Source organism: Ambystoma mexicanum, chromosome 2p (assembly GCF_040938575.1).
Source record: "Ambystoma mexicanum isolate Mex_15411 chromosome 2p, UKY_AmexF1_1, whole genome shotgun sequence".
Taxonomy (NCBI): Eukaryota; Metazoa; Chordata; class Amphibia; order Caudata; family Ambystomatidae; genus Ambystoma; species Ambystoma mexicanum.
In genome coordinates this window covers 954,987,394-955,131,572 of record NC_090923.1, presented here as the reverse complement: position 1 = coordinate 955,131,572, position 144,179 = coordinate 954,987,394, and the positions used below count along the sequence as shown (strand labels likewise).

The 144,179-nt window shown below is 45.6% G+C and overlaps 1 protein-coding gene across 2 annotated transcripts; it reads left to right on the top strand.

Annotated features, from left to right (window-relative positions):
• Positions 1–55,888: 55,888 nt before the first annotated feature.
• RECK (reversion inducing cysteine rich protein with kazal motifs) lies at positions 55,889–111,827 on the top strand. 2 transcript variants are annotated; one of them, XM_069644740.1, is made up of 2 exons: positions 55,889–55,965; positions 107,817–111,827. In XM_069644740.1, exon 2 carries the CDS (start codon positions 108,320–108,322, stop codon positions 111,203–111,205), a length of 2,886 nt encoding a protein of 961 aa, XP_069500841.1. In that variant the 5' UTR covers positions 55,889–55,965; positions 107,817–108,319; the 3' UTR covers positions 111,206–111,827. The 2 variants fall into 2 exon arrangements, with proteins under 2 accessions (XP_069500841.1, XP_069500842.1); XM_069644741.1 differs by lacking the exon at positions 55,889–55,965 and adding an exon at positions 58,065–58,217.
• Positions 111,828–144,179: the final 32,352 nt, after the last annotated feature.

Genomic DNA, 144,179 nt, shown 5'->3' with positions numbered 1-144,179 from the left:
TTTTCAAGTTTTGTAAAACGGTTGTTTAGATGAGGGTTGAGATGGATTGTCCCCACATTTCTACGGCATTCAGATTTACTGACCCTTGTGTTGTATGTCTTCTGCCTGTGTTTTTAAAAGGCAAAAAGTGACCATGCATAGGGGAGAAGTATTGTCTTAGCTTTACTGGGCCATGGCCCTTACTGTAGATGGGAAAGCACACGTGCACATCTTGCCATTATGAGCAGGGTGGAAAGGGAAATTAAATTGTGGGAAATGCGCAAGTAGGAGTTTAGGGCGTGGTTCAAAGGAAGGGGCGGTACCATTTCCTCCCAATACTGTGTCGTGAGGGTAGTCGAGATGGAGAGACGCACAGTGCTTACCGTTGGTGATCCCTTTGTGCGTCATCTGCACAGGTGTTGGGTGAAAAGAGGCGTTGCTGGTAATTTCGGGTTGGAAGGAGTGGACGCTCTCTTGGCCTGTCAGTGTGACTGCAGTTTTTGGCGGGATGGGTCACCTTTGCAGATATGTGGCATCCGTCGCGAACGTTGACTTTGTCGTGCTGCACCATGGAAGCGTACATTTGGGTTACATGTCATGTGGACGATTAATCCGTCACCTGAAGAGTTTGATGACCGCAGTGATGTGTATTTTCCCTACTGCGAAGGTCATTGCCACATCCAGGGTGGCTATGTGGAAGTACACGGATGGAGAAATCTTGCATACTTTCATTGAACTTTGTAGTGGACGTGCTTTGGAATGGCACGACATTTGTACTGTAAATGTGTAACGGTACATTTTAAGTGTTGTACAAGAGTGACAGTGTTGGATGATGGCGGCATCAATGCGACTGGTGCATTCATGTGTGCCTATTTATGCGTAACACAATGAAGTGGAGCTGCAGAGAACATATTGCAAAGGGAAGGACTGCTCCAATTTACAGGGGTACGGCCCTCGCGCTACTTTGGGAGGCGCACGTGCCAAAATTTCCCCCTTTACACCACCTTGCCTAATTGCCATGGCAGTGTGGGGATTAGCCAATCAGTTAGTGTGGGTGTGGTTAATAGGAAGGGGTGGTGTAATAGTTGTACATTATATTCTGCGTACTGAGGGTAGCTGACATGGCGAAACGTATTGTGTTGACTGTAGGGTATCCCTTTGTCATACATCTGCACAACTATGCCCTGCAAAGACACTTTGGGCCTGATCACGACCTCGGCGGTAACCCTTAAATCCGGCGGTAGCGCTATTACTGCCGGATTTAAGGGTCCGCCGAATCAGGGCTTCGGCGGATTTCGCCCCAGCTCTTGGCTGGGGGGAAATCTGCCGAAAATTCGTGCTATTACCGCCGGCGGGAAATCTGCCGGCGGTAAGAGCGCGAATTTTCCCCATTGAGCCCAATGGGGAATGGGGCATTCCCGAATGGGCTCAATGGGGAATGGGGACTTCCAAGTCCGCCCAACTCGTGATCCCGCGCTATTAGCGCCGGGGCTATGGCGGTTGCGCTAATAGCCCCCACGCTAATAGCGTTAGCGTTACCGCCGAGGTCGTGATCAGGCCCTTTGACAGCAATTTTCCTTTGGAAGGAGTGGACGCATGGTGGAAATCTGTGTATGAGTGCAATTTTGCTGATGTGCATGCACTTTGCAAAGACCTCGCCACTTTTCCAGTAGTAGATGTACTCGTCATCCATTACGGCAGCATGCATATGGGTTACCTGCCTTGCTTACATTTGTTCCGTAGACTGAGGAGATTGCTGAATGTCGTGAGGATGCTTTTCCCACCGCCAAGGTGCTTTTCTCATCCATAATACCACGAAGAGTATGGCCTACTGCTCATGGTTGTTGTTCCGAGCCAGACGGAGGAAGGGGTCTCATCAAAAGAAGCATGTGTACTTTGTCTGCTCGTGGAATGTTCTTTTGCATTAATGACTGCATTAGTTGTGGAAATGCAGAGTGTTGCCAAGAAAATAGCATTGAGTTGTCACCCATTGGCAAAGCAGTTTTGTTTGCTTGTCTACAGGGTGCGGTGAAGAGTTTACTGTACTAATGTGAGCAGAAGAACTCACAAAAGCTAATGAAAACGGGAAAAAGGAGTTTCTGTAGAAGCATCAAAACAAAAAAAACAACTGGCTCTTTGAAGAGTCGCCCCTTACCACCAACGACCCCTATCCTGGTTGCAAGTTATTCCCCCATGCCTGCACACAGCGTGAAAGCTACATCTGAGGATTTTGCCAGTGGCGGCCACAAAACTGGAACTGTGTGGATTGTCAAACCACATGATTAGGGTGTGCACCAATAGGAAGAGGGACTCCTGCTTCACTCGGGCCCGGCCCTCGACGTACTTGGGGACCCGCACGTGCCACATTCGGCGCTTCTCACCATGCTGACCTATGGAAATGGGACTGCAGCGATTTTCCTATCAGGTGGTGCTCAGGGTGTGCGTCACAGGAAAGCGCACCAATACGAAGAAGGACTCCTCCTGCTGTACTGGGGTGCTACTTGGAAAAAGGCAAGTGCCACATCCTGCGCTTCTTAGCATGCCGGCCAATGGAAATGGGACTATCGCCTTTGGCCAATGAGGTGCTCAGGGTGTACATCCAGGAAGGAGCTCCAATAGGGAGAAGGAATCCTCCTGCCTCACCGGGGCGCAGCCCTCAGGCTCATTGGGGAAAGGCACGTGGCACATTTTGCGCTTCTTACCATGGGGATGGGACTATGGCCTTTGGCCATTCAGGTACTCTGGGCGTGCGTCACAGGAAAGGGCTGCATTCAGTTTCCCCATTACTTTGCCAGCCGCAGTACACAAACATGGCAAGATTCACAGTTTTTGTCGCGGGTGATGGCTTTGTGGAAGATCTGCGCGTGTATGCCCTCCAAGAAGACTTGTCTGGCAACTTCGGTTTGAAGAGAGTGGGTGCTTTGTGGTGTAGTGTGGAATTGTGCTGTTTCAGCGGACTGCTTCTAGAATGTCGACGCGTGGCCTCTTCGGCAACTGTACATTTTGTGATCGTGCACTTTGGAGCCTTCTTTTTGGGTTGCATGCATTGTTCCCGTGTGTTTAGTCAACTGAGGATTATGATGAAAGCAGTGCAGTGCATTTTTCCTACTGCCAAGGTGCTTTTCTCATGTATACCCCCAAGAATAGCGTGGAAGGATTCCTATCGCCAGCCATAGGTCAGAAGGGGTCTCATCAACAGAAGCATGTGTGACTTTGTGAGTGCTGCTGGGAAGTTCTCTTGCCAGAATGACAACATTGGTTCGCACTATATACACCTTTTCAAGGCAAATGGCATGTTTCTGTCAGACAGTGGCAATGAAATGTTGTTTCACAATCTACACACCGCAGGGAAGACCCTATTATAAGAATGTGAGCTGACGTAGAAAACACACATATACGTATGAAGACTGCAAAAAAAAAAGTGTTTCCATGGAAGTACATTTACAAAAACAAAACAAAAAATTTTCTTTTAAGAGCCACCACACCCAACAACATCCGCTCTCCTGGTTGAAAGTTATTCCCCCACTCCCGCGCTCACCCACCAGAAAAGGTCAGAAAATATTGCAATAGTTGCAGGGTGACATGTGTTACATACACCTCTTTTGCAGATGATGGTCATAGAAATGGGCCTGCATAGGCTACAGGATTGAGCAATAAAGTTTGTGGGTGTGGTGTTTACGGACAGACTATGGTACACAGCGTATTTGTTGACAGAAATGCAGATGGTGCGGTTACGGCTGTGTGTTTCATGAGGCACAGCATGTGGGTTTTAGGGGATTCCGACATACATTGAGTGAAAGTGAACGGAAAACACTGTGCAGTGGCTACTCATTTTGCAATCTATCATGTGTAGTGCTATGGAGTAGCTACAAGGAAGTGACAGATTTTGGTTTCTGTGTGACACTTTGGTGACACACAATCATGCCAATATTATTGCTGTTCGTTGTGCAGGGAAAATGGCACAGCATGTTACACAACCTAAGTGCCGTTTGCGATGAAGGAGGCACTTGCCCAGTTCATGCGTTTGTTTCAGATCTCTTCCATACGTTTCTATTGCATTATGCAGCCACCGATGTGGCAGCGTCATTTCCTATTTGGTCCGTGATTTCAGACAGCGCGGTACATTGCAAAGAAGAGTATTTGTGGCTTTGTTCGACATGTGCCAATGGCATCCTTCGCCCATGGGACTATGATGTGTCGCAGCACCAATACTTTTCCCCAGCTATAATATTTTTCTTACTGTGCCAGCCATCCAGTTTTTGCACACCACATCTAAATTGGCTTAGTGCCCTCCCTGAAAGTAGTGAATTGTTTTTGTACTTAGTATTGCGCTGTGGCACTCTTGAAAACGCTCTGGAACACCTAAAAAAAAACTCTTTGTACAGTGACCCCCTTTGTAACCGATTGAACTACAGTGGTTATCACACTGCCACGCCTCCCGCTCTGCATGCGTGCATTGGCAGTTCTGTTGTTGATCTGTGAAAGGTGCTTTCTTTATTGACCTTTTTTCCCTTTCACAATTCATTTTTTATTTATTATGATGTTCTCACACAAGCCACAGAAGGAACAGCAGGAAAGGTCCGGTACAGAAGGGGCTGCACCTGTCTGGATACTATAGGGGACGTGCCGGGAGATGGAATTATTGGGTGGTCCTCACCTACATAGCCGCCAGTCATTGTAATGCTCCAGTAAAGACTGTTCCCTCGCCCTTCCAAGTACCTTCCCAATGTGCAGTAGCGCATTGCAATACATGCAGAAGTATTTTTCTTTGATATGAAGAACAGTAAAGCCCCCGCAGGAGAGGTGGACTCTGTAATCAGACCATTCTGGAGATTGGTATGTAAATACTCCTCCTTTTCTCTGGCTGAGTATGTACATACAGCCAAAGGGCAACAGTTGATCGGGCAACAAAGGGATGGAGCAATCGTTCCTACAATGAGGAGCTAGCGCCGTATACTGAGTGGTCGATAATACCTCCTGGTATTGTTGGTAAGGTTCAAGGGTTCCCTGTATATGATTGGACATGGTGGGATTAAGCGAGACCACTGCGGTAGAGGGTGATGGAGAAGAGAACCCAGTGGAACCATGTGAAAGAAAATGTGAAAGGCAATGTTCAGAACCCAGGAAAAAGGTTCCTACTGACCAAATTGATAAAAAGGTTGTGTAATCTGAGCCATGGAAGACCTAAAATGATCGGGTAGTGGGCAGTGCGGATTATATTGAAGGTGATTTCTTCAAAATGGGAAGCAATCCCCATCTGGATGGGAAGTGTTTGTTCTCTGATAGGACCTTAGGTAAGAGGACTGCCGTCGCGCTTTCAACTCGGATGGAAACCTTCTTGGATGCACGAAGAATGCCCTGACCTTGAGCCCACTGATCGAGACATTTTACGGCAGCCCTGCTGTCTACTAAAGCAGGTACTCTCTCAATCTCTACTGACCCCCAACAAAACTTCACTAACAAAACGACCATGGGGGTGTCAGGCATCTACCTTAAAGGGCATCAGGTGATATTATCCCCACCAATAATATCGCCATATATATGGTTGTGGGGTAAGACCATAGGCAATATTATTGGTGGGGACAATTTATGGGGTAAATGGGACTGGGGTTGCGGGGGTGTCCCCCGCTCACTTTAAAAAGATATGGAGGTTGAGGGGGTGTCACCTGCCGGTTCCATGGCTTAATATCGCCGCATAAATATGGCAATATTTTTGTGGTGATATTAACATATGGAACCCCTTAAAGACGGGGTATTGCTCTTGCTAGGGGAACCAGTGCAGTTGTCCCGGATTGTGGTTCCCCCTACAATCGGGCTCTGGCATTTCCCGATTTGCGAGGGGGAGCGACCGGACATGCAGTAACCAAATGGTCATTGGAGCCACAATAGATGCACAGACCCTGTGCGTCTCTGCACATTGATTCCTCAGGGTTCAAATTACCCTGAGCGACTCCTATTTGCATGGGTTCATCACCGGGAGCTGTTCTGGCAGAAATAGGCAGAGCGTCTGAAGGAGAACAATGACTTCTTCCTCTTCTTTCATGATGCCTTTCTTGCAGCCGGTAATCTATCGTCAACAGGGCAATCATTTCAGCAAAATTTGCCGACCTTGGGACTCAGGAAACCGTGTCTTTAAACTCTTCAGACAGCCCTCGCTGGAGTATCGTGATCAGAGCATCATCAGGCCATGCCGTGTCTGCCGCAATCTATTTAAAGAGTGTGAGACAAGTGAGAAGGTCCAGGGACCTTGTTTAAAATCTAAGAGCTGTTCCTAGGAAGCCACTGTGATTTCCTGTCTTCCAAACATAGTTTTGAGACTATGCATGAAGGCAGGATAGGAATCCAGAATGGGGTTGCTTATGGTCACTAGCGGTGTGGCCCAAGCCAAGGCAGAACCGTAAAGGTGGTAGATTATGTGTTCCACCTTGTCACAGTCCGTTGGAAAAAACGAACTCTTAAAGGCTAACTCTAGGGTGCAGGACTTTAAGAACTCTAAGTTTATGGGGATTACCATTGAATTTTCCCCCTGGCAAAGGTCACAGTGGCAATTCCGAGCTCCGAGGTACTCGAACCATCTGCTGTCAGAGCACGGCATTGTCCTGTTTAAGGTTTTGGACTTCAAGAGCCAAGGAATGTACAGCAGCAACAAGCTGCTTCTTCTGCTCCATGATGTGCTGGCAGTTTTTTGCAGCGTCACTAACTGTTATTCAAATATGGTTACAAGTGTCAAGTAATCAAACTTGCACTAACCTGGGTCAGAGGCGGCGAGTTTGCTGCTGTGAGATATCTCCCTGCTGTCCTTGCATCCTCCCTGCTAAGTGATAGCGAAGGAAAATCCAAGCACCCCACGGAAACCCTCTGGGGAAGAAAACCCTGTGCGGTAAATGACTGTAGCGCTAAAAAGTGTAAAGTTGTCCAGTCGTCCGAGAGCCTTCAGATTCTATTCTGCATTCGTCACAGCCTCAGGAAGGCGGATTCATTGTGCCATTTCTAGATAGGATAGGAAAAGATAAGATTAGGAAAGGATATATCTGTAATAGAGGATTGGTTGACATGCAGAGAGAAGAATTACCTAATGTTTCAGGAGAGTAGAGGCTTGTAGGTAGAAGGTGGCAGGCAGAGGTGGGTTCACTATTCTGTATGAGGGAGCAGACAGAGGTAAATATAGTGACTGCAGCAGAGAGCGCCATGGAGTAAAAAAAGAATAAGATTTCTACCTTCTGAACACCGGATGGATGTTTCACTAATATGCTTGGAGGGAGATTCCTAAACATGTGAGGAATGGTGTTGCTTGTGAAGGAACCTGTGTTGGGGAGACTGGCGAGTACAGATCTATAAGGCAAGACTAGCTAGTTCGTAATGCACGCTTCCTACCGTACCGTTGCTATACAACATGGTAGCGTTGCAGGAAGTAAAGCCAGGTCGCTTGCCGTTGAAAGTTTCCGTAACTTCAGACAGAGTTTCCGAAAGTATTTGGATAGTCGTGAATCCAAGAATGACCTATAGCGGGGAGATCTGTATGCGTCTACAAGGTAATATCTAACCTTGATTAAAAGTAAATCTTGTACGCACGGTTGCTAAGCAACGTGGCAGAGTTTCAGGAAGTAAGATCAGAAGGTTTGCCACGAACTGTAGAGGGGCTCACCGATCAGACGAGCACTAGGAAAAGAGAAGCAGAGATTTAGATCAGGGAATGGGCACAGGACAGATTACAAAGGGAAAGGCACACACAAACTAACGGGGTGTCTGTTGGATAGAGTAGCGACGCGAAGACTGGAAGCCTGACCACTGCTAGTCCACCCTCCTCCCATTACCCCACTGACCTCTGCTCCCAACCCCAGGCATCCCCCTCAAGTCCTGCCACCTCCCACCACTGACCTCTGCCCCAACCCCAGCCAGCACCCTCAAGTCCTGCCACCTCCCAGTACCCCCACTGGCCTCCGCCCTGAACCCCAGGCAGCCCCCTCAAGTACTGCCTCCTCCCACCACCCCACTGACCTCCATCCCAACCACTCAGCCCACTTTTAATACATTCTCCTCCCACTAGCCCCACAGACCTCTGCCCCGACCCCAGGCAGCACCCTCAAGTCCTTCAATAGCCCCTGCTACTCTGCCATCCTCCTAGTACCTCCAAGACCTTCGCCTCAACCCCCATGCAGCCCAGTCAATTCTTGCCACCTCCACTGACCGCCAACCCCAGGCAGCTCCCTCGTGACCCGTCTACTCCCACCACCTCTGCTGACCTCTACCCCTGAACCCAGGCAGTCCCATCAAGTCCTAACACCTACCACCACCCCAATGACATCCGCTCCCAAACCCCCAAGTACCCCTCAAGTCCTGCCACATCCCACCAACTTATGCCCTTAACCAAAGCCAGTTCCCTCGAGTCCTGCACACATCTCACCACCCTCCACCCCAAGCGCAAGCAGCCCCCTCAAGTCCTGTCATCTCCCACCAACCCCACTGACCTCTGTCCCAACCCCCTGCTAGTCCACTATCCTCCCACTACCCCCACCGATGTCTGCCCCCCAACCCCCAGGCAGCCCCCTCAAGTTCTGGCACCCCCCACCACCACCAGTGACCCCTGCCCCAACCCCAGCCAGACCCTGCTAGTCTGCCCTCATCCCACTACCCCCACTGAACTCTGCCCCAACCCCAAGGCAGCCCCTTCAAGTCCTGCCACCTCCCTCTCTGACCAAACACTAGCCACCCTACTATTAGTCCGGCCTTCTCCCATTACTCCCACTGACCTCTACCCCATCCCTGTCTGCCCTCCTCCCACTACACCATAGACCTCTGTCCCAACCCTAGGCAGCCCCCTGCTAGTCCACCCTCCTTCAACTACCCCAACAGACTGCCCCAGTTGCAGGCAGCACCCTCATGTCCTGCCACCTCCCACCGCCTCTAGTGACCTCCGCCCCAAGCTCGGACAGCCCCCTCAAGTCCTGTCACCTTCCACCACCCCCTCCAACCTCCACCCAAACTACAACCTGACCCCTCACATTCTGCTACCTTTTACTATACCCACTGACCTCGGACCAGTTAGGAAAGATTGCATTTATGTGCAATTTTCCCTCCATTTATGGACCACACAAACATTTTACTTTTGTTTGGCTTTCCTATCCTGACTTTTTCAAGTCGAGCCAGCACCTCCCACCACCACCAGTGACCTCTGCCCCAACCAGCCCCCTTCTAGTGTGCCCTCATCCCCACTACCCCCACCCCAAACCCCAGGCAGACCCTACAAGTAATGCCACCTCCCAGCACCCCCTCCAACCTCCACCCAAACCCCAGCCTCACCCCTCACATTCTGCTACCTTTCATTATACCCACTGACCTCTGACATGTTTGGAAAGATTTCATCTATGTGCCATTTTCCCCTCTATTTATGGACCCCCACCCCCAAACGTTTCGCTTTTGTTTGGTTTTCCTATCCTGACTTTTTCCAGGGGAACCGGCACCTCCAACCACCACCAGTGAACTCTGCCCCAACCCCAGCCAGCCCCCCTGCTAGTCTTCCACCACCCCACGGACCTCTGTCCCAATCCCAGGCAGCCCCCTGCTAGTCCACCCTATTCCCCAACCGCAGCCAGCCCCCTGCTAGTCTCCCCTCCTCCAGTACCTGACTGACCTCTGCCCCCAACCAGCCCACTCAAGTTCTGCAATCTCCCAACACCCCCACTGACATCCGACCCAACACCAGCTAGCCCCTTGCTACTCTGTCCTCTTCCCACTGACCTCTGCCCGAACCTCAGCCACCCCCTGCTAGTCTGCCCTCCTCCCACTGCCCCCACTTACCTCTGCTCTCAGCCCCAGACAACTCCTCAAGTCCTGCCACCAGCCCTCTGCTAGTCCCTCTCCTCTATTACCCCCACTGACCTCTGCTCTCAACTCCGGGCAGCCCCCTCAAGTTCACACTTTAGAAGGGTGGATAGAGCAAGGGTATGTCTAAAGCCATTCTCGCAGTTATATCACGCGAATACTAAAGGGAAACCAGAGGGACTTCTGATATGCCTCAAAGTTTCTTTGGGAGCAAACATTCTCAACACTCTACTAGACCCAAACGGGAGATACATTTTTATCCAACTACTTCCAGGAGGCAAAGCACTGACATCAGGTACCATTTACGCCCCAAATACGCGACAGGATATGTTCCTTTATTTAGCCATAAGGAAGCTGGAAAGCTTCATGGTGCGGGAGGTGCTTCTGCCCGGCGATTTCAACATGGCCTGGGATCTGGAGAGAGAGAGAGAAGCAACAAGTCACTCTGAGGCCAGGGACCCTCGATTGCACTCAAAGAAAAGATCACAGACATGGCCTTGAAAGATTTATGGCGGGCTAAGAAAGGTAGGTTTTTCGTGCTTCTCCCACATACATCGATCATTTTCCAGAATTAATAATACATGTGGGACACCTAGGATTTTGGGCTCATTGATGGAGGTGAATACCATCTCTTTCAGACCACGGCCAAATTCGGGTTACCTTGAGGGGATGGAAGCGGAGCAGCCCATTTTGGACATGGGTACTCCAAGGGATATTCTGGTCGACCCAGTTTTACAAGTTGGGCTCTCTTTTTCTTTTGAAATTGAATGTTGATTTATTCCTTTTTGGAACATACTGATTGAGTATTCGTGCTATTTCATTTAACCTTCCCCCGTTTTATGTCTGAATTAATTGTGATTCATTTTATGTGTCTTATGAATAGTGTTGTAGTTCAGTCTTTTATATGTGTGTTAATCATGATAACACTTATTTACTTGATGATACATGAATACATTGTTCTTGTACTTTAGTTATGCTTGGGCTCGATCGACCACATCTTTCGTCTACAATATGTTTTGTCTTGAAATCATTTTTGTCTAATTTGTGAACATTCTCACTCTAATTGCGAGGTAATGTAAAGAGTGGTAATCAGACTTATTGTTATATGTATCTACACAAATACTCTCCATTTTGAACAGCCGCCAGTCATACAACATATCTGGGGGTGAAGCTAGTCACAAAAAAGTCTCCCTTCTATATAATGCAAACTTCTCCGATTTACTAACGAAGGCTCAGGAGCACTTCTCCAGATTGTCTTCGCTTCAGATTTCTTGGATGGGACGAAATGCTACAGTCAAAACGGTGACTCTGACTAGATTTCTTTATTTATTCCAGGCCCTCCCAATAGCGGTCCATCAAGTATTCTTTAAAAAAAACGAATAGGCTGACCTCAAAAGTGTGTATGGCAAACCAAACGCCCTAGAACCTTGATATAACTTTTGCTGACACCTAGGGGACTGGGATTACCTAACATGTACACACCTATGAGGTAGCCCAACTAAGGGTGATATGAGAGTGGTTTGCAGGTACCCAGGTGATCTGGGCAAGAATCGATAGAGCACTGGCAGTGGAGGACCTAGCAGGGTTGTTATGGCTCCCAGGGAAAGATAAACCTCAAAATGCCAGACGCAGCTCGGTCCTCCGGACGACATGCAATATTTGGGACCGATGGCTCAGAAAAGGCTTTTTGTCATCATCCCCCCCCCTCCCCCCTCCTTTAAGGAAATCCTCACTTCACCCCTAGTATGGAGAAAGGCAAATTTGCTCAATGGCCGAAACATGGGTGCGTGAAAATAGGTGACATGGTGTGGGAGGGCGAGAGCTTCGTTGGAAAACTACACGAAACACATGGGCTTAAAGGAATCAGATCAATTTTAATATGATCAACTAAGACATTGGCTGCAGCAACCAGGAGGATAGCTCAGCGGCAACGTGTTCACCTTGGAAGCAAGACAGCACGAAGCAACAATGATCCCCGGGTCCGCGCTTAGAAACCTCTGGGTATTTAAGCCTGTTCTAAATACACAACTAAGACAAAAAAACAATTACGCAACAAACAATTCCTATAACAATGCCTCGATGCCCGCGGGCTGTGTGAGCGCTTTAAAAATGCTAAATAAATAAACCTGAAATAAGACAAGCAGCCTTAAGACCATAAACACATTTTGAAAAATACATTACCACACACACCGTGGATAAACATTTAGTGTCCCAATTATACTCAATACTACAAGAATGTACCTCCTGTAGGACCTGGCCGTACCAAACGGCCTGGGAAGGCACATAAGGAGAAAACATACCACAAAAGCAATGGGAAGAGCTGTCGAAAAACATTCCGAAACTGACCAGGTCAATACAATTAAGGGAGGCATGGTACAAAATGAGACACAGTCACATTATACACCTACAAAGCTACATGAAATGTTCAAAACAGTACCAGCGAAGTGTTGGCGGGATTGTAAAGGGGACAGAGACTGGAAACACATCTGGTGGGAATGCGCAAAGATCAAGGGGTTCTGGGAGAATATCACGAGACAAATAAGGAGCATGATACCTAAAATACACACTCATTTGGGGGAGATTTTGTGTGGGTTTCTGGACGCCGAATCTTGTTTGTATTCTAAACCAATGAAAAAAGCCCTGATGACGATGCTGATTACAGCATGGCTGGGGATAGCCAAAAGCTGAAAAAAGTAGAGCCCAAGGCTGTGACTAATTGGCTGCAAAAACTATGGGAAGTCCTGGCTATGGAATGGCTCACTTATAAGATTCAAGGGCAGGCAGGTAAATTTAGGCAAGACTGGGGGGGAAATGTTAAACTATTTGTGATTACATGCTCCAATGGTGCCCTCTAAATATTTGTATCCTAGACTTGATCTCAGCTCCTGTTAATCTATGCTCCAACACCTGGAGACGGTTGGATAAACCCACGACAACCATCACATTGGTTTGTCGGAAGCGTCCAGCTGAGAGATTAGAGTTTGTAGGGTTTCTCACTGGTGCGGTTTGACCTCTAGGTCCTTTCCTCTTGCTTGTTCCGCATTTAGAGCTCTGCGTGTGCTCTCAGTGTGCAGCATGTTTGTGGAACGCGGATGGAGTGCTGTTTGACGGAGGATAACGGGCTGCCGCAGAGTGGGACAAGCAGCTGAGCGTTTCCTGCGACGTCCCCAGCGCTATAAGAAGCTACCGCAGTCCCGACCCGGTTGAACGCAGTAGGTTGCAATTTATTTTATTAAGTCACTGCTGACTAACACGCTCGGTGTCTGTGCCACAGCCTGGCTCAATAGTGATACTGATGTGAGCGGGTGTAGCTTCGAGAGTTCTCTATGCAGTGGAGCTCACAGGTGCCTGTTAAAGATAGAGTGGTGTGGCTACCAGGGCACACTACTTACTTGCTTGTTGAGTAAGTGTGTTAAGGCAGCCTCCAGGATAAGCAATACACGGCAGGAAGCCCTTTGGGTTGGGCACTGACCCTTAAGTGTCTTGATTGACAAACTGTAAAACAGCCCTATTGTAGAGCGGTAGGACGATTTCAGGAGACTGTGGGGATATATTTGATTAGTCCTTTGATCCTGAATATCGTCCTTGGGGCACTTTTCCACCTGGCAGATTGGCTCCAGAAGGTGGTGTAGCATTAAGTAAAATCACAGGTCTTGTCCACACTAAGAAGTGGAAAGGTGGGTAAAAGAACAAAAATGTCTCAGAAAAGAAGAGGTGCACAGAATAATTATAATCTGCGGAAGAGTCGCGTTAAAACACCTACAGACAGACCTGCAAAAGCAGGAGTTAAAAACAAAGCTAAACAGCATATACCCACTAGTAAAGGGAATATACTCACCTTTTTTTCCACCAAATTCACCAGTGGAACTGATCCCTAATATTCCGAAGAGGCAGAGAACAATTTGAGCGCACATTATGGCGAGGCAGTTCAGTGGAACTGATGATTGATAACTCCCTGTTAGAACTACGCCTATCAGTTCAAAGGTCTATGACCCCTGCTCCAGTCAATTCTACTACAGAGAAAGAAAAAGGAGCAACTGCGAAAGAAGCTTCACAGCCAACTACATCTTCGGAGAGATTATCAATGTTGCCTAATTTAATAATACACTCTGATATTTCAGAACCAGAGCCTAACATGAGTTCTTTCTCCGGTATGAATACCTTGGCTGAAATGCAGTCTTCAATGGCTTCTTTGCAGTTTGCAGTAAAAACATATTAAAAATGTGTGGCCGTATATTAGAAAATACAATTAACTTGGCCACCTTGAACACTGGCATTAAAGGGGCTACGGAGGACACTGAGCATAACTTATCTGTGGCTATACGGTTGATAAAAGAGGCTGCTATGCCTCCAGAGGTAGACTTGAATGTGTCTAATAACTCTGAGGTATATTTCTCCCGAAAAAAACAGAGATTAGCTAGGAGAGCAATAACGAAGAAGAGATCATCCAACGCAGCTCTGTCACTTTCAGTGTCTACCCCACAGATAAAAAAAACACAAAAAAAAAAATAAAAACACGAGGAAAAAGGCCGCTAGGGCTAGGAAGAGAAACTCAGAAAGTGAAGGTTGTCTTAACAGCTGGCTAATTCCTGAAAAAGACAAAGTCCTGCCAGAGGTGGAGGAAATGCCTCTACCACTGAGAAATTTTGTAACTGAGCAGCCTGTAGCAAATATCTCATCTACGCCTAACACCGCAAGACAAATCTCTTATCTTGAGACAGTACAGATGTCAGTATGCAAGAACGAAGTGCAACAGCCAGCAAGAAGTACTAATCGTATGTGTCTGATCAAAAATCTCTACCAAATTAACGATCAGAATTCTTGACTAGATTGCACTCAATCCCACAGTTAAGAGTTCTTACATTGATGAATTTGAGTATATTGAGCCATTAAAAGTCCAAAACACAAATGTTTCGGCTGTCCATTTAAGTTCCTAGCTACTGCAAATTTGCTGCGCACATATAAACTCAACCTTTTTGAGGCTGATGTGGAAATTGATGCGGATCTGGGAAAAGTAGATCTGGAATGCCCTAAGCAAGTGTTGGAGGATGCAAAGAATGAGATCAATATTACACAACTCCCAGCTAGCAACGTGGTACAAATGTCAGATGTACAGAATATCTTAAAATGGCTGGCGGAATCTCTTCCAATGTTTTTTAAAAAAACACTGAGGGAGCCCGATCCTGTCCTGGAACAGCAGGGGATTCAGCCATTTAAATAATCAGAAAGGACCACTGTCATACATAACCAAGTTTACGTGTACATGCTTGCAGGAGGTCTGGCTGAATACCCCTGTTTTTGATGGATATACAGTGTACCAATCCCTTGCCAAAAAGGTGAACAGGGAAGACCCTTTGGGGGCCTGATAGAAGGCATACAACACAATGTCAAGTCATCCCATATCGCAACTGAATCAGACGAACTTGTGATTGCAATAGATTTGGTGTTGTACATTGAGAATAAGCCGCAGAATATCCTATTGATCAATCTTTGTAAACCACCTGGAGAAATCCAAACTGAAACTATTCAATAAACCCTGCATGTTATTATCATCAAGTGGACTTAAACAGATCTGTAATTATAATGGGGGATTTCAATTGCCACATGTCTGGGGGGAGGGCAACACAAATAACCCATATTTAAGACCTATGAGTACAATGTCTCACAAGAAAGTGGATTCAGAAGGTTAGTATTGGTTGAGTTTTTTGCAACACTGGGAGATGGAAATTATTAATGGCAGAACCACTAGCGACTGCCCAGGTTGCTTTACTTGGGAAGGTGGTGGCACCAAGAGTACGTTGGACTATATTTTTGTACCAGAGTATATTGCCAGCCGGGTGAAGGACATGAAGGTGGAGAAAAATATATGGAGTGATCATGCCTCGCTTGAGCTCACTATAAATGCGGATGTAGTAAATCATATAATAAAATCTATGGGGGGGGGGCCTACGGGCCAATCATGCTGGTACATGTATTTCGTGGTCTGAGAAGTATATAACTAAAGTGGTAGCTTCTTTGTCAGAAGATTGTTATGGGGATACCAACTTATTCCAATGCATGTCGATAGAGGGGATCGAACATTGGACATCTACGTTTGTGACATTGCATGCTTCAGTTGGAACTGGAGGGGCAGTAATTGATCCCACTAAGAGCAGGAAGTGAGAGATGCTGAAAGGTGTCTAAGTGCGGACATTAGGAGGGCAAAGAAAACTTCTGTTGATTAAAGGTTTTGTTTCTACATGTAAAATACTTAAGGAAAAGTATCGGTCTTGGTTAAGACAAAAAAAATATTGAAAGAAACTAAACCAATGGCAAGAGACTTTAAGGCTTCTGTGTACTAAGAACACTCGCAACATCTGGGCTTTACTAGGAAGTGAGAGGAAATGAGACGGAACCCTATTGGGACCCATAGATGGGAAAGCTTCCTTAGTGAGCATTTCATGCTGATCAATGGTACTGACAAGGAGTTTGTTAACATTTTTCCCCCTGGGCCTCCGTTTAGAGGAACCGTCATTGCACTTGTAGAGAAGATAAATAAGTTAAAATTTTCTAGGGCACCTGGCCCTAATGGGCTGGCCAATATTACACTGAAATGTAATCCTAGTTTCTGGGCTGAAGTATTAAAGATTCTCTTCGACAAAATTATGTCTGAAGGAAAAATACCCCCCTCTTGGCAAACTGCCATTCTCATCCCAGTATATAAGAAAGGTGATAAGAGCAATCCTAGCAATTATAGATTGCTTTCGATGCTCGACTGCACCGCTAAACTCTTTGTGGGTTTAATCCTAGATAAATTGCAAGAATGGGCAGAGAAGGAACAGATACTCAACTGTTTTCAAAAGGGGCTTTCAAAGGGGCTATTCAACAGTACATAACCTGATTATTCTTGACACCCCGGTGCAGCTGCTAGGAAAAAGGGGAGTCCACCTTTGTATGCGTTATACGTAGACTTTAAAGCGCCCTTCGATTTGGTTCACAGAGATATTCTGTGGACTAAATTAGAAGTACTTGGCTGCCCGAAAGCCTGCTATACTATCTAAGGCTCCTCCATCAGAAAAACACAGGCAACATCACCACCAAAATTGCACAAAATAGAGGAGTCAAGCAGGGTTGTGTGACGGCCCGACTCTCTATAATTTGTTTACTTATGATTTACCTGCGGCTACTGGTAAGGTAGATAATCTTCCCCCAAAAATTGGTGATAAACACTGCTCTGTCTTGGCCTACGCGGACCATTTAGTGATATTAGATCATACACTTAGTGGCCTGCGGAGATCTGCAGAAGCCTTATGGCACTACGCCAATAGTAACGGATTAACAATAAATCTACAGAAAACCCAACTGCTGTTATTTACTAACAAAAAGCATGCACGTACCAGTTTAAAAGTACAGAATTTTGAGATTTCATAAACCCTGAACTATAGATAGCTGGGAATTGATATTGAAACTAAGGAGGGCTATCTCCAGTGTAAGCAGAATAGAAAGATTAGGGCTGCCCAAATCACTTCTCTAGTATAACGCTTGTTATATCAACAGGTTTTAGTCCCAATGATGATCTATGGTCTTGAAGCCCTACAAAATATGGACCTGAACTGGTTGCAGGTTGTGGAAGGTAAATATTGAAGAAAGATCCTTGGCCTCCCAACCTGCATACCAATGGGCATTATTAGGCTTGAATTAGGACTGACCTCATTAAAATCCCAGGTTCTTAAGAAAAGGGCTGAATTATATCTGTTGATGTTAAGTAAATCAGGCAAGCCATTAGTTGAAACCCTGAGGATTGAATCTGCTAAACAGTCTGGGAATCTTCTCCTAAAAATCAAGGTTGATTTATATTTAAAAGAAATTGGCTGGGATACTCGAGCTGAGGGGTTTACCGAAAGGGTTAGAACCGCTCTCTTTAAAAAAGCAGACCTTTGAGACTGGATTGAAAATTATGCACATTTAGAAAGCCTCAAGAACTATCACTTTGTCAAGTATACTTTATACCCATGTAAAAAAAAACGCAGTTTTACCTTAATCTGCGCCCTGCAGTTGGAGTAAGGCGTTTTATCTTGTTACTTAGGCTGAACTACCTGCTGGTGTTGGCCTGCACAGGAGTAATAAATCAGATACCCTATGCCAGTAGTCTTCAAACTTTTTTGGCCTGGGCCCCCCCGGGCATAGTTTGGGCAGGCCGGGCCCCCCAAAAGTGCCAGATGGACAGTATGTAGAAATCACTATGAACTTGTGTGCCGTCACTGCACCCTACTCCCAGTACAGACCCTGGGCTCTCCCCACCCTACTCCCACCACTATCCCAGTGCTGCCGCCCATCCTGCTCCCACCACAGTCCCATAACACAAGCATACACACATCCATACACATTCAAATAAATCGCCATGAACATACCTCACGTGGTTGCTAAAATGCCCTGCTCCAGGTTGCTCTGCCCGTATATGCGAGGAGGCGCAGGAGCACCCCCTTGCACATACATACATACATACATACATGCAGTGCCCCAGCCAGTATTTCCAATGAGCTATGCAAGGCTGGCGAAGCAAAACACCCCCAGCGTTGCATGGCTCAGTGATCATGTGCGGCTGGGGAAATTAACTGTCAAAGGCAAACAGTTTCCCTTTGACAGTTCAGCCAGCCCAGGAGCTGAGAAAAAGCTGGAAAAAGCAGCTGAGGGACTGCTCAGTGTTTCACTGGGCTGGCTCCTCGGCTCCTCCATAATGGGTGAGGTGGCCAGTGGGTGGACGCCCCCTCACCTATTATGGATGGGCCGGCAGGCTTGAACTGGCCTATATGGCAATAGGGTGATGACCGTACCAAAAATGCAAAATGCTAGTGTAGGCCAGTAAAAATGGGCCACTTTTTTTGGCCAATGTGGGCCAGTTTGAGGCGTTACTTCACTATGTGGCTAGTAGTTTTGACCATTGTTGCTGAATAAATATTCTTTAAATATCACCATTTGTTTACATTTGAACAAAAAACAACCCCGTGGGTACTATTCAAACAGTCTGATTGAACACTGAATATCCATTTGCAACTGCTGGCCATTTTTTCATTGGTGCCTAAGACCGTGTTATGGCCCAGTCTGACCATGTGAGCTGCCCCTTCCCATTTCCTCCAAACTAAAAAATGTTTATTGTTTTATTTATTATTATTATTTTTTTTTTTACACTTTTCATGCTGGTCTCTGGTGCCCCCCCCAAGGATGCGGCCACGCCCCCCTGGGGGGGGGGCGCTCCCCACCGTTTGAAGACCTCTGCCCTATGCAGAACGTTACTGCCGACTTTGTAAGAACAAGTCAATTGTAGAAACAGGGAAACATGTGCTGACAAACTGCCCTAAATTAGCCATGACATATCGGACCCAATATGGCAGATACATCCACAGTTTTGATTTTATAGCAGAATCTTCCTTCTGTTAGAGTAGCATGAATACAACGAACATTAGGTTTTTGATCGCAATGTACGTTTGGCTAGTGATAGAGAGCCTATTGGGAATTTCCATCTGAAACAACTGATATTTTTTTTTTTTTTGAGATGTTAATTCTCCTCGTCTTCCTTATGTGTCTATTTTCTTTTCCTTCTTTAAACCACTGGTTTATTGATAGGTAGAACGATCATGCGTTTCATATAATCTGAGATACACTCCCCCTGAACCATGGACACTCAATATGTATTAATGGTATTGATTATATGAAAAATGTATCCTATTAGGCTAGTTTATGTTATTTTGTCTAAGGATGGTAAATATTAGGTTTTATTTTTTGTATTTCCTGTATTGAGAAACTGAGTTATAAGTATGTTTTATCTTATCTTTATTTTATCTTATGTTTTATTTTGTAAAGTTGTATTTAAGTATATAAATGCATATTTTATGTGTAACGTTTATTTATAAACTATATCACATTAAAAATAAATCACAAAGACTCAAAGGCAATGTAACCTATGGGGGGTTTGAGGGATACGTTTGATGAGTTATGTTTAAAAGAAAATGCCAATAAAATATATATTTTTTTAAAACCTAACTAATTTAGAGATAGTGAAGATGGACCATGATAAAGAGATTTTGCAATGGGAATAGAAACTAGAGACCTTTAAGATAGCACTATATGACAAATTGGGAAAACCTATGTCTCTGAAACAATGAAGTTGTGTGAACAAACCTTTGATATAAGACAAAGTTATTAACGTGCTCTCTTGGAATTCACATTGATATTGGTCTTTTTTCCATGGTAAGGGCCTATATTGTATATTAGAATCAGATATTTACTGTTTATAGGAGAAATGGCTCACAGACCCTGGTTACACGAATAGTTATATGATTTTACAGAATATGGCATTAAGAAACAAAGCAACAGGGCAGGCCAGTGGAGGGCATATAACTGGTATCAACATATCTGAATCTGGTAGAATATCTGCCCTCTTTGAAAAATAAATGTGCAATAGCATCCCAGCTAAACTATTGGAATAAGGACTGTAGATTTAAATTACTGTTTATCAATGTTTATGATCCTCCAGGTTGAGTTATGATGAAGGAAATCCAGTTGCATATTAACACATTATTAAGCCACTGGGTAACCCAGGACGATGGTAAACTAGTTATGATTATGCAGGACTTCAATGAAACCTGTTGTAGGTTTTGTTTGCCTACAGAAAGAGGTGAGAAATCTAAAGCTGGGAACGCTATATCGTGGGCCTGTTTTCTTGATACTTGGCATATGCAATTTATTGACTTTGAAGATATGAAAAGTGTTAAAAGGAATTGTCCACATGAATCAGGGGTGATTCCAAATCCAGAATTGCCCAAATATTTGTTTCTCACCCTTTTGGCAGAGTCAACGGAAACCTATACAACAGTTTTCACTAATGATAGTGACCATGCAATGTTGAAGGTACATTTAAGGATGCATTAGCATGTTACTTATAATTCTGGACTTGGCTATGTTTCAACCAATGTACAAGTTAACAGGTTAAAGTGGACGCCTGGAAATACTATGAGGTGTAATCTGTGTGTATGAATATTGGGAGAAAATGGGCCTGAATTTGTGTAGATTGTCACTTTAATCTGGAGGAGGGTATCAGAGCTATTGTTGACTGCTTAGAAAAGGCAAAGCACTGTATAAGTGGTGATGGGGGCAGGTGTAATCCTGTCACTAAAGTATTCAAGGATAATTTTGATGTCAACATTGCTGAAAAGAGAAAGTTACATCAGGCTGACATTAGGAAGCTAAAAAAGAAAATGTTAGTAGCCTGTTGATGGGTAAGGGATTGATTGCCTAAGTGACTACAAGATATACAAATTGGATTCAATCCTATAAATTATCCCAATTCAATGCAGATTGGAATGTAATATCTGAGGCATTATTATCTAATGATACCAACATTTCTTGCTATCTGGTAAATGGCACAAATATGAAGAAAGCTAGTGAAATTAACCCGATTTCGGAGGATGAATGATTGCTGCAGTGGAAGGATTGCATCTTAAAAAGGAATGTTGAGCGCAATGAAATGTACAAGGGTGGAATACTACATGAACCTTTGTATTTGGATTATAAAAACAGTTGGTTCACGTTCGATGTGGAGGACATAGTATATATCACAAAGAACCTGAAAATGTCCAGAGCTCCAGGGCCTGATGTTATACCAAATATGGCGATGAAAAAACAAAGAACTGTGGGCCCCAATATCGTTTTGTCTTTTCAAATATGTTGCTAAGTGTGGAATTATCCCTGACCCATGGAAAAAAGCTATCTCGGTCCCATTTTCAAAAAAGGAACTTGTGCTGATCCAAATAATTATAGGATGCTGGCACTTTCGGATAATATTGCAAAAAATGCTAGCCAATTGTATACTAAAAAAATTTAATGCATGGGTAAACAAATCTACAATATTGTCCCCCCAACAAACTGGATTCAGAAGTGGCATGGGTACAATATCTCATATTTTGTACTACTATATATAAGAAATTGCCTTGAGAAAACTTGAAGTTGTATATGTGCTTTATTGATTACACAAAGGCATTTAACACTGTATCCAGGAAATGATTGTGGGGGAAACATGTTGAAAGCCAGATGTAAAAGGTCTATCTTACATATGGTCAGGCAATTCTACTGAGTAACAAATTTATGTATATGATTAGATCATAAAGGTTTGGTTACTCGGGACATAATGACAAACTGTGGACTAAAACAGTGGTGTGCGTTGGCCCCCTTTTTATACAACCTATTTGTGTCAGATATGTCCCAATGTTTTGTGAATTGCAAAAATGCCCCCCCAAATATTAATAACAGCCTACTGGGCTGGTTAGCCTATGCAGACAATAGTCATCTTTGATACTATGGCGGTGGGACTGCAGAGGAACCTAGATGCACTTGCTGTACATTTCAAGACTAATGTTGCAAGGACAAAGATCATTACGGTGGTCTCAAACAGGGAGGGGCGGGGGTATGAAGAAGTTTGTATGGTGAATGGAAGGGGATGTTACGGAAGTGGTAGAGAAATATGTATACCTAGGAGTCCCAATTCATGCTAAACTGCAAGTGGATATACTGCACGATCATGTCGTTTCTAAACGCTTTCTAAAAGTGTGTGTGCTCAGATCCTTTGTAGCCCCATAAAGGTAGCTTCTCCATCCCTTGAGAATCCTATATGGTCTGGAACCTTATTTAGAAACAGAGGTAAAATGGCTATCCAAAGTTGAGGGTAAAGTCTGGTGTTTTTTGTTGGGACTACTTCAATGTGTTCCGTTAGAAGCCATAAGGTGTGAATTGGGAATTCTTTCACTGATCACCAGATGGAAAATTAACAAAGGTAACTTTTATTTCAAAACTGTTGAATATGTCGAATGATGATAACAATATTACATTGTTTTTCTCTTATGGTAAAAAAAAAAGAAATGAAGGTAAAAAAAAACACAATATTCATTGAATTTGAAGATGAAGTGCTAGAACTTCTTAAGGCAATTGATTTAAAGACATCTCCCAATTATACCAGGTGTTGCGATCAAAGTTCTTGGTCACAGGCATTTGAATGGGACAAATGTAGATCCATTGACTATCTTACCTCTAAAATCAAATTTAAAGAATGTTAGGCAAGGTTTTAACTTTACTACTTAAAAAATAAATTTGGTGTTTACTAAAAGAAAAGATGTTGAGGATTTTATGCTTAGGCTGCAAAACCAACTTCCAACCTTGGAAGTGACTGGCGCTTGGAGTGGTCTTGCATATAAGGACAGAATGTGTAGACTATGTGGTGTACAAATGGAGTCTAGTCGCCACATTTTAACTAGTCCCTTGTACATGATGCTACTGCCCAACACGCACCCCAAGATCTAGCACAGCCCTCCTTCTAATGATCCCAGCCTCCAATTCAGAAAGACATGGAGGGTCAGCCTACTCGACCTTGGCACCAACTCTATGGCATTCACAACCTCCCCGTATTCGACACATCCAGGACTACATGGCCTTCCGTAAAGCGGTAAAAACATGGCTCTTGACCAAAGTCCTATGAGACTCAGCACTAACCTGAAACTGTCATGATCCCTGCCCCCAACCCTCATAGGCAAGTCACTGGAGCCAGGCTACGATTCTCCATTATGGCCTTAAAGGCCTTGCCATCTCATCAAAGACTCTTCTGGCGCCAGGCTCATACTCAACGTGAGGATGACATGGGATCTGGACTTGTTAAATGAGCTTTTGCGAAACATGGAGGCGCCCACATAGCTTAGTTCTAAGAATTGTGCTATGCGGTCTAGTGTTTTGGGTGTGGTCAGGCCTTGGAATACATGGGGGCTATTTAAGCCATGCCCAGGCAGAGGAACACGCTTCACGTTACTCTGCAGTTAGCAACATGACGCTCACCATGTTCAGCTCGGTCTCCTGAGTTCCTTACCTGCCTTCCTGGAGCCGCGTACCTGAAAGAACAACAAGAACATCTTTAGTGCGATACTTACCTGTGTATCCTGTTCGCAATCCATCGTTCACCCGGTCCAGTGAACACAGAATCTCTGCACCGCATCCATCTCCGGAATGTCGCAACCTGGAAAGAAGGGAGCGAAAACAGCATAAGTACCCGTTTCAATTCAGAAAGCAGCAAAAACCATCAGACGCTTACCTGAATTCAAGCCGCTCTTGGTCAGCACCCGTTCCAGAACCTCACAACGACCTACAAAAGAGAGGAAACACAGGTTAGCACATGAAAAGTCAATAAGGCGGCGCATCGCGCATTCACTCTCTGCTTAGTGGTCTCTCGTCAGCATCCATTCTGGGACGTTACAGCGGCCTACAAGAAAGAGGGGAGACACAGGTCAGCACAAGAAAAGACAAATTGCGCCGCGCATCGCGCATTCACTCATCGCCTCGTGCTCAACCACAATCAGCACGACAATAACCTCTTCCTGCACCTAGGGGAAGAAACAGAGACATTATCAAGGGACAAGAGAAAGAGAGAAGGACAGACTATCAAGACTGTAAAGAAAAACAGCACACTTACCTTAACGAACTGGAGTCACAGCAGGTCTGGACTCGAACAGTGCCTGCACCAGTGAAGCAACTAGGTTGCGACGCGTCCACACCAGCTATGCGCCCCTGCACCGAGGAGCAGGACGGAGAGCGAATCATACAAAAAAGCAAGGCCCAATCCTCGACTGAACAAATTCCAAGGGAGGGGTTCGAGAGTGCGAGTGGTCCAACCAGGGCTGAGTGACGTCCCCGTGGATATCAGCTGAGTGTTACAGAAACTCAACACGAGAGCCACCGAAGACTGCTGACCATTTAAGTAATTACCTCTCTCCGTAAAGGCCTGGAACAGTCTGGGCAAGGAAGTCGGCCTATGGACCAAGGACTTCCAGCCCATGCAGCTGTAAGCCCCAGCTCAACCGCCAAAACATAGCCGGTACTATATGATCAATAGATGCAACCCCTGCCTACCTAGGAAAGGGAAAAAAGCAAATAAAAAAAATAAACCCACAAGTGTTTTGTTGTGCACATAACATTTTCAATGAACTACAAGGGGGCCTTTAGGGAGTTTCCTTTCTCTGAAGAGATGTGAACTTTGTGCTGAAAAGCTTACCAACTGTCTGAGTGCCTTATTGAGCCTCCAAACTAGCACCCTTTTGTACAACTGTACTTGTAACTTTAAGATGAGTAAGACGTGTGGGATTTCTTTTTTGAAAGCATTGCAATCAGTTACTTTATTCTAATTGTCTCGGTTGAAGTGATCCAAGATTACAAGTCGTGTGTCATTATTCATGAATACCCAGATATGTAGATTTGTGGACCAGCTCAAATGGAGTCACCGCAGCTTACAGTGAAATTGTAACAATATTCAGTAACACTGCTGTCATCACAGAATCAAACATAGTTGTGAAAAGACACTCCTTTGGATAAACCTAGTTTTCTTTATAAAATGCAACCTTTGTTCTCACATGATGCTAAATTTACATCCCAAGTCAAAAAGGAAGATCTTCCTGGAATAATTCTGGAATCATCCGGTGACTCCATCCTAGAGTCATCCGTGGCTAGTTCAGGGAGATCATCTGACACATCCTGAAGTATGTGTATAGGCTGAAATATTTAAATGAGATGACTCTAGAGTTATCACAGAAACTACTCCAGGAGGAGTTCGGATTACTTCCAGTGATGATCTTGTATTACTCCAGGATGATGCCAGGACTTCAGGATGGGTGGAGATTCCTCCCGGATGACCCCATGACAACTTCAGGGTGGGTTGGGGGGGGGGGATTACTCCCGGATGGCCCCATGACAACTTTAGGATGGGTTTGTGAATTGATTATTGCAGACAACTACAGGATGGGTTATTTCATGATGCTTCCAAAATATTTAGGAAAAGCGTTTGATTACCCCAGGATGTATCCCTTGTGCATGGATAGTACTGGAAAACCTGAAGGGAATATACAAACACCACTTGCCATCTTTGCATTCTATGCTAGAGCACTAAAATGCTGTTAACTAAGATTGCCGATTTAGTATACAAAACTACAAATACACCCCATATGTCACAAACCAACCTTTAAACTCCCTCATTTCATTTCTCACCTCTTGCTAACATGGCCTCACACCCAATACACTCCCACAATTACAAATCACTGCACTAAAATACACACTTTCTGTGACCTAAACCGAATCCGTTAAAGGTCTACCTGCATGACATACTGCCGACAGTCACTTCACCCAACATCACTATGCGCAGCTAACAATTAGTTAGACCATTCATTACACCCAAGAAAACACTTGCTGACCCCACCAGAAATAGACAATAGCACAAAAACATGTACCATTTACAAGTTGGCACCAACCTACAAATTCAACAGATCAACTATATAGTTCTACACACTAGAGCATTTGCATCTTTAGTTTCACACTGCAGCATGTGCGCTACAATTACGTTGTCTATTAGTAGCACGGGTTGACGTAGCAACCAAACTCTTTTGTGGGGATGTTCCAATTCCATTGTTTTTAAAAACCATAATCTGAATGATTGAGCACGTGTGTTGGAACGTGTAGGTGTCACTTCAGAGGCATAACCATCATACTGTAACAAGGACACACTGTTGAGAAGACATGGTGATACAGTTGAACTTGTCGAATTAGATCTGTCCAATAATTTTGTAGCAGGCAATTGACTGTTACTTGATAGTCCAATATTTTGTAGTTGTTGCACAGCTACATCTTTAACAGAGGCGGGTTCGGAGGCAGGAATGTAGGTAGCCATCCCTGCCAAAAGACTTAGCTTTTCCAGCCTTTGTGACCATAACTGTGAACACACATTACTAAGTTTGGGAATAGTCAGTTTCCACCCATCAGCTTTTTACAATATAATTCTTTGTTTTCTTCACTGCATCGTCTTATTTTCCAGCGCTTCCCAGATTCCACCAGTAGCTGCTTTTCCTCCTCTGCCTTTCTTTTTAAAGGCAGACTTAGTCCCTCTGCAGCACAATAGGCTTTAATTATTTCATCAAATGTTTTCTGTGTCTCAATACACTTTCTTGGCTGCGGGTATGAAAAAGGCAAGTTAAAAACTTCAAAATGGGATTATCAACATACCAGACTTTTTGCTTGAGCTGTAAACTGGGGTGATTTCCCCTTAAGCGCGATCCTATTTGTCCCCTTGGTTTCAATTTTGGTTATTCTTGTGCTCCTTGGTGCTTTCTCTCCCTCCCCATGCAGCTACCCACAGCTTAGTCTAGCTGCACATACTCTGACCTGGACTACGGTCCCTGAGGGCATTCAACCCATAGCACTTTGAGATCATGCCAACGGTAAAAGGTGCTCTACAAATGCCCAATAACATAAGAGAAATCAAGTGGTCTATCTACACTGAGTTACTCTAGAGGAAAGAGATGCTGTAAAAGAGTGGTGGGCATTGTGAAGCACACATCTGTATGTGTGAAAAAAGAATGCCTCCGTGTAGGGACATCAGTGTACCCTCCCCCCCCAAAACATCAAAAAATAAAATACATTGCTTACTTGCCGACTGGAAAAGCATTGAAATTCTTTTCTTCCCGTATTTCTCTTCTACTTTCATTCAAGACTCTCTATCAGCCATTTACAATTAACTTCACCAGGAATTGCCAAAGGCTCAAATTCCCCATTCTTTCAAATACACAGAGAATTGCCAGAATTAAAGAAAAGCACATTAACAAGTGCCATGATTTGAATTATTGTCTAAAAGAAGAAAGTAAAAAGTTAATTTAGTATGCTCCAAGTATTTGTGAAACTTGTCTGTACCCAACATCATTAATTTATAGTGGGCTTGCTACGGATGTTCCTGCCTGATGTGTCCCTATTTGTGAGTGAAGTGCTGCTTGGTAACTTCCTCCAAGACTTTCAGCCATTGTGGCTTCAACTAGTTCCATCTGCTTGCTAATAAAATTAGGAGGTGCATGTTCTGGAGAGGCAAAACTTTCTTAACTATAGAGCTCTTGTACCTAAAATGCTGCAGTCATTTTGTGTGTACTTTAAAAGGCTAGCACCTATTTCAGTTTCTTAGAGAGTTCCAGCTTGCAGACAGCAACATGTACAGGAAATTATAAGGACCGGAAATAGGAGGGTATTCAGGCACAGAACCCATGACCAAAGTAATCTTTACTGGGTGAACACAAAGTAAATATTAAACCTTAGCATGAATGCCTTTGCTAATATGAGCCAGACACCATCCTCCAGAAGGGTCAGAAGCCCTCCTCCAACCCCACCATAAGCATTGCTACTGTGCCATACATTATGCACTACATGCAACCAAAGAAAACCATAAGCCATGGGTCAATTTTGCAGAGGCATGGTTTCTCACACCTGCCCCACGGCCTGATACATGTAGATAACCCAAATTAGAGGGTCTGATGCACCTATCATACAAAGGCATGGAACTATTCATGTGGAACACTGTGGGGACATTGGACCAGCCTCAGCATTAACGCCAGAGAGGGGCAGCCAGTAGGAACATTTATCCCCTACTTGGCGACGGTTTGAAAGCGATGTAGAACAGTCATTGTGTAGAACTGGGAAGGGAAGGAATTGCCCCAACCACGAAAAGGGGGGCCTCTGTATGCATGATGAACAGCTAGGGTACCCTAAGGCAGTGGTGTTCACCTTGGGTGCTGCCCCCCAACCCCCAAGGTGGGCCCGAAGGATGCAGCATAATGGTTACTGTTCTTAATAGAAAATAGAAGCATTCTTGGCAGGGGGGGCTATATTTTTACTCAGGGGAGGCTCAGCATAAAAAGGTTAGCAGACCACTGCCTTACGGGAATAAATGACCTCCCACTTTCAAATAGCAAAGCAATTAATAGCACTGCTTTCAAGTACACGTCAGAAAATTCCTGCTACAGCACCAGTCCTCTGTTACAGAAAGCTGCTGAACAATCCAAAAAAGCAAGGAAAAAGCTCCAAGCTCCACAACATCGAATGCAATGGTCCTATCAGAAACAAAAAAAAAAAAAATTATAAAAAGCATTCACTCGAGATCATCATAAACAATGATCAACTAAGATATTTTCAAATTATTGACATAGTGATCACAACTAGACCTGGCAAGCATTCAATAATTAAGTTATAAAGTTTACAAGCAAAATATCTTCAAATAACTGCTGAGGTGCAATGGTTGGAAAAGGCAAACTGCATTGAAGGGGCAATTTAAAAAAAAACTGAACCTCAGAATGGGACATAAGTATAACTAGAACATGCAGTAGTCTGTCAAAGTCCCTGAAACTTACATTTGTATTTACTAAATCATGTAGCGATTTCCCCAAAGTGTTGAACATAAACTAAACGCAGATGGAGGAGAGCATGAGTCATGCGCCCAAAGGCTGGCAAAACTTCATCCTACTGTGAACTGGGGTACATTCTTTAAAATAAATGGTGTAAAAGCAATACAACAGCTCTGCCTCACGGGTATGGCATCCGTAACTTCCAGCAGTGAACAAATTATATTCAAAAGCATTACAATACAAAATTACAGTCTTTGACTGCCAGACAGTTCACTTTTTATGGGGGGGTAGGCAGCTTTACACAACTTCTTTTGGGGTGCTTTGACATTGAACTTATCTTGAGAACAGAGTACCTGTCCTGTACACAAATCTCAAACTGAGGCATATACTGTAAACAATCTTCCCCAGCTTCAATGAGATGGAGGGGGGTCTTAAATGCAAATCTCTTTCAGTTGCTGGACAATTAATGGACACCACTTAGAGAGTGACATTCTGTGTTGAAACTTTTTTTTTCAGTTTGTTGGTGTTCAATGACTTAAGTCAAAGCAATTATAAGGCTGCAAGCAATGTTAAGAGAAATAAATAGATGGAGAGCGGGGGGCATCTGTCCACTGTTGGTTAGAAAAGCCTTTTTTTCCTCTCTTCTTAATCAGGGCTTGGATGGCCAATATCTGCAACCATTCTCTGTGCCCAAAAACACAAGCAAATCTAATTTTAGGCTTTTGTAAAGTAAAGCCCAAAGCACCCTCTGCCACCAGAAGCAGGAATCAAAGAGCACATTTAGTTATTTATTTTTTATTAAAATGTTTTAGTTTGCATACAAACTTTTGCATCGCATTTCTCATCATCAGAAGATGCATTCGTTTTGTTGGTGTTTGCGGTATCATTTCCTCATTTACAATTTTCATTTGACATGTTTGTCCAGAATTGAATTATCATGATAATCAGTTTTTTGTACAATATTATCTGAGTCCAACTTTAGTCTTCCTCGTATCTTACTCTTTGGTGGGGCAGCGTTTCTCCAAACAAAATCCTTTGCTCAGAAAGAGTGGGGCATTTCATTAAAATATGGTAGATCGTCTGTTTGCTCCATTTGTTTACAGAATCTGCAGGTTTTACCTTTGTCTGGAATCTGTTTGGGGTTTGCTAAATAGTCTCTTGTTGGTAGAATGTTAAGACGAAGTCTTAAATACAAATCTCTGATTTTCCTGGAGGGAAATCGTATTAGATGGACGTTCATTAAGTGCTCTAATTTCCAGTTATGGAATAATATTCATTCTGTATCGAGCTTTTTCCTCGTACGGTTTTTTATCCAGTCATTCTCTTTGATTCTTTTTTTTTTACTTCCAAGGGTCCATTTATCAAAGTCTCGGTGGACATGTCGTTTTCATTGAGTAGATGAATGCAGGCTTCTTTCCATTTATTTAGGATGGTGATGTTCGATGCTTTGTTTGCGTATGTTGATTGCTGGGACATATTGTTGATTATCTTTTTACACATATCTAGCTGCTTTCAGTTTATGATAGAGTTGAGCGATTGAACTGCAAGCTTGTGTCGTATTCTGGGCATCGGAAACGATAGAGCTAAGGAGAGGACCTTGCGCCAAAACATACCTTCCACCGAGTGCCATATGTTGAGTAAGGCTTCGCTTCCGTACACTAGAATTGCAACCGCTTTCTGTCTATAAAATGCAATGACCGGTCTCATTGAATATTGTCCATACTTGATCAGACCTTCCCTAGCCAATGTACGGGCTTTGTTTTTCAAGTGAATAGACCAGTTCAACTCAATGTTGGATTGGTTGAGCCAGATACCAAGATATTTGATTTCTCTAACCACCTCAAGTTTTTTCCTTCTAGATATATAGATAAGGAAGTCTTCTTCATTCTTTTGCAATAGCCCAAGGACATGACCCGAGTCTTGCTTGAATTGATTTTCATGTTTTTCTTGATATACTTTTCTAGAGTCGTCAGTCTTTTCTGGAGGCTGACTTGCGTCTTGTCAATTATTACGATGTCATCTGCGTACAGTATGGGTATTGCATTCAATTCAGGAGTATTGGTTGTGATGGTATTTTTATTTTCTGCAAGGTGTAAGAGATGGAAGTTGAAAAGTATGGCAGCTAAAGAGCATCCTTATTTAAGGCCATTTGTTTTTATCACAGAAGAGAGAACTCAGTCATGCTTCAGCCGCACTCAGATAGTGGTGTCAGTGCTCAGGGCTTTAATGGGTTCTAACAATTCTGTTGTACAGTTCTGTTTGAGTTTTTTCCAAAGATTGTTCCTATTGACACTGTCGAACGCCATTTGGAGGTCGACAAAAATGGCACGTTTGTGTGAGTTCTTAGGGATTCATGTTTTAGTAGATTGAGGATAAAAAGGTTAATGTTTGTTCCTACTTTGCTCTCAAACCCAGTCTGGCGTGGATCCTTCTCATTTTTCTTTGCACCATTCATTGAATCTCTCGACAAGGATTGAGGCAAAAATCTTTCCCATCGGGTCTAGCATTGCCAGCAGGCGGTAGTTTTTAGGTTGGTTCCTTTCGCCTTTTTTAAAGACAGGAATTATAATTGCAGTTTTCCATGTTTTGGGTATGTATTTATTTTCGGAAATTAATTCAAACATTCGGATACATAATTTTGCCCAGGCTTCTGGCTGTTGCTGGATGGTATTGTTGCTTAGACCATCAGGTCCCGGGGCTCTCGAGGTATTCATTCGCCTGATATGTAGTAGTATTTCTTTGTAGTCCCAGTTTTTGTACCAATTAAGATTACTGTTACTTGTATTATCTGCCGAAATTTCATCATCTGCGTAGGTACTGTAAAGTGATCGATCCATTTGCTTTCTGGTAAATCTATAATCAATCAATGTTGTAGGGCAGTATTTTGATTAAGGAGGGACCAAAGATCCCTGGTGTTTTGCTTGTTGAGAGCTTTCATCATGTATGCGGCGTCATTCTAGGCGAGCATACATCTTGTATTTTTTAGCCAATTTCTGTATTTTTGTTTTAAGCTTTTGGTTGTTCGTAGTCTATATGCCATGTCCATATTTTGAAGCCCTTTAAGATTTTCATTTGCTGTTTCTTCTTTCGGGGCGATTTCATTGTAGTAATATGTGGACGCATGTTCTCTTTTAGAGTGAGAAGGCATCAGAAGCCACTCATAATTGATTTTTTTCTTTATCATCTTTGTTAGAGGCCTAACACTTCTTCTAAACTTTTTATTTGATAGTCCGTTTAGACCAGAGTTGATTGCTATTTTCTGGATCTTGATTTTATCCATGCACTGGTAGGGGGCAGCCCAAGTCAATAAAAGTTGAGCCTGGTCATGGTCACTTAGCATTTCTGGATTAACCATTAGTTCTTGAAAAGGGAGAGTGTACACACACGTGTATTTTTTTTATTTTCTTCTCTCTCTCTCTCTCTCTCACCCCCACCCCCACCCCCACCCCCACCCCCGCTTCGAATGGCTAAAAGTTTGCAGTGGCCTGGTTGGCGAAAAAATTGAAGCCTAGCTATTTCAGTTGATTTGCTTGCTCCATGATTTTGTCGACCTAGTTACATGATTTGAAATATTACGATATCTTCGATCTTTGTGTGGGAATTCTACCACTTTTATGTCATTTGATTTGATTTTCTGGAGTAATGGTACTACGTGTAGCAGCCTTAAGAGGTTTGTCCGGTTTAAGATTGGTCAGTCAGTCTTGTAGAGCTTTATTCTTTCGATCGCAATCGAAATTTTTGCAGACTGGATTCGGGGTCAAAAAAATCGGCAACTTTAATAGGTTATTTTGGTTGTCCACTTTGACCGGCGAAGCAGGAGATTTGTGTTCCCTTGTCAGCACGTTTATACCTCCATTCGCTTTCCTTGGTTTGACTTCAATGTGCGTTTGTGTGGATTCATCGTCAGTATTATTTGTACTGGTGCTGTGGTGGATTTGTCATCCTGACCTTCAGTATCAGACTTCTTCGCAGGTAAGTATTGTCGCTTATTCTTGTATGCCCTTCCATGCACTCATCTATAATGTAGTAGGAGGAGGATGATGATGTTTCGGTAATTTCTTCTGTTATCTGGACAACCGTCCTTTCTGCAATATTACTTGGGTTATTTGCTGTATTGGATTCGTAATTTGTTTCTTCATGTGTTGATAGATTCATCAACATTTCCAGGTTTCTCTTATCCTCCATTTCCTGATCTTTTAGATGTAAGAGTTCTTCTTTGGGCTTATGTTCGGTCAGGATGACTTTTTTATGGACTTGTCTATTCACTTTCTGTATGGCTGACTTGGTTGTGATTTGTGGCATTGTCAGATTTCTTAGGAATGCTCGCAACCCTCTCATATGTTTTAGAGTTGTCATTTTGCCTTCTCGTTAAGATTTGCTGTTTTCTTTTCTATGATATTTGTTTTTTTTTTGTTTGTTTGAATATCGGAAATGTATCAAATGCATTTCCAGTTTTCTGCGGCATATCATGTACTGTGTGCTCCGGAGTTAGATTATCTGCAGCATGCATAGAAGCTTTAAGTGTGGTAGGCAGAGCAGGATGGGGCGATTTTTTCTCCTTTGTGTATATCTGCTCACAATGTTGGTCTCAGGTGTTTTGTTGATATCTCGCTCATTTTGAATTAGCTTTTCTGAACTATATTCTTGGTCAGTTGTCTTCAAACTTTTTTTGGCAAGGGCCCCCCTGTGTAAAATTTGGGCAGGCCGGGATGCCAAATGGACAGTATTTATTGCACGCCATCACCGCACCCTACTCCCAGTATAGTCCCTGGGCTCCCCCACCTGCACCCATCACAGTCGCTGGCCTCCCTCATCCCACTCCCATACCAGTCCCTGGGCTCTCCCCACCCTATCACACACCCTGGGCTCTCCCAACCCTGCTCCCGCCACTATCCCATGGTTTCTGCCCATGCTGCTCCTACCATTGGGCCCCCCCGCCCCAATCCTGTTCCCAACACAGTCTTGAGGGCCAGTGGCAGCTGGTGAATTGTTTTGTCGAGGGCCATAACTATTTTCCCCCAATAATATCATAGCGACCGAGTGCAGTGAGGGAGCACGAACCAATCAAGAGGGATTTATTTTTTTCAAATAATGCGTTAAAATGTTGCATTGTAGGGCATACTTTAAAAAAAGAAATGGGCAAATAGCCAAACAGTTTGCAATTGGTGCTGGGGGGACCGGGGACAGGCATTACATTTCTTACTGGACATCTATGATAGAGGTCCAGTAAAAAGATACCATCCCTGTCCCCTGGGCCACACTGGGCTGAACACAATCAACATGAGTGGTGTATGCAAGGAGCTGGGGATCCAAAGGGGGGGAAAAGCATAGTATTTTTGACTGGACATCTATGATAGAATTCAGTTAAAAATAAAAACACCATCCCTGTTCCCTGGGCTCCATAGCACCTCGGAAGGAGATGATTTTGGCAGGTGGGTAGGGGGAATTGTGCAACAAAGGCATTTAGAAATGTTTAAAAAGCCTTTGTTGTACAGCCCTCCTTCCCCCCCCTCTATCCACCACTTGCCAAAATCAGCTCAGACCATAAGAAACGAACACACACACACATTCATACAGAAATCACTATCATTCACACAAACAACCATCACCATACATTCCCTCGTAGCACAAGCATACATGCATCCATACACATGTTTAAATTTTAAAAAAAATACGTACCGTCTGCATTGGCCTGTGTGTGGGTGCTGAAACTCCCTGCTCCAGGCTGCTCTGTCCGTATGTACAAGGAGGCACAGGAGCTCCCCCTCATGCCAAGCAGATGGTGGGGGTGGGGCTGCGAACAGAGGGTATTTTGGGGTGGAAAGTCGTGAAGGGAAGGGACCGCCACAAGCAAAGCCTGGCAGCAATGCCTGGCACTGGAGTTGTGTACCTTTGGATTGAGACAGATGTGAGAGACCCTGCCGGGAGCTGAAGCTTGATGCTGCAGGACTCTGTATCCTCCATTTGTGAGTTAGGCTTTGCGCATCTGTCCGTGGATTCTGTCAGCGCAGTGTGCGGTTCCCGTCCACGTGGAATGTGAAGATGTCCGAGTGCACGCCATCGCCGTAAAAGAAAGGCTTGGACCAGCTGACCGCTAGGCGGAAGCTGGCCGAACGAACAAGGCACCTATCCCAAGCCTGTCCAGAGGTGTCCGAAGCTGATGCCAGAAATTCTTCCCGGCTTCATTCCCATAGTCTTGTCAACTTTGCACAGACTTGGGTCACTCACATACGCCTACCCAACTACTTGGTAAGCGATTTACCTGCATACAAACCTACGAGGTATTGACATACTTGACTTTCCTTGGCACAGCCTACCCAAACTGTGAAGTCCAAGCTTCTGGGCAATCTTTGCCTTTGGGCAGCAAACCCCGGCCCAACCCTTCCTCTTCTTGCTCCGCATCGCGCAACCCACTGTATCCAGCCCATTGTATCGGCACCTTATCTCTCCTGTTCATAATCACTTCCTGGATAATATTGTATGCTACCATGTACCTGTTAACTCCCATCAGCATTTTCTGCCTGGATTATTGGTTGCTGCCCCTACCGCAATACTGAGAGCCTTCAGCACTATCTGCCTGGCGTGATCAGGTTCATTGCGATTAAATTTCATGGTGGGGACGTAGGTCTGCGCTCCTTGGCTCATGCCCGCCCCCAGCCCCAACTCCACCTTCCCATCCGCTTCGCACAGCCGTGGAGCTTACATTCTTAGTGCTTCCAACCCTCCAATACTTGTATGTCATAATTAGCACCTACTCCTAGTCACCAATCTCATCTTAAAACGCTGCGCCAAGCACCGTTAACTATCACCTTCTGGTTGAAGCCTGCCTGCTAGGTCTTTCTCTCTCCTGGCGTCACTGTACCAATCCGAATAGCCTTATCTGATCGATGTGACCCATGTTGTTATGTATGCTACCCTTTATTTGTTGTTCATGCTCACCTGCATATACTATTGCGCCATTACCACTTTGAGTCCAGCATGCCTCTTGCGTTTTAGTAGACACCTGAGCACCCCTGGCCTAACACACTTGTACCAGCACCTTGTAATTTGTTGCTTCTTGTATTAACTTTGCGTTGATCACATTTCACCACACTTGCTTTGATTTCTCCTCACCATGGACATGCACTACCGATCACACCACTCTCTTCTGCTATTTTACAAGATATTATCCTTGCTTTGGATACTCACCTATCACTGTAGCGCTTCACCAATCCAGCCAACCTCCACTGAGAAACGTAATCTCATATCGCATTCAGCCACCTATCCAGGTTATAATTTGCCATTACACCAGAGAACATACAATCTTTGCCCAGTCTTGCCCCTTGGCTTGCAACAAAGCATTAGCACCCCAACGAGATCCACGTCACCAACCACCAATCCTTAACTAAAATCCCCGGCCTTATGGCTGGAACGCTTTGCTCCTAAACCCACCCCCAATCAACCATGCGCTCTGCACATCAGGAACCTCAGACTTGGCTCCAGATTCCTTCACTCAGCCCATCACCCACACAAAATCATTACTACCACGAAATCACCATCTCCGGACACCTCTACTCCCAGCCCGCTGTCCTCTGGCACCATAAACACCTCTCCCTTAGTCACTCCAAACCTCAACACAAGTACATCCCATATCCATAAAGAAACCTTGATTAAGGGCGCCCTGGTTAATGCTATGTCCCTCCCTGCTCATGCGCTGGACATCACCGACTTTATCACAACTCAAGATCTAGATGTCCTTGCCATAACAGACCTGGTTACATGCAGCCTCTGGACCGTTACTCTCCCTCGCCATTCCTAGCAGCTATGCTATCATTAGAAGCAACCGTAATACCAATCAGTCTAAAGGCGGCGGTGTCGCCTTTATTCATAAAAAGTCCATCGTTCTCAGAGTCATTAACAGATTCCATCAGCAAAGTTGTCAGTCAAACTACCCATCTCACCCAACTAAAACACCACCTTGCATCTTATCTACAGGCCTCCTGGACCTGTCAACACCTTTGCAGAGGAAATTACCTCCATCCTAGCAGATAAAACTAAGATTAAATCTCAAAATGATTCTACTAGGTGACTTCAATCTTGGCTTCCAAGACCCCAATGACCTAAAGGCACGGGACATTGCCAGTACCCTAACTGACCTGGGCTTCTCCCATCGTATCCATGAACCTACTCACAACAAGGGGAGGGACACTTGATTGGCTGTTTGATTTACATTGTGACAATCTACAATCACACCTACCTTGTGCTTGGTCCGATCATCATATGATCACCTTCAACATCAAAGCCAACGACCAATGCTCTAGTCAAGACATTGCTCCCTCAATTTGTACGAGAAACAAAAGCGACATAACGAGTGAAAAATTGCTCCCTCTCATCCTACCAATGCTAAACAAAGCCTCACTGGCATGCACGGACCCCACAGTCCTAGTTGATACCTTCAACCATACCATGCTCAAAGCAATGAATTCAATTGCCCCGATCAAATCAAGGAAACCAAAACTGCGTGCACACCTAAATTCATAGTTCAAGACCTCGAATCACCATCAACCCCCCCAGACACCTGTAGTAAAGACAGTACATGGTGTTCTAATATACAAAAAGCGCTCCTTGACAAAATCAACACCCCAATCCAAAATCAATACCATAAATAAACAGCCTTCAGACTGCCCCACAGCTCAACTTTCCCACTGGCAAAACCATACCCATCTCACATACCCATAAACCCTTCAGCTTCTCACCACTAACTATCTCTGAGGTTGAAAGCATCATCAGTAAAATCAAACCCTCCAACTGCCACAGTGACACGTGCCGAGCTCCCATTAACAAGGAGGCTACTAATGAATTAGCTCAGTTTATCACTGCCTTTATCAATCGATCCTTCACCACAGGCATCGTCCTTGATAACCTCAAGGACGCACGGGTTATTCCCCCCCCCCCTTCTCAAAAAACCATCCTTAGACCCAAGCATACCTACCAATTACAGGCCTATAACCACTGTTGCCTTCCTGCTCAAAATCCTGGACTGAGCTGCTTATTGACAGATCCAGCGTACTTGGAATCCAATAAACTCCTCGGTCTCTGACAATCCGGCTTCTGGCCTAGGCACGGAACAGAAACTGCTCTTATTGATCTAAAAACTCAAATTGAGGATCTGAAAGATAACAGGAAGTTGGCCCTTCTACTATTACTAGACTTATCGGCAGCATTTGATTTGGTTAACCATCAAATCCTCTGCTGGAATCTCAAATCCGTAGCCCACTTCTCTGATAAAGCCACCACCTGGATTAGATTGTTCATGGATAACAGATCCATAAGGGTCTTCTCCCTCTCGGCTTCCGCTGAACCGTCAACAGTCTTGTGCGGGGTCCCTCAAGGTTCCTGTGTCACACCAACACTCTACGTGTTCATGAAATCGCTCTTTGATATTCTTGATCATCTGGGTGTCACCTATATCAATTATGCCGATGACACCCAGATACTCACCCCCATCACCGGAGACCACACATACATGCTTTTTTTTCTAGAAACTTGTGGAATTGTGCCGTTGCCCATGAAGAAGAGTAAGCTCGAAACACGTTGGGCCTAACTATGTACAATAAAAATATGAATTTTGATATAATTTTGTTTGTGAGATAGTTATTCTACTATACTGTCTGAACTATTGCCTGAAAAAAAGACAAACTTTTGAACAATATCACGCTATAAAACATCAAATTACTTTAAGTTATTGATCTGTTTTTACAGATAGCAAATAGTGTGCAGGAGACGGGAGGAACAACCACTTTTTGTCAGAACCCTTATTATGTCAAAACTCAATTATTGTAATGCCCTTTATCTAGGGACAAGTCAACTTAACCTAACCAAGCTACAGGTCTCCCAAAATAATGCCATTAGAGCAACTCTAAATATTCCTAAGAATCTGACTCTCAGTAGCCCAAAGAGTCTCCCTCAAAACGCTTGCCCTTACGCATAAGTGTCTGGCCAACCAGGTGCCCATTTACTTGGCAAGCAGATTCACACCCCATACCTCTAGCCGACCTCCGAGAGCAGCCCAAGTTCAATCCCTCGCCCTACCTAGGTTCAAGCTGCAGAAAGCGGGCGGGGTTAGCTTCCCGGTCCTTGCCACTAAACTGTGGCCCTCATTGCCCAACCCACTTAGATCAGAACCTTCCTTCCACCCTTTCAAGAGCAAAGCCAAATTGTGGCTTATTGTTCAAGACACTCATAACTCACCTGCTACATCGGCCTACATCTACCTTAGAATGACTCTGTACCATTGTTATTGCCATGGTCTGACATGCATTGTGAATGTAGTAACTTGTTTGTATGTATTCTCTGTATCATGTCCTACCGTTCTCACTGTATAAGATGTCACTGTAACGTAAGATATGCGCCCAGATGCCTTTGGGCCAGGCACGCTATACAAATAAACAAAATACAAGATACATACAGACATGCAGTGCCCCAGCCAGCATTTCCAATGAGCTATGCAATGCTTGTGGAGCAAAACGCCCCAGCCTTGCAAGGTCAATGACCATGTGCGGCTGGGGAACTGAACTGTCACAGGGAGACAGTCTTTCCCTTTGACAGTTCAGCCAGCCCAGGAGCACTCCCTCAGCTGGAAAAAAGCAGCTGAGGGACGCTCATTGTTTCACTGGGCTGACTCCTTAGCTCCTCCATAATGGGTGAGGCGGCCACTGGGTGGGCACCCCCTCGACATTATGGATGAGCCACTAGGCTCGGACTGGCCTATAGGGCAATGCCTCTACCAAAAAATGCAAAATGCTAGTGTGGGCCAGTCAAAACGGGCCACCTTTTTGGCCAATGTGGGCCATTTTGAGGCGTTACTTCACTATGCAGTTAGTAATTTTGACCATTGTTGCTGAATAAATATTCTTTAAATATCACAATTTACTTACACTTTAACACAAAGCACCCCCTTTGGTACTATTCAAACAGTCTGTGACTAAAGGAATGAATATCCATTTACAACTGCAGGCCATTTTTTCATTGCTGCCTTAGACAGTCTCATGCTTCAGTCCAACCACGTGAGCCGTCCCTGCCCATTTCTTCCACTCTAAAAAAAATATAAATATCCCTTTAAACTTTTTTTTTTTAATACATTTCGTTCTGGGCACTGACGGCCCCCCAAGGATGCGGCCCCCGACCCCTGCAGGGGCACGCCCCACAGTTTGAATACCGCTGTAATCTTGGTTGTTCGATTTTTCTTGTTTGGCTGCAAGTAATTTTATTAAACAAGTAGTAACTTGCTCCTTTTCAGCGTGATCATGTCCGGCAATGTCAAAAAGGCGATTTTACCATAGATTGCTTATTTCCACCTCTGTGTTCAGACGAGTGGGAATTGTCAGCCTCCATATATATTAGTTTAGTGTGTATCATGGTGATCAAAGTAGCTTGGTCGTGCAGCATCACTAATGGAGCCGTAAAGTTTGATGAAGGGAATGGCAGCTATCATGGTGCTTTGTAGTCGGCCATCGTTGTTGATAAAGGGTTATGTTCTTCCTTCAGAGTATCGCATTGACACTTCTTTGTGGAGGTTTGTTTCCAACGAAGTTTGTAATTCCTGGGTTGATTGTATTAACTGTGTTTAGTGGTCTTCTCGTTTTGAGTTTCCAGTATATTATTGTCAAGTAGGATTTGATTGCCTATTGTTTTTCCAAATCTGGGAGTGGAGTCTTGTCTGTTTCCCTTAAGTTGAGTTCGGTGGGTAGAAGGTTTCCAAAGACTTCATGTCTTTTTTTCTTGGTCATTCACGATCGACTCGATCGCAGTGATGTCTAGCAAAACATTGTTTTTCAGAGTTATTTGTAGGAGAACCCAAGTCTGTGCATCCCAGCTCTAGTTTGTCATAATTCTGTTGCCACTTTTTAATAATTTTTTATTTTTATTGTCGATGGCTCCAAAATGAGGTCTTTTAGTTGTTTTTTTTTCACATTGATGATTTTGTCAGGTATATCATTTTTTTTCTTCGATTTCTTCTTTGATGTTCAGACTCCGTTTGGAGGGGAGGATCTGGTTGTCGCAGTGTTTCCATTGGGACACCTCCGTAAGAGTTGTATGTTGTGCAGAAAAGTCCAGCGTTTCTTATCTTTTACTGCTTTTTCTTTCATTTACTTGTTTATTGTTCTTATTCTGTGGGGAGAGCATGTCCGCTTATCGGTGTCTTGCTGCTGTGGCACCACCAGTGGAGTGTTGTTTTGGGCAAAAACCTCTTGCATTTCATCACTTTTGCTAGTTAATAAATGTTCATGTCTCGGAGGGGAGTTTGCCTGTGCTTTCTCATTTCCATCAATGAAACTTGCTTCCATTACAGGTTCTGTGTTTTTTTGCAGTGTCTCATCTGTACCAAGTCCGATGCATACGTTGGATGCAACAAGTTCGTCACTTTCGGCATCAAGCAGGTTTTCCAGCATATCAAGTGTTTTGCATTTTTCATTTTCCAATTGTGGATTTAAATGAGGGATGTGGTTGGAACTTGTAATTTCAAGATGTTTAGGGGTCGATTGTGACGTTTGGCAATCCAAACGCTGGGACATGTTGTATGGCGGGGTAGTCTCGTGCTTGGCGTTTTCGAGGAGCGGGTGTATCGCCCGTAGCCTGGTTTGGGGGCCAGTAGAGGTGACCATATTGCAGAAATGGATGTAGGAGAATGGAATGGAGGGTTTTAGCGTTTAGTGCTGTTCGAAACAATTAAGTGATTGGTGTATTTTCTTGTATTATCACATGTACTAGGGCTTACTGCTCAAAGTCTGGAGCAGTCCGTAGAATGCAGCGATTGCCGAGTTGACTCCCAAAGACTCCAAGACTCAGCACTGCAGAAATCGGGTGGTATGGAAAAAAAAAAGACTCAAATCCCAGTTCGGTGCCAACAATGAAGCACATGAGGCAATACTAGAGCAGTCTGTACTCCACTCCCAGACTCATTACTGACTCCACCTCAGCGCATTCAACAGGGCATTTCAACCATCCCCAGCCAAGGACTACACCTGGCCGTGTGTGCAGAACGTGCTGTACCCTACAGTGGCTCAAACAGTCTGTCACGCACTTCAAAACCTAACCAGCCTTCCAGGCAGCCAAACAAAACTGTGCCCCTTGGCACTCTGCTTCAGAATTAAGCAATACTGAAGATGCTTTGAAAGTCACACATGCTTCCCATATGCCACACCAACAATCCTCACATAAGGGAAATCTGTGCCAGCAGGTGTCTGTGCACCAGCATACAGCTGTCTGGGCAATTTATTGAAAATTACAAGCATAGCACCACTGTGCACTTTATATACAATAGGCACATCCTCACATGGGCTATGTGACACTGCAATGTTCTTAAGCAGACGACCGAGTCAAATTTTGAGTATCTCTGGACCTGTGTGACTCTTTCCTTCACAGTAAAGCACTGGAATGATACGCTTGTACCCACTGATTGTGCAATCACGTGTATGAGTTGTTTATGCACCGTACCGTACACATAGCAACATCGCACACACCGCAAGCATGTGGATAATGGACCAGCAGCCAGGGATTTTGCAAAGACGGTTGGTTTAGTACATTAAGCTTCTGCCGTTCAAGTCTGCACTTGCACTGTCCCCTAGGGTTCAAGGAGGGTCTAAGTGCTCTTCCACATTAGAAATCAAAATATTACAGGGCCAGCAAGATAGCAATCAGGTATTTAGCCTTTAACAAAAAATAAACAAAAATACGAAAATAACAAGGTAGTCACTCTACAGCAGTGGTCTTTAAACTTTTTTGACCCTCCGCACCCCCCTAAGAAAAATGGATCTGGCTTGGCCCCCCTATACACATGGACTCCAAAATGTTTATTGGTGCGAACAGTAATCGCATGTTGGTGTAGAATGGTGCCCCAAATTGAGGTGTGGGCGCCAAAATCTAAAATTTGATTAGAGAATAAATAATTGTAAACACAGCATTACGAATGTTTTGTTACAATACAGAGGACTTAACTAAAAAAAGTAGTGTTGGATATTTATTTCCCACAAATGAAAACAGCCAATATTACTGTCCTACAGTAACATTTTGACATGCAACTGATGTAACAATTTGTTTCTTAAGTACAACTTTGAGATTACTCCACCTCCAGCTTTGACCAGGATTTAGTCTTTAGGGGTGCAAGTGCTGAGAATCCAATCTCACAAAGGTACGTGGTGCTGAAAGGTAACAGTACATTGACTGCACATTTGGATAAAGTTGGAAACGCTGCAGACACATTTTGTCAAAATCCACCCAAAGACCATTTTTTTAATTGGCTCTCCAGTAGGCGGTCACTTTGAAGCTCCATTAATTCGTCCTAAAGGTGTATTGGGAGGTGGGCACCTACGTCGGCTAGGAAAAGATGAACCACCCAGTCATTGACATTACAATTGTCCTCTGAAAAGTTTGTTCAAGACTGATTCTATTAGTTCAGCAACACATGAAAGATCATACTTCATACTTCGTCTCCTCAAGAGCATCTTTTAATAATGAAAACGCATCGGTAATGCCAACATCAACCTTCCTCCTCCAAAGCTCCAGCTTCTTCTTGAATGCTGATATTTTTGCGTTCGTAGCAAATTATGTGGTTTAGGTTTAGAAAATGTAGCTTTTCAAAGATGTCACCAAGGTAAGCTAAAAGTACAAGCCAGCGTGAATCACACAGAGGCTCTTCTTTCGTCTGGTCTAAACCCAGGAAAAAGTGTCTCACTTCATGCCCAAGTTCATAAATGAGATTTGAAACCTTTCCCCTGGATAGCCACCTGACCTCCATGTAAAACAAAGAATCATGTTCAGCTCCCATTTCTGCACATAATGTAGCAAACAGACAGGCTCGTGTGCGTTGCATCTTAATAGCATTTACAATATTTACAACAGAAGTCCGCACCTCTGCGAGTTCATTCCCCATATTGCGCACAGGCAAAAGCTTCTCGGTGTATCAAGCAGTGTGTCCACAATATATGTGGAGCTACTGCCAACACTTTTGCTTTTAACCCAGCTCGAGCACCATCAGTGCAAATACCAACACACGCCTCCTACTTGGGAACTAGCAAGTTGTTAACAATGTCAAGAGTTCAGATGCAGCTGCTCTGCCCTGAATTGGTTTACAAAATAAGAAACCCTCCAATATTTCTTTTCCATGGCAGTACCTCACATAAGCAATCACAATCAAGGAGCATCTTTTGAAATGGCCTCATCCAGCTGTAGGGCAAACTGACAGTTTAAAGCACAATATCAATTCTGTACCGATATCAAAGGACAGGTCAATGATGCAGCGGAAAATTGTGGTGTCAGACATAGGAATATTTGAGCATTTCTCTGCTGCACAGTCACCAAGCATTACCCGATTGACAGCAAGAAATCTTTGGCGGATTCACTTTCCCAGAATCTGTAAAAGGCTTTTTGATTTTGCTCAGATAGAAAAGTGGCATCGGTACCTGGTCATGCTTAACAGTGTCCTTTTTGCTTTTTTATGCCTTGCAGCTACCATACAAAGAAATCCCTGGTCTTTTTTGCTAAATTAACATGTTTTGTTTTTAAATGCCGCCTTAATTTTGTTGGCTTCAGGCTGTCATTTGCTAATGTAGCACCATAAACCACACACTGCGGCCTAACTTCTGCAGCATCTGTGTTCCATGTGAACCCAAAGTCCAAATAAGAGTCATCATATTTCTGTGTTTTTGCATTTCTCTTGTATGTTTCCACCTCTCCATCTGCTTTTCAGCTGATATTCCTACCATCTTTGGGCACTAGGAAACTATCCGGTACTATGCGATATTCCTGCATTTTAAAGCCTGAACACAAAAAAATAGATTTCTTTCGGCTGTTTTTGTGTTGACTTTTGAATGCGGAAATCTTCATCCCCACTACCACCCTCTACTGCTCATTCACTGGTTAGTCGGGGTGGGAGGGGGTTAACCTCCACACAACCCTCCATTTCTCCACCAACCACACCCTTCCCGCATCCTCCTCACACACGCACGCACATACGGTCCAAAACTCACCCGACTCCTGCGTCAACTCTGCTGGGGCTCACAGAGCCCATCAGCCTCTGCGTTTCCTCGTGTTCGGCAGGGGTTTGACAAGTATGACAGTTCGATTAGAAAGACCGCTCTCTGCGGTCACCGACCGGTCTTTCTAATCCACCTTTTTTCCCGTTGGCAAAGTGAAAAAGATAGTGTTACGCTCACCTGGTATCCACGGGGGTGCCACACGATACTGGACGGAGGTCTAAGCGCTATCCCGGACCCCTCTCTGCTTGGTTATGTGTCAGACGTTGGGTAGCGCCTTATGTTTTTGTGCGTTGAACTCTCTGTCCTGTGTCTGTGCAGGGGCGCATGGTTGGTGCGGGCGTTCCGTGGACCTAGTTGCGTCACTGGTCCGTGTGCCCGTATGTCGGGTCCAGACCGGCTGTGACTCAGACCAGACTCTGCTTACTGTCTTCCAGGGGAGTTATAATGTCTTTTCCGTCTTGATTCTGTCTTTCTTTCCCTCTGTTTTCTCTGTCTTCTCTGTCTTCTCGGCGTCTTGCTCCGATACGCTGTCCCCTAACAATGGCTTTGTTTTCACAGGGATGGTTGCAATCTCGGAGTTGCTGCGCCGATAGCAAAGACCACGTTGAGTTATTGATGCACGGAGCGCTGCACTATTGCTAACATATATTCTTGATACAGGTTGCGGGGATGTTCCGGAGTGATGAGCGATCGAAGCGCTGCTTGCCCAGTAAGTGCTTTGTTAATGCGGACCTTGTTCCTTCTCCCTTGCAAGTTGCGGCGAAACCCGGAGATGGGCGCGGTAAGAGAAGCGCAGGGTGCTGCCAGGACTCGCTGCTTGCCCAGGTGAGAATTGGTATTAATGCCGTCCTCGTTTCTTTACCTTTGCAGGTCGCAGCAAACTCCGGAGATGGGCGAGGTAAGCGAAGCGCTGGATTCAAGACCGGTTACTCCACAGGTAAATGTTCTTGCTTGCTAATGCTGTTCTTGTTCTTCGTGGTTATTAATGGAATCCGGATCTAGGGCTTCAGGATCGGGCCGCCAGAGAAGGAGATGAGCAGGAGCTGCACACAGTGAGCGTTATGCTGCAGGAGTGCATAATAACACGAAGCATGTTCTGCTGTTTGGGTGTGGTTTAAATAGCCCGCCCAGGCCAAGTAGTTCCAGGCCCAGCCCCACCCAAAACACTAGACCGCATGGCTTGGTTCTGAAGAACTGAGCTGTGTAATAGGCCTCCATGTTGGATTAAGGTGCAAAACTGGTATTGCTTTATTCCTGATAATGGGCCTGGCGCCAAAGGCGCCAGGACTGACTCCATATATGTTTCTGATGGAGTTTTAAGGCCCTTGGGCCAGTGTGAAGGGCTTTAGCCCCACTGCTGCCAGGGGGCCGTTATACCCGAGGGTGGTCAGGGGCATGGATCGTGACAATAGTTCACTTACTATCAAGGATCCATCTCACAAAGGAGCCTGAATCTGTGAAAACATAGCAAACCCCCCACTTTAGTTTAGTCACGTTCACGTCTTCACAAATTAAAAATGCCAAATGCTTGGGGTGGGGGGGCGCCCCTTGCAAAAATCAGACACAAATACTGGTTGGATTATAAAATTAAAAAAACAAACACACCACATTGATACAAGTCCCAGAAAACTCCTTGTTAAGATCGTGAAGTCCTAGCTCGATTATGTATTTATTTATTTATTATTTTTTTTAAGTGTGGTCCTGGACTAGGCCACAGATTGGCAGCAAAAACCACAACCTGGATGCACATTGCACAGGGCCGATATAAAACTTCTACTCAACCAATGGTACATAGGGAAAATATCCTTACCTGACTGGGTCAAGTGTTTTTTTTTTTGCTAGGACACAGGTGGTTAGGTTGATACATTGATGCTTGGAGCGATGCTGCTGCAATGAAATTAAACAGTCAAGGATACATGATCTACCTGAGACTTCAAAATTAACATTAGATGAGCAGGGGCTAAAACCAGCTCTTGGGCGTTAGGCATCACCTAGTACGCAGGACCCAACGCTGGGAAGCCAGGAGAGAGTACACATTGCACTATAAATGCAACTCTCACATGAGACAAACTTTCGGTACCGCCCCCCCCCAAAACTGGACATGAGACAGGAACAGCCTCATAAATGTTTGAAATCCCTCATTGTGACTCCCAATTCTTTAAAATTGCCCCACCTTCACCCACAGCAAAATAAAGTGGTTTTTAAAAGAGGAATCCTTATCTTTAGAAGTCCTACTACAGATGTCAGGATTTTTGAAGGTGCCACTGCTGCTGGGAACTTTGCTGCCCTAGATGGGACGATGGAGCCAATTTGTGTTCCTGCAATTGAAAAATGACAACAAAAATATTATAGACCTACCAGATTGACCTTACCAATATTTGCACACTACACTATGCCAGTCAGCACACATCCTCCCCTGCACACAAAAGGGACCTAGAGTGCAGAGTCCTACTGGGAAATCTCCAATGTTCCCTATAGGGCAGTCCACCCCAGCTGGCAGAGAGAAGAGAGCAGTCAGAGCACATACCTGAAAACAAGACCTATACTCAGTCAGAGGCAAAACATGATAGACAGCATGAGAAAGCGCATCCGCTTGTTATATTTTACTCTTTCTATTCCCTGCCTAGAATAGCTGAGAAGTCCAGCCTGCTGGCATTCCAAGAGCTCATCTACACATCTTACATAGAATCCGACACGGTAGTGCTTAACCCACTGAGCTAACTTTCAGAAACATCAAGTAATAGCCATTCATCTTTTACTTCAGTTGAGGGACAGCACTGAAGTAGCAGCAGACTCTGCCGCGGCTGCTGTGCCAGACACGAGGGCCCCTGGCTTCTCAGCAACTTATGGTGCCCCATGCAGGCGAAGGAGTACATCGAGGGATGCATAGACTCGATCTATAGTAGATGGCTACCGGGGTAGCTCAGCAGGTTGACAGACCATTACCGAGATGTTATATATGCAAAACCTGTTAATGAAATGACTTTTTGCTACAAAAAAAAAAGTAGTATTATGAAATGTGTTTGGTCAGGGGGATGGGTTGGGCTGGGCAACGGGCTGAGGTATTTCTGCCTCTGTAGTGAAAATCGAAAGTTGGTACCCATGCACCCACAGTTTAATTTCCTAATAACTGCTGTTAGCACAACGAAAGCATTTGTTTCTGATTAAACAGTCTTTATAAATATAACCTGTGATGAAACACAGAGCAAGGGGCCCACAATTACAGAGTAGTGGTGTGGTGCTCCGACAAAAAAATAAATTAGAAAATACTTATTTCACAGAAAACTAGTGAATGCAAGCTTGAGCAGCATTTTGATTTTTTTATCTATCAACGTGTAAAATGCACATTTGAACAACAATAATGTGCCCAGCATATGGAATGCCTGCTTTCAACAGTGATGTCCCACCCCAGTGATGTTCATGGCCCGTTGATTGGTGTCCCTTTCAGGACAGAAAAAAAAACAGGATGAGCAAATAGAGCCAGGAAATGCACAAGTGATGGCTAGGGAAAGGAGCACAGAGAAGATTAGGTCCCTGAGGCCCCAGCTTCCCTGGGCGAAGCTGGGGGCTTGGTAAAGCCTGGTCAGGGCTGAGGTAGGCCGGATCCCGAGATCTGGCCAGACATCTGATGCCAGATCTCGGACCTGGCCAGAGCCGGCCCAGAGCGGTGACGAGGCAGAGGGGCAGCTAAAGCAGAGGAGGAAGGGGGGGGGGGGGGGAGGTGGGACCAGTGTTGTATGATATCCGGCTCTCCCATGGTAGATTGCTGGAGCCCAGTGTAGCAAGTTGAGGAAATGTAGATATGGGTTGTATAGTTTATTTAAAAGAATTCGCGTAAGACGGCCCCAATTGTCACAGTGCTGAAGCAAAGCACAAAATGACAGTTGCTAACCGCCACCACATATGTCAGCCCCGGTGCGCGAGGTGCGACTCCAGCGGGGGTTCCATCGCGCACACTGAAGGAGAATACTACATACGTTCCTACTTGGAAAACAATTAGAAAGGAAATATGAACAATGGAAGACAGTACAAATGAATGAAAACACAGTACAAGAATACAAGGCTGACATTTGTACATGCTTAATGATGAACCACTCTCTTGTAGAGCTCAAATTCATCAAATATAGCTGGTCATTTCCTCATACGACTTGTAGTACCTTGCCCTTCAGCCTGCCCCTTCACAACACTTCCATCCATTTCCATTTCGGTGGGTTGAAACCCGCCACCCAGTGCCCCACTAAATGAGGCTCCCTGCTCTCGATCTGATTCCACAGTGCACTCAAACTCATCTAGGGGTGACCCTTCCTTGCACCATTCATCCTCTACCTCATCGTAGCTTGCAATTTCCATAACTTGTTCCCTTACTTCTGGGTGTCTCACCAGAGCCACTCTGTTCATGCTCCAGCATTTACCATTGTTGGTTACCACGTGTCTCACCCACTTTTATGATTCATATTGGACCATAGTATTGTGGCTAAGGCACTCAGAAAGGTTTTTTGATCCTTACAACATCACCCACTTTTAGTCTTTGCTCCCCTCTCGAGCACTTGCGGTTCTCCACCACACATTGATCCATCAATCAATTTGGATATAGATCAGAGCCCATTGACCTTCCTCTAATCTGGAATTGTGGAATACCGTCAACTCATGTGGTGTGTCAGTGTTTCATCAACATTTCACACATACCCTTTTTCCAGTCCATCCTATTCGCTCTAGACAACTGTATAGATTACTTGATTTTGCAGTTGCTGCATTCCACAAAACCATTTGTAGTCTGTGGGATGACTTGATACCATGTTGTTCCAAATACTGCCACATTTCATTAGACACTACCTAAACACTGTAGTCAGATATATCTTGGGGGACCCTTCTCTTGAAAATATTCAAATCACAACACATGTTGATATACAAACTACACCTCAAACCACCTTGAGGCATAGTCTACCACCACTATGGTAAAACTATTTTCATGCCCAAGCATACATATAAGGCCCATGAAATCAATGCCCCATCAGGAACATTGACAATACCCGTTTCCACCTTCTGAGTTTAAGTGATTTGTAGCTTACAGAACAGAAAATGCACAGCTACACTTCCGCATCTACCATGGCAGCCATGCCTGTCCACCAGAATCTAGAACTCAGTCTCCTCTTATTTAAACTTTTTTCCAAATGTCCTTTGTGGGTACGCCTAGTCAATTCGCTCTGTAGCAAAAAATGAGGAACCATCCTCGCAACCCGAGCTAGACCCCATTCGGAACTACTCAATTCATCTCTGAATTTATAGTAAGGAGATTTTGTGGATTCATCCGACTTTCAACCCTGCTCAATATACACCACAGCCAACCTCGTCTCGTAGTCCTCGCACACAGCGTCTAACCAGACTTTGAGAAAACATTGCCAACGGTACTCTTCGCATATCTCATCTACCAGCTCCACCCTCTCTAAAAGGAGCTCTGGATAAACAGCTACAGGGTTGCATTTACCAGGAACATACTCGACAATGAAATTATAACTCTGTAAAGCTGCTAACCACCTGGAAATCCTGGGAGTTGTCAACCCCGAACCCTTTGCAGAAGAATGAGCTAGGCGTATGGTCGCTTCTTGCCCTTGTAAGGTATGCCCCAAATATAGGTCTTGAAGTACAAGGAGGCCCAATAACATGCAAGGCTTTCTCGTTCAATTGTGGAATATCTAGATTCTGTATCTGATCATGTTCTAGATGCAAAAGCCACTGGTACTTCTTTGCCATTCCTGATCTGACTTTAGACAGCCCCTAGACTGGCAACAGATGCATCCACTGATGCAATCGTTACAGCTATGGGATCAAACCTGTGTAAGGTAGGAGCATTTGCTATTTCTTGCTTAAGTCTCCTAAAAGCCCCCTCCTCTTCCTGGCCCCAACAATCCTTTCCTTCAACAAAGCTCATAAAGTTTCTCTACAAACTTGGAATAAAATTCTATTAGACCTAAGAATGGTTTTAACGTATCTTTATTAAATGGCGATATCACTTTCACAATGGCATCTACCATTTCCGGACGTGGTACCATTCCCTCCTTTGTAAGCCTGTGTGCCAAATAGGATAGCTGGTGCACTTTGAAATGACAAGTGGCTATTTTAACAGTCAACCCCGCCCTTTCCAATCTCTGTAACACTTCATACACCCTGGCATCTTGTTCACAGTTTTGGCACCAATTAAAATGTCGTCCTGGAAACATTTCACTCGAGGTACATCCCCCAACAAATCCTCCATAATTTTTGGCAGATGCTGATGGCAATCCAAAAGGCATTCTTCTGAACTGATAATCACCCATTGTGGTGATGAAAGCCGTTAAGGCACGCAATTAGGGATGTAGGTCTACCTGGTAATATGCAAATGAGAGATCCAGGGTACTATACCATTCTGCCTCTTCCATAGTCATGGGCATCTCACTGATCTTGGCCAATGGGCGTCTATTGACCCGTTTCCCTTAGGTCAACACATAATCTAATCCGTCCAACGGGGCGTTGTGTGACCAAAACAGCCACTCAATGCTCTCTATGGGTTCAGTTATACCCTGATCACATAAACCCTGTAACACTTCTCTCACTTTTTCTCTCCCTCTCAAAGGAAGATCCCATACTTTCTGCACACAATCTTGCTTGCGTAGACAATTGAAGCTTATGGCTGTATCCCTTTAGTTTTCCTACGCCTTGACCAAACACCCTCTTGAACCTGGTCCCCACCTCCTTAGCAAATTTTTCTCTGCCCTGTTCATCCCCACCGATCTCACTTTTTAACTCTTTACCTGGGTGCAATTAGAGTCCTAAATTACCTTGGTGACGCCACCCCAATAAGCAATCACCTTCAACACCAACATAAATCTTTACACTTATGTTTGTCACCGTAAGCAATTTCACCCCACAATGTATTTTACCACCACCAGATGCTCTTGGCCTTATGTCAGTATTGTGTAAGATATGTCCCTTCTCGCCCCAAATTTCCTTGTACTTATTTTCTGAAATAATGGTATATGGGGACCCTGAATCAGCATTCCGCCACAACAATCTCCACTTTCCCGGGGAACATATTCCTCTTACTCATCCTCCTCCATTTCACCAATTGTGAACAATTCTGTTAGACCGCTCACCTTTCCCCTCCCCCACAAACTGAATATTGCTGTCACTCTCCTGGGTCTTGTTATTGAACTTGCCCAACCTTGCAAAATGTCCCATCTTGCCACACCGCCTACATGTAACTCACTGCAGGGCATTCTTTAGCATTCATAGCATGTTTTTTCAACGCAGACCTGGTACATTGCCCCCTGCGATTATCTTGAGCAGTTGTGTTTCTGCTAGCTGATGAAGACCAACTTCCACCATTTTTAGCCAATGCCAGATTTGGTATACTTTTTCATGACACATACCTTTGTTTCCTCACCCCCACTTGATTTGGTGTTCTTTTTCACGACACATACCTTTGTTTCCTCACTTACATTTTCCACTATGGCATGTACCAACTCCTTGTTCCCTTTAGAATTAACCTCCTTAAAAAGGCACATACTTGTCAATTCCATTCCCTTGGCTATTGCCAATGCCTCAAGTAACAGTGGATTCTTTGCCTGCCACAAGCGTTGCGAAATTTTTGGGTTTGACATGTGCATCATTGGCTGGTCTCTAATGTATTCATCCTCATTCCCCGTGAATTCACAAGATGCCAATAGTACCCTTACGTCTGCCACAAATGTGTCCACCGTAACTTGTTTCCATGAGAAAAAGGTGTACCTTCCCAACACCTGTAATTGTTTTCATAGCAATACCATATAATCCCTCCCCATCAGCCCCCAACCCCTTCTACAGCCCCATCACCGACCACATCAGGCAGTTTTTGAAATTATTCTCAATGCTTCTGCTCCCAAGCAAACCATTAACTTAGACAAATTTCGCTCGTCAGAATATCTTTCACCCCCAGATGCCACAAAGTAAAATTTAAATAAGTCTCTCCAAACTTCCCAAATTGGTGGTTCCCCTGGTGTGGCCAAAAACATGGGTAGCGGTTTTAAATTTTGCAAGGTGATATCACCTCCCCATTAGTATGTCCACGCTTCCCCGCAATCTTCAGACAGGAGAATCTCCCACCGTCACTTTCTTCCTTGTGCAGAGAAATACCAAATAACTGTAGATGGGCAGCTTTAAAGTTATCCGCAATAGGGGGGTGGTTCTTGATACAGGTGTGCTAGGAAAACAAGTAGCAAATAGACACTGGAAGTCAGTTGGATGCTGTTACTACAAGGAAGGCGCCCTTCCTCAGCTGACCAAGGACACTACTGATGACTCAAATCACTGTAGTAAGTCATTTATACTGCTAACTGCAGACATAAAGCACTTGCCGCTGTGCAATATAATTAATGTTTAGGCAGTCTAGCCCTAGACCGCCACAGGGGGAGCTGATGCATAGCCTCTAACCTGGGGTCGGCCCCTCAGCTGGCTTTCCCATCCCATTCCCCTTGCTCACGAGAAATACTCCCAGCAACGCCCCTCTCACCTCGGAGCTCCTATGGTTCACCAACCTTCTGAATGTCATGACGCAGCACAGATGGGACTGGAGAGCTGCTTATCATAAGTCCCCCGTCACACCAACTGCCCTCCTGTGATGTGTGAGATTATGTCACACACCCACGGACACGCCAGAACCAAACCGCTGCCTGCTAACACGGGCCTGCATACCGACTACCAGCTGCATTATGTGGAATTATGATGAAAAGCACACACCAGTAGTGGCTGGTACAACGCCTGAGGGTGTAATCACTGAGCTCCATTGCAGCTTCCCCTTTGTGCCTCTACCTCGAAGATGGTCAGTGATAAGGCTCACTCCAGCACCTGGACCAGATCCCCGCAAGTGGGGTCTTTCTCCTCCTCCTTGATCCCTCCTTGTCACCACTCGACGTAGTAAGGTGAGGAAACGTAGATATGGGTTGCATAGTTCATTTTAAAGTATTTGAGTAATAAGACCCCAATTGTTACAGTGCTGAGGCAAAGCATGAAATTACAGTTGATAACCGTCACCACATATGTCACAGCCCCGGTGCACGAGGTACCACTCCAGCAGAGGTTCCATCTCACGCAACAAAGGAGAATACTATACCCAGCAATCTGCCATGGGGGAGACGATCTCATACAACACCGGCAATTCGTGCTTCTGTCTCAGCTCGCCTCCTCTCTCCTGTGGCTCCCAAGGTGGGGGCACAGATTGAGCAGGGGACCAGCATTGCAATGATCTGGCCCCCCTGCTTGCCTCCTCTCCCCACACATCTGCCTTTGTGGGTCCACAGGGGGAAGAGGAGAGCTGGAGAACCGGGAAAGGTCTGAAACACCCACGTCTCGGCACCCCCTCCACCCATGGTGTGGGGTTGAGCCAAGAAGCAGCACCCTTACCAGACAAGAAGACCCTGAAGGCACCAACAGGAAGCAACAACGCAGCCTGCACGTGCAATCCAAATGCAGGAAAGTGCGTGCCCAGGCTGCATTTATTTCCTGTTTCACTTTGCACTGACTGATCATGGGCGGCCAGTGGCTCGCAATGCACAGTTAAGTGAGGCAAAAAAAAATTGTTTTCTTTTCTCGCAGTCCTGGACCATGCAACCAACCCCCCCCCTCCCACCCCCTCTAGGCATGTGGCCATACCCCCCCCCAAACCCCCAACCCCCCCACAGATTTAAGACCTCTGCCTACAGCAAGGCTAGTTTTAAGACGAAATACTCAATTGTTATCTTGCTGGCAAGACTACGTAGGAGAAGTGAAGGAACTTTGACCTATACAGACAGCCAGCGAAGGAGTGGGGGAGAATCAAGAAAATACAGACTATGGCCGGTACGGCTCAATGCACTGCCTGGCAGCCCTAAGCAGTAAAGTTAGGTACATCTCCCTGTAATGTTCAAATCAGAACCCCTGACCTCGTAAAGGCAGCAAAGTTACACAAATCATGACAAGCGAACTTCATGCCGTAGCGCACCCCCTGCCCTCACGGTCGCTGCTCTTCATCCAGAGCCCTGAGTTGCCGCCGCACTCGTCCCCCGGCGCAGGAGGACTGGGCAGCCACCAAGGAATCCAAGCCCACGTGAGTCTGTGCAGCAGTGGAGAAAAAGAAGCAAGCATGCAGCTGTGGTGAAATGGGATCGGCATTGGGCTTAATTTACAATTGGATGAATTCATTGCTGTTCAAACACTTGTGTACGAGTGCAATAGAAAAAAAATATCAATAAAAAGCCAGTTGCGCAGATAAGGGGGAAGAAAGATGGCGTATAAACTGTACAGTTTTGTAGAAAGCCCGTGAATACAGCAAAAAGCCATTGCCATTTGGAGGAGGAAAACATACAAGGATGCTACGCAAACAAGAAATCCGACTTGCTGGCAAGCGAATTTGCAAAACACATCTGCCCTTAAATTCCCACGGCTTGCGGGGCATGGTCTTACATCACTTCTGTTTGGGGAGGGTGCAGGGGATGGGGAAAATGCTTCCAAGACAAGAAGACACACAAAGTACCGCTGTTGCTGCAACCAAAATCAAAATAGGAAAAACAAACCCACCGGCAGCTAAATATAACTGGCGCTTCGAAACACTTCCGAGATGAATAAGCGCCTTATAAACTCATTATACAAAATAAATACCTGACCATGAACGGAACTGAGTCTCTCTTCCTCCATGATTCTGTCCCGAAACACGTAAACGTCCTACGTGAAAACGTCACGACGACTTAACGGGCGTTTCTGAAATATGTGAAATACGTTTCAACATGTTAAAGTCATTTCATATAATGTCGGCACACTTTTAAACAATCACAGAATGCTATCGGATCTCTTAGGGACTTTAAATAAGTGATTCAATTGATAATGAAAGTAACATAAGTCCTCCCTTTACTAAACACTCCGTTAAAGTTTTCAGGCAGCATTAGGTGAGTGTGTATCTTTCTCTTTTGTTATAATGCCAAGAGGAGCCCTTTTGCAACCTCTGGAAATGCACGTTGAAGTGAGAGGCTGCAGCAGAAGCTGTAATTCTTTGTATTGTACTTTTATATAAAAAATTGCAAGTACGTGACTTTCTAAACCTCGGTTTTTGAAAGTACACAGGACAGCCTGTTGTCGGTATCGTAGACACAGGAGCTGTTTCGAAGCTCATTTACGGTACAATTCAGGCATTGGATTGCCCGAAGAGGCAGTAACTGCTGTGCAGCTACTACATAGACCCTGGCCTGGTGTAAGCGACTATAAATATATCCTGCGCTGACTAATGATTGCAGGTGTACACTTTCTGCATTTCCAGTGCCTACCCTGAAAGTAATGATTCCCCAGGGCTAATGGTAGTACCCTGAAAGTAATGATTCCCCAGGGCTAATGGTAGTAGCAGATGGCATTTTAACACATAAAAAAATAACAAAACGTCGGCATCATTAAAGATGCAAGGAACTCCTCTATTAGAGCTCTGTCACGGCGCTCTGGGGCAAAATACACACACACACACACACCTCCTAATTTGCATACGGATTACACCAACAGAAATTACTTCACAGAAAAGCAGATTGCAAGGAGCATCATCAGTCCTTGATACTTGGAGGCACCATGGAAGTGACTTTAGAATAAGTTGCCATAAGTAAGCCAAGTGGCAAATAACTGCTGCAAAATACTTAAATTTTACTATTGTTATATATGGAGCAACTCGATAGTCGGGCTTCTTTTAAAATAACAGCATGATATATTAACATAAGCTCTGAAGTGAATCACTTGCAGAGCTGTAGATAAGACACAGTGTGATTAAATGTTCTGCCCAGGATCACACACGTTGGTTAAATGGTGAAACCGGGATGTGGACAATTTAAGCAACGATACATCTTCACGGGTTTAGTTGATTAAGGTTTCCCTTTGCATTTCATGTGCTCAAATAATACTTTATTCATAGCAATGCCTTGGAAGCAAAGCACATTACCATAATAAACTTAGCGCTGGGGGAGCCAGGGATTTCATGGGTGGGGCCGAGCCTGGGGGTCAGGCCTGGCTCTAGGAGCGTACTACAGGCCGAGCCCATGAAATCCCTGGCTCCCCCAGAAAAATGAAAAAAATGAAAGGAGTACCGCCATCAGGGCCGCGTTTATTTGTGTTCATACATGGGCATTTCTTTACATTTTGCTTGTGCGATGCAGGCAAAATGAAAATAAATGTTTTTTTTTTGTTTGCGCTGTGAACTGGGAGGCCATGGTAGGGCCTGTGGCATCCGGGGGTTCTGGACCGAAAGGAGGGTTGGCTGGAGCCCCTGTTGGAGCCTGGCCCGGGCTGGCCCGGGCCGGCCCGGCCCGGCCCTCCCCAAGCTCGCCCACCTCCTAAATAAACTATTCTTTCATAATTAACTTATAGATCATCATTGAAATATGTTGAGCAATAAGGGGATGGCTTAGTTTTATTCTCCCAATCCTGCATGCAAAGTCACACTAGCATCATGCAGATGAATGTGAGCCTAACAAATCCTCCTTGGGTAAGGCCATATTCATTACTTCATAAAGCCTGCAGCATTATGCACCCTTCTCACTGCTGATCACTGTCTCCCATACACATTTCTAAAGTAATAAAAGACCCTGCTATAGTCCCCCTCCACACCCTCCCACCAGTGCCTAATGCCTCACATTGAAATGCTTTGTTGACACAGAGCAACATGCTGTCCGGAGCTCCTTGGGACATTGTCCTGGCAGCGGGACACCTCTCCCGTTTGGAAAGGGTAAAGTGTCCTGCTGCCAGGACAAGGACCGTACTAAGCAGAAATTGGTCAGCACACATTGTCCTCCCAGCGGGACACCTTTCCCGTTGGGCACCCTCATTGAGGTGCTGAACGAGAGAGGTGTCCCACTAACCAAAGTCCCAGTCAGGCTCCAAAAAGAACCACTGAGGGGTGGCAGCTTGACCCCCGCACTCCCTGCTTGGTACGTCACTGCTGCAGATCCAGTACTTTCTCTGGGTTTAATGACCCTTCTGTGGATAATAACGGCAGGCACATTGTCTGTTCTAGGTCTAATGGCTGCAGACACAGCAACAACCCTCCGATGAATATCACCAGACACGGCCATCTCTAATTCTAATGGCAAAGGCCTATCACATCCTCTGGCTGGAGCGAATGAGTGCAGACACAATACCTGCTCTGGAGCTAATGACATCTGATACAGTACGTACCTATTCATCAGCGAGATCTGACAATACCTGCCCTGGGGCAAATAATTACAGACACAGTACCGGATCTGAGATACTGATTCCAGACACAGGACCTGCCCTGGAACTAATGACTTTTCATACAGTACCCGCTAATCCGTTACATATGACAGAATACCTGAAAGATGGCATGCACAGTATGTACTCGGGGGCTAACGATTCAGTCACAGTATCTGCCCTGGAGCTAATGGTATTTAGCACAATTCCTGGTCATGAGCAAATCTAGGGTTAATGACTGCAGAAACCGTAAAAAACCCATGCACCCTTTCCTACTCGTGTGTCCTTTCCCATACGTAATTCCCCTCTGACACTCGATTCACACTCTCTGAAATGAACGTACAGTATAAAGAGTTGATCAGTAGGGATAAATCATTGTGCCACGATTTTCAAAAGGTGTTTGGTGCAACTGATGGGATGCTCATTCACTTCGCTTGCACCAAAAAGGTGGTGCACCGTGCACAAAGGACATTTAAATGTGTGCATCATAGTTGTGCACATTGATGTGCTCTTTTCAAACCAAATGCACAAGGCAGAGGGTGGAAAGGGGGTTGTGGGAATTTTCAAGTAAATCTCGATTTTCCAAAGAGGTGCACTTTTCAAGGCACGGAAAAAAAAACATTCCCTGTGCCTATTTGGAACAGGTGCAGGGGGATATAAAATGTATGGAAAGGTCACTTCTAACACTCTCGTGCAATGAGCGAGTGAAAGCTGTGTGTGAATAAGCGAGTGAATGTTGAGTCAAAGAATGTGTGTGAGTGTGTTTGTGCTGGGAAAGGGAGGTGATTTTGGCTGGGGAGGGCAGCACAGTAACAATGTACTTTAAAAAAAAAATATATATATATATATATATATATATATATTTTATTGGCATTTTCAACAGTAAGAACACATGTAACCCTCCTCCCATCCCTTGCCCCCTGATCCCAACACATGTAACCAACAATGCGCCCAGTCCTGCCACCCCTCCGTCCCTTAACTCTGTAGATGGCTCCCGATAATGCGTTTCTGTGAGTGACCAGCTCTCCCGCCAGCCGGTGTACGGGCCCTTACACCATTTGAGTAAGCCCCCCCCCATAGTCCTCGCCACCCCTAGAAACTTCCATCATAATTCCTCCCAGCTTCCTGTGAAGGCCCCCCCCAAGTGAAGAGAGTACTCACACCGGCAATCTCATTTTCCTCAGGCACCATGCAGCCTGCGAGTCCCGCTGCAGGTGATGCAAGACAATGTCCCAGTGTGAGAGAAACCGTTGGTGGTCACCCACTCCAGTGCCACAAAGTTCCAGATTTTACTAACCCATTGGTGTTCTATGGGGGCAGCTTTTCTTTCTCCATTTGTGTGCCACCACAAGTGTTGTCGTCTCTATTAGGATGACGTATGTCTTTCTTTGAGTTTTCAAGGGTAGATTTTTCAGAACCCTGCCCATTCCCAGGACGGCCATCCCTATGTTATTCGGCATCTGACTCCCAAAAATACTATTCATTGCTGTACAGATGTCCCAATACGGCTGTATGACTGGGCATTCCCAACAAATAGTTTCCACAATACAAGTTCCCCACATTCCCTCCAGCAGAGCGCTGACGCAGTTGGATTGAATGTATGTAGTTTTTCTGGGGTGAGATGCCATTGGACCATCATCGTAACCCACATGTCCTGAAACTGGATGGCCTCCGTGAGCTTGGGAATATCTGCCCATTACTGAGTTCAAAGTTCCCCCTCCAGCGGCTGCCCCACTGCAGTTTCCCACTGCTCCATATAATGCCATGCCTGGCTCCTTGAGCCTTCTGCTATAATCCCATATAAAACTCCTACCAAATGCCTGCCCCTGTGTCCATCGTTGGGAACCGTTCAAAGGGTGTGAGATCACTGGTTGCTGCTGACCTGACTAGTGGGTTCGTAAGCCAGTGCCTCATTTGAGAGTAGCGATACCTCCCCCCCTCATTTAGCCCAAAGTCCTGCTTGCACTGTGCAAAGGATTTAATGTCCTGACCCGAGAGCATGTCACATAGTTTGCGGCACCCTGACACCTCCCACCCATTGAATGCACTTCTTTCCATAACCGGTGAATTGGGGATTCCTAAACCGCGACATCAGGGAGGGAAAGTGGTCAAATTCAGCCTGCGCACCAGCTCATCCCATGAGTCCCCCACTAGGGCCCCTAATTATTATTATTTTTTTAATTTTCTTTTTTTAAAAGCATTTTTTAAATTTAAAAGTCGTTTATAATTTGTATACAAAGATTAAAACTTTTACAACATACATTTTTTTTCTTTTTCCAATCCCTAAAACATTCTTTTACATAATTTATTCACGTTGAATTAATGCAATATCATTACTTTTATTTTATCATCTTCTCTTACAATAGCAGGTTGGCTCTCTTAAGTTTTAAAACCAAACTCAATATAACTGCTCACTCCGTTAAAATTGCTCTCTAATAAGCAAAAAGAATCACCAAACATCCTATACCTATAAGACATATATAATATATACATTCATCATTCAATTTCATTATAAACATTACATCACTGCCGTATTGTCCGAAAATTCATACTCGAGATGCAAGATCTTAACCTCAATTCATCTTTGATGGTCTGGTTTTTCTTTGAAAATTCTTCCTCAGTTTTGTATAAGACATGTGTCAGTGCCAAAATCAAGCGCATGCTATTACTGAAAATACAACGCTCCCAGAAGGTAATTCTTGGAATCTCAGTTTCCTGCGGATAATATAATCCCAAGAGAGTGCGTCTGTCCTCCTCAAAATATGGACAGTAAACCACCAGGTGTTTTAGGGTTTCTATCTGAGTTTCACATAAGCAGAAACGACAACTCGCATCACCTTTTGGCAGCATACACTGATACCAACTTTGCGTACGTTCTAAGGTATGGAACTGATTCAACTTAAATCTCATGTATATGTTTCTAACTTTGTTACATGGACATTTGATAATATAAATTGAACGCAATTCCCTCTTCCTTGATCTCAGTGCGTACTCCGTATAGGTGTTTATAAGTTTTGTTTAACTCCAAAGTCATCAACCAGTCCCAATTATATAATTTTCGTTTAGTTTTAAGTACAAACTAAGAACTAATTTCAGTTCTTCAATTGATACATCAATGTTTGCTAGGATTTTATTCATATGATCTGTAAACTTTTCCATCGATTGCAGGGAACCAGCCATCATAAGTGTATTAATATCCTGAAACAGTGTATTTTCAGGGGGCATAAATATTTTGGCATATCTTGATAGTTTTCGCCAAATCCATCTGGCAGATAGCGAAGAGAGTCCCAATTCGTGTCGTACAATGGAATTGGGCACCGAAGTGGCCAGTCCCAGAGTAGTATTCAGTAAGTCATCTACCTCTAACAGGCACATATCCAAACTAAATGGTATTATAGGCTCAACATGTAGTAATTAATAAGAGGAAGCATTGAAAACTTTTTTCCTAAATATCACCTTCATCATTTTAAAAATGCTTCCCAAGATTTTTTCGTGTTTACCTCAGCCAGAGGATATCCAAGATATCGAATTGCGTTTGCTCACTCTATTCCTACCGCCACGATATGCCAAAAGTAAGATTTTATTCTTTTATTATTTTGAAAGATGATAATTTGAGATTTAGCTGAATGAGTCACCAGATTGTGCTTTGTAGCATAATCATAAAAACTATTTAACTTGTTTTGGAGCCCATGCAGAGTTTTGTCAAACAAAACAATATCATTGGCAAAACATAACCAGTATATTTTTAGCCCTCCAAGTCTTGCCGGATACATACCAGGGCCATTCCATAAATTGTCCATGTCACAAAGGTATAAATTAAACATGGTAGCCCCCAAGTTGCAGCCTGACACCTGTTTCTGTTAGAATAGGTGAGGTGAGGGTCCCATCTTTTGTAACTCTCACTTGAAAGTTGGTGTTTGGTACAGCTAATTGCGCTGTTACATACAAACTTTTTGGAACACCAAGATGTAGTAATTTGGAACCAGAGCACTTGCCTAATTACTGTGTCAAACACACTAGTTAAAGTTAGAGCAGTAATGTATATGGGCCCTGTATTCGTTATTCTGGATTTAGCAAAGATGTGCGAAATTAGGGTTGCATTTAGGGATGTTCCTGTATTTTTCCGAAAGTCTGTTTGGAACTTTGAATAGATGTTATCGTCAAGGAAGGTTTGCAGATGTTTAAGCAACAGTATAGAAAATACTTTTGCAGACGCGTCCATAAGGGCTATTGGCCTAAAATTAGAAGGACCTTTTGGGTCACCTTTTTTAAAGATGGGGATTATTATCGCATTTGTCCAAGATTTAGGTATGGCATTGGTTAACAAAATGTTTGAAAATTTGTTATGTAGTAAGGCTGCCCAAAATATTGGATCATCCTTAAGAAAACACGATGGGTTTTGCAAATGTAACTCTGCCAAATCTCAGCAGAGATCGAAGATCCCAAATCGTGGCCTTCGACTAGATGTTTGTCGTTTAAGATGGACCATATGCTGCAAGTATCATTCTTTATTAAGAACCTCATTACCCATTGGTTATCCATGAGATTAATGTTGCATCTAATTACTTCCATCAGATTCCTGTTTTGTTATCACATTCTGTTTTAATTCAGTGTAGGAGGATGCACACAAATTCAACCGTGTTATCGCTCTCAAGCTGCGATTTTTTTTAAAAAATTTTTTTCTCTCATTTTAGATTAGCAATTTCATGATTATATATTTCTGTGCGGATGTTATTGTTCGACTTAGAGCGCAGCAGATTTTTAATTACCAATGCGTTCCATTGTTCTCTCAATGTGGCATTATAGCACATAGAGCTTCTTTCAGGAACTCGCCAGACATCCCTGTGTACCAGGTATGTCAATTCTCTGCAAGTATTGGGATGCCATCTCACCGAAGTCTGCACACGCTCTAAAGTTATGAGTCCTAAAAGGGGATTATCATGTAGGGGTTCAATTTGCTGTCGCGTACTCAACAGAATAGGTGCATGATCGCTGATTGGTATATCAATTATAACTACCCCATTGACCACTCCTACTAACCCAATGGATACGAAAAAATAGTCTGTGTATGAAGCAACACCACCACTGGTCCACGTTCCCACATGTGTGCCAGATTTGTATTCCACCACATGGATATTCCAATCTCTAAAATATCGAGTCCATTGTTTCCCCCTACTTGACAAAGCTGCCTGCCATTTATGCCTTTTGGTAACATTGGTAGTTCTACCCGGGCTAATGCATACAGAATTAAAATCACCTCCAATTATTATCAAATAATTGGGATTCTTCAGCATAGCGTCCTCAAGAATCCCATCAAACAAATCTAAAATTGCATCCATTGTACTAGAGGATTATAATATACACATATCAACAGGTCAGAATGCAGCGGACGCCCAGCAAGATTAAACTCAACTACTAGAAAACCATTATTAGCACATACAACATGCAAGTTATGGTTGAATGCATTGCTTATGAGTATCGCTCCCCTCTCATCCCCCAACGGGCATCCAGCAGGTCCCTGCACTGCTGTCACACTATGGGTGGAGTACCCATCCACAACAAGCACATTCACACTCATAAATTCCTGTAAGAATAAAACCGTTGGGGACCGTGTATTATTATATCTTGTAAACTAATCTCCCAGGTTTTTCATCCCACAGCAATTCCATGACATAAATGTGCACTTCGGCTGGCTAGGGTTGTTTTTGTTTAGCCGCCATATCTAATATGGAGGTCATCAATGGCGCCAGCCAAGTAATGTTCGAAGCTGCTCCGACTAGTGCTGAGATCTGGGTTATGAAGTCGGCTGTCTGCACTGGGACAGTTAAGGTAATCCCAGCACGTGGTGGAAGTTCCTCGCTACCTGGTAATTGTTCATCCCCGAAGGCATTAGCCTCTTCTATGGACCGAAGTAAACCTAACTCGTCCTCGCAATTCGACGTCCTTTCTATGTTCCCATAACAACCTTAGTATGATTACTGATTGTGGGGCACAAATCATACACAAGTTATTATGATTGGCCAGTCTTATCCACTCTGTCCTCTGAGTACATAGCTGCGGAATACCCTTAAAAACATTAAACACAAATGAACTATTTAATCTCTGATGACCATTTATCTTTGGGTCACTACATCAACCCAAGATATACCTGGTGTCCCTCGTAAATGGAACTTCATCTGTCTCTGCCTCAGAGTTTTTGCGAGTGTTTTGTCCCTCATTTCTCAGATCCAATTTTTCACACTCATAGTTTCTGGATCTGTGCACCTGCTTGGCGCATCCCCCCTACCCCCCACCTCTTAACAGGCCCACCTTATCCGTGATGCAATCAGTTGTTAAGGCCTGTGCCATAATTAGTTCATCATCTTTCTCCATCAACCCTCCAGCAGTTGAGTTTACAGCATGAGTAATTTGCTTGGTTACTATGCGCCCAACATTTTGCCCTTTTGCCTCTGACTCACAGGTGTGCTGGGACAGGTCATTCTTATGGTTTATCAGCTGAATATTACCTTCAACTCCTAGTTTACTTGTTTTGTTTAAAGTTAGGGGATAATATGCTGATAAGCGACCTTGCTTCTGCTAGCAAAGTAGCTTGCCTTCGTTCCCACGCAAGCCTAGCCCTTGATTCTCCTTTGAGTTTCCTTTAGCACTATTTCCTAGTTTTTGTGTTGTTGGCAAGACAAGGTTTAATAGTGCTTTGGATTCTTCATTTAGTTGTGTTAGGACAATTACCAGTTAATTGCCTGACATATTGCATTGATTCTTACAGTGAGTCTCTTGCAAATCACTTTCTATAGATTCTTTGCATATTTCTTTGTTTTTTATTTTTATGCATGTCTTGTGTACCTGTATTTATTCTTCTTTTTTTGATTTCTCTTTTTAACGCCTTGGCCTGTGCACTTTTCATTTTGCGAGAGAAAAAGATTATATTGTGGTCCTCTCGTTCATGTGCATCCGACGCAGAGCTGCTTTCATTATTGCATTGCTCTGCGGCTACTTTTCGTGTCGTGCTATTGACTCGTGCTCGTCTTGAGTGGCCGCGGCATTCTCAATCAATTTAACAAGGGGTGAGGGGCTGTTAGGAGAGCCCTCCATATCCCCAGGCGATGAGTCATCTGTCACAACCGCATATGTGCCCGTCAACCGACCTTCATTTGATCTCTGATTTTGTGAGATAAGGTAACGAAATACATCATCCAATTTTAATGAATTTGCTTAAATAGCGGTTAATAAGCTTGGCGATGGAGTATCTGGAATAATAGCATCCACTTTTACGCCATCAGCCACCACTTTTGCAGATGAACACCACAAGATGTTTTCAATTTCACACACTTCCCCAGTTTGAGAGCTTTTAACAATCCCCCCCAGATTTATCGGGAGCTAGCATTTTAATATACATGAGTCCAATAAACCCATTTTCTCAGACTGACAAGACACATGTGCTAGCATAAAACCTTCTAATTCTAATTTACATATTTTCCCATACAGTTCTGCAAGCAAATCTTTTATTGAATTCAAGTGAACGTTAGTTAGATCGTGAACTTTATCTACTAGATTTTCAGGATAGATATGACCGGAAATGTCACAATGTTCTCCCCCTCACATATAGGATGCCTGCTATTCTTGATCCGTTCTGAGCCCTAATTACTGAAATCTTTCATAGATGGGTCACTGTCTCCGCAATCAGATGTCGCATTGTGATGGCTATGTTCTACAAACCTCACCCCTACAGCTGTCCCTGCCGGATCTCGTGTCGGGGAGCTAGTGAAGGGTCGCCCTGACCTTACCGAGTGATTAGTGCCATACCTTAATGTGGGAGCACAGGACTTCTCGCCTTGGAGATTGTGCAGGCATATTCTTTCCACCTCAGAGGGCAGAAGCACTGCTGGCGATCTTGAACCCAAGGAAATGCGGTATCGTTTTTCCCATTCATTTGCCAACGTAGGAGCCAAGATTGATACATCAGAGATGCCATTAAAAGATTCTGTGGAAATCGCCTTCATTTGTTACATTGCTTCCCCACTAGATGATGATCTCTCCTTATCAAGTGTCGAGAGCTGTGATTCACTATTAACAAATCTTGACCCTATTGTCATTGCATATGCTGGAGTGCACAATTGCTCACCCACGCTATCATTAGGTTCAATAGCTAGCTATTGCCAGCTGCAAGGGACTGTGTGTGCATCCATCACTCACTCATTGTTCGTGGACTCTTGTAAAGTAGGGACAATAATCTCTGCACTGGAATTGTGAGTTTGGATAGGCACGGTTCCATTCAGTGCTGTATTCAGCTTTACTTCTGAAATACTTACCGCTACGTAGGCTTCCAACCATTTTCAATCCGTGCTTCACCAATGTTATAGAAGTATGTGTGCCACCAGAAGCCTCCCACCACAGTCACCAGCACTGTCCCCGTTGAGGCAACTTCTCTTGGCACGAGTATTCACAACTCTAAATGTAACTCGCACTAAGGAACCCACTTCCAACAGACAACAAATCACAATTTCCTACCAGATTCTAGATGAGGGCACCCCTTGGGGAACACCCCGTTGCAGCCCCACTGTCCACTCGCCCCACCGTCGAACAGTCAAACAGTGGACATTTGCGGACACTTCCGGTGCGCATGCCCGGATGTTTAGTAGCAAAATGTGTCCAATGACCAGCACGGGACGGGACTGTCTGCGGTGCGTGGATGTGACTAGTCGAAAGAGAAGAAAAATGGAAAGGAACGCTTTAGTCTCTAGAATGACGTTGCAGTAACTCTATCAGAGAGTAACACACCAGATGTCAAAGAGTAACGCTATATTAGAAAATGTCAATATTTACACTTGAGTCCAGGTCCAAGTACACAAACGAAGTGGCGTGGTTTGAAGCCCACGGTGCTTCCTCTCGCTGACTGCTCACTCCAGACCAGCAAATATTTTCCAATGTGATGCGAGCCGCAGCAGAAAAGCCCAGTATCACAGTCAGTAGACACTTGCGGCCCCTATCCTGCTACAGTATCCTGCTACAGTACATGTTTGCAGGTTTATCCCCCTTGGGTCGTCGCAACACAACACCTCGTCCATGGGTGAGCCCACCACCACTTTGTCCATTCAACGCCAGACCTTCCTGCGAACGGCCATGAACCAATCCCGGATCACTCTGATTTGAGCCGCAAGGAAATTGAGGCAGAAGGCTGGCGCTCACAGCCCTCCATTGCTTCTGGGAGACATTAGCATCTGCATAGCCACCCTGGTTCTCTTGCAGCTCCAAATAAATGACCCCACATGTTTTTGAAGGGGTCTGAAGAAACCTTGGTAAACCCCCACTGGCAGGGCTGTGAAATAGTACAGGATTGCTGCTGGCCAAAAACACCACTTTAAGGGAATTTTTCCTCCACATCCAGGATATTGATAAGGGCACCCGAGCAGCTGGTGCAGCTTTTCCACTAAAGGCGGGTAGTTAGCATGGCAAAGAGCCCCCAGAGAACCAGTAACCTTTTCTGAGGGGGCGGTCAAGTTTAGAATTAGGTTTCTGGTTCTGTGATCAAGAGGAGCATGTCATCAGCAAACGCTCCATGTCCTTCACCCCAAATTGGAATACTCCTAATATCCGGGGAGGCCCTAATGCTGACCAAGAGCGGCTTCAGGTGGGTGGCATATAAGAGCGAGGAGAGCGGGCAACCTTGCTTAGTGCCTTGTGAGACTGTGATCCTCTGGGAAAGTTGCCTGTTGATTGCCAGGCGCAAGGAAGGAGTTTGGTAGTTGGCTCTTACCACTGAAAGGAATTTAGAAACGAATTCCATAACCTGCATGATATGGAAGAGGAATGGCCATTCGACTTGGTCTATGCTAGTAGAAGTGCAGGGGTTCTAGATTTATTTACTAGTGCAGAGGTTCTAGATTTATTTACTTTTTCAATCAGATGACAGACCTGTCGAATGTTATCTGAGGTCTGTCTATGCCTAATAAATTCCGAACTGCATAGTGACATCCTTGCCCGGCTTTGGGAGCAGCACAACCTTGGCTTCTTCCATTGTCTGGTGATGCACCCTGCGCTCACGCCCGCAAAAGAGTTGAAGAGCTGGACTATGCGCAGTATCAGCGCCTCTAAAGGTTTGTAGAAACACGCTGGAAAGCCATCCGGGCCTGGGGCTTTCCTGGTGGCAAGGCAGCTATAGCTGCTCTTCTTCGAAAGTAATGTCTCCCTCAAGCTCTTCCCGTTCTTGAGGAGTGATCTTGGAGACAGGGCACTGGGACAGGTATTCCCTTTGGACTCCCTTCTCGGGTGAATCTAATGTGTACAGGCATGAATGATATTCCATTAAGACCGAAATTTTGTCAGGTAGAGCAGTGCTTTCTTGCCCCTTCCCCTGCCTTTTATTTTAAGGATTGTCTTTTTTCCTTATACAACCTCGCTAACGGGCGATCCGCCTTATTGTCTTTGACGGAATACCTCTGTTGGAGGTAGACCAATGAACGCTCTGCAGCTCTAGTCTGCAAAACATCTAATTACCCCCTAATCAGCCGATCTTCCCTTTGCAGCGTACTCCCTGTGTTATTTGCCATTTGAGCCATTATTATTATAAGTTTAGCTTCCAATTCCTACTTTAAGAGACCTAGTCGTATGTCCCTCTGGCACTTATTACGATAAGCTCCCCACTCCAAGTAATCCAAGATTTTATTCTTTGTCCTCACATAGGACTCCATCCTTAAGGATGTGGTGTTACGCTCACCTTTTATCCCCGGGGGCGTCTGGAAGGCTCTGAGATCTGGAACCCTGGATGCGTAGTTGCCCAGTGCTGAATAATGAATCTGCAATTACAGAAGGGAGGATTTGTGATAACTGTCTCTAATGGGTGAATCTCCCACCTTCCTCTGACGATTCCCTTCCCACTGGGTTCTTTTCTCACCTTAAGTTATTTGTAGGGTGAGCTATCAGTCCTGCGTTTCTTGTGCAGGGGCGCTTGATGTTTGTTGGCAAGCTGCCCGAGTTGCTTCACTGGTGCAGTACGCCTTCCTTGGGCCCAGGCCTGCTGTGACCCCGAATCTGCTGGTAGGCAGGTAGGTTTGTTAATTGTAAGTCTTTGTTCTGTTTATGGTGGGAATTCGTTAATGTCTTTATCTCCTTCTTTTCGGGTGCGAAGGTCTTGATGCTGGTGTGCCGGATGGAGAGGCATGTTTTTAGGTAAGAGAAAGCGCGAAGCGCAGTGCCTTTATTGTCTTTTGAAGCTAACCTGTGTTTTCTTCTTCTCCTCACAGGCCGCTGTGGTGCTGCGAGTGGATGAGAGCGCGATGAAAAACAGGCCCCCGGAATCAGTTAAGGTAGTACAGCGCTGTGCGGTTGTTTAATGTTGAAAGCAAACCTGAATACATCTCTTTTCCTTTGCAGATGTTGCTGTGGTGCTCCGGATGGAGGCGTGGCGTAGCGTAGCACAATGGAATTCAGTTAAGACTGATGGAATTCGATGTTTTGGAAGCGCGCGTTCTAATATTGTTTTTCCCTTTCTTGTTATTGCAGGTCGCAATGTTCGAACAGCAGCTGTGGTAGCGGTTAGCCGGAAGTCCTTAAGCTAGTACTCACAGGTGAGTGATGTTTCTTCTTCTCTCGGTTTCCACAGATTGCAGCCCAATTGAGATGCTGAGTGCTAGATGTTGTTTTCTCAGGTAAGACAGAATAATCTTGTTCTTGTAGGATTACAGGAAGATGCTGAAGACCAGGAGCTGGACATGGTGAGCGTCACGCTGCCGGTTGCAGAATAACACAAAGCATGTTCTGCAGTCAGGGTGTGGTTTCATATAGCCCAGGTAAAGTAGTACCAGGGGAAAGTAGTTCCAGGCCTGCCACACCCAAAACACTAGACCGCATGGCTCGGTACTTGGAACTAGACTGTGTGGGTGCTTCCATGTTGGATTTAAAGGCCCATGTACACAAATGGGACCTAGTTTGAACAGCCCTTCCTTCCTACATATGAACTTGATGCCAAAGGCGCCAGCACTGGCTCCAGGAGCCCTTTTGCAGTGGTTTTAAGGCCCTCGGGGTTCTGGCGGGAGCCTGCTTGTGGCACAGTTTGTGCCCCCTCACAGTGGTCATGACATGTGGCTAGGGAACTTCCACCGCCATAGGCCTGGTTCGTTCTGCCCTATATTTAAGGTAATCGTAATGGGCGCATGGTCTATCCCAGCGACCCTACCCAATAATGACCTCGAAATCCAGGAGTAATCTATCCTTGAGAAGGATCTATACCTACCCTCTGTGTCCCCCTCTGTAGCTATGACCTGTAATCCTGGGACGTCCCGAATAGCAATTAACACCAACACCCCCTACCCCCTTCTTCCCTGGAGCATTGGATTCTCGCCTCCGAACGTGCATCCCTTGGAGGGCTACGATTCCCAACTTCCCCTGCCCCAAGAACTGTTCCACCTTCCTTCTCTTAACCAGAGAATTCAGCCCCTTGACATTTATGGAGGTCACCTGAAGCACTTCCCCCTTTCCGATGGTTGTCTTTCAGTGCAAGTCGCACTAATGAGTGGCTGCCGTTGGGATCTCTCTTCCCCTCCCCCCACCCCTGAAAACCCCTCTCCCTTCACCTTCCCACCCCCTCTGTGGGCGGGCTTAACCAGCCTCTAGCTCCCCCCGACCCTCCATCTCTGGAATTGAGCCCTTGTAACAACCCCGAGTGCGGGTCCCTCAGACCCACATGGATAAAACAAGACAACCTGTACCACCCACCTCCCCCTGGTACCTTTCCCCTAACCACCTCCCCCAGGCGGGCTACAACATTCTTTCCTGTAACCCCCTTTTTCCCTCAGTGTGGTGCTCCTGTGTCAGTGGGCACCTTCCACTCCTGCCCCATTGCCGGAGGGGCCCCATTTATTTTAGCCCCCTCGTCGAAAACATCATCCACTCCCACATTTTCCTTTTGAGCGATTCTCTGGCCGGTCCTTGTTCTTGCCTTGGTGACACTTCGTCCTCAATCTTCATGATCCTTGTTCCTTCCTTGCAGGTGGTGACCCGAGGCTGTTTCCCTCCTATTCAAACAGTAGTCCAAAGGGAAAGGTCCATTTATAGTGTCCACTCGCATTAGCGCGCGCACCACTTGGCCCATCATCCTACGCTTCACCAGGGTGGTCTGGGCTAGGTCCTGGAATAGCTGAAGTTCTGAGCCATTGTAGCTGATTGATCTGGCCCTCCTGGCAGCCGCCAGCACCTTCTCCTGCGCGTACATGTGTAAAGCCACCACTACATCTCTGGGTCTGGCTCTCCCCTCTTTGGCCCCACTCTGTCGATGCGGTCCAGCTCTATCCCCGACCAGTCTTCCGCCTCCAGCAGGTCCGCAAACACTTGCTGCACCATCCTGCGTAGATCCTTGTCCGCCACCGCCTCAGCAAGGCCCTCTATTCTGTAGTTAGAACTTCTCGGGCGGTTTTCAATTTCTTTGCTCTGGGTCTCAATGTTCTGCGTGACCCTTGCTAATTGCTCTACCAGCTCGTCGATCTTCCTTGCGTCGTCTGCAAGCTCTTGTATGTGGCTCTCGACTGAATCGGTCCGCTCCTCTAGTTTCTTTGTCCCTCTTCACCTCTTGCAATGATTGGGACAGTTCTGCTCGCATTATGCTAAACTGCTATTGAATGGTGTTCGCTATCTTGTCCCCAAAATCCTGATGGCCTTGGCGATGGACCTGCTGGGTGACCACTTAATCTTTTGCGGTGTCTGCCAGCGCCTCCAAATCCTCTTCTGTCCCGGCCCCCTCATCTCCCCAAGCTGGTACCTCGCTGTCTCTGCGCCAGAGTCTTTGAAGATTGCCCTCCTGTGGTTTCTTCACTGACTTGGGGGCAGCTTGCATGTCCTTCCCCTTGTTTTTGGGCACAGTACATTGGCAGGTCTGATGAGGGGGGAGCCCTGCCCCCTCCTCTTCTCCATGATATTGTGTCGCATCCTTTGGACTTCTTCTGGTCATTTTTTAAGACGTCGGAACCTCCTCCCTCTGCCGCTTTGTGGGTCTGCCCTTGACTGTGAGGGGGGTTGGAATTCCCTTCTAACTGTACGCAGGTGAGCCACTTGTTGTCGACCTCTGGTTTCAAATTACCCTCTTCCTGGCCTTGGTGCCAGGATCACTCTGTCCTGAGCCCAACCAAATGGCCTCTCCCTTATTCTTCCTTGCCCACCATGGATGTAGGTGGGACTCTTTAGCCCTCTATTCGGCTGTGCTTCTGGATGGGGGTACGCTGGCTGAGGCACTATATGAAGCTTAGAAATCCCAAATGTACCTCAAATGGGCCTCCGGTTGCCCTGGCTATAGCACCACATACCCTCCCCTGGTCTCTGCAAAGTGCTGGCTTCAAAGCTTGGGCACGGGCCCTCCCTCCACGCTTCCTCACTCTTCACCATCACTCTTCTCAAAGCTGGTGATCACTGCTTGCTGAACACTACCTGCACTGCCTGCTTGCACCCATTCGCTCTGCCAGGCCTCTGATCTATGGTGGTTCTCCCGCCAAAAGGGGGCAGGGGGAGTCGAGTCATCAGGGACGCCGCCTTCCTGCCTCTTGACCTTCGCTGTGCGACCACTCTCCGGCTTCTTAGCCGCTCCGGGTGCTCTTCTTCGCTGCACAGGTCTCAGCAGTAGGCTACAGTATGGTCCCTCTGGATCCTCCTGATCTCTCTGATGAGACGCTGTGTCTCCAGCGTGGCGCTGTTTCTGGGTGTGGCTCTGTCCCACCTCGATCTTCCTGGTGTTGCTCGCCAGCAGGGGAACCCCCACTCCGCCTCAATGGGCCTCCAATATCTCAAACGGCTCCTTCCTGATGGGCTCCTCTGCCGTTCGACTGCTTTCTGCCACCCCGCCTCACAGCTGCACTGGGTCCTCTGCCACCCCCGGTCTCCCTGAGTGGTTCTTATTGCTCGCGTCTGCGACCGTGTCTCCCAGCTCGCCTGCACCAGCCGCGGGCCAGTGCCTCCGCACCTCAGACACAACAGCGACGAGGGCCACACACCCGCCTCTGCCGTATTTCCCCAGCGATCCGGGCTGCTGCACTCCTCCATTGCAGCTTAGATCGATAAATGCCAGCCAGGGGAAGGCTCTTTTAATCTATCTTTATTGTCTTTGGCCCCGGGGGCGGGAGGGTGAGAGCACCACAATCCTGCTGCTCTCCCCTCGGCGGTCATCTTGGAATCCAAATCGCCATGCACTTTTTAATGGGTATCAATCATAGATGCCAGTACAAAATGCTGTTTCTTTTAGAAAGGATATGTGCTTTTATGTGGCTGCATTGGCATTTTGGGACACCCAGTCTAGCCAATCTTTTCTGTGTCATGACATTTTATGTTTTACTTGGATTCTATGACAAAGCAAGTATGAGTGTTATGTGTCTAGACTGACATTTAGGGAAACCAGTCAAGCCATTTCTTACTGTAGAGTGGATTTATTTCACTGGGCATCAAGGGTAAAGCAAACCTGAAATGCATTATTACGCATCTAGAATTGCCTGCATTGTGCAGCCAGTTTGGACATATTTTCTTGTTACGACAAGACGTTTTTAAAGGCAAAGCCAACGGGAGTGTGTGGCAGAGCCATGGTGGGCATGTTTTCTTATAGAATTATTACTGGCATGTTATGTTGATTTGTACCGTGTACCGCTACCACCCAGGGGCAGTCTCCAGGCGCTTACGTGGCTCTGCAAAAAAGAGGGGTGGTGGGGTTAGTGGGGGAAAAAGGTGAGAGGATAGGTTCAGAACCAGTAGGAACTGGCATCTGTGAGTGTTTTGCATGTGGTCATATGTGAGCGGCCACACGCATTATAACCGTATAGGTAAGATTTGGTGTGTGGTAGTGTTTTGTGTTGGTGTTGTGTGGTTAAATAGGTTGGTTGTGTGCACTGGTTAGATAGTGTCCATACGGGATCCAGAGTCACAGGTGGTTGTAGCTGTAAGGTAGTCCTGCATCTTGGTGTGTTGTCGCATTTTAGATGGTATTGGGCTATGTAGGTGGTTCACACTGGATGTCGGCATGGTAATGGTTCTCTGTATGTTTATGAGCGTGGCTAGTCTAAGATCTGGTGTGGAGGCGTCAGTCATGTAGGAAGAGCAGGAAGGGAAGAGGGTTAGTAAAGTCAGTCAGTTTGTTGTGGTCTCTCTCTGGGGCGGCCCTTTAAATGCTGCTTGACAGTATCTAGCCTGTTTGCAGTTCTTTGGCCCCTTTCGTCTCCTCTCTAGTTGTTTGTCTGCAGTGTTGTTGTTGCCTGTGGCCTTCTAGGTTGTCATTGTCTGCTGAATAGCCAAGTTTTGTGCAGTTTCCTGAAGGTGATGTGGTCTTCTGTGGTTCTAATTACTTTGGGCATGGTGTTCCAGATGTTAGCAATTAGACGGGAGGATGCTGTTCCAACTTTTTTCGTAGTGTTTTGCCTCTATATGTAGGTCGTTGCTAGATCTTAGTTCCCTTCCTGGGCGATATCGGCTAATCTGGTCTTGGTGGAATTCCGCTCCTTTTCTGTGCAAGGCTTTGTGTGCAATGCAGAGTGTTTTGTATTTGATGTGCTTTTTAACTGGTAACCATTGTAGGCTTTTCTGTGCTAGAGTGATGTGGTCTCTTCTGTTTAGTTTTAGAAGGATCCTGGCCGCTGTATTTTGCACCCTTTGGAGTTTCTTGGTGAGTCTTTCTGGCATTCCTAGGTAGAGGCTGTCTGGGGGGAGGAGAGGTAGTGAGTAATTCTCTGAGTAGTCGTAGGAAGAAGCATTTTTTGGCGATTGTGTTGACTTGCAGTTCCAGTGATAGTCTGTTGTCCATGAGTATTCCTACGTTGTTTACTACATTGGAAGTCTGTGATTGCGTTCCCATGCCGATTGGCCTGTCCAGTGTGGGTTCTCAGTGTCGAATCTTGCAGGTGAGAGCATTATTTCTGTTTTTGCCGGTTTCAGTTTGAGGTTGTTCTGTGTCATCCAGTTGTATATGTCTGTGAGGCAACTGTTGAGGTTGTTATTTTGTTCCTGTGTTCTGTTTGGTTTCACAATCAGTTGTGCATCGTCTCTGTAGTTGTAGGCCTCAAGTCTGTGGGGATCGAATGATTTTCCTCAGTGGGCCCATGTAGTTGTTGAAAAGTAGAGGGGAGAGCTGGAACCCTGTAGTACTACGCAAGATATGTATTTGAATTTTAAGGTGAACAGTGGTAGGTAGTTTCTTTCGGTTCGGTTTGTTAGGAATGAGGTAAGCCACTTTAGTGTGGATTGCTGTATGCTGCATTCCATCAATCTTTTAATTAGTGTTGCATGGCTGATTGTGCCAAAAGCTGCTGTTATGTCCAATAGAATGAGGGCTGATTGGATGACCGTCGTCTGCGTTTATTTTCAGGTCTTCCCATATTGATAGAAGTGCTGATTCTCTTCCTCTCATCGTTCTGAAGCCAACTTGTGATTGTTTAAGTATTCCGTTTGTTTCGACGTGTTTAAGAAGGATTTTGTAGACTTTCTCCAGGATCTTCGCTGGGTAGGGCAGGTTGGATATCTGTCTGTAGTTGCTTGGGTATTTTGCGCTTTCTGGCCTTTTTTATCAGTGGTTTGATGTATGCTGATTTGAAGGAAGACGGTACAACTCCTCTTTTGAGTGATAGATTCATTAGGTTCCGGAAGTGTCGCTGGGGTTCTGAGGTCAAGGATTCCTTTGAAGACGTCCAGGGGGCAGGGGTTCCTTGGAAATCCTGCAGGGTTGCTGTCCTTGATCAGCCTGGCAAAGGTTTCCTTTGTGATTGGTTCTAAGCAGATGGGTTTTGCTGTAATCTGTGCTTCGCCTGTTGTCTGTGGTCCGGTGGTCGTGGTTGTATTTGCCATGGCTAGGTCTGATGTGTCTATTTTTGCTCACGGATGGTTGGTGATGTTGTCACAAAGTGTGTGTAGGAGTGATGGGAATTTTTGCAGGAAAAGGGTTTTTTAAATCTCTTGGATGATTTTGAAGAGTTCTTTCTGTGGATTGTTTGCCAATTCTCTTCTTGTGGTGTAGTAGAGTTGTTTTGCTTTGAGGACTGGTGCTTTGTAGAGTTTGCATTGTCTTTGGTATTTTGTCTTGTCTAGTGTATTGTTCTCTCCCTTTTGTTTCCATTTTGTGGCTGTTTTTTTGAGGTTTTTTCAGTTCTTCTGTGAAACATTTTGCTGCAAGTTTTTTTGGTGTTGCTTTGAATGTTTTAGCTGGTGCTAATTTGTCAAGGGCCTTTGTGATCCAGTTGTTGAGTGTGTCTTCTGTTGTATCTATGTCTGTAGAGGCGGTATCTCTTTTGGTTGGGGCGGTTGCACCTAGGAGGTTTGTTGGGGCCTCTAGGTCCAAGTTCTTCCAGGTTCGTTTCTTGCTGGTGTGGAGTAACTCCTTCCCGGCCGGTAGGCGAGTTTGGGGTGTGATGTAAAATGGTAGTGGCGGATGCGCATAATGCTTCCCTGCAGAAAATTGCATCCAAGGCGTGTCCGGCATCGTGGGTGGATGCATTTACTTTTTTCTTGAACTGCAAGGTTTGCAGGAGTGCACAGAGTGAGTTTGCTGTTTACTCATTTTTTTCTTCAAACCATATGTTGAAATCTCTCAGTATGAATAGGTTGTCGTGGTGGGTTGATGCCATGGAGACCTCATCCGCTAGTTTTGTTGCACAGTTGGGGTTGTAAGAAGGTGGTCTGTAGATCAGGAGGAATACTATCTTGGATTGGTCATTGCGTTCTATCTTGATGAGGAGGGATTCATAGTCTTCTGTGTTGGTTGTGATGATTCGAGATGCTCAGACGTGTCCTTTGTGTATAATTGCGATTCCGCCTCCTTTGGTATTCTCTGTTGGTGTTTATTAATTCATAATTGTCAGGTATTGCTTCGTTCACGATGGCTTTATAGTTGTCTGATAGTCAGGTGCTGTAAGGAAGAGCATGTCTGTGCCTCCTTCGCTTAGCAGGTCATGGCTTTCTGTTGAGTGTTTTGAGGAGACTGCAGTGTAGTTTGCTTGATTTCCCTTTCAGGTTGTTGTTAGTATTGTTTGTTCTGACCGGTGTGGTGGTGGTTGGGCTTCCGCTGCAGGTGGGTTTTCCCTGTTTGAGTCTGTTGGGTGGGGTGGTTCTTTGATGGTCAGTCTCTTCGCTGAGTAGACCGATACGGTTTATGGTGGGGCTGGTTGGTTCTGGTTCTGGTTCTGGTTTGTTCTGAGTGGTAAATAGGGTAGCTACCCCTCTGTTGGTCCAGTATTTTTGATGTAGGGCTTGTAGAGTGTGATGGATTCCAACTTGTCCCTTGTTCTGGTTGGGGTATTGTCCATGCTAGAGACCGGGTTAGAATGGTTTTAGTTTTCGTGTTCCGTTTGGTGTCCTTTTTGGGTCTGTAGTCGTGGTGCTTGTTGGCTGTCCGTTCGGTGTTGCTGTGCCATTTTTGTTTACCACGTTGTTGTATGTGGATAGGTAGTGAGCAATGTAGTCTGTCTTTGCTCTATTATTTGTATGTCTCCTTGGGCCATCTGGGATGTTTGTCGAGCTGATGGGGTTGTGGGATCATGCTATTCGGTGCCTTCCAGAGTGGTTTGGGTTTTCTTAATATTTCTGTTGTCTGTTCTGGCTTCTTCGTCTTTCTTGTGGTGAGGCATGATGTGTGGGTTGTGTTCCTTTGAGTGGGTGTCCTCTTTCGATTGGTGTTTTTGGGTTTATTCTTTGTTGTTTGTGGTTTGTTGTTGCTTGTATTTGGTAGGCTGTGGGTAGTTGAGACCTTGGTTGATGGGACTTTATGGTTCTGTTTGTTTATTGCTTCTTTCTTTTTTGTATCCTGTTTTTTTTTTTTTTGTTTGTAATCCAGGAGGTCCTTTTGGTTATGATTGTTAAATTGTTGGATTATGCGCAAAGCAAACATGAATATATGTGAATACTGGCATATATTGGTGCAGTCAGCCTGGAAATGTATTGATTGTGATGGTGCTTGGTTCCTGCTTTTGACTGGGATGGCAAAGGAATCTCACCCAGGGGGTGCATGCTATGTTTAGTCCTCTGGATTCCACGTTGGCCCAGCATAGTCTCGAGCTTTACCCAGGCCACGTTGGGGATTTTGAGGGTGCTGTGTGCCTGCTTTTTACTGGGATGGCAAATGATTCTCACCCAGGTGGTGCATGCTATGTTTAGGCCTCTGACATGTGCTTTGGCCCAGTATAGTCTGAAGCTTTACCCTTGCCACATTGGAGGTCATTTAGCACAAGTGCAACTAAGCAAAAGCAAAATGACAATCTGCATTAGTCCGCATATCATCCTACAAACTGATGTTCTGAATTAAATCAGTAAGTCATCCCCAAATTATCGAGAACAAAAATGTTTCATGGCAATATCAGCAGGTCATCCCAGAATCATCCCCGAATCATCAGGGGCAAAAACATGCAATCTCTTGAAGTGATCAGCAATTCATCCTAAAAGCATCAGGAACAAAGTTTTCTAAAATAGGGATGACGTTAGTTATCGTAAACTCATGCCCAAATCATCACCCACCATTCTGGGACATTTGCTGATGACTTTAACAGTGTGATGACTTCTGATGATGTGGGAATGACTTCTAGTGTAGTTTGATGATCATCCGAGGACTCCAGGATGGTCTGTAAAGTCCTCCTTTTAGACCAGCGATAGCATCATGCACAGTTGGGCATTTATCAGTGCTGATTCGATAGCCTGTATCCTTGCATTTTACTCTAGTTTCTGTGGTTCGCTATGTTTACTTTTCGGCTTGCTTGTATCTCCAGAGCACACCTCGTGTCCCTTAAAACCACTTTTGGCAAAACCGATGGGTCTGGCCTTTTTTAATATATGTATTAGTTGAAAATGGTTGTTTTTGTGACTGGATGAGTTGGTGAATATGGTTCTCTGGTTGGATGGTTGAGTGGCTGAATACGGATGGGTATATGTTTGGTTGTATTAATGGGTGAATATTTAGAAAAGTCAGTTCAGTGAGCTAAAACATAATTGTAGCCCACATTGAGGGAATGGATGAGTTGGTGAATATCACGTGGATAGTTGGGTGGGTGAATATGGGTGGGTGAATGTTTGAGTGAGTGGGTGAACATGGTTGAGTGTGTGAATAAGGATGGATCAATATTTGATGAGTGAATGGATATGGTTTGGTGGGTGGATCGGTGGGTAAATATCCTAGTGCACAAATATGGTTGGATTAATGGGTGAATATTTGCATAAGTCAGTTTAGTGAACTAAAACCTCGCTGTAGACCTTGCTGAGTGGGATAAATTCCATAGAACAGGTTATTTGCACCATGCTCTCTTGGTAGAGGGGCTACCGCATTTTTTAAAAAATTATTCTGTGAATATATTTGAGTGGGTGTACATGGGTTGTTGAATAAGGGTGAATGGATGATGAATATGGTTGGATGGGTCGTTGGCTTGGTGAGGGAGAGGCTGGATAGATGACCGGGTAAGTGGGTGAATGAATATGGGTACAGTGGTGAATATATGGGTAGATCCGTATGTGAATGGATGAGTGGGGGACTATAGAGTGGGTGAAAATGGTTGGCTGAAAGGGTGAATGCAGTTAAAAGCCGCTCTATCGTAGTAAGAGGGGAAAGAGGAAAGAAATAAGGGGGTCAGCGCAAAAAACATTGGAGGGTCCTTGGGGACTGTCTAAAAAGCTAGACCCGGGCATGAGCGGATGCATATACCTACTGCAAGAAATTGAGCAGGTCAAGAATATAGATGAAGGGTTCACTGGGAAACGATATGTTAGAACAGAGCTCAGGGTATTAAAAGAAGCAATTGTGAGAAGTACAGAGCTCGGAGAGGTAGAAGTGTGTGGGGTGCCGTATTGTTAAAACCTAGAGCAGGTAACATCATGAAAGATAAATACTAGAAAAACAATCTGAGACGATCCAATTTAACTCTGGTAAAGAGAAAGCAGTAGAGGTAAATGGCAATGAAAGTGGTGCCTTCAAGATGGCACATTGTACAATTAGCAAATCTATAGATGAAAACTCCAACCAGTTAGAAATACCTAAAAGTACCCCATGCCATCAATAAGGTCACAAGAAGTTAATCGGGAATCTGCAGGGAGAAACACATTTTGAGGGGAGCAGGAAGACCAGTTAATGGATAGTTGCCGCAATGAGGGTTGATTTAATATGACCAATGTATCAAAACTAAGAAAATGAAGGAAAGGGCAGTGCCCTTCTAAACAAGTATTCTCTGCTGGTTGCAACATGTTTAGGCAGTGGTCTGCAACCTTTGACTCTCCAGACGTTTCGGACTACAATTCACATAATATCTGGCTGACTATGGGAGATGTAGTCCAAACAATCTGGAAAGCCAAAGGATTCAGACCCCTGTTGTCAAGGGATACGGTTCAGTTAGAAGAATAGATATATTGGAAACAGGCTCGGAGTTCCTGGATAAATGTGTTTTGATTACATTCATATTACATTAGTCGTTGAATGTTTTAGTTGATGACCTACTCTCAATGAATAAAAGAACACTTCCACCCAGCCCTCCCGATACAGGGTGTACAGGGCAATTTTACACAATTCATGACCATATTACATGTTTATTTGTTTCTTACCCATCATTTACGCAGGAAGCACTCAACAGTTGCTTGTTAAATTCCCTCGTATGTCCAGTAGGTGGCACTGTGCCACTGCAGCTTAACAAGAACTAGGTGGAATCCATATGTGTAGGCACAGCAACACCACAACCAAGTTGATTGATCTGGGGTTGCAGAGAAGAACAAGTTACTTACCAACTGTACCATTCTTTCGACTGGATGTTCCTCCCACGTATTCCTCATCTTGTGATATTTGTATTTGCCAGCTTCGCTGCTTTGGAATTTTTTTTTCGGCAGAGGGGACTGTGCACAAGGTTGTGGCGTCAATGTCCCTCGACGGACTCCATCCTGTGTCGACGTCACTGTCCGTATAAATAGCTCATGCCGCGCCCATTGGCTTCAGTTCTGTTTTTTCAAGGAAATATTCGAGGAACACCCAGGCGTGCCCCGTGACTGATATTCTTCATGAGAGGAAAGTGTAAGAAACGCAAACTGTACTGCGGGGTAGGATGGGAGGGTCGATGAGGAATACGTGGGAGGAACATCCAGTCGAAAGAACGTTACAGTTGGTAAGTAACTTGTTCTTCGAATGGATTGTGTCCTCCCACATATTCCTCATCTTGTGATAGACTCCCATAGCAGTGGAAAATTTGGAGGTGGGAGTACTAGTTCTCATGGACGGAATGAAATACCGCCTTGGCAAATAAACCCTCATTGGAGTAAGAGGCATCTAAGCGATAATACTTGATGAAGGTATGCATTGAGGCCCATGTTGCTGCTGAACAAATATCTGCTGCAGGGACTCCCCTCTTCAAAGCAGCAAAGGTAGCCATCCCCCTGGTGGAATGGGCTTGTAGCCCATCTGGTAGGAAAAGACCCACCAATCTGTAGCACTCGACTATAGGCAGAATGATCCAGCGGGATATAGTTTGTTTTGTCACCGCTAATCCCAATTTATGACCTGTATATCCTACAAACAGTTGGTCATCTTGATGTAACTTTGACATTCTTGAAATGTAAAAACGGAAAGACCTTTTGGGTACCCGTCTATGCAGCCTCTCCTCTTCTTTGCCCAAATGAGGAGGAGGATAGAATGTTGGTAATATTTTTTTTTGTGACAAATGGAAGTCAGAACCTACTTTTGGTAAGAAAGATGGTTTAACTTTAAGAACTACCTTGTCCTTCTAAAATGTATATGGGGGTTTACATGAGAGAGCCTGTAGTTCACTAACCCTGCGGGCTGATGTTAATGCTACAAGAAGGACAGTCTTCAATGTTAGAAGCCTCAAAGGACGGGAGTGCAGAGGCTCAAATGGTATACTAGGTAAAAACTTAAGTACTAGATTTAAATCCCAAGTTGGGACATGAAACGGTACTGGAGGGTATACGTTAGTAAGTGCTTTCAAGAATTGAATGATTAATGAAATTTTGAAGTAGGAAACCTCTTCCGAGGAGCGCTTGAAAATGGACAACGCAGCAAGATATCCTTTAATTGTTCCGATCTGGAACCCCAGATTGGCTAGATGCAATAGGAAAGAGCACCATTGGGGTGCCACATTGAAATGGGTCCACATCCTAATCTTTGCACCAGTTGCTGAATTTGTATCGACGACACCGGTACAAGGATTTTGTTGCTGGCCTTCTAGCTGAAAGCAAAATCTCCATTGCGTCATCTGGAAGATCCCAATCCTTGTATCTCAACCTCACGGAAACCATGCGTGAAGGTTGAGTGTCTTGACTGCTAGATGGAGAACACAACCTTCCTCTTGCAAGAGAAGATCCTCTCTTTGCAAAAGATCTATTGGAGGGCAGATGGACATGTCCAGAAGGTCCGGGTACCACATCCTCCTGGCCCAATCCGGGGCAATTGAGATCATGGTTTTCCTGAACTTTCTCAACCTCCTGATTACTTGAGGAATCACAGGGACTGGAGGAAACGCGCACAGCAGAGGAAACTTCCAGTTCACAAACGTGTCTCTTAGAGCTCAGGAAATCAAAGGCCGGCAGATGCTGGGCATTCTGGAATTTTGTTACTATCTGCAGAATGTGGAGAGCTCTCATCGCGGGAGGCGAGGCTTTGCCCGAGGAAGTGTCCAGGACTGCTCTGATGAATGGAGTTTGTGGGATGGTATCATGTGGGACTTCTTGAAATTGAGGGAGAAGCCCAGTTTGTGAAGGAAGTGACAGGTGATCGACAGATGTTTTTGAGCTTGTTCGGGAGAACGTGCTCTGATCAACCAATCGTCCAGGTAGGGGTAGATGTGAATCCCCCCCTCTCCTGAGATTCGCTGCCACCACTGCCATCAGCTTGGTGAAAACCCTCGGGCGTAGGTCGGCCCGAATGCAGAACTCGAAACTGATAGTGAGAACCGCCAACTGCCTACCTCGGGTACTTTCTGTGCCTGTGATGGATTGGCACATGAAAGTAAGCATCCTGAAGGTCCAATGATACCAACCAGTCTTGGAGTTGGAGAGCCTGAAGGATCTGAGAAAGGGTTACCATCTTGAACTTGTCCTTACTGAGGAACTTGTTAAAGTTTCTATTGCACCTTTCTCTAGCAGGGTTAAACTTTCCTGCAACAGGAACGGGTCTGAAATTTTGGCAGAGTTGGCTCCCGGTGGAAAGTCCTGAGGCCTTTTTAGGAAGGGAAGGCAGTAACCTTGAGCTACTGTTTCCAGTGCCCAAGCATCTGAAGTAATGCCATGCTATTCTTTCAGATGCTTAGAGATTCTGCCTCCCACTGGGGTTTTGTGTGATGAGGCCTCGGAGTGATTTGGAGGCGGCTGCAGGAGCGGCTGAGGGCAAAGATGCCGTTCCTGAGGATGGCTTTGCAGTCTTTCCTCGTCCAACATGAGTGACATTTCTTTTGCCTCTTTGAAAGGCCTGTCTTCTTCCTCTACGAAAAGAGGAGTAGTACCGAAAAGGACGACCCCTCCAGGAAGATGAGCCCGAATAGGGTTTCTGAGGCTGTCGCATGGAGGCGCCAAGAGATTTAGCTGCCGCTTTTGAGGTCTGTAGTCTTTCTAGGCTTTCATCAGCCGCAAGCCATCAAAAGGCATGTTTGGCCTGCACATGTGGTGCAAACCCTGACTTTCTCAAACACACAAATCTGCATAGCACTGTGCTTGTAGCCATGGACCTGCTGATACTATCAGCAGTGTCCGTTCCAGACTGGAGACATTCTCCCATTGCCTCCTTTCCGTCTTTGACAATATTCAGAAAGCCTTCCCTTTCCTCGCCTTCTGGAATATGTTCGGCCGCCGCCGAAATACAGTCCCACAGCGTATTTGTGAACCTGGCCAGGGTACAGGTGACATTAGTTGACTTTAAAGCCATGCTACCCGAAGTAAAAACTTTGCGGGCCCAAGCATCATACTCAAGATGAGAAGTTGAAGTTCTATACTTCTTAGGAAAATTACTGTTTACTGCAGCAATGTTTCCCAGTTCTTTTCTACTGTTCTCTGAAGTGCCTTATGGAAAGGGAGAACTGGATCCTTCTGGGGACCCGATCTAGAATGTCCGTCATGTCATCCTGATCAAAGGTGGTTGAGGCTCTACCCCAACCCATATATTCCACCACTCTATTCCTTAAACTCCTGTACCCTGAATCTGCATGCTCTGCACGGTCAGATCTCGCAAACTCTAGCTCAGGTGACGTATCAATGCCACTAGCAGAGTGAAGAGTCTCACACAGGTCTCTCATTTTTGATTCTGGATCTATTAGTTCCTCTGGAACCTGTCTAGTGCCATATTGCACTCCAAAAGGAGAAACCTCCTCATCTTCAGAACCACTTTCTTCAAATATCGAAGACATAGACTTAAAAAAGTCTGATTTTTGGTAATGGAGTAAATCTCCTGTCTTGTTCATGAGTTTTCGTCGAGGGAATGGAAGGATCCTTCGAAGGAATCTTCGAGGACACCGATGGAGTCTTCTACAAAGGCATTGAAGACTATTTAGGCTTCGATGACGAAGCTGTCGGCGCCAATGGCATTGACAAAGTCGCGGATGTTCTCAACGACTTCTGTTTTTTATGCGGTGTCTGGGAAACACTCGACTCTCGAAGATTCCTCGACGACTTGACGTCGACTCGAGTCTTACGAGTTTCACTCGTACTACTGGGTTTTACCGCAGTAGTTCCTGGCTTCCCTGTGTGGTCCGATGGAGCGACTGGGGTCTGGCTCTTTTGAGGCTTCTTTGAGGGGGTTGCGGCCGCATTCTCAAAGAGCTCCATCTTTTTTCTAAAATCTTCCCATTTTCTTGGGGAATCCGACTTCGTCGGGCATCGTACCAATTCGGCAGATGTATCGGATGATGACAAGGGAGATCTGTCTCTTAACTCTTTTCGAAGAGGAAGATGAAGAGCGCCTCGATCTACTACAAGATCGGTATCTCTTAGAGTGTTTTTTGTGACACTCTGATTCTTTTGAATCGGACGATTTTGTTATGTCTTTTAGACGAGGCCTTTGCAGCATCCCGCCCCACCGCCAGTTTACCTTTCCTCTCGTGCAGGGCCTTCTCTGTCATCGACTGACGGGAGCCACAGTCGCCGGTTCGATGATCTGAACCCAGGCACCAAAGATAAATGCGGTGAGGACCTGTTATCGACCTCTTCGAACCGCATTCGATGCAGTTCTTTGAACCCCGTCTTGGGTGTAGAAGGGGTAGATGAAGATGACATTTTCTGAAGCAAATTTCGAAGCTCGCCGTTCTCGAGAGCGAAGCAATCGGAAAAACAGAACTGAAGCGAACGGGAGCGGCACAAGCTATTTATACTGATGGTGATGTCGACACAGTACGGGGCCCGTCGAGGGACATCGACGCCACAACCTCTCGTGCACAGCGCCCTCTGCAGATTTATTTTTGTTTTTTTCCGAAGCTGGCTAATACGAATATCACAAGATGAGGAATATGTAGGAGGACACAATCCATTCGAAGTGGGCAGTATTCTGAGAGTCGGTGGTCTATTTTGCAAGTCAGCCTTCAAAGGGTAGCAACTTGCAGCAAGTACTATTGTTACAACCTTCTCCCCCCAGCTCCCCTTCCACTCGCGTTTCACCTAGCTTTACACACAAGCCTAATAGCAGCATTGTTTTGGTAGTTTCCCCTCAGGCAAGTGAGTACCATTGTTTTCCTTTCGTCTAGTGGCCCTTATCTGTCGTGGGGTGTAGGCAGAAGTGGATGCCCAACGAAAGCATATCTACCTGCAACTCCGGTTCGTTAGTATGAGAAGCATTGCGCATAGTTTGTTGACAGCCACAGTAGTGTCCAGGGCTAGAAAGAGGATACATCCACTTGTTCCCAGTTCAGCCGCTGGACCAGTTGCCAGAACCTTCCTTGGAAGTCCACTCATGCTGTTGTGATTATCGGGTAAATCAGAGAAAGCAATGCATGTCTTGCAGCTGGAAGAGATCCTTGAACTCCGTTCTATTGTTCCCAGGCGAGCCCTGTAGCCTGTCTCACAGTGTGAGAAGACTTGAACTTCCCCTTTAGTCTGCCCTTAAGTTTCTCCTATCGCAGGACCCTGGTGTGTTCCTGCAAGTCCTCCGAGGACGAGGTGAAGAAGCTGCTGGTAGTCAAACTAAAGAATTGGTGTGTGAAAAGTCCAAATCGCTGCAAGTGACTATGGTTTCCATGAATGAGCCACACTTACTGTGAACTGGAAAATACTTGTGTAAGAGGGTGATTGTAATCATTGCCTCATTGTACTAATCTATCCTGAACGAAGTGAATTAGCTAGCTGCAGAAATTGTTCCCAGAGAGTGGATTATACTAGATGGATGCTGTTGGTACCAACACACAGCTTAAAGTAGATGGTCTTTCACTTGTTTGTACAGTAACAAGTGAGCAACTAACCTACAGATTGCAGTACCAATTGTCTCAGGGTGAGCGTATATTCTCACCTGCATGCTGTGGTACTGTGCCCGGTTTCTGGGCAAGCATCCCCTTTGCAGACTGCACTATAGTGACTGTGTGAGCATCTCCTCTAGAGGCTTCAATACAGACACTTTTCTTTTAGTGTCCCACCTTACATTATTTGCTGATTTCTGATTGTGAAAAATGGCTGTAAAGTAGACCAAAGAAATCATGCTTGGTCTTAAAAAAAAAAAAAAAAAAAACTCACTAAATCTCCAACATAGAAATCTAGCATAGTCAACCTGCAAACCTGCTGAAAAGGTTGTTCAGTTCATAAGCAAGTGTGCTGTGCCTACTAGTTATTGTATTGGAGAACCTTTAACATAAATAACGTTGGTCTACTACTCTTGTGGTAAAAAATGTTTTATACATTTGTAACTTAATGCATGCATGCGTTGGATGGATGTTGCATAATGTTTACTCATTTGTGAAACCAGAAAATGTTTACCCTCTTGAAATTGCATTTACTTTGTAATGAAAAAAATAGTAAAATACTCCCTCCTCAAGATGTTACCTGGAGCACTGCTTTCGCCTAATGGGTGCACAATTTAGCTCCTCTCTTCGGCCTCTTCATTGGACCATACCAATACAACTGACAGTAGAAAGTATCTAGTTTGTCAACTTCGCATTGGCTATAACGAAAAGGGTTCTACGTTTGTTTGTTCATTGGTGTGCACTTAGTTAGTGCAGTTTTCCTCTGTTTTTCACCCAAATCTTTTTTTATGGGGGTTCCTCTATTCCACTTGCCCTACGCGCATGCACACAACATGTATTTTTGTAAAAAGAATAGATGAAAAACATATTGAGGGAAAGTGCACAAACCGTACATGAAAAAATAAATGACGAAAAACAAACGCATTACGAGTGAAAAGTCACAAATGGTAGTTTGTCCACCACAACAAGCAACAGCTCTTACACACACACACACGTTTGCTCTTGATGATCTAGACCAAATGCTTCCTCCACTAGTGGGATTTCCCCTCATAGGTCTGGATGAGCTGCGTTTCCAGGTCCTGATAAATTAAGGATACTTACTTGGAATATGTTATTTTACGTTACAATTTTCATGGCCTCCAGGCATTCACGTGGTTCTGTGAGAAAGTGGGATGGGTAGGTTAGTGAGGGAAGAGGATATAGGTTATGCTTTTCTGTTGGTGCTGGTAGCACCAAGAGAAACTGGCATCTGTGTGAGTCAGCTTTCTAAGATGTGTGCGTACTGAGGTTATTGTGTCCGGAAGGGCAACGTCCAGTGACTGGGATGTTTGTGGCAGTTGGTTCTTATGGCCGATGTGTGGGTGGTGTGTTTGTGTGAGGTGAAGACTGGCCCGTTGGTACATTTGAGGTATTCTGGAAAGTAGTGAGGAGCAGGGATGGTTGGTGGTTAGTGCAGATTTATTTTATTGTTGGTTCCGGAATCCGTACTGCCATCAGATTGTCTGGGGTCCCCAGTAATATTGCCGGCAGTGCCCGTTTTATGTTAGTCTCTCTGATTTGAATATCCAGTCTTTTTCTGAAGGTGAGGTGGTCTTCTGTCATTCTTATCTCGTTCAGGATTAAGTTCCATAGATTGGTAATTAGACGCGAGAATGTGATTCCTCCGAATTTCCTTTTTCTGTAATGTTTCACATGCCTTTGGGAAAAGTGTTACTGATGCAGACTGGAGCACCTTGATTGGAATTTGCTTCCAGGAAACTTGGAAAATAAATAAGATGTGTATTGAGGTGTACGCTAATTATTTTGTGCTAACTATGAAGGGCATGATGGGGGAGGGGACAGTGGTGGACTGGTAACCTAGATAAGTACATCTCTAAATATAAAGATTCTGAAGGTGGAGAGGGCTCGAATGATTACAGGCTCTCCTAGTGGAATTCCCAACAAGAACCAGCTTTCTGTTAGTGAATGTTTATTTGGGGCAGTGGGTATGAATACATTATCAAGGACAGAGGAGTTGCTAGAACTATGTAATAGCATATCGCTAAATATCTAGATAAATATTTGGAGAGGTTCATAAAGTTAGTTTCATCCCAGTTCTAACCCCAGTTACTAAAAGTATTATCAAAGAGGAAGACCAAATATGGGGGATTCTGAAAAGTGACACAAAGTAACACAAAAGGCAGAATAAATATGTATATAAAAATGCACAATTTTTGTATTAAATCGGGCCTGAGTGCAGGAGAGCTTCAGGTAATGTTCCAGCAGTTGTGACCTATAGAAGTGGGGCTAAATATAGCCATATAGATTCCGTTTTGATTAAACTGAGTACATTCTGAAGAAGTGTGAAGTTTTTAACCAGACTAGACAATTATCACAACACTCTGCTATCAGGGTTGGATTTGAATCTCAATAGCCCCTTTATAGTTGTAATACAGTGTGCAGTTTAAGTTCCGGTAATGGTCCAAATTCAACCACCTAATTGTCTCCCAAGTCATCGCCAAGAAATTTACGAAACACTCCCTACATTTACAGTCCTGAAAATGTGGACTCGCCACTAGCTACTGGGAAGTGAAAATTGACTCTCGCCGAGTAAGAAATCTTGTGCTGTACCCATGTGACTTTTTCATGAGAAGAAGTGAGGGTATAAGTGGCTTTTTGTGTCTGGCTAGGAGCTTGCAACTTGACATTTTGTTACCTACGTTTTGTTCCCTGACTTTGATGGAACATTAGGGAATCCAAACTCGCGCTACAATATTGATAATTTCCATGCAATTCTAATAGAATCTGACAAGGTGGAATATCAAGTTGGAATCACAGCCATGTAGAAACGTAGTCCATATACAAGATGGATCATCCAGATCAATACTATTGTTGTAAGCTTTTAGTGTTTTCTTTTTCGTTTGTAACTCTTTAAGACTATCACAGGGAAGTAACAAATGTTCAAGGGTTTCTAGTACATCATGACCACAGAACCTGTAGTTTTGTGCATTTTGCAGAATACCTGTCTGGGCACCTTGGGTCATGAGTGCAATACTTGCATAAAATTTAATTCTCAGTTATTACCTTGCAGCCTTACTAGGAAATGCTACACTATAGAAAGGTTTAATACCGCTGCAAGAGATATATTCACAGAAAACTGTGTTGTGATTACCAGGTAATAAGTTAATCATATATTGTTCTTTACTATGCTGCAGGATTTTTAGTTTGAGGCAGGTCTTTTTTTTTTTATGTAGACTGCACCATTAGGCTGCATACCACAGCATCCTTCTTGCCATTTCATAGTACTAATCATGTTTCCCAAGGTGCCCATAGTATGATAGTTATCAAGTGCACAGAATGCGTCAACAAATGCACCTATCATGCTGTCAAGTTCTAGCTTTAACAATTTGTCACAAAACAAAATAGTCTTAGTAGTTAATTCAAAATTGATTCCGGCTAGATCAAATTCCAAATACAGATATTCCACCGGGAGTGACAGTGGCAAACCAAATAGCTTGCGCAGAACACCTGCTTCATACCTTTTTAAGTAGGGTTTATTATCGTTTCCCCAAATTTCAATGCCATAAAACATGATTGATCGCTCTTTTGTGTGATGCAACAGCAAGATTGTTTCATAAGACATATGACGTTGTCTACCTACAAAATGTCTAATTCTATTAACTGTGCTACTCATTTTAACTTGGTCACCGACCAATGAGTATCCCATTTCAAGTTGTTCTGCATGTGGATGCCTAAATATTTATAGCATACTACATTTTCTAATTTTGCACCATTGAGGGTACAAATAAGTTTATGGCTCTTGTGGGAAGTCGGAGCAAAAACCATTGTCTTACTCTTTTCATTGTTAATCGCTAGACCATTTATTCCTGCATATTTACCTAGGGATTCTACTAGGCTTTTTAGTCCTCTAGGTGTGTGGTCTATAAAAACCAAGTCGCCGGCGTAAGCCAGCCAACTGGTAGAGTGTCGACCCACCTTAACAGGACATAATATTGAATTGGTAAACTCAAGACCCAAGTCTGAGAGATAAAGGTTGAAAAGGGTGGCAGCAACTATACACCCGTGTTCGACACCACAGCGATCGACAGAGGGGTGGATAGGCTGCCTTCCCCATCCAACCTTATCCTAACAGAGAAGCAACAACATCTTCAAAAGTTCAAGTGGGATATTCCGTGTAATGAGTTTTTTTCCATAGTCTGCCTCTAAGGACTAAGTCAAATGCGGCAGAGAAATCTATGAAAGCCTCATAGACCATAGCATTCCAGCATTCCCATGCATAGTCAATAGATGAAACCAGTATCAACATATTATGTGCAGTATTGCATTACTTTTTTATAAAGTCCATCTGATTGGGTGGTAGTATCTTTTTAGCACGAATCCAATCATTTAGCTCAATCAAGAAGACCTTAGATGATACATCGAGCATGGCTAGCATGATGCGATAATTAGTGGCCAAGTTCCACTGACCTTTTTTACCAATGCATTGCAGATAACATCAGGACTGGAAGCCTGGCAGGATTTATTTAAATGCCTGATGATATCTGCAATGTCATCTGGAGATAACTGACAAATCCAAATGCCTTTTAAAAGAGGAAGAGGAACATTGTCGAGTTCAGGAAGACGAAGGGTCTTTGCTATACGTATCTTCCAATCAGGTTCAGTTACTCAGATGGCTAAGAGATCACGAGGTTGAGCATCATGCATGACTTTCCAAAAGCGCATACTACTTTTTCAAGGGCAAGCTGGGCATTACACGTGATTCTATAGGCAACTAGTAATTTATGATATGTCAATTTAAGTGACCTAATGTGGTTGCTTACTTCACTAGGAGATAGTGGTTTAGTATGATGGAAAAGTGCATTGCTTATGGATTTCCTTAACTCCCGCTTCGCTGCAGCTATTTCAGGATCGTAAGTTACTCGTGTATCAGTCTTTCTATTGCTTCTCTCTGCGTTGCTTTTGTAGATACGATGGTCCACCAAGGAATGTTTAATCTGGGCAACCATCTTTGCAAAAGCAAGAACTATGTCTTTACATTGCTCACCTGGATCTAGTTCATAGCATCTACTAAAGGACGTAAGCAAGGTATGCGAAACAGTAGTAGCCTTTTCTATTTTGGCATCATTCCAACGGATTCTATTGCACTGTGAGTTGGTAGAGTTCACCATTAGTGGCTTTTATGTTTCGCTGTTTACAGCTGACTAGAGGTGTCAAAAAGAGACATTAAGGAAAGTGATCACTTTCACTCCGAGGAATAATTGCCATGTCTTTAACTAATTTCAAACCTTGCACATTCACAAACCTATAATCCAGGGTGGAACTGGATTACCATTTACGCGGGTATAAGCCATAGGTGAATCCCCTAGGCAATACCCATTCAGGCACGTCATTCTATACCCATTCAGCAGAGACACCCACTTTTTCCCCTCTGCGGGCAGCAGCACAAGAACCAATAGTTGGCTCAGACTAGTAGTTCTCACACTGGTCAAAACTAGAAAATTCTATTAAAGCATTGAAGTCGCCTACTAGTATAAGTGGCAGTAATTTATGGTACGTTTTAAAGATGTTGGCAACTGCTGCTACATTCACTGTGGTGACTTATTTGGAGGATCATACCCATTTCTCCAGCATGGGGTCTGGTATGGATTCACATGCTCATGAATATTCCCCGTCGTCAGGCCGGGAATCCTCGGTATAGAAAAAATCAGTATCAGTTTCATTTCTGATCTGTCTTTCTCAGTAGTAACCAATCACTTTTCTCTGGGTCATACTGCCCCCAGCCAATGACTGCCCTCTCCCTAAGCCCCTCCCCTGGCAGCCATCCTCAGATTTTTACCGCACGTTCAAGTGTTGGGAGTCCTCGTGCTTAGCTCTCGAGCTTTTGCTGCGTTTTCGCACTTTTTTCAGGAGATTTTCTCATTTTTTCGGTTAAAAGAGCCTCAAGCTCCACCGTTTCTTCTTCCCATCAACGGGGATCCGTTTCAGAGTTTTCTAAGATTTCATCGAGTTATGCTTTTGGAGGATTCCAGAAGTTCCGAGGCCTACCCCGGACATGGCCCAGGAGAAGGGGAGCTCCACGCCCGGGAAGCTATTCAGGACCGGCCCTGGATGCCAGCTTCAGAACGTTTTCAAGGAGGACGAGCATTCGTTATGCCTCTACTGTCTCCATGAGGACAAGACGCACAAGGAAAAGGACTGCGTGTTTTGTGGAAACATGTCGGAGCGGACCATGAAGGATCGCCACCTCCGTCTCGCCAACTGGCTGGAAGGTAAGAGCCCGCCAGGTGAGAAGAAGAAGTCCGAGCGGTCTTCTAAGTCCTGTGAGGGTGCTCCGGTGACGGGGGCCCAACAAAAGGGGCCGAACGGTCGGGCTCCTTGGCTGCTAGGCAGGGCGCACCCTCCCCGGCGCCATCGACCACGAGCCAACGCTCTGGCTCGGGTAAGAGGGAGTCCGAGAACCCGGCGAAGCTTCTGGAGAGGCCCCGGTCGATCTCGAAGACTCCGGCAGAGGGGGAGCGAGGCTCGGACCCTCCCCCGAAGGTGAAGGCCCCGGGCGTACAGAAGGTGACGTTGGCCGTGATTCACCCTGCTAGGACCTCGATTGAGGATGTCGCCGCGGCCCTGGCACAGCCTGTGGAGGCTACACCAGTGGAGGCGCCCTCAGGTACCAGAGTCTCCCTGCCACCGCGGAGGGGGGAGTCTTTCAGGCCCATTGGGAAGACCCCCACGAAGTCCTTGTTGGAAAAAGGGGGTGAGGGGGTGGTGGCAGTCGTGGATACGGACACGACCTCTGAAGAGGAGCTCATCCAAGTCGTGGAGGAGACACAGTCCATCGGGAGGGATCCCGACGAGGGCGACGGTGACGCAGACGAGGCTCCTCAAGAGCCCTCGCGCCCGTCGTTTCCGGCGCCGCAGGACACCTCGGCGGCCATTTTTTCAGCCATCCAGTCCTTATGCTCGGAGATGAGGACTAGGTTGCCCCTTCCCCCCCAACGGAGTAGCCTGAGCCAGACCCGACGGAGGATCCGGAGCCGGGACCTTCGGGGAGCCCACCGCCTAAGAGGAGGATGCATCCTAGGCCTCCTCTCCCGCCTCTGCGGCCTTCTCTGCCTTCCCCCCGGTCCACTACCCACGGGAATGATACAGGCATGGACACGACTACGACGGGTACTGATGACGACGGAGGCGACGACGGGACGTGTCCCCCGTTGCCCCCTGCCCGGGCGTCTCCGCCCGACGAGATTGGATCCTTCCATGCAATGATCTCCAGGGCATCCAAGCTCTTCCAGCTGTGCCCCGAGGAAAAGGAGGGGTTCCTTTACTAGCGGCGCGAGGCTAAAAGGAAGACGGTCCTCGTCGTACTGCTTCTTGATGACAACTGGGATGAGGGGCTCGCCCTCAAGAACCCTGCCACGGCTCCTGCGAAGAGGGACCGGTACGAGAAGAAGTACCGGGTCCCAGACGCTGCCCCCTTGTGCCTTAGAGCGCAACCTACCCTGGACTCGGTCGTCTCAGCGGAGGCCAAGAAGAGGAGGAGGGGGGGGCCATCGGCCTCGACTTCAACCTCCCCTCCAGACGGCGAGGGTAGGAAACTGGATGCAATGGGACGACTGGTCATCTCATCTGCAGCGACGACCCTCAAGGCGGCCAACACCCTGGCCATCGTAGCCCGCTACGACAGGGAGTTGTGGTTTAAGATCGCCCCTCTGTTGGACTTCCTTCCGGATGCCAAGAGGGCTGAGGCCCTGGTAATCTTGCAGGAAGGTGAGATTGCCTCGGACCACGCCATTATGGTGGCTACGGACATCGCTGACACAGGTTTCCGTCAGTTGGGCAACAGGGTTTGCCTGAGACGACGAGGATGGCTCAGGGCGACGCATTTCTGCCAGGACGTTCAGACCAAGGTTTTGGACATGCCCTTCGATGGGAACAACCTTTTTGGCAAGGCGGTTGATGAATCCCTTCAGGCGATCAAGATTTACATGGAGACGGCCCGTGCACTGGGGGTGCTCCAACAGCGACGGCCGTCCTTTCGGAGCTCCTGAGGCAGACAGGGTGCCTCCAAGGGAGCCGACAGCAGCTCCTCTACTTACTGTTAAGCAGCAAGGTCTTCGTCGCAGGAGGCCTACAGGGGACGCGGCAAGTCAGGTGGATCCCGCCGTCGTCGCCAAGGTGGTCAAGGAGGCAAAGCGGCCTCCAAGCAGGATTGAACCGTCCGTCGGGTCGGGCCCCCGCCAAAGCACCCCGGTGGGAGGCCGGCTGACGAAGTTCATCGGCGTGTGGGAGTCCATCTCCACCGACCGTTGGGTGCTGGACGCCCTGGCCTTGGGGCACGCCCTCGAGTTCCAGAAGAGGTGCCCCCGCATTCCTCCCGTGGCCAGGAAGGAAAATCACGTCCCTCAACTGCTGTTGGAAGTACGGGCGATGCTCAGGAAAGGTGCCATCGAGCTCGTCCCGAAGAGGCTTCGGGGCTCCGGAGTTTACTCAAGATACTTCCTCGTGAGGAAGAAGACAGGAGGATGGCGTCCCATCCTGGACCTGCGACGACTAAACAAATACATCAAGGCACAGAAGTTCCAGATGTTCACCCTCCAGCACGTGCTGGGACAGCTGGAGGAGGGCGATTTCCTTTCGTCGTTGGATTTGGAGGATGCTTACTTCCACATCCCTATTCTAAAGAGGCACCGAAAGTTCCTTAGGTTCGTGGTCAAAGGGCGGCACTACCAGTTCAAGGCCCTCCCGTTCGGATTAAAATCGGTGCCCAGGGTGTTCACCAAATGCCTAGCACCGGTGGCGGCGCGGTTGCGCCTGCAGGGGATCCACGTCTACCCCTACCTGGACGACTGGCTCATACGGGCAAGGACAAGGGAGCTCGCCGTGGAACACACTGCGAAGTCCATCCAGCTGCTCACGGACCTGGGGTTCTCCATCAACTTTCCAAAATCCCACCTGGTCCCGTCGCAAGTCGCCCTGTTTCTGGGAGCACAGCTTGACACAGTGGTCGCGGCGGGCCTCACCGTCGGAGGAAAGGATAAGGACCATCCTAGGAAAGGTGCAACGTCTACTTGCCACGGACGTGGCCAAAGTGAGGTCTATCAAGTCCCTCCTCGGAATGATGTCCTCCTGCATTTATCTGGTGCCCCATTGCAGACTTCGGATGCGGCTCTTGCAAGAATTCCTCGACGCCCACTGGATCCAGATGACGGGCAGCTTCGAGGACAGGATCTCGCTCGACGAAACGTTCCGTCAGGCGATACCATGGTGGGGTGTCCGCGCTCATCTGACAGCGGGAACAGGCTTCCTAGCCCCGGCCCACCAGGTGACGGTGACGACGGATGCCTCCCTGGAAGGTTGGGGAGCGCACACCGGGGGCCTCCACGCGAGAAGCCTTTGGTGCTCGGAGGAGAATACTCTCCACATCAACATCTTGGAGCTCCGCGCAGTGTTCTGGGCCCTCGGGTCCTTCCTTCCGTCCCTCAAGGGCAAGGTGTTGAGGATCTTCACCGACCACACCACCACGATGTTTTACATTTGGAAGCAGGGCGGATCCAGATCCCCTGCCCTGTCCAAGGAAGCCCAGGATCTGTGGCATTGGGCCATCGCACAAGGGATGTTTCTGGTACCCTTTCATCTGGCAGAGATAAAAAACACCACCGCCGACTCACTCAGCAGGGAGCTGCGCTCGTGCCACGAGTGGGAACTGCGCCAGGATCAAGTGGACCGACTCTTCTGACGATGGGGCGAACCCCAGATCGATCTCTTCGCGACGGCGGTGAACTCCAAGTGCCGGAGATTCACCAGCAGGTTTCCCCAACCGAGGAGCATGGGCGATGCTTTCTCGTTCCCCTGGGACGGCCTGTTCCTTTATGCATTCCCGCTGTTGCCGTTGCTGCTCCGGATCGTCAACCAGCTCAAGAGGTCCCGGTGCAGGATGATCCTCGTCGCACCGGCGTGGCCGAGGCAGATCTGATTCCCGGACCTTCTGGACTTGTCCGCGTCCACACCAGTCAAGCTACCGACGGACGCGGATCTTCTCTCCAGAGAAGGAGGCGCCTTTCTTCATCACGAACCATAGTCGCTGAACTTGCAGGCCTGGCTCCTGCAGCACTAGAGTTTGGAGGATACGACATCCCGGCCGACTGCAGAGAGGTTCTTGCAAAGGCCAGGGCATCCTCAACTCTCGTGCTACGGACACAAATGGAAGAGGTTCTCTGTCTGGTGCCGAGCACAGAAGATTAACCCTCTACGGATTACGGCCCCTCAAGTATTGCCGTACCTACTGTCTTTGGCCAAGGATGGCCTATCTCGCGCCTCCATCAAGGTACATCTGGCTGCCGTCTCACGTTACACCAGAACTACAGGACGGGCGTCCTTGTGGTCTCATTGTCTGGTGAAGGAATTTATGAAAGGACTGTTCCAATCATTCCCGCCGGTGAAGGCCCCTGCCCCGGCGTGGGAGCTCAACGTGGTACTAACTAGGCTCATGGGGGGCCCCATTCGAGCCTATGCATTCAGTGCCGTTGAAGTTTCTGTCGTGGAAGACAGCATTCCTCGTGGCCATCACCTCTGCACGACGAGTGGGAGGGATCCAGGCCCTGTCTTGCAAGCCTCCATACTTGACTTTTCACGACACAAGGGTGGTGCTGAGGATGCACCCCTCCTTCATGCCCAAGGTGCCGTCGGACTTTCACCTCAACGAGCCCTTGGTGTTGCCAGTTTTTTTCCCGTCGCCGGCTGAGAGGACTCTGCACTCGCTAGATGTGGCTAGAGCGCTGAAGTTCTACGTGGACCGCATGAAGAGTTTCCGGAAGACATCACAGCTGTTTGTGAACTTTGGACCTGTGAATCAAGGGAAGGCCCTCTCGAAGACTTCCATTTCCAGATGGCTCTCCGGCTGCATCATGCACTGTCACCGGTTGGCAAACCGACCGCTGCCCGGCCGACGAGAGCCCATTCGACCAGAGCGATCGCTGCTACTACGGCGTTCCTGTCTGGTGTGCCCCTGCTCGACATCTGCAGGGCTGCTACGTGGAGGTCGACGCACACCTTCACGAGATTCTACTGCATCAACCGGGATTCCAGGGAGGAGTCCAGAGACGGCCAGGCAGTGCTGCGCAACCTGTTCGCCTAAGGTGAGCCTGGTGAGGAGGTAAGAGTTGCTTAATGTTGAGTTGTTGTATTGCTTGATATTGAGCCTTGTGTCACCTCCCGTAGTTGTGCATGTGTATACTGCTATGTATTCTTATATTCATGAGCATGTGAATCCATGCCAGACCCTATGCTGGAGAAGGAACAAGTTACTTACCTGTAACTGTTGTTCTCCAGCATGGGTCTGGCATGGATTCACATGCGAACCCTCCCGCCTACCCCTCTGCGGCTCTTCCCTTGGTCATACTGCCACTTCACGTGCTACCAAATCTGAGGATGGCTGCCAGGGGAGGGGCTTAGGGAGAGGGCAGTCATTGGCTGGGGGCAGTATGACTCAGAGACCAGTGATTGGTTACTACTGAGAAAGACAGATCAGAAACGAAACTGATACTGATTTTTTTCTATACCGAGGATTCCCGGCCTGACGACAGGGAATATTCATGAACATGTGAATCCATGCCAGACCCATGCTGGAGAACAACAGTTACAGGTAAGTAACTTATTCCTTATCAGGACCAAACGCACTAACAGAGACGCAGGTCAGCTGCTTGTACAGTAGATACTGAGCTATGCATTGCTTTCAATGACCAAGGGGAGGCAGCTGATATCAACACCCCATCCTTCAGATGACCCTTGGGTCGTTTGACCGCCGCTTTGCAGATAGTTGATCGCCCATCAAAGTCAACCAATTCACTAAGCCAAGTCTCCTGTAATGCGATAAAAGTGTAATTACACAGGAGCTCTATGAATCCGCCATCGCTAAAGATGTGTGCGAATGCCTGAGTATTCAAAGACATCGCGATTTGAATGTCATCGTGACATCTGGGTAAAGTGTGTTTTAAGTATTGCTGGAAGCCATTGCCAATAGCCATTTTCTACATCGTTGGTGGCTGGCTGAGAGGGAGTGGGATGAGGACAAACGGAGGCAATCGATAATTTAACAACCAAAGGTTTAGGCTGGGTAGCTTGAGTTAGTTGCTCATTTGTGGCAATTGGTTGACAACTCATGCTACATTGGTGGTGACAGCAAGAATTTAATGGGGAGGCGGGGTGGGAATTGCCTTTATGCCTACTGTACTGTGACGTTGTTTCCGCATTTAGCGTTCTTGTTTGGGTATTCTGCGGTCCCGCTTTTCCACCATTAGATCGCAACTTAGTGCGAGGTGTCTGAGCACTAGATCTCAAGTATCCCATTTTATAGATGGCATCTTGATATGACAGAACATAATCTAACACATATGTTGACCTAAAACAAATATTAGATTGACTATGGTCAACTTGGTCAACCATTAGAATGTCTTTAGACACTACACCTCGTAAAGGAACAGTGGTGTGAAACAAAGTCAATACTGCAGTGCGAATGGTGGTGTCCCAGTTGTCGGAACCATTTGCAACTGGTGTGCCTTGAGCATGTTCACCTCTTTCTGATTAACACCTTCCCTTTATTTGTTTTACAGCAGGGGCTGCTACTTGTCCTCCTGTAGGGGCCCACAGATTCAAGAGACACATTTGGTCAGAGTGCCCATCACGCTGATTGCCTAGTGGCTTACTAGTAATCAAATTTTATACAGGACAGGAAGTTATTGCATCATTAGGTCCTACACACTTACAATTACTTACAGATGGTATAGATGATACTAATAAGGTTTAATTTGTGCTAGGGACCCCTAAGTCTCTTTGTGGTACTACAGCTGGTAAAGGAGTCACAACACTAGCTTTCTGACTAGCCCTCTGTCGCCTGGCAGATTACATTTGATTATGTTTTTACTAGTTGGACATGATTAATACACTTATTGTTCAAACTGAGTTTAGCAGTAAAACTGTGAGGGGTTAGTTGAGCCTTAGCGGGTGGACAAAATACAAATGGCTCAGTGTTAGTACTTTGGTTTTGTACATACTTCCTCCCTCGATTCTCACTCTTATCTATCAATGTTATAAGTAAACGTTCAAATGCTAAAAGCATTTCATTGGAAGTCCTGCTGCGGGTACTCGTATTACTTCCTTTCCGAGATGTTTTACAGTGTGGGCTATCGCTATCTTGTGAGTCTTTACCTGGGATGGCGACAATAGCAAAAACTCTATCCAGAGTTGGGCTAATAGGAAGGAGAAAGGGAGTTAGGGGGCACCGCCAATCCTTGAGATGCTGGAGAGTGTTCTCTATGTGCAGCATTAACGGCTTCCTAGATATAGGGCATTGCAATAATCCAGTTTTGACAATATTAGAGCATTGGCGAGGGTGATACAGCTTGCTTCTGTTAGATAAGGTCTACAGGCCCTGATAAGTTTGCCTGTGTAGGCCGTGGAGGAGGCCAGAGAGTTAACCTGTTTATTTAAAGATATGGTGGAATCAAGATAAAAACCTAATGTTTTTACCTCATTTACTACTTTGATTATATTGCCATCTATGTTGACTGAAACATAGTTGGGACTTTGTTTTTTTAGGTTGGCTTTAGATGCAAGGATCAGTATCTCTGTTTTATTGTCATTCAGGCAGAGGACATGGGATGCCATCCATGCCTGAATGAGTAGGTATATTTAATTTACCAAGGCCGTATCCTTATCAAAATTGCCCGAAAGGGGAATGAGGTTCTGGGTGTCATCAGCATAGTTAGTGTATGTGACACCCAATCTGTCCAATTTGTTGAATAGGGGCTTGGTGAATATAGTATACATGGTGGACGAAACACAAGAACCTTGTGGGACACCGCATGTAGTTTGGATAGGGTCAGCCAATGCCGATGGGGAGAAGATACTAATAGTCCTATTAGCTAAAAAGGACTGGACTCCTGCTATTGCATCACTCGAGAAGTGGGCCACCGACGCTAGGTGTTTGCACAGGACTGCATGGTCCACCAGCTCGAAGCCTGCTGACAGGTCTAGGAGGAGTAGCATGGCAGTTTTGCCATTGTCCGTTAGCTCGTCTATTTGGGTCTTTTAGATCAATTAATGCCGTTTCAGTGCCATGTTGTGGCCTGAATCCTGATTGGCGAGATGGTTGGCTTCAAGGTAGTCCTGAAATTGCAGGTATGCTACGCTGTCAATTATTTTAAGGAGAAATGGTACCGTGGTTATGGATCTGTAGTTGGTACGAATGGAGGGGTCGAGCGTCTGTTTCTTGAGGAGTGGTAGAACCCAAGACTCTTTGAGGTTCATTGGGACAGTATTAGTTTTGAAGGAGGCATTAATTAGTTTTGAGATAAAGTGTGCCAAGTCTCTCGCTGCGTCTTTAACTATTTGGGCAGGACAGTTGTCACCTTGACAGTTAGATGGCTTGAGTGATGGGATGATTTTCTCAGTTTCCTGAATGGAGACTTTGAAGAAACTGAAGGGTACTGGCATGTTAAGGATTTCGGAGGGAGTAGAGAGGTGTGACTCAGTAGGTGGTAATGAGGCTTTATTAGCAATTTTTATTTGAAGGGATGTTATTTTGCTAGATGGGGCATTTTGGATGCTCGTTCACCTTTTTGTGTCCTTTGGTATGTTGTGGAGAGGGGGTATGGGGGATTCTAGTTCCCAGAGGATCACAAATGGCTCCTTGGTGTTGGAGCTAGCTTTGGAGATTGTATCATTGAAAGTATCTTTTTTGGTACAAATTATTTCTTTCTTGTTTTTGTTTGCCAACTGGGCCAGTTGCAATTTTAGTTTTTCTCTGAAGGGGAGTGACGCCAGAGGGATTGTAGTTTCCTTTTCTGAAGTCTTAGCTCTTTGAGGTATGAACCAGGCGTTGAGGTGAGCCTTGGCTCTTTGAGGTATGAACCAGGCGTTGAGGTGAGCCTTCCGTTTAATTTTGCAAAGCTTAGCTTGCGCAATAGTATCTAAGGCATTGGTCATTGTGGTGTTAAGACCTCTACTAAGAGGTTTGGGTCAGAGTTACTTGGTAGCGAATTGAGGGATGGAAGGAGATGCAGTAATAGTTTGTCAGATGTGATATTTATTTTGTATCTGGTAAGCAGAGGTGGTGCCATTGCAGCGGCTTTTGGCATTAGTTTATATATTGTTAAAGAGAAGTCTATCAAGTGATTATCTGTCCAAGGTTGCGAGTTTTATTCATGATGGTGGTGGTGCAGTTTAGGTCAGCTACCCAATCAAGGGTTCTTTTATTGTGGGTAGAGGCGAGGACTTTTTGGGTGAGTCCATATTCGGACAGGATAGTCGCTATGGATTGTGCGTGTTTATCCTCAGGGTCATTAAAGCCTAGATTGCAGTCACCCAGCATTAATATCTGTGATGACTCTTTAGTATTGTTGGCCAGCAGGCTAGATAGATCATCCTCAAAAGTACCAATAGGTCCGGGGGGTCTATATAGCAGGTAGATGGTTAGTGTCCGGTTACTAGATATAGGTAGTTTGGCCATTAGCAGTTTGCATGATTTAAGTGGTCTTGGGGTGCCAAGTCTAAGGGCAAGGCTTGTTTTCGCTATATTGGCTATGCGGCCCCCTGTGGCATTAGATGTATCCACTCTAAGAATCTTATAGTCGTCTGGGATAACTAACATGAGGGCAGGACCGGCTGCATCGTGTAACCATGTTTCGGTGATCACCAGGAAGTCCAAGTTGTCAGACGATAGGATGTCTGCTATTTCAATGGCGTGTGCCACTAGGGATCTTGAGTTGATCAAGGCTCCAGAGATGGTGGTCGGGTTTTTGGGTTCATGGGAACTGGTTGGTCTGGGTTGGTTTGTTTTGGTGTTGGCTGTTAGTATGGCGGTGTATGAAGTTCATGATTTTGGGTAGGGCCTCATGAAAAGATTCTATCAGTGAATCGTGGACAAGGCCATAGGTATTGAGCTTATGGTGGGTAATTAGATTTAGATTGATAGTTATTTATTCTAGGCTCGTAGAGTCGGGCGAGTCCAGCACAGATTCTGTTGTTTCTGTCTGGTAAGGGGCAGGGTGAGGCTTTGATTAAGGACATTATTATGTAGGGTAGGATTAGTTGTCGTAAATACGGCCGGTTCTGTCCTTTATGCATAGTGTTTATTCTGTTCCAGGTTTAGGTTGGTCCAGTGAAACAGGTAGGTACATTCGGTGGCAGTGGTTTGGGCACAAAACAGTTTGTCTATGGAATAGGCTGGTCCAGTAAGAGCTAGGCAGATTAGGTTCACCGAGTGGGTTAGTCCTAAATAGTCAGGGAAGCTTGATTATACAAGAAAGGCTAGTACAATATATGCGTGGTGACTTAATTTCACGAGGTAGTCTAGTCCAAAATAAACAGGGCAGCTTGATTACACAGAAGGCTAGTTCAGTATATGCATGTGAACTTGATATCACAAAGATCGGCTAGTCCAAAATAAGCAGGGCAGATTGATTACACAGGATGCTAGTCCACGTTCGTCCCCAGTATGTATGTCAATTACGTAATTAGTGGAGGAAGTGTGATATAATGGCTATGTAAGGAATATGGTGGGTGATATATGCATACTCACATGGAGAACCAAGCAATTGGACCATTTAGAATACTAGTTGAGCATTATACGCAAGTACGCACAGACAATGCTCACATGTGTGCAGGTGCCATGTCAAGTATAGGTGTACAACGTATAAGTCGAGCGTGGATGGTCGCAGTGGGTAGGACCGGGCTGCTTCGTAGTTTCAGTAGGAAATGTTTGTTTGCTGTTCAGGAAGCAGGCGGAGTTCAAGCAGCACGGGTGAGTCGAGCAGTGTATCAGCAAGGAGTAGTCTACCGTCATACAATTTATGCAGGCAAGGAGGGGTGTGTTTCACCACCGTAGGTGTGGGTGTTTGGTTGGGTATAGAAGTCTTTGAAGTTATGTTTGTATGTAGTGGGTTATGTTCCGACGGATGGGGATGATTGGAGTTGTGGGTGCTGATGGGGGGGGGGGGGGTGCAGGTGGCGCATTAGGTCAGTGCCTTACCGTGAATGTGGACCATCGGGCAGCATGCCAGGCCTTCGGCACCTCCGGCAACGACAGACTCGGACAGGCAGTTAGCCTTAGTAGACGCCCTTCGTAATAAGGCCGGCTCGCGCCATCCGGTGTCGTGGGCACAATAAAGTATAGGAAACGGCCCAATCAGAGCGCAACTCTAGTCAGCCCTGTTGCTAGGCAACAGTAATCAACACAAGGTGGTGGCCATTTTGCGCAAGTCCTCGTGGTGGTAATGATCCAAATGAACGAAAATCAGATGATCTGGATCGCTGGACATTTGATAGAATCCTCTGCCATCATACTGATTTGGGGTAATATACACCGCATCAAAGAACCACAGTTCACTGAGCTTTAAGGTATAGAACATAGTGCCATTTCTCCAACATTAGCCCGTAACAAAAGGTTGTTAACCAATTTAGAGCCCAGACAACTAAGTGAAACCTGCAGCTCGTTAGTGACTGTTATAGCAGCATTATCAGCATTATCAACATTATCACCATCGTAAGGATTCAATAATGGCACTTTCTGAAAATAACTAGTTATTTTACTTGTAATGATTTGTTTCTCAGTTTGGGAGATTATCTTGGTTGAACAAACACGTCGGCAGCGCCATTTCAGCTTGTTCTGCTCCTTTCCATGAGCATTTTCCAAAGTTAAATCCCCCATCTCTTTGATCTAGCTACCAAGTGCCTCCATAGTAACGTACATGTGCACCAAGCAATTATTCTAGAGTCTTGAGTCACAGATTCCTGCAGCCAAGTTATGTAACGCAGAGGTACAGCAACCACATTGGTAAATTCAACCCACAATTCTCAACATTGAAAAGTAACGATAACTAAACACAGCATTCGCTAGCAATGGGAGCGGCCAGAGGTATCACAATACAGCCGTGCCTAGTGTACTGCATTCGTCGTAGCTATCAAAGCAAATCTGTGGTATCTAGAGAAACTAAGCAGACAATGATTGAAGTGGACAGAAAGGGATTACTTACCCAATTGTCCAGTAATAATAAACCTTGCGTGTCGGCACACAAACGACACACAAGTGAGCCTCACTTATGGCCTCGCTTACGGGAAATAGGAAGGATGTCAGCAAAATACAAAGTTTGCGAGTTTGATTGAATCCAATATAAATGAGCCCTCACATCGAACAGCTAACAGCCAACCCTTCTAGGCACTTGCAGTGCGCGCGCTGGTGCATGCGCACGCCTAGTTTTAAAGGGTTGTTCAAATTAGGGGCGGAGCCTAATCGATAAAGACAAAAATAGAGCGTATTAGCTTCTATTAAATACTAGTAGGGCAGCAATGCAATATAAAGATTAAGTGTCCCAATTGTCCCAAAGCTAATATTCTGGTAAAATGTCAGGAGCTTCTTGTTAAAGCGTACCACATTGAGGGATCCGCAATGCTCAGCAGTACAGCTGCGTTCTTCCCAGCCAACAGACAATTCTAGGCACTTCCGCAGTGTGTGCCTTTTATCTGAGATGGCCTTGGCCCCCCACTCATGCCCAAGCAATGGATGTGTAGTGCGCTTTACTTTTCCAAAATATCTGCTTACCCGGGCAGGGGCTGCACACACAGGTGACAACTTTCATGCACTGCTCCGCAGCCTAGTGGCTCAACTCACAAGTGAATATCAATTGGCCAGGTCTGCAGGAACATATGAAATTAAGTGCTCCCCGACATTTCAAGATCGACCATTGTACTCATTTCATTTTAGCGCAACTCCAGTCTGTAATGTGGAGGCTCAAACTACATTATGCAGTGCGCGTTACCGGCCTCCACTGTAATTTTAGCCAGCCCACACGTTTTGAGCCAGCGGGTTCAGCCAAGGGACGATTTCTCAGCCTCCTAATATGAGGCTGCTATCAAAAAAAAACGGGTAAATCAGGTTCAGCTTTAGATTATATAACCTAACACTATAACAAAGCAGAATGTCAAGAAAAGTACATGGTACCATATATAATAATATAATAAAATATAAAAATGCCAGCTACTATCTATGTTGAAGAACACAGAGTTGTAATCAGACAGGAATTGTATTGGCTTGTTTTGCATGTAAGTCCATAATGAATGCAAACAAATCTACTTTTCCATAAGAAAATCGTGAATCCCTAAAAGCGGCCGTAGCAAATAGAACTATGCATGAATGTTGGTAATTTTCCGGGTCTGGAGAGGCAGATATGCCTTTTGAGCTCAGGGTCCCAGAGGTTTAAATGATTTAACCATTTTAGTTCATTGTACAAAGAAGATATGGTATACTTTAGCAACTTGGCCGATTGTATAGAGGATTATCAATCAAATAAAGAGGGTGTAACACTTTTACGTTTTCTGTAGAGAAATTTAAAATCAGCATTTCTAGCTAGTCCCGGGCCCTGATAGGTTGCTCATAGATTAATTTATAGAAGAAATGTCTGTTTGGGTGCCTTACTTTTGTCTTTTGTTTGATACAATATCTAAGTTACGAAAATGTGCCATTATTTTGGTTTACTGCTGAAGAAGTTACACTATACAAAAGGGGTGGAAGCCAGTCTGGCTAACTACTGCCCAGTTTCCCTTATTGAGCGTGCCAGCAAAGTGTATACCAAAATGCTTTTGCCTCACCTTGAAGAATGGGTGGAGAAAACCAAAGTAATTAGCTACTTGCAAACGGGCTTCCGAAAAGAGTTGGCACGGTAGATAAAGGGTTCAGGCCCTCATCACTTTACCAGAAATATGTCTTAAAAAAAAAAAAGAATACCTTTATGTACTTAGCATAAATTTGAAGACTGCATTGCATGGAGTACCGTGGAGGGAACTTTGGACATTTCTGGCTGCTTCTAATAATTAATCGCCATTACTTGGAGCAGTAGTTGATCTTCCTTGTCTTTCCAGTGGAAATCGGCATCATAGAGGGCTGCATCCTTACCCTTCATTGGTCTGTTTATAAACATTTTGCAGAGTTGACGCTACCAGCAAATGCACCAAGCCTAAAAGGAGACAGGACAGGCACACTGCCTATGCAGATGAGGCCTTGCGCCTCTCAAGAACCCCTACGCTTTAGTAAATCGCTAGCAAAAAGTGCCCATACTTTGCACAGGTTCTGTAGGCAGACATAACACTCATCAATTGTTCACAATCATGGAGCAGACACAGAGGGGAGGGGAGAATTGACATGCTGCAGCATGATGGCACCTTCAGTACGCTGTCCCCACCTGTTGTCTCACCTTGGCACGGTGCAGTATGTTGCGGTGCATTGTAGTGCAGATATCTCCGAAACTATGCATGCTAGGGCATTGAAACGTGTCTTTCAAAGACCATAAGGGGCCTCAAGTTTTGTTCCCTGCACTGAGACGGTTATAATTAGCCTTTTCCGGTCCTCCTATGACCACATTGATATTTTGCGTATTGCGGTGCAAATATCTCGGAAATGGTGCATCCTAAGGCCTTAAACGTGGGTTATCTCAGAAATGGGTTGCGTCCTAGGGCCTTGAAACGTGGTTTGTTATCCCGGAAATGGTTGCGTCCTAGGGCCTTGAAACGTGGTTTGGTATGATGTGGTTGTCATATGGGTGTTGTAGTGATGCGGCTGTGGTTGGGATGAGTTTTTGATGTCCTTATCATCTGATTGTAGTTGTATGTGGTTGTGGCTGAGGTGCTGTTTGCATGAGAATGGGTTGAGGTTTTAATGTTGATGCAGTTGGCGTGTGGATATGGTTCAGATGTAGGTTTGATTTAGATGTGGTTGTAGTTATAAAGATGTGAGTATTGTTGTGGTTGCGCATGTGGCTGTGATGTACTTGATGCGATGTGTATGTGATGGGATTTTGATGTGGTTGTGATGAGGATCTACCTGGGCCACTGAGACTATGGAGATGTTGGTAAATCCAACAAAATGAGTGTCTGAAAATGGTGTCATGGATACGTTCCAACAGTTGTTTTTCAAAGTTAAAATCCAAAATGGGTCTACCAAAGATGTTTCAAATAGATTGGCATTTTCTCTCCATCAATTTAAATCCTAAATCAATCTAGTAAAATGTATAGCTGGCAATTAACAGCACAGCATTATTTGTAATGAGATATACACAAATTCTCCAATTAAAGACAAAAACGGCCCCACAAAATATAAAACTTGAAAATGAGAAGGATTTTTTTAAAAATAATATTTAAACATTTGGTTTCTTTCTCCTTAGGTTGAGAAGGGGACGGACGTGAACACAGTGAATCGTCCATAACTGAACCAAGTGGCACGGGCCTGTCCACAACACAGCGCCCCGAAGCAGTCCTGTAAACAGACCAATTTCTGAAAAAAGCAGCCCAGGACTAGTCCATAACGCCGCGGGTCCAGCCCCGAAGAGAGCGACTCATATACAGGCCTGAAGATGGCGGACCCGAATCTCTTCTGAAAACAGTGGCCCAGTCCTGACGGGTTTAGTTACATTGCCCTATGAAACAGACCTAAACATAGCAGCGTGGGGAGCTTCTCAGCACAGGGGGCACGTTTTTATGTTGTCCTGAACACAGCTAGTCCACTGTCGAGCACAGCCCTGAGTGCAGCAGTACGGGGCATGTCCTAAACTTAGCTGGACAACCCAGTCCTTTAAACGGGGGGCCTAAGGGCTGTTCTGAACACAGATCCATTTCTTCTTACAGCAGTCGTGGCCACTAAGCCTCACGGCCAAACATAGGCTTTCGGATGGAAGTGGCGCCAGTGCACTCTCCTGGCCCCCTCTGCATAGCACTACTACTACTGCTGCTCCAGGCCTCAGGGACGCTCTCTGTGCAGTCGTCCTGCTGTAGCCATGCGAAGGAGAACCCAATGTGCCTTGATGTTTGTGAACAAATTGTGTCTTCGAAAAGTGAATCCCGCGTAAAGCATCTTCTGCAACGTGCACCCGAATATTGCCCAGCCTCCATGGTAGAAGTATGGGGTTGCATGAATTCATCTCTACCCGGTGGACCCCAGAAGTCTGATGGTTGGGTTGGCTTGGGCTGCTGTGAACTGGCCATTGCTGTGGAATGCAGAAGTGCCTGCAAACAGGCCTCTTCAAAGAACGACCTCTCCAAGGCCTGCAGGAAAGAATATGAGAGTACGCTCTTCGGCTGCATTAACAAGAATGAAATGGGCTCAGTGTGCTGCAGTTATGCTGGTCGCCATACCAACTGCAGAGAATACTGCCAAGCCATTTTTCGTACAGACTCCTCTCCAAGCCCTTCGCAGATCAAAGCAGTTGAAAACTTTTGTGCTTCCATAAGTCCTCAGCTAATCAACTGTGTGAACAATTACACCCACTCCTACCCAATGAGAAACCCCAGTGACAGTCTGCACTGTTGCGAGAGAGCAGAAGACTATTCTTGTCAAGTTGCCTGTAGGAGAATTCTAATGTCCAAGAAAACTGAGCTTGAGATTGTGGATGGTTTAATTGAAGGTTGTAAAACCCAGCCTTTGCCCCAGGACCCGCTCTGGCAATGCTTTCTTGAAAGATCCACGTCTGTTCATCCTGGAGTAACCGTGCGCCCTCCACCGTCAACGGGACTTGATGGTGCCAAGTTGCATTGTTGTTCTAAAGCAAATACTTCTACCTGTAGGGAGTTGTGCACAAAGCTGTTCAGTTCAAGCTGGGGCAGCACACAGAGTTGGCAAGAATTTGATCGCTATTGTGAATACAATCCAGTAGAAATACTCATGTTGACTTGCTTGGCCGACGTGCGAGAACCATGTCAATTGGGCTGTAGAAATCTATCTTACTGCACCAATTTCAACAACAGACCCACCGAATTGTTCAGAAGCTGCAATTCCCAGTCGGACCAGGGTGCTATGAATGACATGAAGCTCTGGGAGAAGGGAAGCATCCAAATGCCATTTATGAACATTCCTGTTCTGGATATTAAACATTGTGAACCTGAAATGTGGAAGGCCATTGCTTGCACGTTGCAAATCAAACCATGTCATAGTAGGTCTAGAGGAAGTGTAATTTGCAAGTCGGACTGCATAGACATTCTCCTTAAGTGCGGCGACCAGAATGCATTTCCAGAAGGCCACACGGCAGAAAGCATTTGTGATATCCTGTCTCCAACGGATGACTCGGATAGCTGCATTCCCCTGGATACATACCTCAAATCGAGTTCACTCGATCACATTGTAGAGGATATCACACATCCTTGCAACCCAAATCCATGCATGGCCAATGAGCTCTGCGAGGTCAACCGAAAAGGGTGCCATCTTGAAGAACACTGTCTTCCTTATTTTTGTGCTCCCGGCTGCAAGTTGGGAGAGGCGTCAGATTTCCTTGTTCGTCGAGGCACGCTCATTCAAGTTGCTATATCGACAGGAGAAGTTGGTTGCTACAAAATTTGCACCTGTGGGCAAAGCGGATTGCTGGAAAACTGCATGGAAATTCATTGTGTTGATATTCAAAAGTCATGCATAGTTGGCAGTCAAAGAATAAGCCATGGGGCTTCTTTCCGTACAGACTGCAATGTGTGTTCCTGTGTGGCAGGCCATTTGATATGTTCCACGCGTCAGTGTGTGAATGAACACCTCTCGGAAGTTGAACGCTACATGTTTACTGGTTTACCATGTAACTGTGCAGATCAGTTTGTTCCTGTTTGTGGGAAAAATGGGCGCTCCTACCCCAGTGCATGCATAGCACGATGTGTTGGACTTGCAGACAATCAGTTCGAGTTTGGCTTATGTGCTTCCAAGGATCCTTGTACCCCAAACCCATGTCCCAAAAGTCTTCGATGTATTCCAAAACGTCAGGTTTGTCTCACCAGTTTTGAAAAGTTTGGATGTAGCCAGCACGAATGCGTCCCTAAGCAGGGGCACTGTGACCAGATCCGTGACCCTGTTTGTGACACTGATAATGTAGAACATAGTAATATCTGCACGTTGTACCAGAGGGGAAAGCAGTTGGCATACAAGGGTAGTTGCCAGCCATTCTGCAAATCCATAGAGCCTGTGTGTGGACACAATGGCGAAACGTACAGTAATGTGTGTGCGGCCTACTCTGACAGAGTAGCTGTGGATTACTTTGGTCGCTGCCAAGACGTAGGCATTCTGGCAGACTATAGTTTTTCCAACGAATGTATGTCCGTTAAATGCCCGCCCCTTTCACCACCTGGGTGTAAACCCATCCTGTCACCAGGGGCCTGTTGCCCTTTGTGTGCAGGAATGCTGCGTATTTTATTTGACAAAGACCGGCTGGATACTTTCGCTAAAATTAACAAGAAACCAATCACCGCCTTCGACATACTTCAGAAGATTCGTCTACACATTTCAGTGCCACAGTGTGACGTGTTCGGATATTTGAGCATAGAATCTGAAATCGTCATTCTCATTATACCCACTGATAAGCACCCTAAACAATTGCAAGTTGAGGCCTGCAACAAAGAGGCAGAAAAGATTGATTCGCTTATTAACACCGACAGCCCAACCTTAGCCTCCCATGTGCCACTGTCTGCACTGGTCACATCCCAGGTGCAAGGCTCATTTGCTGTGCCTTCCTCTAGTGACAAAACATTTCCCTTACTGCTTCATCTTCTCTGCTGTGTAATAACGGCTGTGTCAAGATCATTCTGATCTAATATCCCGTGCCTAGCGATTGTAGCTACACAAAGAGCAGTATTAGAAGGAGCCGTAATTCACAGACTCTGTCGTGGGTTATTTCCTGTAACTCACAGGAAACGGTCCTTCCTGTCGATCGTTTCCCATAATCTGCCGCAATAGTGTTCTTTCTTGAATTCTGGGTTTTGCACAATGGACACCTAAAAGCAATATATTTTTGTACATGAAATATAAGAAGTACACAACGTGCAATCTGCAATATGGCCCAACGATGCCATATTTGGTTTCTGCTTTGTGGCTTACTTAATATGTCGCCGCAACACCTCTGTGGCATTACAGGACCATAATGAAGGATTACCAGCTCTAGCCTATATTTTTATGTTTTATGACACTTTATTATAAACACGTTGAATGCTTATTTTGCATTCAAATTACAGCTTTATTAGTATACGGCATTTCATATTGTTGTATCTAACATGTACAACGTTGTATTTACTGTAAAGAAAAGTTCTATATATAAACATTTCATTTCTAATTATTGTATTTCAGATTATAAAGTAGATTACGAAGAAACACATTTATACTCTATTTTGTAATTAATGTTTAAACTTCTCATAAAAACGATACCTAATCTTGAGCCTGTGGTTACCGATTCTTTTGTAATGTGTTTTTATGTACAGCATTGTTGTAATGCTCCTGGACATGTCCCCAGAGAGAACGTACACGAAATGGGGAAGAGAAGATGGGTACCTGTGTTGGCACCTCACGTACCATGCCTTTGATCCTTGGGTTTCAAAAGGGAGATTTGTAAATGAGGCAGGAGTCTTTTGAATTAAGCTTCTTTTTATGATGATTTTAGTGGCGAATGGACAATGCCTGTGAAGTGTGCTCCTTGTGGCCAACACGCTTTACTATTTTGACCCCCTTCATCTTTCCAGTCCTTCTCCTCCGAGGGTTAGTCATGTCCAGGAAACGTGCAACGGCGCTCTAACTTCTAATTTAACTAAAATAAGGACAATGCCCTGGCTAGCAAGTACCTGACTAACTGCCCCACCCCGATTCAGATGCAGTGCTGGGTGCTTTATGGTGCTCTGTATCCAGTTAAGCGCCCTTTCATGGTTTCTTTTCTGTTGCATTCTTTCTTGCTGTTCTGTGGAAAAGTCTTTCCATAACAATATCCAGAAGGTATTTTGGTTTCTGAATTTTTCATTTTAAAGATGGGACTCGCCATGCAGATTGATATCACAGAGCTCTAGCACTCTTTGGAGTGTTTTTTGCAACAGTCTTTCTTGGGTTATATTACGATGCTAGTGTGTCGGGGTGTAGCTTCTGTGGTGCTGTATATAAACATACTTTTTGTTTATTTGTCTACACATTTCTGTTTGTTTCTTAATGTTGTGCTGGGACATTGCTTTCCAGGTTCCATTCCCTTCTTCTGTTCTCCTTCCATGTGAGTGCCACTTTGTCTGGATTTTTCTCTTTTGTGGTGGGGCAGCCTTGAAAACCTGAACACTCGGTGCTTTCTGTTGGAGGAAATGGCTTTTGCTGGTTTATTCTCTGTACTTCCATTTTCTCCAAAATCTGGGGTGCTAGGGCCTGGCGGGTACAGCTTTCAGGTGGCTGCAGACCAATTATGTGCAAGTTAGATGTCATTCCTATTCTCTCCTCCATTCTTGAGGCCAACTTGCTTGGTCCAATAGCATTGGAGACTATTAACCACTGGTTTGTAGATTGAAGCTCTCTGTTAGGAAGAAGACTGTGATGACAGGCAGGCATTTTCTGCCTCTGCTCACTGGGATCCAAGACTTTATCTGTATTGGTTTATCCTTCCTCTCCAGAAAAAGCAGGCAGCATTTTTAGGATTCGTACTCCCTAGACCTCCTTCGTCTGGCACAATGGTCCAACTCTGAACACTCCGAGCCGACCTTAAAATCCCCAGGCAAGAGTACATCTCTGCCGCTAGAAGAGATGCTTATTGGCTCCCAATAGTGGCCCTTCATAATACTATTTGAGCTCTGTGGTCCTTCCCATGTACACCTCTCCTCCATATCACCAGTGGTTCTTCAGTAACACTCCTCTATTTTTAATTTAACATGTCCCTATCTATTTATCACCTGCATATCGTGAGTTAGAGGCTTATCAATGTTTCAAGTACAAATAGTATATATATATATATATATATATATATATCGGTCATCCACAACGCATATTCTTTTAGCAGAATAAATCTTTTATAGAAGGTTTTTCTCTCTGCTGCACATAGCTCTGTTAATTGCGCATTCTGCCTCATAGTGGGGGCGCCCTTCCGATTTCCAGGCCATGGCAGTAGCTTTGGGAGCAGAAGCTAGTACTCTATGCACTACTCTTTTTGACCGCCCCAATGTCTAAAAGAGTGACGCTTTCTCCAAACAGCCAAAAGGTGATCTTCAATGGACATGAACATTGAAACGCACTCTTTCGAGCTTCATTTGGGCATTTTTCCAAGAGCAGATTTTTGGGCAAGTCCAAAACGTATGTCCCAATGTTCCTGGTAAATTGCAAACAAGCCAACACTTAAATCCTCAAATACCCAACCAATGTAGTTGCTGTGGTGTGTAGTAGATGCAATGCAGAATTTCACATTTCTCTATTCTTGATGTTGATTGACCCGCCCAGAATGAAATCCCTATAGACTTCGAAATCCGAGTCACTGATTACCCCTCACTTTGCCAGTGCCTCCTCGACAGACTTCAAATCTGCAGGTACAAATGTGTTTTAAATTCAACAGTTTTATTTAGTAAAAGCCGATTGGGGCATTGAAGTCCTAAAGGGCTTAGGACATCACTAGAAACAACCTAGTATACTTGTACTAAAGTGTCAGAATGAATTAACTCCATGTGTCTCTAGGATTTAACTATGGGTGTTCTGGTCGTCCCTATGATTCCCTAACTATCATACAGTCTTTGGGTGATGGCACCCGACTCTTTTCTTGGCTTCACCCATCAGTAAGTACTTCTACCACATTCATCAGTAGGGCACATGCCAGAATCCAATATGCTCACCCTCTTGCCTGCCTGGTCTGATGAAAATGCCTTTTGCACTCTTATACTATTGATTAGGGTTTTTGTCACTGTGTGTGCTTTTGTAATTAGGGCTGAAGTGGGAGTGTTTACTCCGTATGTTTTGGATTTGAGAGTGATCATAAACATTGATGACCTTGAGACGCGAGGTGCAAGTGGAGTTGAGGGATGTGAGTTTGCTTTCATTTTTGATCCAAAGAGAGCTGATAAGTATTTAGAAGTTCAGGTGATGTGGCCCCGTACATACCTTTACAGTCGATTTCCCTTCACTGTGGGAGGCACTCGCAAATCTGGCAGGTGGACAAAGCTGACACTGTCATGTGTGGGAGAATTGTCCACCATTAAAGTGCGCATCCTTTTTAGGCTTTTATTTGTATTCAAAATGTTTCCTAGAAGGGTCCCAGGTGCTTTTTCCCCCTGATTTTAGTAAAGGTGAAAAGGGCCAGGTTCCTTTGGAGTGGGAAGAAGGCCAGCTTGTCCTTCTGAAACTTGCTTGAGGAGGAAGGAGGAAGAGGAAGGAGGAGGAGGAAGAAGGAGGAAGAAGGAGGGAGGAGGAGGGGGAGGGGGAGAAGGAGGGGGAGAAGGAGGAGGAGGAGGAGGAGGAGGAGGAGGAGGATCCATACTTTGAACTGTACTATAGAGCTGTCCAATTTAGGTTGATGGTATTTGAGAAATTCAGGGAATCGGCAATGGGTCTTTTAGGAGAACCAGATGTTGGCCCCATAATATTCCGGGAGTGTCTCTGGGTGGCAAGCTGCGAATTCCCAAGCAGTGGACTGCAGCATCTGGTTTCACAGTAATCCGGAGCATGTGGAGAAAAATGATGGAAAGATGCAGAGCAGCTGTCCACATGTCCTTCTGCCTTTCAGTTTGATATGGGTTCCCTCAGTTAGGGATAGCTGTGTCAACCTGCAGAAGATTCAACCGTGGATTAAGTGGGAGTGGAAAGAGTGGTCCCACCATGATGAAGAGCACAGTTTATGCCACTTCCACAGTTAGAGTTTGACATAGGACTAATACAGGTGCCTGTGTTTCGGTACCATCAGTTAAAGGGGGTATTGTGAACTCCACTATTGCTTGAGTAGGTCAGAAGGGAGTCACCCCCTTTGACAAGATCTTAGATTAGTTTGAAGGAAATATGAAGTCGACAACAGACTTGCCTTCCAAGCCAATATAAGGTAAATGGCATCGAGCTCTTGCAACAGTAACAGTACGCGTCATCAACCCTCTCCAAGATGTACCTAAACTTAATTCTCCTATGCTGGAGAGGATGAGTACAACTGGGGACTTGTTGGTACATGTGGTGTGGATGTAATAATCAAGCTCATGTGTATTGAAAGGAGGTCTTTTGGTGATCATAAGATGTTTCAGGTTGTAATGGGTATATTTTGGTTTGGTGTGTGGATAACTATTTTCTGAGCAAACATGTTGTCTATCTGAAATGTCAAGATTAGTATTAAAATGAACGCTGATAGCCGTGTTTGAATGCATCACGGCCACAAAGTCCTGTGATTGGTTGGCGTTTGGAAGAGGTAAAGCCCCATAATGCTGTGTGACTTACAAGTGGCTTGTGTAATACCTGTATGATATCGAACTGCAATCTGGCACCGTTACTCAATTGTGACTGATATTGCTTTCTTCTCTCAGGATGCAGAGATAAGCAGAGCTTCCCTTATTGTAAGAGTGAGAATAGGAGCAACGCATTTGAAGGAATGTCCCAAAATAGGCATTTCAGCTCTTTTTATGTACACAAGTTGGAGTCCTGAAACGTTAAGTATTTACAGAAATCATAAATATCTGTGCGGATTTGAACAGTGTACAGGCCGGAGCAGGCAGGGAACCAGTGATTCCCCCATGGAAACTGAGGAGCGCAGCTCCTGCAGTCAAGCAGGTGGCGGCTCCTGCTGAGAATGAGAGGTAAAGGATAATGGCAGATCCGGTTGGGAGGAGGGGGACCGGTCCGGTTGGCGGGTACGGTCTGCACCGGGACTGCTCCTGAGCCCTGGATGGAGCAGTAACAGCTGCAGCAGTGTGGGCAGCCTCCAATGGAGCATGGGGCACCAATGCGCCTTGCTGGTAAAAGGAAACTGAATTGAGTGGACTCAAGGATGTCCCGGGAGGCACATGAGACATTATAGCCGTCATGACGGCCAGTGCATGCCACTGAACTGTTGATGGCGTGGGTTTAGGGCATATAAGAAAGTGAAGGGAAAAGGGGGGGGGGGGAGTCCGATTTGGTTTGAAAAAGTCAACCTGACAGAGGGGAGGCGCCAAGGAGGTAGGAATCCCAGAGCCTATCGCACATGGGGAAGGGATCAAACAGGGAAGCAACCTCAAAGAAGGTATGTACTATTTTTGTTAAAGCAAGGAAGCAGAACGGGTGGAGTAACTTCTGGGTCTACTGAGGACCAAAGGCACCTTGAAACTGAAAACCCCAGCAAGAAGATGAGACAAAGGAACCAGGAAGATAGTGGGGCTAGACGGGCAACAGTGCAGGAATTGTGATTATCCTAAATTATGTGACTATCCTAAATTCTATAAATAAAACGTGTTCAGAACTATGGAACCGGTGTGGAGGGGTCCTTCCTGACATAAATCCCTCACAATATGCTTGTTTATTCTAACACTAGGATACAACTTTGTACTGTCAGCAGTGCTTGAACGTCTGGAGGCATAGACACAACGCTATTCCCACTTCTACATTTACAGCAACTTATCATTAAACCTGCTAAGAATACAGCAAACTGTATCAAACCTATAGTAGCAGCAGTGACTAGCTTTTCTTTCAGTTTCATTTAACTGATATATGACCTCATAAGATGTGCCGGGCAGCGAGCAATCAGAAAGGCCTATTACTCTTTGTCAAATACTATTTCTAATTCATTCATGTCTTTTCACCTCATTAATCTTCTCTATCTGTGGCAAGATCTCTAAGAGATTTTAAAACCTGTGTATCATCAACTGGGTCCCAATATGTTATGTACCTTAATGATTGTTCGGAGTAAAAAGTGTATATCAACTTGCAGTGTTCCAGCCATCCAAGAACAGCTGCTATTAGCCTAGAACAACTCTTTACCCTGTGTGATTGCACTTGCAGCCAATACCTCCCAGTATAGCCCACATCCTATCAATCAACTTAATGAGCCATTACAACTGTGTAGGGAGGCCTAACCAGTTAGTGCATAATACTACCGAGATATCTAAGATTATTCCCAGAGCACTTGTCAGGAAACAAGCTGGCGATCCCAAGGCTTTTACTTTCCAGACTTCCCAGTCCCATGGCTAAGATAAGATTTGTCTGGAGGATGCCCAGACATCATCAACGGGTTCTCTGGCTTGGAAGGTACACAGCATTCCTCAACACCCCCAACTTCTGTATTTTCATATCTTCCTTCAGGGCCAAATATCGTTGGGATCCCAGAGTTACTGCTAAGATCTCGCGGCCAGTCTTGGTGCTGCACATCTTCACAGAGGGTTACGGGCTGGTCATTTAAGAAGTCTTCAACTTCTTCACAAGCAAGGTTCCACTCCTAAGTAGCTCCTGCAGTCGTGTTGTTCCAAATAAGTGTAGTTCACAGTTCCTTTGTGGTTGACCAGAATGTAGATGTGATCCTCCGCTCACTGATGTTAACATTGCTGGTGGTAAGCTGTGCTCTGGTGATCAGCCCAGTGGCTGATAAAGCCAATTGGTCATTAAAAGTGTAACCCTGATACAGACTCCACGATGAAAGGGCTATAATTGTTCCATGCCACACTCCATACCCCAAAATCCCTTCTACTTATTTGAGACTGTAAAACTTGCCGCCGTAGAGTATCTCACAACTTCTTCCTGACCATGGAGGCCAGATGTGGTTGACCCCTCCCACCTTGGTTGGCACAGGCTCCTGATTCGTGCTAACAGGTAACTTTGAGACAGCCAATGGGGGAAGAGAGTTGGGGAGAAGTTGTAGATGGGGAAGGGGGTGTTTAGGGTAACCAGAGGGTTAGGGTTCGTGAAATGGATGGGTACTGGGGTTGAAAGGGAAAAGCACAAACAACATTGACCATAAGCAATCGGTAGTAATCCTCTTGTTAACTGGGTTATTTTCCTCCTGACCTCTCTCATACTGAACAGAACATCTTGATTGGGAATATGCTCATTTTACCTATACCTTCAAACCATTCATACCCTGGTTCTGAGCGACTAACATAAGCACAGAGCGTCTAGGAGACTCCTGAACAAGCAGTAGCACTGAACATGAAACAGGAAAAAACAAATCATGACATTAGCCTTTAACAAAGGCTGACAGCATACCTCCCTCCTCCCCTTAAGCTCCTAATGCCTTTCACCAGGGGTTGCTTCCACAGATCGTTATACAAAAGACTCCGCACGTGGTCTGCATGCCTTTCCATGAGCCGTCGTGAACAAGCAGCGACAAACAAACATAGCATGCCCTGAAACTCAATGTTCACACAGTGTCCCTGGAAATGTCCAACCCTTCCCACACAACTTTCACTGATTAACGTTCATGTGTAGCAATAGCGTTGTTCGTACACACAGCGCTCATGCACTATCTTCTCATTTTCCCATTCACTTCCCTTGACAGAAAATCCCAGTGATGCACTTAACTGAGGTCTGGGGGGACTGGACGGCACCTCCCTAGGCAGTGAAGTTCCTGCATTGAGCGGGCGAGCCCGCAGTCTCCGTAATGCCTACTTCGCGGGCCACGAAGGAGAGAGCAGTGACGACTCCTCCACACCTTCCGCTCTGCCTCTCACCCCTCGACCACCGGTAGCAGGGTCCTCCAGTACGCCGTCCTGCCTATACCTTCAAACTCCAAAATCACCAACAAGCAGCACGGGCCAGGGAGGAGTTTATATAGAGCAAGACCATGTGCATGTGCGTGCACTCCACAGCCCCATGTATTCATGGAAACTGAAGTCTTCTGAGTCCCGTGGCCCGAAGGCAGCCTTGCCGGACTCTTCCATGCCCCAATCTCCACACATTGAGCTAGACTGATAGCTGCACCCCTTGTGCAGTTTGAGAACTGAAGTAACATGAAAGGCAGATGCAGGCAGTGAAAGTGATAGTTTCTAAACACGCATTAAAGAAATTATACTTGCACCCCAACCTCTGTCTCACTAACCATCACATACCACAATGACTGCCGCCTATCAAACTGACCCTCCACAACGGGCAAGTACAGGGTTCTACAAGGATCCTCCCTATCTCCTATCCTCATCGACTTTTATGTTGAATCCCTCAGACCGATCCTTAGCAACCATAATTTCACCTTCCATTTCCACCAATAAGCAGATGATATGAAAATATACTTAAAAATCTCCTCCCCTTCACGACCTCCCACCATCAAAATCTTTCTTTCCACCATCACCCCCCTGTTTGGCCAGCCACTTCCTCAAACTCGACTCCTCTCAAACCAGAATACCTCTTTATCTGCGCTTGCCAGGCGCAAACCCAATTTCATCCCCTGGATCAAAGAACTGGTATGATATGGCATTTGTAACGCACCTATACACAAGTGTTTCAAGGCGCGACGAGGCAAAGAAGGGGGGAACAGAGGGAGGACCGAGACAACAAACGATGTTACTAGGCCAAGTGACATTGGGATCGCGCAAGTGCAGGCGAGTGGGACGGGAACATTGCCAGGGAAGAGGGGAGGGGGCAGTGCTGTACAATGAACATCCCACATTTTCCTTTGCACACCTAACGTATGCCTAGGCTTCACCATCCAACTTTTTTTTTCACACACCGCATAGCTGCTGACCCCAAAACATTCAACCTGCAACTGCACCGCCTCTGCAAGATAAGGCACAGCCTTCTCCCTGATGACTTCTGCATTGCAGTCCAAACACTAGTTCTGTCCAAGCTGGACTACGAAATGCTCTCCTAACAGGACTCCTCAACAGTAACCTGGGCCCTTTGCAAGCCATACTGAATGCAGCAGCAAGATCCATCTTGCATCTACCCAAACACTCCCACATCACCCCTGTTCTCTCGCAGCTCTACCTCCCAAACCCTATCTGTCTTCGAAGAAATTTGAAACCCATCACCCACACAAACACCAGACAAGCCAACCAAAATCTCCTTTGCATTCTACTTTGCAAACTAACCTGCACACAAAAGCAACCATTCACCGTGAGTATGTAACACCTTACCAATTAACATCCGTACGGAATCCTCCATCATAACATTCCAAAAAAGCCTCAAAACATTTCTTTCCCCACACATAGTACAACCACACCACCTCCCCTACCATCTCATCATTGGTCTCTCCTGATATTCCTTTCCTGTCCTGAAAATATTGTAACTTCTATTTCACCTCCGCGGTTTCATGTGATAATTCCGCTGCAAAAAATATTAATATCGCCATATTTTTGCGGCGAAATTCACAATGGACCCTGCGGGGGATACCCCGCAACCCCCGCACCATTTTAAGAAATGATGCGGGGGACACCCGCGCAACCCCTGCTCCCACATAATATCCCCAATAAAAATATAGCCTATGGCGAACCCAACGGCCATATTTACGGTGATATTTTTGTTGGGGATATTAATACCTGATGCCACCTCCGCCCCTTTTAAACTTTGTAAGGCGCTCCAAGACACACTGGGTTGGGTCAGAGCTAGACAAAAATTCCAATAAAATAATAAATATGAGCATGTTCAATTGAGGAACTTGTATCACACGCGTTTACAGTCTAAGAGTAAAAAAATGACTGCCTCTTTAGCATCTGCATCTCCAAAAGACTTTCAGCGAGAGACCTTTTCATTTAGGGGCTGGTGTACTGCACACTCAAATATGGCTGTTTTTTCTGGAAGCACCAGGGCTTTTAAGGAATTTGCTACATAAACCTTTTAATTGGTAACCCAGATGATTTCAGGAACCCTCTCTGTTTCCACAACTCAGTGCAATTGTGTACAACCTGTGATGAATATGGACAATTCGTCCCTTCTCTCCAGAGGGGAGCCACCCCCATTGAGGTTAGGGAGATGAGTCCGCTCAGCAAGACCCTCCATAGCCCGAGAGAACCACACAGATTAGCCTGCGCCAATTCTAGGCAGGAATGTGATTGTTAGCATATGCCATACTTAGATGGAATCTCTAATCGCCTCCTGTGAAAGTTGAATTTAGAAGTTGAATTTAGAAGTGTGCCCAATAGCCTCTCCGTGAAAAGTGCATTCAGAAGTGTGCCCAATAGCCTCTCTGTGAAAAGTGCATTCAGAAGTGTGCCTAATAGCCTCTCTGTGAAAGTTGAATTTAGAAGTGTGCCCAATTTAGAAGTGCATTTAGAAGCTGTATTTAGAAGTGTGTCCAATAGCCTCCCCGTGGAAAGTGCATTCAGAAGTGTGCCCAATAGCCTCTCTGTGAAACTTGAATTTAGACGTGCATTTAGAAGCTGAATTTAGAAGTGTGCCCAATAGCCTCTCTGTGAAAAGTGCATTTAGAAGTGTGCCCAATAGCCCTCTCTGTGAAACTTGAATTTAGAAGTGCATTTAGAAGCTGAATTTAGAAGTGTGCCCAATAGCCTCTCTGTGAAAAGTGCATTTAAAAGTGTGCCCAATAGCCTCTCTGTGAAACTTGAATTTAGAAGTGCATTTAGAAGTTGAATTTAGAAGTATGCCCATTTGCCTCTCTGTGAAAGAAGAATTTAAAAGTACATTTAGAAGAAGAATTTAGAAGTGTGCCCAATACCCTCTCTGTGAAAGTTGAATTTAGAAGTGCATTTAGAAGTTGAATTTAGAAGTGTGCCCAATAGCCTCTCTGTGGAAGGGGCATTTAGAAGCGTGCCCAATAGCCTCTCTGTGAAAGTTTAATTTAGAAGCGCATTTAGAAGTTGAATTAAAGTGTGCCCAATAGCATCTCTGTGAAAAGCACATTTAGAAGTGTGCCCAATAGCCTCTCTGTATGGAGGAGGTGAGTGCGTAGAGGGGGTGAGTGCGTGTGAGGACATAAAACGGACAAGTGCGTAGAGCGGCTGAGGACATAAAACGGACGAGTGCGTAGAGCGGGTGAGTGAGCAAAACAGATGAATACATGGTGCGTGACGTACACAGTATGGTTTGGAAGGCAGGGAACGTCTCAAAGAACATATAACCCATCATATCTCACCACCACGCTTACTCTCTTCTTTACACCACCACTCAACTAGAACACAGAGATACTATGACACTATTCGGTATATCTGTTCTCATACCAACATCCGCCGCTCACTCCACATCATTCTAAGTAAACACAGCTGGTTACACACTCCCCAGCTAGACGTTCTCCTCAGGCCTAACGCAGCCACATTCGGTCTGGATAAACCCTGCCAAAACGTTCACATACTACTGATCTCTCAACCACCACACCTACGGCTAAAATGCAGCTATTACATGAATACTGCACCAGCTGCACACATACCCGGTGCTCCCATGCACCTTGACTCTCTCTACTTTCTCTACTGACCTGAACTTCGGTTCCCAAGGGCGTTCAACCTACCAGCGCCTTCAGACCATACCAATGGTATATAAGGCGTTCTATAAATGCAAAATAACATAACATAGGACACAGGCAAGTGGGACCGCACTGAGAATCACTCGCCTCTCAGGGACAAGGACTTCCATACCTACATGAGAATCTGAGAGTATGTTGTTACTTTGGTTTTGACACTACCAAACATTGACAGTTCTATCTCTTTGGCATCCGGTAATGCTGTATCTTGCCTGAACTCCAGTCATAGAACCTCAACCGCACTGTATCACTTTGGATTCACTGAATAGTGACATTTCCTCAAACACGTTGGCTTCAGGTAATGCTGGCTCTCGCCTGAATGCCACTGTCAAAGAAGGACACACCCCTTCTGTTCTTGCTAATGTACATAAACAGAGGAAAAACTGCAAATGGAAGAGAATCTCCTGTGCCGTGGGAGGGGCATCGCAGGTGTTTCTGTCAAAAATGTGCATCAAATGCATTTTTTTTTACCTCACAAAAATATGTATTTTTTTCCATTGGAAAACCCTCGATGGAAAAACCTTAGATGGAAATACTTTCGATGCAAAGACTGCATACCGGGAGAACCCTACGCAGAGGTAATCCTCTGACGGGAAGACGTCCTGTAGGGGCAAAGCCATGCTAGACTGCAGAGCCAGTGATGCTGTGTAGAGCGAAGGAAGCCCTCGTAAAACACCAGAAGGCGGGTGTCCAGACCAGCCGAGAAGCCAAGGTCGGGAGAGAGAAGCAGCAACCGTCTCATCTGGTGGTGTGACCACAAGGAAGCGGTGGTAGGCCTGGAGTACAACAACCGATGCCGAAACCAGACTGCATAGGGGAGCCCGGATACCCGAGCTCTGCATGAGAAGTGCATTGCTGCTAAGTAGAGCAACTGAAGGGAAGCAAACACTCCTGAGGAAAGAACACCAGTGAGAGGTACACACATTGATAGTGAAGGCTGGGAAAGCTGACATGGTTACAGGAGCCTGTTGAAAGTGAGCTTTTAAGAGGGCCATAGGGCATCGGCGCACCCCAAGAAACTAAGACTGTCGAGGTTGGAGAAGCTGCAAAGGTTACGGGACAGGAGCCTGATAAACCAGAACAGTGATAAGGCAAGGCTGCAAGAGCCAGAGGGCTTTGAAGAAAGCCGATACGGTTACGGGACCCTGAGCATGGATCAGATTGCAATATATATAATTTGTTGGGGGAGGGGACACATGACCTCTGAAGGAAAGGCATGGGGTGGAGAAAGGGTAGAGGGTGGTTTTGAGGGATAACACTAAACCACTACACCACACAAGTACCATCTTGATGCGCTGTTATAACTTTCATAAGACTGGCGTGTCTTTTAAAATTCAATTCTGAAGACATGCCAGTCTTATTTTATGTTAAGTTGTCTTATACTGCGCACTTCTACCATTGGCATTGTCTCCAAGAACTCACGTGGCTCTGTAAGAAAGAGGGCAGGGGGGTTAGTGAGGTATAGGATAGAGGTGGTGTTCTATTGATGCTTGCAGAACCAGGAGAAACTGGCAGCTGTGCGTGTCAGCTTTCTAAGTGAGATTTGACTGTGTGCACTGGTTTGTATCCGGAAGGGTAAGGCCCAGTGTCTGGGATTGTTTGTTGTATGCAAATGTTGGATAGATGTGTGGTGTATAGTTTGGCTGGACCCTTGGGTGTGTGTGGTACTTGGGTGATGTGCGGTAGGGGAGCAGGGTTTATTAGTACATTAGCTATCCTCAACATTCATCTAGGTGCAATGCCTTGGCTACCCTCAACAAGATACTCTAAGTGCAGTGTGTTGGTTATCTTTGCAATTCATCTAAGTGCAGTATATTTGCTACCCTCGTACAATCTTCTAGATGCCACGAGTGAGCTATCTTCAGAGTTCTTCTAAGTGCAACGCATTGGCTACCCTCAAAAATCTTCTAAGTGCAATGCATTGGCTTCTGCATAATTCATCTCAGTGCAATGCATATGAAAGTTATAACACCAGTGTGTCTTTAGCCTGAGCTCCCTTTACCTAAAGAGGGCCTGCAAGCATGCTGGAGGGGGCCAGTGTTTTATTATTGCCACCAGAGCATTGAATCAAACAAACATAGAGACCTGTTACAAAATGGATGCTTGCAAGATTTAAAAGAAAAGAACAATAAGTTGCACATTCTACATTTCAAAATTACTTGCAACATATTTGATTTAATTTTTTTAGATGTAGCGACAGATTACACCAATACAAATACAAGTGCAGTGCACCCTGCATCATCTGTATTCAATTTTATTCATTTTTTACTTGCATTTTTAAAGCGCTCACACAGCCCAGGGGCATCGAGGCGCTGTTAAAGGAATATATCTTAGTTGCGTATTTATACCGTGCTTATAGAGTGCTAAACGCCAGCGTGCTTAACAAGTAAAAAATGGTACAATTCAGGTGGAAATAAATGAAACTACCAAATCAGCAAGCAAGCAAATGTGTTTTGAGATGAGAGAGAAAGTGTGGAAAAGAGGAGTGGGCGTGCTTTCCAATGTTTAGGGGCCAGTAAGGAAAAGGAACAAAAGCAAGACTTGGAACATGGAGGCTGCGAATAGTAAGTAGAGAAAGAGATGGATTTTTTTCTACGCTCCCTCTGGCTCCCTTCCCTCTCAAAGAGAAAGGATGGGGGTTGGACAAACCATGGAGACATTTAAAGGCAAGACAGTGAATGTTGGAGACAGCGCGATTCAATGCAAAGCCACTGGAGTGATGCAAGTGTAGGAGAGATAGTCAAGCGAGGATAAAGAGAATACAAGTGTCATCACAGTCAGTGACACAGTAAGAAAGGACTAGACTTGCTGCCCCAAAATGCCAGTCTAGCCAAGAAATACCACATGCCATGCTTGCTTTATAAAGATGACTAGAAGCAGTCATCCTAAAGTAAGAATGGGCTAGACTGGCTGCCCAGAAATGCCAGTTTAGCAAAGTAATAACACATACCATGCTTGCTTTATTAAGATGGCCAGAAATAAGTTCATGCCACAGTAAGAAAGGGCTAGACTGGCTTCCCAAAAATGCCAGTCTAGCCAAGTAATATAACACATATAATAATGCCTGCTTCATAGAAGCCCTGTATAAAATTCAAGCCGTAGTAAGAATTCTAGATTAAGATTGGCCAAAATGCCAGCCCTATCCATGTAACATAGCAATGTATTATCATGCCCATAAACAAATGTCACAACTGTGGCCTGCCCCAGTAACAAAACAAAAAAACACACCACACATACCCATTCACCCACGAGCATGATCTTCTCTGACCCTTGCACGCGCACCCAGAAGCCACAACATAACATTCACACACACACACTTCATTCTCCACGCACGTACTGCGCACCCAGAATATACAAACGCAATGCATTATCATTAATTCAAAGACACAACTAACATATGCACCTCACACTGACTCACTCACATGCATGCAAACTGGACTGGAAGAACCTAGACCTAGAGGACCTAACAACCCTTCTAGACTCAGCCCTCCCAAGCGAAACAGAACCCACCCAGCCAACTGTAAAGACAGCAGAAGACGCACTCAACAGCTGGATCACCAAGGCCCTTCACCAACTGGCACCAGCAAAAACGTGACGCCCCCAAAATCTGGCAGCAAAATGGTTCACAGAAGAACTGAAAGAACAAAAAGAACCGCAAAATGGAAACAATACAACCGACAAGACAAAAACTAAAATACCAAACACAACTCAAACTATGCTCTCCACAGAAAGAACTCTTCAAAATCATCCAAGAGATTAAAAAAAAACTTCTTCCTGCAAGAATTCCATCATCCCGACACAAGCATTTTGTGACAACATCACCAACCACCTGAGATCAAAAATAGATAAAATCCAGGAGACAATCAACCTAGCCCGGGCAAATAAAACGACTGGCGGACCAGAGACACTGGGCGAAACAGACTACAGCAAAACTCCCCTGCCTAGAACCTATCCCAGAAGAAGCCGCCGCCACACTGATCAAGGACACCAACCTTGCAGGATCGCCAAGGGACCCCTCACATCTTCAAAGGAATCCTCAACCCCAGAACCTCAGTGACACACTTCTGGAACCTAATAAATATATCACTCAAAAGAGGAATAGTACAATCCTTCAAATCAGCATACATTAAACCACTGATAAAAAAGGCATGGGAAAGTGCAGAAGACCTGTGCAACTACAGACCACTATCCAACCTTCCCTTCCCAGCAAACATCCTGGAGAACCACATGTACGAAATCCTAGTTAAATACATCTAAACACACAGAAAACTTGACTGGTCACAAGTTGGGTTCAGAGAGAAACCGAATCAGCACTCCTATCGATATGAGATGACCTGAAAATAAATGCAGACAACAATGCCCAAACGGCCCTCGTACTATTGGACATATCGGCGGCATTTGAAACAATCGGCCACGAAACACTAATCAAAAGATTGCTGGAATGTGGCATACAGTAATCCGCACTGAAGTGGCTTGCCTCATTCCCAACAAACCAAACCGAAAGAACCTACCTACCACCATTCACCTAAAATGACAAAAACAAATCCTTCAGAGTCCCACAGGGATCCAACCTCTATCCTCTGCTTTTCAACATCTACATGTGCCCACTGATCAAAATCATTCAAATCCACGAACCTACCGCCTACCAACTACGCAGACAACAGACAAGTGATTGTGAAAACAAACAGAACCCAGGAACAAAATAACCGCCTCAACAACTGTCTCACAGACATCTTCAGTTGGATGACAATGTACAACCTTAAACTGAACCCAGCAATAATGGAAATAATGCTCTCACCCACAGGATTCGATGGAAGGAACACACAACTGGACTGGCCGACCGGCATGGGAACACAACCAGAGACTACCGTTGTAGTAAATGACCTAGGAATACTAATAGACAACGGACTATCCCTGGATCCGCAAGTCAATGCAATCACCAACAAAATGTTTCTTCGTCCTAAGACTACTCGGAGGATTACTCCCCTACCTCTCCTTTCCTCACAGAAACCATGATCCTATCACTGATACTCACAAGAATTGACTATTCAAACTGCCTCTACCTAGGAATGCCGGAAAGACTCACCAAGAAACTCCAAAGGGTGAAAAATATAGCAGCCAGGAACCGACTAAGACTGAACAGAAGAGACCACATCACTACAGCATTGATGCTTAAACTGGTTACCATTTTGTTTAAAAAAAAAACACATCAAATTCAAAGCACTCTGCATCGCCCACAAAGCCTTGCACAGACTGAATTCCTCCAAACCCAGATTAGCCGGTATCGCCCAGGAAGAGACCTAAGATCCAGCAACGACCTACAAATAGACGGGAGAATGCTGTTCTGCTGAATTTCCTTTTTTCGTAGTGTTTTGCCGCTAATTGTTAACCTCTGGAACACCATGCCCAAAGAAATTAGAACCACAGAAGACCACATCCCCTTCAGTAAAACGACTCAAAACCTGGCTATTCAACAGATGATGGCAACCTCAAAGGGACACTGGCAACAAAACACCACAGACAAACGACTAGAGAGGAGACGAGATTGCCCAAAGAACCACAACCAAGAACTTGGCTAGATACTGTCAAGCGACAACCAAAGAGCAGCGCCAAAGGCTGTAACAAACCGACCAACTTACTAACCCATTTCCCCTTCCTGCTCCTCCAACCTAACTGATGCCACTACACCAGACCTGGGTTAGCCACACTACACATAAACCAAGCAAGAATCAATTCTATGTTCACACCCGGCATCTCTAGATGCTGAAGCACACCTAGAGTGAACCACCCCACATAGTCTGTAAAATCATCAACAATGCAATTACACACCAGTACACCGGATAATGTTACAGCTACGGCCACCCGTGACTCTGTATCTCTTATGGACACTATCTAACCGATGCTCGCAACCAAAACCACCACAACCCCACACACTAACACCAACACAAAACACTACCACACATCCAAGGCACTGAATCTTACCCATACGGTTAAAACGCACTGGGCCTCCAGCGCAAACCCTCAAATGCAAAACAATGACCAGATGTCAGTTCCTCCTGGTTCTAAACCTATCCTCTCACCCTATCCTCACTAACCTCCCCACCCCTCTCTTGCAGAGCCACGCGAATGCCTGGAGACTGCCCATGGGTGGTAGTGGTGCATGGTACAAATCATAACATAGCATTCACATGCACTATGCACACAACACATGCATATGTATATATTGTGAGAAACCTGAGGGTATTCTCCCAGGTTGACCTCGAGAATCCTTATTCAGGTGACCAGTGACGGGCTGGCGCTCTAAGAGACCAAGCCTGGGTGTGGATGAGCAAGGGAGGATCACCTGGGTAGGGTACCCGGGTTATGCTTGGGGGAATATCCAAGGTGAGATGTGATATTATACAGGGGAAGAAGGAGAGGAGGACGAGGTCAATGGCTGTACTACATCTGCCTTCCTTCCTCCCATTGAATCTCTCTTCACCAAATCCCATAACCCCTCCGTACATAACAAATGCTCTAGAATCCCTGTTGCACCTAGAAACTATCTCCTCCAGAATCCCTATCTTCCTGGTCCCTGCCCGAATACTCCCAATCATTCTTCCCCACATCCCTATGATTATTCTTTCCCGAACACCCAATCTACCTTGACAAAACACTACTGTTCCCACAATCACCTCTGCTCAGTTCACAATCCGGCTATCCCTGTTTGCTTCATAAACCCGATCAATCCTGTCATTTTCTGAACTCAGTCGAATGTGACCAACAACTACAGTTCCCACAAACCCTCTTACTCATTTCACAAACCCTACAAAAATCACCCTTTAAGATCACCATAAACCCCTGTAGTATGAGAGTTATAATCTCATGCACCACCTCTTCCTCTCTATATCCCGTAGGATACCCTGACCCTCTAACCCCACCGCCCACCATCTTCTGACGTGAACACTTTTCTACACCACAGAAAACAACCGACTAAATCCAAAGCTGCTTACCTGACATGTCCCAACCCAAGAGCCAGGCAATCGACCAGAATCGCACACACCCGACAACCCTTTCCTTTCCCCAGAGGGTTCAAACGTGGAGCACGAAAGCACAAGACAAGCAAGGCAGACCGCACAACGTGAGAGCTAACTCAGCATGGCAGTTCAAGAGGAGAAAGACGGTGCATACCTAGAGGGTGACAAGGAGAGAAGCGACCTTGCCCTTCCCGACCCTGGCCTCTGAAGAAAGAATCGTAAGACTATAGCCAGCGTGTGTTGCAACAGATGTCAATGGTTGGTACACAAGACCCTCCTCCACTGATTGCCAAGACAGGGAGAGACGCTTGTCTCCATGGTACCAACCTTGACTCCATTGAGAAAGAAAGACAAGCGGTTCATCACAGCCGGTGAGTCGAGGGGAGAGTCGATAAGAAACCAAACTGTGTTTAACAAAAAGTAACAAACGGCTATGTTGAACTGTGAAAGGCTTGGAGCTATTGATGAAAAGGGGGAAAGCCAGCAACAGAGGAGTCCGGCACCACGTGGGTGCTCACGCAGGAAACTCTGGGCGATTACCCAATGGTCAAAACTACCATAAACAGAAGGCCTTGGGAAAAGGCAAAAGGGTGTCAAAGTGGTCATACAGGGGTCTTGTAAAACCCTCTGTACAGTCGGAAGTCTTTGGCCGACAGATTTTTGCGAAGGGAAGTTGTTAGGGAGAATTCTCTCTTTTAGGCTGAATTTCCTAACCTAGTGAGTCCCCCAGCAGCTTTTCTGGATTTCTGGAGTTTGTTTTTTTCTCCTGCCAAGAGTGGGACTCTTTTTCTCCCACTCTTGGACATGATTTATGGTGTTCCATTGACTGCTAATGTGTTTTATGGGCTATGGGGTCCTTTACTCCATAGGGTCTCATGTGTTTTTTTTCTATGTGTGTTACACAGCAACCTCCGTGCAGTAACACAGGGGTGTCATAGTGACACCCCACCATAGACTCCATACCCTGGGACTGACTACTGTCTCCCAGGGCATGTAAAGTCACCATTGGCTTTACTAATCCCAAATTATTAACAGAAACCAGTACAAACCATCGTATTGTGGACGTACTGGTCGGGGCAATTCGATTGCCCCTAGGTCTGTTAGTCGAGGGGGCACGTCTCCGTCCCCCCTGATCGAGTTTTGGCTGGTGGCAGTGGACACTACTTTTTATATTCGACCGCAAATATATTCCTATGGGATTTTCCCATTGTTCGAGGCTACCAACTTTAATTATTTAATTCTCATAGCCTCGAACATACCGCCAGTTTATTTAATTCGCGGGTTGGTATTTTTTGCCAGGACTCAATTCTAAAATGGCGTTTGTGTTCTCTTCTGTGACTCCAACCCAAGTCGAGCCCTTTGTTCCACTTTTTGGCGGGCTTCTCCACAGAAGCCTCCAAAAGTGGTGCCACTCTGTCTGGGTGCCACAGGGGGTGGGGGAGGGGGTTTAGGCACCCTGGACTGAGTTACCTTGGTAACTCAAGTCGCACTCTTGTGTGATTGGCCACCACTTAGCATGTTTGATTGACAGCTAGGCTGAGTGAATGGGGATGTGCTGCTTAAAAGCCGGGCTTTGGGGACTGGAACTTCAGAAGTCGCCACAGGACCTGGGAATCCGACGAGGGAGAAGCTGAGCCGACCTACCACGACAACACCACCGGTGGAGCCCTGCGGAACCGACTCACCACTTCCCGACGACAGAAGATCTCCCGGCTGGAGAGGCTTCTTCCCGTGACTGGTGGGCACAACCAGTTTACCTTCTTCTCTTCGCACCCCAGACCGGCTTGTGGTCGAATTGCCCGTGCCAAGCACCCCGGCAACCGGATAGCCACTTACCACTGGACCGCGAACTAAAGGACCGTTCCTTTTAACTGAGAACTCTGCGGCTGGTTTCTTCCCTGGCAGTGCAACGGACTCCTGTCTTCCTCCCCGACGAGATCCTCTCTTCCCCCGGACGAAGCACCGACTTGCATCCGCTGCCAGGAACAACTGCCCCCGCTGGAGTATTCTCACCACTTTAAGGTACCGTGTCCGCATGGCCTCCCTTTCGAAAGATTGCAACAAGGTAATAATAATCCCTTAACCTTCTGGACTGGGCTTGCCGCCTTGACCTTCTAACTGGTCCCTTTCTTTGGTCCAACTCCTTTTTGAACCGTTACAAGACTTTTGTGCACTGCAACCGTGTGACCTTGGACACATTTCGTTTTGATCCTCTTAAAGTGGATCCGGCCTACTGACTCTAAACTCACGGTGTTACTTTGCCTTCCTCTCTTGTTGTGTTCGTGAAAAAGTGTTGGGATCTGTTTCAATTTATTCTCTGCTTTTCTCTCCCTTTTAAAAACGAATTATTAGAGTGCCATCTATGTTAAGCGCTCACCGCTGTCTGAAAATAAGTGGGGCTTTACTTAAGACTTGTCTAATATTCTTCTAAGGGAGTGTATATCTTTTAGTAACCATGTTTTTGAATTGCTTACTATTAGTGCCTGTGTGTTTTTATAGATGTGGTTTTAAATAAATAATTATATCTCTTTTACACCAAACCCTGGTCAGTGTTTACTTGTTCTACTGTGGTCTTTTGACCTATTGTGAATACTCTGTATACTGCCTAACTCTTCTTGAGGGAAGTCTGACTGCTCAGCCACAGCTACCAAGTGAATCTGTGTAGTACAGACTGCTACCAAGTGGGTTTACTGCCAAACACCTGTAGTCTTAACTCTTTTGCAGTGGTCTAAGAGGGAACTGCACAGGTTTCTGCCTAACAGAAGTGAGTCCCACATGACAAGAGATGAACGAGAAAGGTACGATTGACAAGATTGGCAAGAGTGAACCCGAAGGAGGGATATCCGCAGTGAACTGTTTGCAAAAGTTGTCAAGAGTGAACCCGGCAGAGGAAAGCCGACAAAAGGTGCAAAGCCTGAAGAACTGTTTAGAAAGACATTAAGATTTGTGAATGCAAGGAGTATTCTAAGACCAGGGGAAGTGGATTGTCCGCATTGGCATCTGGGCCTGTCGGAGAAAGATTCCGAAAGAATGGCTTGAGCCCGATCAAGGAAAGCCTAGGGGACCGAACCCAAAAGAGGGAGATCCAGGGGCGGAAAGTCCTCCATCTGGAAAGTAACTTTTTGTTTGTTTGTTTTGTTGCATACATCAGGCCCTCAAAGGCAAGAGACTTTTTATTGAAAAGAGACTTAACCATCGAAGAACCTGATAGCTGGAACGGAACTGTCGGCTCGTGCTGGGAACGCTGGAGTGTGTGCTGTGCTCAGGAGATCCACCTTGTCCCGAGCTCAAAACGTAGGAAGGGAGACCTCTGGCAGTCACATCCTGACTTATTATTTGTGAAAACATTTTTCTTTATTGAAAACCCTATCACACACACACTTTCTGTAATTAGTTGTAAGGATTTGGCGATAGTTTTTTTTTTTTTTTTAGTATAGGCCTTTTACTTTGACAAGACACCACATGGACTGCCTTATTTTTCATTTGATTGTCGACGCTTGCTCCCATCTTAGATTTAGGTTAGGCATTTTTACACCCTGCATTTGCAGTGTAATAAACACCCTTGAACTGTGATCACATGTGTCTGTCCTTACTGTTGCGACCATGAGTTCTTTACAATACATACAATAATAACACACACATTTTCACAAATATTTTTAAATAGTGCCTGTGTTCTGCAGCATCTCGACTCTGTCTTTCTTGGCCTGCTCTCAAGCCCCGCTCCATGAGTGGTCCGTGCAGGCAGAAACTACCAGGCAAGTGGCCGTGGAAGTCTGCTGGAAACTCCCAGTGGGCCCTGCACCACTGAGTTTAACACCCTGGCTTCTGACTTTAGTCAGGCCAGCCAGGATGGGAGGATGAGCCACGTGGGCCCCGAACATGCCGGAGCTGTGAAAGCAAGCGTCCCCAACCAGCATGATTCTCCCCGCAATGAGAGACAATGATAGACTCTCCCAGAGTGGGAATAAGGCCAAGACAAAGTGCGGGTGAGCGTAAATGGGAGTTTATCAATCAGAATAGGGCATGCAAAGAACTCTGCAAACTCCGAGAGCGCTCTGTCTGACAATAGCAAAGACAGGCGTATATATTTACAAAAAACGTCATCAAAACCTACACACTATAGGGGGCACAAGTTCAATGGGATTGGGTGGCGACGACTAGCTATAGGTGCTGCTGTGATGTGGTTGGTCTTGGCTGGAGGATGTCACTGGTCAACCTCGTGGGTTGGGCTGGGCCTGTCGGGTCAGCTTGGTCCATCCGGGCGGTGTTGTTGTGCCACTGTGGCCAGTGTCAGAGATGAATGTCTTTTCCTGACTTCTTTGCCCTAGGCCATGCACACCGCAGTCATTCAGTCATTTGCAATATAATTCTCTTTAGTAAATCTCCCAATAGGTTATGTTACAGGTTAATGCAACACAGGAGGAATGCACCTTGAGAGGGGTTTGATGGCGATTCATCAGTACATGGTTACCAGTGTCCTGTTGACCGGGTACCATAGGTCGTGGGGCTAGGTCTCAGGGCATGGGACAGACGGTACATGTCCTCCTGTCTTGTTAGAAGTTGTTATGAATGTGTTGCTGTAATGTTGCCATAATATTGGGTGTCCTAATGTTACAGGGGCTATTAACCTAATGTGATTCGGTGGGTTGTGGGGTTTAAGAGAGGGCGCCTCTGGATTTGTGTATTCAGGCGGAGGTTTACTGCTGGGCTGTAAATAATGCAGGTGGCGGCCGTGGCCTTGGGTGCTGCAGAGGGAACTACAAATCTTTGAAGCGGCTCCAGCCTAGTTGGGGGAGGTGGAGATGTGCGACACGGGCCTCTGCTCTCTCGTCAGGCAGGCTTCGCAGGGAGGGAGGGGGGAATGGCCTTGCACATATTCACAAAAGGTATCTTCCTCGTGTGTTGCCGATTTTAGGTGAAAGCATCATAAACATTCGAATACTATGCAATACTCATTGAATCATTCCAAAGCTTACATTTTAACTTTGCTAAATGCCTCTCAAATATAGCCAGTCCGAGCACATTGTTTGTGCACTATGTTTTAACAACTACAACATTTTGTTATATGCATATACATTTGCAGTAAGTGAGGTAGTAGTGAGGTTGGTGGAGCAGATAGAAAACAACTTGCCACCGTACGTGACGGTAGTGGCACATAAGGGGCTTGGACATACACACATGAAGGGTGCATTCTCGCACGTCCTTCACACGAGCCCTGAGTATGGTTGCATTTGTCTTTCTTTGCACTCTAGCAGCATTAGTTCGGTTATGGCGCGGGACCGTGGGGTGTAAACCTTTCAATGATACGCATAACAAATAACCCCCCGGGACGCTTCTACTATTTGTACATAACTGCAGTGGTGTGGGTGCTTCTTTGCTAATGCCATGTGAACATGCATTCTGTCATATTTATACGTTTTACAGGTTTTCTAATTAAAGAGGTTTGTGGAGAAAATGCGCCCATCGCAGGTAGTTTTGGCATTAGTATTTGGGAACTCTTGCTTTTATCCGAGGGCCATTTTACAGTTCTTTTTCCACCCAGGCTCTGCTGGCCGGGTCATGTTGGGAGCAGTGATACACTGCGGAAGGTGAAATGTTACAGTGTTGGTATCTTACACTAGCTTATGTCCGTCTTGTTCGTGGGAACGGGCTCACAGCAGATCTGCCAGGGAGTTGTGGCCACAGGGATAATTGAAACTCTCCAAAGGTGGGGGCCGCGCTGCAGTGCGCTGAGCTCACACCATCTTTATTAGACAAAATGGTTTCTGAGGCCTAGCTAAATTCAATACGTTTGGGCAATGTCTTCAGCAGGTGAGCCATCCACCACCTGGGCCCTGGTGGTAAGGAGGGGACACCCGATGAGCCATGGCCCTCACCTGGGGAGGGGGTGTAGGCAAGGGAGGTCTTTTGGACCAATCCTCCCCTACATTTCCCCCCCTTTCGTTACTTAAGTAACAAATTCTTTAAATCCTCCAATCTCCTGCACTCTTCTCTTCTTCGTCAATCATTGTGTCATCCCATGCAGATGTGCCTTTTATGGGCATCCACGCTCTGCACGCCCCCCTTAAGCTCTCAGCTCTCCTAGCATACTCATCTGGGGTACAAGTTAGGTATATACATCCGCTCTCTCCTTCCAAGTCTACCCACACCTCCTTGTACCATTCTAATACACGGGGCTCTCTAATGGTGGTGTGCCATAATTTATCTACGATATCCTTGTCGTGATACATAGGCACTAGCTGATATCTTGGTGTGTCATCTGTTCCTGTTTGTACCTGCACTTCCTGCATGGTTTGTATTGTACCACGGGTGTTGCCCATTGTCACCATCATCATTGCACCATTCGGTTCTGCGTTAGCACAACATCGAAGACCCACCTGGCACAGGCAAAAAATAAAGAGGAGGAACACCACAGCCGGCATCAAAAATTTCACAGTCATTCCCAGCCATGATGGAATCCAGGAGAAGATATTGTCGAACCACGTGCTTTCTTCCGCTCCACCTTCCATTCTCATTCTTTCTCCTAGGTTATGTACTGCTTCGATCACATGGGACAGAGAGCCGTTGTCTGCGTCTTTGGAAGGTACGAAAGTGCAGCAGGCACTTCCGATTTTTCAGCAAACACCTCCATCCATCGCTGTCAACATGTCCAAGACATACCTGTTTTGCATGGTCATCAGCCGTAATGCTCTTAGTTCCACTTTTATTACGTTGAACCCTTCTTCAGTGTCATTTGCCAGCTGGATCAGCTCCCAACGTGTTATCTGGAGCCATTTTGCGGTTGTTCTTGCCTGGATACTGGACGAGTGAGGCGAAGAATGTTTCTGCCAAGCTGAATAATCGATATCTGTCCAGGATCTGTGCCAGCAACTCTGACGATGCCTTAGATATGTAGTTTGATGCTCGTCTGTTTCGGGACAGCACCTCTTCCTTGGTCCCGGAGGACAGGACATAGATTTGTGACTCTGCAGTTGGCTGGGCCACACTCTGTTGGGTGTTTTCTCGCGTCCTTTTGCTCCTATCAATGTGGCTTTCTGGGATGACCATTAACGCTGAGTGCAGAGTGGCCATTGAGCAGCTGCTACTCCATGATTGTGGGAGGTGCAGGTATGCCTGATTGCCACATACCCAATACGTGTCCATCGGGGCCGCTGTCCCTTTTCGTAAGTCTGGGATGGTGAGGGTCTTGTTACAGTTCTTGTTTGTCCCCATGGAGGCTTTCCCCTCTCCTTTAAAACATAGTTCATAGTCTATCTCTTTCTGCAGCTTGAAAGGTTTTTCAATGGCTGTTACCCAAGTTAGTTTTGAAATGTGTTCCTTCCATACTGTTGTGCACGTTTCTTCTATCCATTGCAATTTCTCTGGTGCCACACCCCTCAGTGCTTCAGCCTTACACATTACTTCTTCGTGCTTCCACTTGTTGTCTGAAAAAAGTGTCCCTTGTATTATAAAAAATGGTTCTTCCAGACATACCACTCCTACTGTCTTTGGATAGCAAGTTTTCTCGTTCTGCAGCATCCTAAAAGTAACTTCATGTGCCTGGAAGGTGTTCTTAATTCTGCACAACGTGAGATGAAGGAGACATTGGGCATCTACAATAGGCAGCTCTTTGGGTAACAATACCTTGGGCGTGCCTGAAGCATGGGGTATGAGGGAGCAGACATAACGGCTTTCATTTGTTGTTTGTTTAGCTGTCGCACTCATGTCCGCATACCGTTTATTTTTCTGGTGGGGGTGTCGCGGGTCTTCCATTTTGTCTAGTCCTAACCCATAATACTCATCATACTTCCTCCTTCCCGTGTCCCTTTTTTGTCTGTTATTTTTGTTCCTCATGTACTTCTCACCTTCATGGGCGATGGACAAAGTGGGCCCCCCTTTCTCCTTCCCACCCCCCTTTGCCCAATCATCATATAATATTTTGTGTGTTGCTATTATTCTTTCATTTTCTTTCTTCACGTTATCAGTCAGTGTGTTTTTTGCTATGGGGGCAGGCTGGCTGGTGGGGGTGTTATACAACCAGGATATGGCGGAGGGGTTTCGGTCATTTAAACTGCAGGCATTGTAATTAGATATTTTTGGTGGAGACACTGTGTTATTTTGCATTTTTCCCTGTAGCCCTTCATTTTTCGAGATGACAGCATTGGATGGTGTGGTGTAATATCCCCATCCAAGTTTAGTTCCGTCCCATACCAAAAAATCACCTTCTTTAGTATTTACACTTGCTGTTGCATTGGTCACATTAGCGCTGTTAATCCCTCCCCCCTCGTTCATCTCGACAGAGATGAACGCTATGAACCAATATGTAACCAGGCCAAACATTATTGTAAAAAACAATGTAATGCACACAGATAATCCACACTCATACAAGTACCTGCATCCCTCAGCTAACAATTCTCTATATCTAATAAGTCTATCCGTTGCAGGCTGCCCGTTAGATGCCATGGTAGCTCCTGTTTGAGATATAAAAGTGCATGAATGTAAACATTTTGTTGGCACTACCAGTGCCAGTATATATTGAAAGGGAATGGAAGTGGGTAGGGCAGTAGGGTTGGAGATGCACAGACAAGGGAGCAGAAACTACATATTTTCATCACATCATTATTTACATATAAGTTCATAGCACATTTTTTTTTTTCTTTTAAATACCCTTAAATGTAATTGGCAACTTTCTCAATCTGGTGCATTTCTGTCACACACCAGTTCATATTCACACTTTCTTTTCATTTGCATTGTTTGCTGTTGTCTGTGCCCCCTCATACACCTCTTCCTGCACATTATTATATGCTCTTCGTACATCCGTCAAATGTATCCAATACTTGAGGCCCTTTACTTTTACAGCCGTAGGGGTGCAAAACACCACTTCGTATGGGCCATGGAACCGTGGTGCATTCCATCAGTGCACAAAGCTCCGGACATAAATGAATTCACCCGGTGTCAGTTGTACCTGGGCTTCAGACTCTGTAACTGACCCTGTTGTGTTTCCCTCTTCTCTCGTGAACGGTGGTGAAAGCTGCTTTGATATTACGCGCGCTGCCCTTGTTAACTTTTTCAAGTAGTCCGTGAACTCATCTCCCAATATCGCAGCGCTTCTGTGTGCATCTGAGTGTTCGCGCAGTGGGGAGTGTGCTGTGTGCATTCGTCTCCCGGTCACAATTTCGTGCGGGGACAAATGGTGGTCCTTGCTTGGCTGATTTCTCAGCTCAAACAGTGCAAGGGGTAAACATTAAATCCAGTTCTTTTTTAATGAAAAGCATAGTTTCGATAATCTTCCTTTTAACAGGCCATTCATCTTTTCTACCACGCCATTACTTTGAGGATGATAAATAGAGCACAACTTATGCTTTATTCCCAATAGCGTCGTTACTTCCTTGAAGAGTTTGTTTACAAAGTGAGTGCCGTTGTCTGAGCGAATCACGTCACAAATTCCCCAGCGCGGAAATACTTCTCTCACTAGGAATTTCGCAGCGCTTTTAGCATCAGGTCGTGCACATGGCCCTGCTTCCACCCATCTTGAAAATGGGCACACAACCACAATCATGTAATGTGCCCCATTACACCTCTCTCCCATGTCCGCATAGTCAATATGTAGCTCTCTGAATGGCCCAATCGGTTTTGGAATTGTTCCTCTTAGTGTACGTAATGTCATTCCTGAGCTGTATATCTGGCATGTTGTGCACTCCAATGTCAATCTAGATAAGTGCTCCTGAAGACAGGGCACGAACCACTCTTCCTGTATCTCTGCTGCAATGTGTTGTTTCGTGTTGTGTGCTGGGAAGTGTAGTTGTTGAAACGCTATTTCTAATAATTTTACTGGCATTACCACTTTTCCTGAATTATTTTGTCGCCACAGGAAGTCAGTTCCTGATTGGCTGCACCCTCGTTTCACCCACATCGCCTTTTCATCTGCACTTGCTCCTTCCTGCAACTCTAGTATTTGTGATATAGGCATTGTATTGTACCCTTCTGGAAGCTCCTCGTTTGTCTTATGCTGCAGCATGTATTCACCTGCTTCATATTTCTCAAAGAATGAGGCTTCTTTGGCAGCCGTGTCCGCTGCTGCGTTTCCCAAAGACACAACGTCTGTGTTGGACGTATGTGCTTGGCACTTCACTATTGCTACCATGGTGGGATCTCGTAGGGCTTCAATTAACTCCTTCAGTAATTCTGCATGTTGCACTGGAGTCCCATCTGCTCGTCGGAACCGCCTCCGTCCCCACCTTGCCAGACCTCCATGTACTGTTGTCATATAAGCTGAATCCGTGTAAATTGTTACCGTGCACCCTTTAGCTGCGTGCAATGCTTCTATTAGGGCAATGAGCTCTGCTGCTTGTGCTGAGAAATGTGATGGAAGGCGGTACTGCACTAGTGTCTCATACTCACCGTCTTCTAATCTCACCACTGCCATACCCACATGTTTTTCTCCTGTCTCCACGTCAATTGATGCTGACCCGTCTACAAAGTACACTTCACCCTCGCTCAGGGCATTCTCGCACACCACTGTGTCCTCCCCTCTTTCTCCTGTGTAAATTGCGCAATCGTGTTCCTGCATGTCCTCTAGTGTGCACGCTTCTGTAATGAATGTTGCTGGATTCACTGTCCTGCATCGCACCACATGGATATTGGCGCCGGACAATATTATTTCATAGGCGGTTGCCCGCTGTGTGGTCAGCGTACTCTTTGACCTCTCGAGTATTGCAAATAATGAATGCTCCACAAACAATGTCACAGGGCATCCCATTACTATTGTGGCACTTTTCTCAATTGCGAACGCGGCTGCAGCGAGCGATTGCTCGCACACGAAATGTCCTTGCATCACAGCATCCAAAGTGCCACTATAGTAAGCCAATGGTTTGTGTCCTAGGGACGTCTTTTGTGTCAGTACAGCTGTCATTAGTGTCCCCTTGCAGTGTGAGAACAGGTAAAATTCGCGTTCATAATCCGGGTTAGCGAGTACTGGAGCGCTCGAAATCATCTCTTTTAATGATTTGAAGGAGGTGCTCATTTCTTCTGACCATTCTATTTTCTTGTTCTCCTGTTGGGCCTCCTTGAGCGCTTGCAGTAAGGGTCTGGTGTATGCTGCATAATCTAATATCCATGCTCGGCAATAGTTGCACATTCCCAAGAATTTCTGCATCTCCTTCACTGTTGTGGGTTCTCCTACTGACCTTATTGCTTCTACCCTTGTCATCCCTGCTTCCAAGGGGTTAGGACTTGCCCCACGACCTTGGGAGCAGGCCCATAACTCTGATCCCAGGAACCAGCCAGTCCCTATTGGGACCTTTTGGACCTTGTCCTGGCGCCAGTGGCGCCAGGCTCATGAAGGTGACTGGTCCCGGCACAGGAAGCGCCGGGCTCATATTAGATAAGAGTGCTTGGTGGACCTACCTGTAGCAGACCATGCTGCTTACTTACCAGCTAGCTGGTCTCCTGATCCTTCTCTGCCTGGGACTACTTTTTCTGTCTGGGTGGAGCAGGAGCCACTCCCTGGAAGCAGAACACAGGAACTCTTCTAGAAATCTGGAACTCTTTTTCTTACCTGGGTGAGGCCGTGGAAGAAGACGCCTAAGCACTACAGAAGGCTATTTAAACCACACCCGATTGGTTTCACATGCTTCGCGTTATTCTGCATCTGCAGCAGGACGCTCACCGTGTCAGCTCCAGGAAACCTCCAGATCCTGTGAACACGAAATCACCTGCTGGGATCCAACCTTCAGTCTTCAGCAGCTCCTGCAAAACAAAGGCACAGGTTAGGCTAAAGCAAAGGCAGCGCATCTACTTACCTAATCCAACGGCAGCATCCAAGGCGCCTTTTTCAGCCTTTCTCTTCCGGCATCCGACATCTGCAAAGAGAAAACATCGGTCAGTAATATTTAACTACAAAGTCTGCTTACCTGTGTTACGCCCGTTCCAACTCAGCTCGCGCTGCATTCCGGCACCTGCAAGACAAGATACATCGGTTAGTAACGCTTAGTTACAAGACTGCTTACCTGTGTTACGTTCGCTTCCAATCTGTTTGCGCTGCACCTCGGCACCTGCAAAGACAAAAGAGACATTACGGTGCATTCTACAGCGCTAGTGCAGTCTTTCTACTTACGTGCCATTAGAAGAATAATCTTCACCGCCACAGCATCTGAAAAGGAAAAGACATAGACTTTAAAGACTTAAGACTTTTCAAAGAGAAGAGAACAATCTAAAAGGAACTTAAATACTTACAAGGCACGCTTGTGCAATAATGGCGTCTTCGCTCTCAGCTAACCCTCTGCTATCAAGAGGCAGAGCTCGCATCCAGTGAAGCAACTGGACCCAGCGCCCCTGCACAAGACGCAGGATGGAGAGCCCGGCATTTACCTATCTAAGGTAAGCGCAATTATCAACCCAGTTCCACGGGGAAAGAAAGGGCGAGAGGGGCTAGGAACGTTCCCAACCTTCCAATCACTAATACCTTGGTTTACCCTTGCAGACACCTCACTCTTCAGCTTAAACTTTCGGTGAGAAGGGGGCCCTGTCCGGGAGCAAAACAAACCCTGCGCCTAACACTGAAGACGGTATCCCCACCAGATCAAGGCCTGCGCCTCCGAGGGAACCAGGTGAGCGTTACAGAACGCGAAGCCTTACCACATAATTCCCGCCCAGGCGCAATGAAAACCTCAGACACAGACCAATTGGCCCATTTACTCGGGGAGTTGAGGGCAGAAGTACACGCCGCACGTCAGGAAACAAATGCCCAAGGAGGGAGTTAGTGGTCTCCAAGGAGCGAACAGACGATTTGGCTAGGCAATTGCTGCAAGCCCAAGCTGGACAAACTCCTCTACCCACCCCTAGTGGGGGCCACGCTCCTACAGCTTTCTCAAATCCGGTGCAAATCAATCTACCAGGAAATATACCTTTGGCTCCGCCCGAACGCTTTTCAGGTGATCCGAAAAGGTTTGCTGTGTTCATCAATCAATGTCGCTTGCACTTTTTGTGCAGACCCGCCGCTTTTCCAACGGACCAGGCTAAAGTGGCCTTCGTGCTCTCTTATCTCAGTGGCAGTGCCGCAGATTGGTCTGTTCCTTTAGTGTCTCAAGATGACCCCATTCTCCATAACTTCCAGGACTTCCAAGCCAGTATGGAGAAACTGTTTGCAAGGCACTATCAGGGACAGGCCTTGGACAATGAACTTCTTTCACTACGACAGGGCAATCAAGATCTTCTGACTTATATTGCATCATTTAACAGACTAGTGGTGGAAACCGGATGGCCGGAGGATAAGAGGATAACACTGTTTTACAGAGGTCTGCGTGGGGAATTAAAAGACGTTCTGGCTCAAGTGGTAAATCCTCCACAAGACTGTTCCGAATATATCGATCTGGTAGTGCAATTGGATCATCGACTACAGGATCGGAAAGCCGATCTATCCAGATTTGAAACCCGACTTTTTCCAAGGCCACAAAGTTCCACGAAAGGAACTGATTCTGTGGAACCCATGCAAATAGGGGTTGTTAAAGGACCTTTAACCCAAAAGGAGAGGGAAAGGAGGAGACAACTGCAATTATGCCTCTATTGCGGAAACTCAGGGCACTTTCTTCGAGATTGTCCAGTGAAGCCCAAGAAGAAGATAGTAGGGGCGTCTGATAAAGGTACCGAGAATTCTGAGCCGGGAAACGACCTCGCCCGGCAAGTGCAGAGGTCCGCTTGCCGAGCGTTAAAACCAGTTCTTTGACCTCGCATTTCATCATGCCCATGGACCTCGTGAGTCCAGAGCAACCTAATTGTATGCATGCCATTAAAGCATACATTGATAGTGGCGCAATCGGGAATTACTTGGACTGTGAACTGGCAGCCAGGATGAATCTATCTCTTTGTCCAAAGACTGTGAAAGACGTCATCACCACCGTGGATGGGACGGAAATAGCTTCCGGACCCGTAACTCACACCACCATGGAAGTAACGTTAGTAAGCCAAGATGGGCATCAAGAGAAGATCGTGTTTGATGTGATCAAAGCCCCGCAGTTTCAAGTCATCTTGGGAGTCCCTTGGTTGGAGAAACACAATCCTCAAATTGATTGGCGAGCAAAGACAATCCGGTTTCCAGAATGCGCTTCTACCTGTTACCCTCAGCCCTCCACCAAACTAGCTGCAACTGTTTCTGAGAGTCCACAACTGCCTCCCGAATACCAGGAATTCCAAGATGTCTTTCGGAAAGACCAAGCTAATTCTTTGCCTCCCCACAGATCATACGACTGTCAGATAGACCTGATTCCCGGATCCACTCCTCCGTGCAGTCGGATTTATGCCCTCACTGAACCTGAAAATCTCCACCTAAGGCAATATTTGGACCAGTACCTGGCTAATGGATTCATCCGTCCTTCGAAGTCCCCGGCCTCCTCAGCTCTGTTCTTCGTGCCAAAAAAGGAGGGAGACTTAAGAACGTGTATAGACT

Excerpts from the sequence above, each read along its gene's own strand:
- RECK (XM_069644740.1), top strand. The coding sequence starts at position 108,320 with ATGGAAGTGGCGCCAGTGCACTCTCCTGGCCCCCTCTGCATAGCACTA.